Source organism: Ochotona curzoniae, unplaced genomic scaffold (assembly GCF_017591425.1).
Source record: "Ochotona curzoniae isolate NIBS_2020 unplaced genomic scaffold, NIBS_Ocur_1.0 contig_4501, whole genome shotgun sequence".
NCBI classification, from domain to species: domain Eukaryota; kingdom Metazoa; phylum Chordata; class Mammalia; order Lagomorpha; family Ochotonidae; genus Ochotona; species Ochotona curzoniae.
The window spans coordinates 796,884-938,267 of record NW_024466307.1 but is presented as its reverse complement, the minus strand read 5'-3'; the positions used below and the strand labels follow the sequence as shown (position 1 = coordinate 938,267).

Here is a 141,384-nt window from a genome sequence, read left to right as displayed (position 1 = left end):
ACTGTGACCACTTCCTCCAGAGCCACCTGCTGGGGTGAGTGGTGGAGGAGGCGCCCCAAGGAAGGGGTTTGCTCCCAGGTGCAGGAGGCCGGGGGTCCTGGTCCCACTGCTGCTGGGCTAAGACTGAAGGTCCAGGAGAAAGGCGGACAAAGCTCTGTGTGATCCTGGAGGGATCCTCCTTTCCTCGGGCACCCCCCAAGTCGTTCATCAGGCCTGGAAGCACTGTGCCGCTGTGCTGCTGATGGTGTGTTGCCCGGGCATGTCCGTTAGCTGCCCGGCCCATGTCCAGTAAAGCCAGTCTGTTGTTCTGGGGGACCCGGAGGGAAGTGGAGGGGTCAGGTGGGGGCTGAGGGTGCACCCGACACTGCAGTGCCCAGCGCCCTTGCAAGGGCACTGGAATGGGGTCAGGACCACGCAGGAATTGCTTTCTGGGATGAGAAGGGAAGCTCAGGACAGGCAAGAATAGCTTTCCCTGTGCCAATGTAGCCACCTCAGGGACTGACCCCTCATTTCTGGCCCTCAGTAACCAGCCCTGGGGTGTGCAGGTCGCCCCAGGGGTCGGTACGAAGAAGCCGCATACTGGGAGGGGGCTGAGTGTGTGGCAGCTCGAGTGGGAGCTGCCAGGTTATTTATCCAGTTGTAAAGGCCATGCCAGGTGTCGGGGCCCACCCCGGAGGATGGAAGGACTGGTGAGCCATTGCGCTCAGGCCAGGAGGGGTCTGCCCCACCTCCTGCTGCCTGCACGGGAGCTAAGGGTCAACAGGTGCACTCTAAGACACCTGTGCCCGCAGCTGGACCCCTGCCCTGTGGGAACAGCAGCACGTGCCCCCAGGGCACTGCGCCTCTGCGCCTCAGCGCCAGCCTGCTTCCGGCCAGGGAACCTGTCTGCTCAGCTTGGTGACCCACCGCGTGCTCGTCCACCCAGGCTTGGCCCCTCCCACCCACTGTGTGCTCTGCCCACCCATGGCTTGTCCCGCCCACTCAAGTTTGGAGAGAGAGAGAGAGAAGAGAAACACACACACACAGACACACACACACACACACACACACACACACACACACACACACACACACACACACCGTGCTCCACCCACTCACAGTGTGCTCCGCCCACCCATGCTGCGCGCTCCGCCCACATAGGGCTTGTCTCCGCCCATCCATAGCGTGCTCCGCCCACACAGGCTTGTCTCCGCCCACACACGGCATGTTCCGCCCACCCACGCTGTTTCCCGCCCACCCACGCTGCATGCTCCGCCTACACAGGGCTTGTCTCCGCCCACCCACACTGCGTGCTCCGCCTACACACTGCTTGTCTCCGCCCACGCACGGCGTGCTCCACCCACACACGGCTTGTCTCCGCCCACGCACGGCGTGCTCCACCCACACACGTGTTGTCTCCGCCCACGCACGGCGTGCTCCACCCACACACGGCTTGTCTCCGCCCACGCACAGCGTGCTCCACCCACACACGCTGCGTCCCTCCGCAGCGTCCAGCGTCCCAGCGGCAGCCCGAGTTCCCTGGTGTTCCGTCGTGTTCTGTCGGTGCCTGCGACGCCAGGTCGGGCTGGGCTCTGGGGAAGGCCCGGGGGAGCCGCGGTAAGTGGGCCGGGGCAGGGCCCGGTGGGTGTGCTGGTGTCGGCCATGAGCGCAGCACTTAACTGCGGAAAGCCGGACGGTTCTCTGGGAAGGTGAGGCGCTCTGGCTGGGAGCACGGCGGCCAGGCCGACGGGTGGACGGAGTGCCGGCCTGAGGACACACACACACACACACACACACACACACACACAGGTGGACGGAGTGCCGGCCTGAGGACACACACACACACACACACACAGGAGGACGGAGTGTCGGCCTGAGGACACACACACACACACACACACACACACACAGGAGGACGGAGTGCCGGCCTGAGGACACACACACACACACACACACACACACACAGGTGGACGGAGTGCCGGCCTGAGGACACACACACACACACACACACACACAGGTGGACGGAGTGCCGGCCTGAGGACACACACACACACAGGTGGACGGAGTGCCGGCCTGAGGACACACACACACACACACACACACACAGGTGGACGGAGTGCCGGCCTGAGGACACACACACACACACACACACACACAGGAGGACGGAGTGCCGGCCTGAGGACACACACACACACACACACACAGGTGGACGGAGTGCCGGCCTGAGCGCGCACACACACACACACACACACACACACACACACACAGGTGGACGGAGTGCCGGCCTGAGGACACACACACACACACACACACACACAGGAGGACGGAGTGCCGGCCTGAGGACACACACACACACACACACACACACACACACACACACACACACAGGTGGACGGAGTGCCGGCCTGAGCGCGCACACACACACACACACACACACACACACACAGGTGGACGGAGTGCCGGCCTGAGGACACACACACACACACACACAGGTGGACGGAGTGCCGGCCTGAGGGGACACACACACACACACACACACACACACACACAGGTGGACGGAGTGCCGGCCTGAGGGGACACACACACACACACACACACAGGAGGACGGAGTGCCGGCCTGAGGACACACACACACACACACACACACACACACACACAGGTGGACGGAGTGCCGGCCTGAGGACACACACACACACACACACACACACACACACACACACACAGGTGGACGGAGTGCCGGCCTGAGGACGGACGGACACACACACACACACACACACACACACACACACACAGGTGGACGGAGTGCCGGCCTGAGGACGGACACACACACACACACACACACACACACACACACACACACACACACACACACACACACACACACACACACACACACACACACACACACACACACACACACACACACAGCCGGCCTGTTTGGCGGGTGTGCACCCAGGGGCCGGGGCGGCCGGAGAAGCACCCGGGGAGAAGCACCCGGGGAGAAGCACCCGGCGGGGGCCGGGAAGTTGCCAGGTGCCCCGGGTTAGGAGGCCCTGGGCGCTCCCGGAGCATCCACACCTGCGTCCTCGCCGAGCGGCTGCTGCTCTGTGCGCCCAGCCCCGCCTGGCCCCCTGACTGCTGCGGAGACTCCTGGGACCCCGCTGCGCCTCAGCACCGCCCCGCTCCCTGGGCTTCCTACAGACATGTTTTTGCAACTCTACATGAATGAATCCCCCTTTCTTCCACTCACGTGGCTTCCGGCCATGGGTCCGGTAGGCAGGGCCGCGGCACAGGTGCTCAGTTCTCGTGTGTGTTCTTCATGTTGGGTTATGGCTTCACGTGTGGGGTTTGGTGACCCTGGCGTTAGTTCATTATCTTTTCTGGTGACCAAAATGGGAGCTGTTTATCATGAAGACTGCGGTGTAACGTGTGTTTCTGTCCGAGACACGCGTGTGCGTTTGCCTGTTGAGCTCTGCAGCCCCTCACTTTCTGCGGGGCGCGGGGCTGTTTCAGACAGGATCCTTTAAAACACGCGCTGGTGAACAGCTGCGGAGTTAGAACACCAGTGAAAACCGTTGCCCTGTTGTGCCCTCCACCGTGGTGGCCCCTCCACGTGACGTCAGGTGCCAAGGCCAGCCGTGCGGGCCTGGACACCGGCCACCGCGCGCCCGCGGGGTTTCATGGGACTTGAGTCTGACCGGAGCTGCGCGGCCTCTGTGGGTAGGGCAGGAGGACGGCCTGGCGTGGTGTGGTTGGACTTTGCCGTGGACTTGCAGTCAGTGTTGGCCGAGGGAGGCCGGCCCGTGCCCCCGTCGTGGCCTCAGCATCTCCCCGCGCGGCCCGTGGGGGTCGGAGCGAGGCCGGGTGGGCCCTGGCGCTGGCCGCAGCCCGGAAGGCCCTCGGACGGCGCGGGAGGTGCCCGTGCGGAGAGGCAGTTCCTGGAGGCCGTTTTCCACAGACGTTTGGACGGCTCCCCTGTGGACCCCTCCTGTGCCATGCTCCCCTCGAACCTGGAACGTGGGGCCGACCCACCTTTGCCTGATGCCCCGGAGGTAGACGCATTTCACTTGGAGGTCGACGTTGGCTTCACGTGGGCCTGGTGTTTTGGTTGCCCGTAGTGTTGGGTATTCTGCTTCGCTAAGTGGTGTTTTTCTTCCCTCCCTCCCTCCCTCTCTCCTTCCCTTCCTCCCTCTCTGTGTTCTTGTGTTGGAGACGCCGGTTTGTGGGTCACCGGGTGCAGTGGGCTTGGTGCCTGCATGTTGCTGGTTCTGGGTGCCAGCTGCCCCCCTCCCCTCTGTCCTGTCCCCCTGCGCGGGGGTCCCGGCAGTTCTTGTGCTGCCAGCCAGCCGATGTCCTGCAGCAAAGAGCTTTTCTGTCGCTGGGGCTATTGACACGTTGTAAAAGAATAAATATAAAAGGCAGAGTCGGAGCCGCCTCCTCTTGGCTGTCAGGTGTCAGAGCAGTGTGTGCCCAGTCACTTCCCGTTGTGTCCAGTGAGGAGCTGATGTGCTGGTTTAGTGCCTTTCAGTTGCACCAAGTCCCGTGTTCACTGCACTTTAATCAGATGTAGTATTTCATGCTTGCTCAATAGGAGGGCCGTGAGCTGGGGCACCAGTTGGAATGCTGGATGCTCTGTCTGATTTAGCTGCCTGCTAATGCTGCTGGGAAATCCACGGAGGATGGCCCAAGTGCTAGGCCAGCAGCGTGGGCATCCTGGAGGGGCTCCTGAGGGCCCCTGGCTGCAGTCTGACACAGCTCTGGCCCTTGTAGCCATTTTGAGAGCGGACTTGTAGATGGAATATCTAAGTGTCTCCCCTTACCTCTCTGTAATTCTACCTTTCAAATAAATAACAATCTTGGGAAGATTTTATTTATTTCAAAGTCAGAGTTAGAGGGAGGCACTCACATGCACATGGATACACACAGAAGCAGAAATCTTGGTTGTGTTCCTCGTGCTGATTTGCCCCACGCATGGCTGCAGTGGCTGTGATGGCAGGGCCTGGCCCAGGCCAGGAACGAAGAATTACATCTCTGACGTGGTTCCGGGGCTCATGCACTTGGGCCAGATCCCACTGCTTTCCCAGAGGCGTTAGCAGGAAGCTGGGTTGGAAGTGGAGCAGCTTGGGCTTGAACGGGTGGCCACATGGGGTGCCAGCTTATCCGGGTGTGCCACGGTGCTGGCCCCATGATAAAGCCGTAGGGAACACCAGGCATTGGAGAAGGCAAAGGAGGCCTCCCTGCCCGCCGCGTGCGCACTGGCCCTGAGGGGGAGAGATGGTGGGGCTGGGAAGCAGTGCGAACTGTGGTGGTCCTCAACCTCACACACCGCTCCTGATGCGACTCCGTGGTTCCACACTGGGGTCTGTTGAAAGGAGCTGGAAGCCGGAGCGTGAAGAGACGCTGCACACCCTGCTGGTAGCCGGAGGGCGGCCCGCGGGGATTGCTGGGTCTTGGTGGAGGAGTCCCAGAGTGCGCCAGACAGTTCTGCTCGCCATCCGCCCCAGGCTGGCAGACATGCTTCCTGGTGCCATGTGCAGGCTCTGCCTGTGGGTGGGTGCCGGTGGTGGGGGCTTCTGTGCCCAGGCGTGGCTCTGGCCTGGGAAGCTGAGCATTCCAAGTTTAAATAAGATGGTTAGAAGGTTACTTCCTCCTGAGTTGAGAACTACATTGACTTTCAGACCCTCATTGTGACTTGGGGTTAAATAAGGGCAGGTGAAATGAAGCGCTGTCCTTGGGGCGCAGTGCAGTCGCTTTGCTCTGCGCATGGCCAGAGCTGCGTTCTGACTGTGCCGCGGGAGCCTGCGAGCAGTGCTCAGACGGGGCAGGGACCGGCGCCGCTGGGTGCCCAGCTTACGAAATGTACCCGCTTAGCAAGGCCACTGGCATTCAAAGGGAAAAAATGAACATCCCACAAAATTGTCTATTTTCTAGTTAAACTGATGGCCTATAAGTGTGTCTGAAAAGCTAAGTTGTGATTTTGAGGACACCAAGGATGAAAGAGAAAAAAACGAACTGCCTCTAGTAACAGATGTGAAATTACATTAGATAAATACAATCATTAGTCTCACTCTCACCCCGGGTAATTTGTTTGTGGAAATGTGCAACCCATTATTCATTAGATGATTTTTCACACATTGATTGGGGAGCCATGTCCAATCGTGACCCCACACGCGGGCTCACCTATCCTGACGCCGGCCGCACCGCTACAATAGTGGAAGTGGGGGACAAAGTGTTTATCTCAGGCTGATTTTGTGCCAATAAATAAAGTAAACCAATAGTCAGTGAAGTGTAACAGCATTTCTTTGCTGTATAATGTGGTTTTGGGGGCAATTTGCTATGCTACAAGGGGAAACAAGGGTTGGCACAGAAAGCTAATAAAAGCCGATCAGGCTGGTTACTGCTGTTGAAGTCTTATATTTTTCTATACTTGGGCAGCTTTAAGCGGTAAAAAATAAAATACATAAAATTATAAAATTGTTGAGGCAGCCCTCCTCCTGTTGACAAGCGTTCTTTCCCATAGCCGAGCCTGATTTTGGTGGTCATGCACCCTAACCCTGTGGCAGATCTCCCCTCTTCTCTGTTTGAGCTAACAGAGCTCTGAGGCTCTCCACTGCACAGAGTTGTGGTTAGCACTCGGCAAGGCTGTGTCTGAATCTCCCTTTTTCAGTGTTCTGACAGTGGTTCAGAGTACTGAAAAAAAAAATCTCATAAATTAAGAAGAAAACATTTTTGTGCCCAGAAGTCCAGGGATGAGACCCCAGGACCTTCCCACCCTCGTTCCTCTGAACGCAGCCCCTCAGGGTGGTGGGCGTGGACTCTGCCACTGCCTCCTGCAAGTGTGTGGATTTGTTCTGGAAACCCCAGAACCAGATGATTTGCAGGGCCTGCATGTCGTCTTAAATGAAGGTGGAGCTTGTGCTCCAGGCAGGGTGCAGTCGCACAGTGAGCGGCTAGTGAGCAGGTCCTCCGCGCTCTGCTTGGAAGGGCTGGGCTTCTGGGAAGCCTTGCACGCCCCGAGCCTCGGCTGGTCGCTCAGAGCCGAGGCCTAGCTGCCCAGGAAGGCGCTCTGCTTGCGGAGGCAGTGTGGAAATCGTGGGCCACACACTGCACACTATTGAACTGTGTCTGCTTAGTGACACATTCACACAGATTCGTTACCAGTTACTCTCTCCGTATCTTGTTGAGGATTTGGTCTTTTTCTTTTTTTTTTTCCTTTTTGGAGGCAGAGGAAGCAGAAGTGAGCCTATTTCCACTGGGTCACTGCCAAGGCCTGAAGCAGGACAGGCCGGGCCGGACTGAGTGGACGCGTGTGGGTGGGAGGGTGCTGTCGCCACAGGGTGAGCTGGGAAAGGACTGAACCCCGGGCACTGCAGTTATGGGGTGAGGGGTCCCTAGTGACTCCTTCGCCACACCCAACACCTGCTGCCTCGATTGTATTTTGAGATTTTCTTCTTTTTAATTTGGCCTGGGCTTCATTCTGCCATAGACTTAACAAAAAAGTCTAGGTTTGAACAGATTTATAAGTTACAAGGGAAAGAACACATCGTGGTAGCTCTGGCTTCCAGTGTAATGTCCAGCTAGCGGAGTGCAGCCTGGCAGGACCCAGAGCCCATTGCAGGCTCTGCTGCGTGGGCAGGTCACCCCCATGTTGGCTCTTGTGCGTGGGTGTTCAACCAAACAGCCGTGCCCTATGGACAAACTTCACAGCTCAGATGAGGGTCTGCCTCCACAGACCGCTGTGTTGTAAACATGTCCCATGTCCTTATTTGTTCTTTAACATCTTGTAATGGCTGTGTCGTACTACATGACACGGTGGCCTGCGGAGTTCTCCAGGCTGGCAAGTGGCTGCCAGCCGGAGTTCATGTCCCCGCTCTCCTGTGACTGCCACAGCTTGCTGCCTGCCGTCGCTCTTGGCCCCTCTTGCCCTGGGTTGTCTCTGTCTCTCTCAGAGCTTCACACAGCTGTCCTTGGAGCACAAGTGTGTTGAAACAAGGCAGGATGAGTGACAGAGAATGAGCGCCCAGCTCATGGAGTTATTAATGAAACAGAGTTGAAGCCAAAGAATGGAAGAGGGAAAAATGGTGAAAGTGCGCCTAGGAAGCATGGGTGCGGGAGAGAAAGCCAAGAGAATCAGGTCATTTCTGAAAAGCTTGTGGAGTGACCGGTACCAAGCTCAGGGCCGTGAGCAGTGTGGGCCGTGCTGCAGACTCCAGTTGGTGCGGAGGTGGGCTGGGCTGCCCGCTGCACACGTGGAGGGCTGCACATGCCAGGGAGACTGCTTGAAAACCAGCTTGGCAAAATGGCTCAAGAAGGAACAAAAGGTGGAGTTTTATTTTCTGTTAGGGAATTTGCCTCTACTTAGAGAAACTCAGAAAACTCAGGGTACACCCTAATGGGTTCCTACTTGCTCCAAGTAGGATGGGAGGTCAGACTTCAAAACATCACCTCCATGAAATGCCCAGTCCTGCATCAGCTTTCCCAGGAAACAGGGTGCGTTTTGATGTTTCTGTATTAACTTAAGAGTCACAAAACAAAAATTGTATGAGTTTCCTTACACCCCTCACCCCAGTCCTTGTGTTAGTGTATTTGTGGACTTTGATGGGCCACATCCAGCTGCTGTTTTTGGAAATACAAACTTCTTTTAGCGCTCTGTCCTCTTTCAGCTTGTGTGTTGAGGTAAATTTTTTTTTTTTTCATTTTAGCTCCCACAGATGGGTGAGGACATGAGGTATTTACCCTGAGTCTGGCTCACGTGACTCAGCGTGATGTCCCCAGCTCCGTCATCTTGCTGCAAGTGACAGGATGTGCACTCGTGTGGATGTGTATCATATTCCTTTATTCACTTGTCTGATGACAGCTTGCTCAGGTCCAAATCCTGGCTACTGCGAACAGAATTGGAGGAAACATGGTGTGGGTGTCTCTTGGTTACACCCAGTCCGGCAACGGGCTGGCGGAATCATACATCATCTGTAGTTAGGTTTTTTAAGTCAGATATACAGAGAGGAGAGGCTTTGCTTTCCCAAGCCACAAGCAGGATGGGAAACGGGGACTGCCCAGACACGAACCGGTGCCCATATGGGAGGTGAGAACTTTAGCCGCTCAGCCACCACGCTGGGCCCCATTTTCAGTTTTTGAGGAAATCCCGTCCTGTTTCCCATGCTGGCTGCACTGGCTGTTCCTACCAGCAGTGTGTGTTCCCCTCTGTGCATGCTCTTGCCAGTGTTTGTAACCTCTGGCTTGAGTGGCAGCTCTCCTGGGGGTGAGCTGAGACTGTGGGGCCTTGGCGGACCCCCAGGTCTGTCTGCACCAATGTGTGAAAGCGTTCCCCTGCGTTTGTCTCTAGCACGTCCATGGTTCCAGGTCTTGTCTAAGTCTTCGAGGTGTGTTGAGTTGACTTTTGCGCCTGGTGAGATGGGCATCTAATTTCCTTTTTCTGCATCAAGTTTTGCCAGTGGTATTTACTGAAAAGACTTGTTTCTGCGGTGTTTTCCTTGGTTTTCAGTTGGCTGTGTATGTGTGGGTTGGTCATGAGGCTCTTGGTTCTGTTGTACAGATCTGTTTCGGGGGTGTATGTGTGTGTGCCAGAATTGTAGTGTTTTAGTTACTGTAGCTTTGTAATATGCTTGCAAATCAGATACTGGTATGATTGCTTTTATGTTTGTCTGTTTTTTCTCAGTCTTTTGTGATTCCAAATGAATTCAAGGATCCATTTTTCTAGTATTGTGAAGAAAATCATTAGTATTTTGGTGGGGATTACATTGCATCTAGATTGCTTTAGCTAGTTTGTATATTGAAATCATACTTCTCCATGCCATGAGCAGAGAGCATCTTCCCATGTGCCTGTTGTGTTTGGATGATGTTTTGGATGGTGTTAGTGTAGTTTTAAAGTAGCTTCTGTTTGCACATTTTACTTGCATGTTTTATCTTTTATTTATTTATTTTTTGTCTACTTGCATCTGAATCTAAAATGTGTTCCTTAGGGTCCCTTGTGATCGTTTAGTGGCTAAATCCTCACCTTGCACGCGCTGGAATCCCATACAGGTGCCAGTTCTAATCCCGGCTGCTGCACTTCCCATCCAGCTCCCTGCTTGTGGCCTGGGAAAGCAGTTGAGGATGGGCCAAAGCTTTGGGGCCCTGCACATGTGTGGGAGACCTGGAAGAAGCTCCTGGCTGCTGGCTTTGGATTCACTCAGCTCGGGTCATTTTGGCCATGTGGGGAATGAACCAGCAATGGAAGATCTTTCTGTATGTCTCTCCTTCTCTCTGTAAAATCTGACTTGTCTTTCTAATAAAAATAAATTTTAAAAAGTGTTCTCTGTAGTTCTTTTTATCCACTGTGACAGTCTGCCTTTTCATTGAATTGTTTAACCCATTTATAATTTGTCAGTATTGAAATAGTTGGATTTATAGCAGCCATTCTATATTATGTTTTTGAAGCATCATATGTAATTTTTGTTTTCATAGTGCTTTTCTTTCTTCTACATCAACAAATAATTTTTCTTTTTCATTTATTAATTTTTATTGCAAAGTCATATATGGAGAGGAAGAGAGAGAGGAAGATCTTCCACCCAATGGTTCACTCCCCAACCAGCCAGAACGGCTGGTGCTGGGCCAATCTGAAGCCAGGAACCTGGGAGCCTCCTCCAGGTCTCCCACGCGGGTGCAGGGTCCCAAGGCTTTGAGCTGTCCTGCACTGCTTTCCCAGGCCACAAGCAGGGAGCTGGATGGGAAGTGGGGCTGCCAGGATTTGAACTGGCACCTGTATGGGACCCCTGGCACATGCAAGGCGAGGACTTCAGCTGCTAGGCCACTGCGCCAGGCCCCAATGATTAATTTGTAGGAAGTTATTTTTGTTACCTTAAGGACTTTCCTTGTTCTTTTTTGTACTTGATTTTTTCTTTCTTGTTGTATGCTTTAGGGGTTTGTATATACATGTTTACTTAGCGTAGCTTCAGCTTTATACTGGCTTACTTCCAGTTTTGTGTAGATATGTTACTCTTAGATAGCTCTGTTTTTCTTTCCCATAAAAAATATTTATCTGAAAGGCAGAGTTTTCAGAGAGAAATAGGGAGAGACAGAGACATGCTCTTTGTGCCAGCCCCCTGCCTGTTTGGCTGCAGGTCCCAGACTGGGCAGGCTGAAGTGAGGGGCTCCAGGTGGGTCTCCTCCCTGGGGCCCTGGCTGAGAGCTGGTTCAGAAGTGGCACATGTTCATGCACACATACTTACATAGTCCACTGTGCCACAATGCCGGCCCTACCTTTCCCTGCTTGTTAGTGTCATTATACACATTAATGTAGTAAACACAGTAGTGCTTTATTATAATTATTACTTAAATATTTTTAGTAATTTCATAGCCCAGTGCAGTTTTGTTTTAACCACAGCGTTTTGGATGTTATTGGCAAATAACGTTACTTTTCTATTTCTTGTGCATTTGGACTTTGTAATAATGCCATTGCCTGGTGTGTGCACATCTGTCTGAATTGTTCTTGTCCTGTAAGACATTCTTTAGCATTCTGGAAAAGCTGCTTTGCTGACAACAAATTCTTCAGTTTTTTGTTTCTGGAAAAGGCTTTGTTGCATGCTTAGTTTTGATAGTTGTCTGTGTAGAGGACTTGTCTTTGTTTTTGAGCACGCTGAATTTGGTATTCCACTGTCTTGTGGCTTCCATTGTTGCAGCTAAAAAGTTGGCTGTCTTATTGGAGTCTGTAAGTTAGGAGTCATTTTTTCCCTGGTCACTTTCAAGATTTTCCCTATGGTTTTCAGATTCTCAAGAATGATATTTTTATTTGTCTAATGGTTTTGGATATGTCCTACTTGGAGTTCATTATACTTTTTAATAAAATAATTTATTAATTCAAAAGGTAGAGTGACAGGATGAGAAAGAGGTATCTTATGTCTCCTGGTTTATTTCCCAGTTATCAGGAACAGATCAGGTTGAACAAGGAAAAAGCCAGGAGTACCATCTGGGTCTCCCCACGGTGTAAGGAGCCAGGAGCCCCATCTGGGTCTCCCCAGGGTGTCAGGAGCCAGGAGCCCCATCAGGGTCTCCCCCATCCTCATCTGGTATTGCCCAGGAGTGTAGTCAGTCAGGACTTGAAACGGCCCTCTGGAGTGTAGCTCTCCAGCTGTAAGCCCACTGCATTGTGCTGAAGTGAACAGCTTGCTTTCTTCAGTAAGTTGAGGAAGTCTACAGCAGCTGTGTCTTGTAATATTTTCTTTTCTGCTGTTTCTGCTGATATTCCTGTTACATTCATGTTGGTGACTTAACCAGTCCCATATTTCTTCTGTGACTGTCTCCAATTTCCTTTTTCCACCTTGGCTTGTATGATGGAGGATCAGTTTTTTTTTTTTTTTTTCTAACTTAAATCTCTAAAGTGACTTCTAACCCTGTAGTGAATTTTAAGATTTTCATTTATTGTACTTTTCAATTTTGGAATTTCCACTTGGTTCTTTTTTTTTTTTTAAGATTTATTTTTATTATTTTTTCATTGGAAAGGCAGATATACAGAGAGGAGAGACAGAGAGGAAGATCTTCCGTCCGATGATTCACTCCCCATGTGAGCGCAACGGGCCTCCCACGTGGGTGCAGGTTCCCAAAGCTTTGGGCCGTCCTCGACTGCTTTCCCAGGCCACAAGCAGGGAGCTGGAAGGGAAGCGGGGCTGCCGGGATTAGAACTGGCGCCCATATGGGATCCCAGGGGTGCAAGGCGAGGACCTTTAACCACTTGCGCCACCGCGCCGGGCCCCACTTGGTTCTTTTTTGATAGCTTCTGTCTCTTGATTGATGTTGTCTGTTAGATGAGCAATTGTCACACCCTCATTTTCTTCTTTAGCCAAGATTTCCTGTAGGTGCTTCCTCTCTGCGTCCCGTCTCCTCTCCTGTCTGTGTGTGACAAATGGACAGGTGGGAAGCCAGGACCTGATGCCTTTTTGTCAAGTGTATGAGCAGCGTTTCTGTTGTCTGCCCTGCTGTTGGACTCTGCTTCCCACCATGTCTCTGCAAGGGATAAGCTCTCAATGTTACTGCTTAGCTAGGTCCACTTGGGGTACGTCCATGCTCACCAGGGGTGTCCTGTAGGGACTGCAGGACCCAGATGGGGCTCCTGGGGTGATGCTGGTGTTGGTCGTGCTGCCTTCTCTTTCTCTGACCATGTCTTCCTTTAACTCTGCTCATTGCTATCTGCGACCCTGACTTCTTTTGGCAGTCAGCCACCCCTGGCCCCATCCATGAGTCTTCCTTCCAGTGGCGTTTCCAGAACCTTCCAGTGGCATTTCCAGAGCCTTCCAGTGGCATTTCCAGAGCCTTCCAGTGGCGTTTCCAGAACCTTCCAGTGGCGTTTCCAGAACCTTCCCCAGTGGCGTTTCCATGGCCTCTGCTGTTGTGGAGAATTGGCTCAGGTTGAAGCACTTGTACTGTGACACAGGTGCCATGCATGGGTGTGGTGGTCATGCTGGTGTCCCCTCGGGCACGGGCTGGGAAGCAGCACTTGCTGCTGGCTTGGAAGCTTGTGCTGCGCCTCTCCTGCTGTGGACCCCTGCCGCAGGAGCTAGACACATGTGGCCAGGGCTCCATGTCCTCAGCACGCTGAGTCCCAGGGGAGCATGGGTGCAGCGGGCCTTAGCTTCAGTGGTCGGGTCTGTGGCTGTGCCCAATCTCATCTGATCCCAGTAGCGACTGGCGCTCTTGTTCTGCAGGGGAGTGTGCCCTTGTCCTGCGCGGGGCCACAGGCCAGGCCTTGGTTAGGAAGGCGCCCGTCGCTCAGAGTGGATGTGTCTTCATTTGTTCTTTCCCTTCACTCCTTTCCATAGGCCCTGAGCCACGGCTTTTTGGTGATGGCCCTGTTCCCCTGGGGCCGGGGGGCTGCAGGCTAGTCTCCCAGGACTGTGTTCACCTCCCAGATTTGCTGCTGAGGTACATGGTGCTAGGCGGTCCTCTCCCCCTGGACGAGTTAGGGACAGGCCTGTGGTCAGCGTTATTGTGCGTGGCCCCTTTCCCATGGGTGGAATGTCTCTAGGGGAAGCTCCTGGAGACACAACTTCTTTTTTTTTTTTTTTTAAAGATTTATTTTTATTATTTTTTCATTGGAAAGGCGGATATACAGAGAGGAGGAGAGACAGAGAGGAAGATCTTCCGTCCGATGATTCACTCCCCAAGTGAGCGCAACGGGCCGATACTATGCCGATCCGAAGCCAGGAGCCTCTTCCGGGTCTCCCACGCGGGTGCAGGTTCCCAAAGCTTTGGGCCGTCCTCGACTGCTTTCCCAGGTCACAAGCAGGGAGCTGGCTGGGAACAAGAGCTGCCAGGATTAGAACTGGTGTCCGTATGGGATCCAGGCATGTGAAAGGTGAGAATTTAGCCACTAGGCCATCGTGCTAGGCCTAAAATGGTTCTTTTTTAAGAGCTATGCTATTTTTATTTGCAGGCAGAATAGCAGAGAGGAGGAGGCACAGACACACAGCAGTTGATCAGTCTTTTATCCGCTGGTTCACCCTCAAATAGCCACGACAGCTGGGGCTGTGTGGATCTGAAGCCAGGAGCCAGCAGCTCTTCCTGGTCTCCCACATGGGCGCAGGGTCCCAAGGCCTTAGGCCGTCCCCTCCTGCTTTCCCAGGCCACAAGCAGGGAGCTGGGTCGGAAGTAGAGTCTCCAGTCAGCACATGAACTAGTGCCCATATGGGGTCTTGACCTTGCAGGTAAATCATCCGATTGAGCCATCATGGCGGCCTGGCCTCTCAGTTCTCCTGCCACAGTGACAGCATCTCTCCTCCGTCTGGGTGGAGTGGTGTCTCTGGATGACGTGGGCCTGCCAATGTGGCAGTGTCAGGAGGTCATTGGGCTCTGCTGTCAGCTGTGTCCTGCACTGGGACTCCTTTCCAGATTTTCCTATGTGAGGAGGACCCAGGACGTCTCCCTGCAGCCTGAAGGCCTTTACCTAGGATCTCTGTGTGTGAGGAGGCCGCCGATGTGCTGCAGCCTGTGTCCTTCTGGGCATCCGCGATGTCCTCCGGGCCACCTGCACGCACAGGCTCCTTGCTACGACGGTCTCTGCTCTGTTTTGTGCCTCAAGACTGGCCTGAGGGTCAAGTCCATTTTTTGCTCTTTGCAATGTGTGTCTCCGGGAGAAGGCTTATTCCTCAAGCCAACAATACCTGTGACACGAGTGCCACACCTTGGAGCGAGGGCTCCGTATCCTGAAACCTCCGAGATCTTAGCAGGAAGCAGTACCACACTTGGTTTGAAAGTTGTTAGATGCATTTCGGGCCGTTCTTCCATGGATGGAGGCTTTCATGAAATGTGAGCTTTGGGATAATTTTTAAAACTTCCTTTTCTATTCTGTGCACCATTTTGTGTTTGGTCCTTGTAGACTGAAAAACAGCAGGCGTTAACTGGCTGTCCTTTGTATTTTTAAAGAGTAGTAGATGGACAGGAGTGTAAGAAAGGCAGGGATGGCATCCCCAGGCCTAGGCAGGCCTGTGTGCATGCCACACTCACGTGTCCTTGCAGCCGAAGGTAATGGGGTGTGAGAAATGGTTCGTTAGGTACTCGCAAGTACTTCACGGTGTCTGAGCTATTTATACCAGCAGAAAAAACCCGGTCTTTAAAAACAGAGCATCAGCCTTCGATCCTTCCGTCTAAGAAATAACAGAGGCAAATGGTTCCTTAAAGTGAAGTGATAAAATGTCCACAGAAAGCCCCCAGTGCCAGCTGTCCTGCATGTTGCCCGCCACAAACATGGACACCGCCCCTCCAGCGTCTGTACTGTAGGCTCTGCGCCCGAGTGTCCCAGGAGCCGGGGGAGGGGAGACAAGGAGGTGACATCAGAAAGCAGTTTGTGATCGCAGAGAAAGACGCACCTGCTCCATGGGGAAGACCCAGATGGAGTCCCAGGCTCTCACTGTCACCAGGGCTGGGCTGAGCCGGGATCTGGGAATGCAGTCAAGGTCTCCCGTGGGAGTGGCAGGGACCCCAGTCCTTGAACTGTTGCTGCCGCAGAATGCAAAGCCACATGCTGGGTACAAGTGGCATCCTGACCACTAGGCCAGATGGCACTCCTGGCCCAGAGGAATTTTAATGACAAAGGAACTTGGTTGCAGAATGCCTCGGTTTGTTTGGGTGGGCAGTGGGTGCTGGGTAGGGGGTGGGTTTGTGGAGAAGCAAGCGTGGTTTCTCTGTACTGGAAATGCTGCTTCTGGTTGGGGTACGGACATTGGGTCTGTTAGCACAGCTTGTAGCTCTCCTGCATGTGACACATCACTGCCAAGAGCACATAGGTTGGAAAGGCGTGGGACTGTATGAGTGGTGCTGCCCACACTGCATTAGTTCTGGTGGAAGTTTCTGGAGTGTCTTTGTGGTTTTTCTCTCACTTCACTCGGCAGAGTTTCTGGGGTACACTATGAAGCTCTGGCCCGATGCTAGGCAGGCATCAGTGATATGGTTGGAATTGTAAGCATGCAAGAGGACGCCCACTTGGCCTGGTGCAGAAGAGACACCACCAAGGGAGAGCTGTGGGGACAGCAAGCTGGACTGAGCCCACATCTGGTATCTAAAGAATCCCTCTGCAGGTGAAGGGCAAAGAGGTGCAGTGGACAGTTAGCCTGGAGATTTTGTGATGAGTGGAGTCTGTGATGAGCGGTCTGATGGTCTCTGTGGTTAGGCATGGACAAGCGTGTGGGTGCTGGCCTGTGATGTCAAGTCCTATGGTTGGACGAGTGTGTAGGTGCTGGCCTGTGATGTCGAGTCCTGTGGTTGGACGAGTGTGTGGGTGCTGGCCTGTGCTGCCGAGTCCTGTGGTTGGACGAGTGTGTGGGTGCTGGCCTGTGCTGCTGAGTTCTCTGTTTGTGCCCATCCTTTGGTGCAGACACACGTGCATCCCACTCAGAATGCCTGGTTTGAGTACTGGCTACTTCAGTTTGGTCCGGATTCCTGCTTGTGCAGCTCCAGGAGGCGGATGAGGGCTCAGCTTGCTCCACCCACTGGGGGCCAGGAGGGAGTCCTGGCTGTGTCTCAGCCTGGCCTGCCCAGGTGCTGGGGCATTTTGGGAATGAACCAGTCAGTAGAAGATGCCTTTCTCTGCCTTTCAAGAATAAAAGTGAAAATAATAAAACATGCAAAAATTGTTTTCAGTTCACATAGCTAGAGCCAGAAACAGTTTAAAAAACAAAACAAAATAAAAACTCAACCAATAAAAACTACCCCAAAACTGAGGGATGGCTTCAGTAGAGCTGGGTTCAGGCTTCAGCCTTGGGGTTCCCCCTGTGCTGCCTCCTAATGTCAGAGAAGTTTCTAGAAGTAGTGCGGCTCCTGGGAGGTGCCAGACACAGGGGTGGGAGCAGTGATGACAGGATGCAGCCAGCCTCTGGCCCCCCTTGAGCACACTGCCCCTGGCAGTTTTCTTTGGAGTTTCAGGATTTATTCCTTCCCAAATACATGGGTTCACCTAGCTGAGGCGTCTGTGTAGCTCCGGGGCCAGGCACTTTCCTCGCTCACCCAGCCACTGAGAAAGGAGATATTAACCCAGTTTGTTTCTAATGGAAAAATACCTGCCCCTTACCCTGAGCGTTGGGATTTAAACACATTAGCAACGATTAGCACTGGAGTCAAGAATTCAGATTTTGAATAATACAGTTGACATTTGCTCCTGGCTGGGGGAGTGAAAAATGATCCATAAAGTTTCCGTTAACCGGGGAGGCCGCGACATCTGCCTCTTTGCAGCAGGCCTCAGGTCTGCTCTGGATGGGGCACGAGCCGTGTGTCCAGCAGCTTGGAGCCGCCCGGGAGGGCTGCGGTGATGAAGGAGCGCCTGCAGCCGAGGGGATGGACGTGCCAGGTGGCTGCCCTCTCCGCTCTTGTCTTGCCTTCCCACAGTGAACGCTTGTGTAAGTCCCTCTGGGAACTGGATTCTGAAGCTGCCCGGGCCCCAGGCTTGGCTGCCAGAGTCACCTGGGGTGTCATCTATTGAAAGAGACCCAATGTTCTCCCAGCGACACTGGCGTTCTCAGTTACACAGGTTTCCCCAGCAAAATTCAGGGGAATTCCAGACCGTTTTGCAATTAGTTAAGGATTCTATTTCCTTATTTTTATTAATTGTATATAGAGTGGGATTTATCAGCAGAGCGTCCTGTGACACTGGCTTCAATTTATTCTGATGAAACTGAGTGACATATGTGTGTACTGTTCATCAGTCATGATTTAAACCATTCTTAATCGCATTAAATGTAAATTAAGACATTCAATTTCAGCCATTATTTTTCATAAAACACTGTGAACTGAGTTTCAGTGGGTCATGGGATCTTCCACTCAAGATAAATAGGGTAAATTCCAAACTTGCCACTGGCGCTCATATCTCACCCTTTCTCGACTATTTCTTTCAGTGCTTCTTAGATTGAAACAATTAATTTGTTCTCCAAAGAGACAGATGGCTAAGGAAGATGTAACTGAAGTTTTTAACAAATGATTTGATCGTTCGTAGAGCTTGCCTAGGTTTTAAATATATGGTTTTAAGGACCCTTAATTAACTAGATATCTAACCCTAGAGATAATTTGAATTGGGCACCAAGCTAAGTTCTCTGATTTGCATCTCACATCTTTAAGGTCTTGTTTTTTTTAAGAATTTAGGGTTTCTTTTTAAAAAATTATTTATCTACGCTATCCTAATTTCAACACCAGAGTTTAGAGTGCTAATGTAAATCTTAGCGGTGTGTGTGACATCATGTTCCATGTGGCACAGTGAAGTCACCCACAAGTTGCAGCGTAGTGTGCGATACGCATGTAAAGTGTTCATGCTGTGACGACGTGTAACAGTCACCTACGAGGTGTTTCTATGTCACATTGTGATACAGTCATTTTGACATCTTACATGGTACATGGCACACTAAAAGAAGCCATGTGAGGGCCAGTGCTGTATGTAGCAGGTCGAGCTGCTGCCTGCGGGGCTGGCACGCCACGTGGGCACCCAGCAGTCTGAGTCCTGGCAGCTCCGTTTCTGATCCAGCTGTATGCTGATGGACCAGGAGCAGTAGTGACTGTGACCTAAGCCCTTGGTGCCCACACCGTCATGAGGCAGGAAGGAACTCCTGATTCTGGACTGGCCCGGCTCCACCATCGAGAAGTAAATCAGCAAGGTCTTTCATATTGGTAAATCTTTTCTAAAATGTCATCCGTGGGGCCCGGCGCTGTAGCCTATTGGCTAAAGTTCTCACATTACATGCGCTGGGATCCCATAAGGGTGCCAGTTTGTGTCCCAGCGGCCCCGCTTCTCATCCAACTCCTGCTGTGGCCTGGGAAAGCAGTGCAGGAAGCAGTGGGACCCTGCACCCATGTGGGAGACCTGGAAGAGGCTCTGGGCTCCTGACTTCAGATTGACTCAGCTCTGGCCATTTTGGCTGCTTGGGGAGTGAACCATTGAGCTTTTCCTCTCTGTCTCTCCTCTCCTGTATATCTGACTTTCCAATAACAAGAAAGCCATCTGTGGCATGTAATTGCTCTATGACACAGTAGTCAGGTCTTGAGGCCCCCACCCCTGTCCTTAGTGAATACCGCGTTTTCCGTTTTGCTGCTGTTGCCGTGGGCAGCAGCACCTGTCCCTCCTTGCAGGGGACACGCACCTTGTTGTGGTTAGGGCGATGATTGTTGACAGTTAACAGTAATGGCCATTTGTGTGCCTGGTTTTAATGAGATGTAGACATTGTTGGTTACTGTTCAGCTCTACAGAAGTGTTGCCCAGTGCCGTCCTGTGATGGAGAGCTGGGGCAGAGGTCCCTGGGGAGGGCCCTGATGGGGAGAGGTGCGTGTTTCTAAACATCCCAGCATGTGGCCATGGCCGGGGGGGGGTGCACTGCTCCCAGTGCATCTTGTCTGAGGAGGTGTGGGAACACATTTATGTTTTTTAAAACATTTATCTATTTTTATTGGAAAATCAGATATACAAAGAGGAGAGAAAGAGAGGAAAATCTTCCATCTGATGATTCACTCCCCATGCGACCTCAGCAGCCAGAGCTGTGTTGATCCGAAGCCAGGAGCCAGGAGCCTTCCAGGTCTCCCACATGGGTGCAGGGTCTCAAGGCTTTGGGCCGTCCTTGACTGCTTTCCCAGGTCTGAATCAGGGAAGTCTGGATGGGAAGCGGGGCCACTGAGATTAGAACACTTGCCTGTATGGGATCCCATGTTCAAGGTGAGGACTTTAGCCGCTAGGCTACTGTGCTGGGCCCACAATCAAGTTTTAATTTTGGTTAGTTGGCATTTTGCTTGGATAAGACTTTAGCGATCACTCTTCGAGATGCTCCTGGGGTCTCCTGACTGCCACAGGTGGAGGGAGGGTTTGCTGTGCTGTGGGACGGCAGGTGCATGGCACCCCTCTGCTGCTAACATGCCAGTCAGCCAGACCCCTGAAACAGACCAGCCGGCAGCTGGCCATGGTGCATCCTTGCCTTGGCTCCCTCTGCATATGGCTCCTGACTGCTCTGTGTGACACAGACAATCCATGTCAGCCTGGATGATGCCGAGTGGAGAAGGCTGGTGGACAGTCATTACACATCATCTTGCTGTTAATGTGTGTCTTCTGCTCATTTTTAAAGATAGTGTAAATGAGAACTCAGAATATAAACGGCTTTTGTAAGTCCACCAGGGCAGCGGAGTGTGTCATCGTGTGCAGCTGAGCTCCTTGAGCGCCCATCTGGGGGATGCTCGCGCTGCCTGCTTTTCTCCTAAATGGGGAACACAAATAATGCTGCCCACACTTAAAGAGTGCTATAAAGAAGTGCAGTGTGAGTCCCTGTGGGGAAACTCTGGGGCATGGGCTCGCGGGTGCCCTGGGTGTGTCACGTGTGAACTCTGGGGCGTGGGCTCGCGGGTGCCCTGGGTGTGTCACGTGTGAACTCTGGGGCCTGTGAGCAAGGCAGGGCATCATTTGTTTCTCCAGATGTAACATGCACAAACATTTAATATGATTTATTTTTTGCCCACTTGAAAGATGAGGTAAGTTCTTTAGTATTAGCATTGCTAATGATTTTAATGAGGCATTAAAATGTTGCAATATTGTAGGAACATTTTTCTTTTCTTTCTTTTAAACATTATTTCATTAATATTTCAGAGGATTTTAATGTTAAATTGATGAAGGACCTGAGCGCGTGCTCCACAGAGCGTTGGAGTGCCGACAACGTGGGCAAGAGGCAGAGGCAGGGCGCCTGCTGCTGAGAAGGGGCATCGTGCCCACTGTGACTGAGACGCAGACAGGCAGCCCTGGATGGGGGTGTGCCCGTGGGGTGCAGAGTATACCTCCAGACGGGTGGCTGGGGGACGGGGAGCTGGCCAGTCCTGGCTGTACCCTGGCATGTGGCTCTGCCCTTTGTGCAGCTCTTGGTGTTGCCACAGCGTCCCACGGTACACCGAGTGCTTTCCTGGGCAGGGGAGGTTCAGTCCCTGCGCAAGCAGGCACTGTCTGTTGGGTGACTTGGTTACTGAGAAGTGACCGCCATGAGCAGAAAGCAGGGCCTGCTCGCCAGCTGGGCCTCGGGCTCCAAAGAACAACTCCCTCTGTCTGGGCTTCCGGGGCAGTCTGAACCCCAGGGGAACCGGGGACCCAACAACCTCTGCACTGACCTGGAGCTGCTCTCCAATGTCACAGGCAAAAACTGCCCTGTCGAAGCTTGGCCTCAGCAGGCGGTGGGCCCTGCACTGCACCTGCCCGCCCACTGCTTGCTCCTCGGCAGCGTGTCTCGTCTCTGGCATGGTGTTTGAGTCAGTATGGCTGATTTTACTCCACTCACCTTGGGGCTGTGGGATCAAACTAAGATCTCTCACTCCTTCTCCTGCCCATGGGTCACCTACTATTGCAGCATCATTTGATCTGGCTCTACTAAGGCAATTGCAGGCAGAAGTCAAAATTCAGCATACAGCATGCTAATTCTAAATTGATAGTGTGTGTGGCCTGTGAATGATGTCATATCCAGGGAGCCCTGGGCAGAGACAAGCTTCCCACCCTGGCCCTGGACAGTGATTTTTTTTTTTTTGGTTGATTTACTTATTTATTGGAAAGGCAGTTATATGAGAGAGGGAGACACACAGAGGGAGAGTGAGTGAGCTTCTCCCCACTGGTTCAGTCTCCATCCACATGGCAGCAGTGTGCTGGAGCCGGGCCAGGCCATGGCAGGAGCCAAGACCTCCGTCTGGTCTCCATGGGTCCCGGAACACAAGGCGTTGGGCCCTCCTCCACCATTTCCCCAGGCCATCAGCAGGGAAGCAGAGCAGGACTGCTCAAGTGGAGTGCTCAGAACTTGAACCAGTGTTTATAGGGAACGCTGCTGTTGTAGGAGGTGACTTAAATGGCCTTGAAAAAGCCACTGTTGAGGTTCGTGTCGTGCTGCGTTTCTGACCTGTGATCCTTCCATGTCTTGACCCCTGGGTAGGGAGGTGAGTGGAGGCGCTGGGGTGAAGGGAGAAGGATGCGAGTCCCTGGGCACACGGCTGTCATGTGACTCTCTGTGCGGGGACGGTTAGAGTAACTCCAAATAGCAGCTACTGTGTTCCTTGATTGTTTTTGGTGATGGTTCTGGGTGTTTGTCACATTGACTTCACAGAATTAGTTTGTGAAGCTTGCACTGAGGGGCGGCATTGTGGCTCCACTGGGGAAGCTGCCTCCTGGATGCCAGTGACCGCTCTGAGCTCTGGCTTGCTGCCCAGTGTACACTCTGTACTGTGAGACGCTGTGACAGCACCAGGAAATGTATGGGAGGTAGCAGAGGAAGACCCAGGAGCTTTGGACCCCGACACCCGCCTGGGAGACCTGGATAGAGTTGTCGTTGTTTAAGACATTTATTTTTATTAGGCAGATCAGATTTATGAAGAAAAGGAGACAGCGGGGTCTTGGTCTGCTGCTTCACTCCCCAGATGGCCACAACAGCTGGAGTTGAGCCAGTCTGAAGCCAGGAGCTTCTTCTGGGTCTCCCATGTGGGTACAGAGTCCTAAGGCTTTGGACTGCTTTCCCAGGCCACAGCAGGGAGCTGGAAGGGAAGTGGAGCAGCTGGGACACAAAGCATGCGCATGTGGGGTCCTGGTGCTTGTTAGCCTCGTGCTGGGCCTACCTGCTTAGAGGCCTGGATTCCTGGCTTCAGCCTGGCCCAGTGTAGGCTTTTGTACTAATGTAGGCAGTGAGCCAGGTGGTGGAAGGTCTCTCTTCATCTCTGTCGGTATAATTTTGTCTTTCCAATAAATAAATAAATGGAATTTGCATGACAGTTTCGACTCTAGTTGGAATGCTCACATTTCACCAGGGGTCCTGCTCTGCTTCTGTTTCACCCTCCTGTGAGTTCAGTCCCTGGCAGGAAGCAGTGAGGGCTCCAGCAGGTGGCTTCCTGGGTCCCCGTCCCAGACGTGGAGGTGGGACTCCTGTCCAGGTGCCCTGCCCTGGCCAGGCCCAGCCCTAGCTGTTGAGGGCATTTGCGGAGAGACTCAGTTGGTGCAACTTTGGCTGTGTCATAAATGATAAATCTTTCTTTCTATGTAGAGCATGGATTATTTTTACTGCTGGGAAGGAGGAGTTTGTGTTAACCTGTGAGACTGCTAGGTACTTGGGTCGAGCAGCAGAGGAAATGACAGTGCGTGCCATACCCCGACTGACCGCCTGGTAATTCATTCCTGAAATGCATGTGATGGCTGGGGCTGGGCTGGGCAGAGTCAGGGACCAGAACACAGGCTGGGCTCCCATGGGGCAGGGCCCCTCAGGGTCTGCACTGGTCAGAGCTGGCACAAAATCCAGCTGCTGCCAGTGAGAAGCGACAGCCACCCAGGGACCCCAGGACTTGGACGGAGCAGCGGGGGCTGAGCTGCAGGTGGTCAGCTGTTTGTGAGTCAGTAGACGAGAGTTCTGTTGAGGAGCAGCTTACTGTGTGACTCCGATTACAGGTCGGTGTTGTGTGCATTTCTGTGACCATGCTCCTCACGAGCTCCGGGGCCGCTGCTGAGCGTGTGGACGCCAGCACTGCTGTGAGAGCAGCAGTGAACTCTGGCGCTGTGCTTCATTTGTTTTTAGCATTTAATAGGGCTCGAGTTTTCAAAGCGTCTCCTGTTTGAGGTATGAAACGGGCTTGGAGGCTGCCAAGTTGGACTCCTTTTCCCCACTGACGTGAGCTGATAGAAGTGTCTTATTCCATCCCATGGAGTGCCATTTAATTCCGGTGACTTGCGGTGCCCCTCAGATCATGCTGACTGTCAGGGACGCCCGACCCCCGGCCCGGGCACGTGCCCAGACTTTGATTTCATGCACTCTGTGCACCCCGAGGCAGAGCAGGTGTGCGTGTCAGAAACAGGGTGGAAACAAGTCACTTATTACTTTGACACAGTTGAATGTTGAGGTCTCCTCTGCTTCCAAAAGCATGGTCTTAACCCCGTGCTCCCCAACACTGCCAGCACACACGTATGCATACACACCTCACAGAATTAGTAAGGCTCTTCCTTTGAAAGAAATGGCAGCATCTCCTTCAGGACTGGCACATTCTAATTTGCTTCTTGTTCTTAGTATGGTGTTGGGTACCCATCAGTGCAGGTGAGATGCGAGAACTGAGCTGTGTGCAGAGTTCGTACAGTGCAGGCGAGGGGAGCGGGTGGGGCAGTGGTGGTATCCAGCAAACTGGAGGCTATTGTCTTGAAGATGAGTGAGTGGCCGTGAAGCCCTGTGTACAGCAGCCTTTAGCTGCTGGGGAGCGGGGTCAAGAGCGCAAGCTTGGTGAGGGTGCTGGGCTCCCTCTTGCCTGTTGTGTGAGCTTGGTCACCTGTGGATGCTGACCTCCTCTCAGGTCAGACCCCCTGTGAGCTTTTGTGGGAATTAAATGAGTCACTGGACACTTGTGAGCACTCTGGGCGGTAGTTACAATAATCTGTTAAGCACAAGTACTGTGTCTGGAGATATCAGGAGAAAAATGAAAACATTTTGACTTTGTTGTTGACATTTACAATGTATCTGTGGAGAGGGGATTTATAAGGGTGAGATCTGAGGACAATCACACACCATTGTCATGCAGGCTTAAGTCACACAGAGATGTGCGGGCAGAGGCCGCCTGGCTGCAGGTGGCCTGGGACCGCTCCGGAAGGCGGGGTGGCTAGAGAGCCGTGTGAAGCACAGAACCAAGGCTGAGGAGGGCTGAGGGGAAAGGTGAGACTGAGAGCTGGCCCGGGTTCCGGCCTCAGGTGCTGGGCAGGACATTGTCAGGAAGCTTTTAAACAGTGGTGTGTGATGTTTGGCATGTGTGTTCTACATTTTGTTTGTTTTCACTTTACTTGAGTCCCAGTCACACATATGGAGAGATAGGGAGCAAGAAGTGTCTTCCAACTGCTGTCTCATTTGCCGAATGCCAGCTGGGGCTGGACCAGGCCACAGCCAGGAGCCTGGAGCCCCATCCGGGTCTCCGAGTCGGTGACAGGGAGCCTTGCCAGTAGCCGAGTCTCTGTCAGTGGTCCAACTTGGTCCAACTTGCTTCCTGCGGGCTGTGGATGCAAAAGTTGGACTGGAAGTAGAGCCAAGGCTTACCTTCCCCCTCCCCCCCCCCCAAACACATCTACATTGTTTTTAAAATATATCTTTTGTGTTAAAATTGAGGATCCTGAAAGCCTGGAATCAGTTGTAGCCTAGAGAGCGTCAGCCCCCAGGGAGGTCAGATTCCGAGGGTGGGCTGCCTGAAGCCCTGCAGTTGGGTTCCTTGCTCGGCAGCTAGGCTGGAGACACTGAGCTGGGAGCCTGTCGTGATACATGAGACCTGAACTAAGAATCATGGCAGTGTGAGGAAGTATTGCGTTGGTTCGGAAAGATTTATTTGTTATGATAGAAACAAAAGAGACCGAGGTAACCTTTCAGCCAGGTGGCCACAATGGCCGTCTGCCAGCACTACACATGAGTCTTCCATGCAGGTGGCCAGGGCCCAAGGACTTGGTCCAACTTGCACTGCACTTTCAGGTGTGTTAGCAAGGAGCTGGACTGGAAGTGGAGCATCTAGGACCCGAACCCACACCCATATGGGGTGATGGTGTCATAGGAGGTGGCTTAACCCACTAGGTCACAGCGCCAGCCGTGACAGTTGAGCTTGGAAGGAAGTAGTCAGTGGCAGGCCAGTCTAGGTCATGGGTTGGTACGGCCAGTGGTGCCAGGGGGTGGTTGCGGCTCTCCAAGGGACAGCTCCCCCTGGGGAATGCTTGCTAAGAAGGAAGAGAGGCTGAGAAGCAGGCTTTGTGGGACCCCTCCTCAACGAGCAGGAATGTGACTCCAGCCCGCTTAGGTCACTTAGACGTGCAGTGATTGAGCCAGAGGCTTCTGCAGGCGCCAGAATGTGAGCACGACATACTGAGGTCATCTGGGTGGCATCTGTTCTACAAGCAGCATGTTGACTGTGGCTGAAACAATTGCATTCTGACAGCATTCTGTCAGTGGTTCAGAGGCCAGGAGCTGATGTGGCAGAAGTGGGAGGCAGCATGGTGAAGTCCCAGGTGTGTCCTTGGATGCCCCAGGAGCTGACAGGTGTCACCTCTGCAGTGTGCATCAGGATTGTCGACGAGAGCGTCCAGGAACACGGGATTCCGTTAGACTCACCTTGAGAGCCGTGATTAGGCACGAGAGCAACAGGTGACTTAGCGAAGACTTCTTTTTTCCAGAACGTGTGTTTCCTGGGCTCATCACTCTGTGGGTGGACACTCTGGAATGGTGGGGGTGGACAAGCCCCATGGAGTCCACAGCAGTCTCCTGAAAGTAAGGAATTTAAAACATCCTTACCTTTACAAATTCACACGCATTTGATTTCTGTTATTTGCTTTGATGTGGAAATAATGTTTAAAGTGACCCCATTTCCCACTCGCCCAGCACAGAGGCCTCAGGCTTTCCCAGCACAGCAAGGGTGCACAGCCCAGGGTCAGTGTGACCTTCAGTGTCCAGCTTGTAGTTGGCTCTCTGTGAAGCCAGTGAACCGGGATGGTCCTGAGGAGAGAGGAGAGCTGGGTGGACCGAGGGGGTGATTCCTGAAAGGCTCGCCAAGACGTGGGCACAGGGCACAGCGGGGTTGGTGTGGGGTGCGTGAGCCATGCTGAGTGGTGAGAGCTGTTCTGGTCAGCAGGTAAGTGCTGGCATGTGGTGGTCTGTTGCGAGGAGCCCGCCGCAGAAAAGGACTCCCGAGTGAGTGTCAGGAATGTGGGAGTAGCCGCTGACAGAAGAAGTGGGGCTGGAGACCAGCTGGCCCTTCATGCTGGTCATCCACACATTGCAAGTACTGGCAGCCTGAGGGTCCTGTGAGCCGGCGGCCTGCCCCCGTTGTATCAGAAATTTGTGCTTAGTTCCTTCAGCAGGTGTGGACTGAGCACCGTGAGGATCGGTCACAGGGCTGGAGGGCAGAGGAGGCACAGTGGTTAGGGTGTGGTCCTCGGGAAGCCTCCAGTCTGTTACTGGAAAGGAGAGGAAGGCTGCTTGTCATAGAGGGGGACGGCACCTGCTGGACAAGGCCAAGCTGGCTTCCCTGGGAGCCAGTGCCGGAAGCCACCTGAGCCCCTGAGTGGGTACCAGAGTGCCTTGCCAAGGAGCTGTGGAGGCCAAGAGGTCACGTCTCCCTCTGCCAGCCTGTCTGGGTGGAGCAGTTATCATGGCATTTCACGTTTTCTTAGGGAAAAAGCTTGGACGTGTGCAATTTTCTGTTGAAGACATCATTAAGTAGGAGGATTTATTAACAGCTGCAATTGAACTAAAGGACACATCAAGCGAGTGTGTTTCCTGCCACCAAATGAAGATATATTGTCAGTGTTTGTGTTAAACATCCCATTTAACTGTGCAGACACACATTCATTAGCAGCCAGAATAACCTTAGAGTGTGCACTTCGCAAGAGGCTTGCTGTTTTCACTCAGTCTGCACTGGTTCAAAACTTTCCCTTGCGCATGTGGCCTGTCATCGGCGTGTGGAAAGCCCTCACCTCTGGCCTGCGGCTGGCGACGGGGCGGCTGGCTCCGGGCCCCTCTGCCCTTGAGCTGTTCCATTAGTGCATGGAAAGCACCTTGCAGCCTGTGACAAGCGCAGCCGATCGGCACTAAATCAAAAATCAGTGCCAGCCAGGGATCTAAGCCGCCATGAAGGTCACAGCCATCAGCCGCATGCCGTCTCAATCCAAACAAAACATGCGGCATGCAGGGGACGTGCCACGCCGCGCATGTTAGGTAATCCGCGGCAGGGAGCGGGCGCTGACCTGTGTGTGGGGGGGCTTTTAATCAAGCTTTGAAGAAGCCAGTATTTCACATTTGAAAACAAAACATCAATAAAACTTGCATACCTTCATATGATAATCAGGATCTTGATGGAAAAAAAAAGTTGCTTTTTTTTGTGCTTATCTGTTTTTGGAAAACAAAATCATCAAGGTTTTTGTGAGCGTAGTTTTCATAGGTTTGCTTGCTTGGAAAAACGTGCAGTGACTCATCATGAAATAAACAGTTTATGCTTTGAACGGCTTGGTTCTGTCCTGAAGATTGGTGCTCCCTGGGAAATACTGGGATGGATCCGGACACGGTCCACGTGTGTCTTTAGCAGTTCTGTTTGCAAGAGCTTGGTAAATTTGAGTCTGCCAATTAGCAGGACTTCTGTACCAGTGAAGGTTTTGAGTAAAGGAAATATTACCTAAATATCGTCGATCCAATTCTGTTTTCACTTCTACAAAAATAAAAAGGAAAAGTGTATCAACTAAGTCACAAACCCTCCACCTGCTTCCTCGGTTTTCTCTCTTGATTCTGAGGACCGGTTGTCTAGCTCGGCGAGAAGTGTGGCAGATGTGCTGGCAGTTGCTGGTGTGGGGCGTGCCTGTGACACACAGGGTGAAGCGGCAGAGCCCTGGCAGCGTGGACATCACAGCAGGGGCCGAGCGCCTCTGGCGTTGCTGAAGCAGTAGGGGCTCACATAGGGTGTTTATGTATTATCCTTAATAATACTGGCTTTGTGGATGCGACCTAAGCAGGCCCGGCGGAGCCACTGAGGCTGGTGCGGAGGCCAGCTCTGCCCTCCTGGAGCTGGTCACGGCGGCCACCCCCGCCCAGGCGCCCGCCCGGTGTGCGTGGTGGACGCCTGCCACCTGCTGGCCGGCCCTGTGCCTCGGCGGGGAGGCCGCCCGGGAACCCCACTTGGTGGGAGCTGCGGACTAAGCTGCTTTGAAACGCTTGCATACGGTTGATGTACATTATTCATTTTAAATTAGCCTGATTACTCATTTCATGGAGTCATTAGTGCGGGTGCAAAGGCAGAGGGTTTTTTCCTCACCTTTTTGCCAACGGACAAAGTTTCTGTCTTCACCGTTCATCAGTAGTCAGCCAGTGAGTCTGTTCTCTTTAAAAGCTCTGGCTTTTCACTTAATGCATCCCATCTGTTTCTGAAATAAATTGCAATAATCCGTGTTTAATTTTAATCAATGTATTACTAAATATGCAAATTATATTAAAAACCATGGTTTGAAAAAGCTTTCATTTGTAAATATGGTAGTTTGAAAGAGGAAGCATGTCTAAAAGGCACTTAGCTGCAGTGGCCTAACTCTAACACTGTCGCTGATTTCGAAAGCGTATCTCTAGCAGGTCGCTGTCCCAGAGGGGAACACGAGGCTGCCGCCTCTCCGTGGCCTCTCAGGTTCTGTAGGCTGGGGCTGCCCTGGGAAGGCCTCGCTCTGCGGCAGCCATGTCTTTTACATTTAAATGAAGGTAATCTTATTCCATTCTGCAGCTTTCTAATTTTTTTTATACAACCTAACATCTGAGTTTGCGTGATTGGCTTATGAATCACAGTTAGAGCAAGCTGAGCAAGCCTTTCAATCAATCTTAAATTTTTTGTGTCTAATTTACTTGTGATTTGCATAATTAATTGTGGAAAGGGTCCTTGGGGAGTCTCCCTTTCCCCCTCTTCCTTTCCTAACCATGTCTCGCCCACCAGCTAGACAGACTGGGCCTGGCTGGCTCGCGAGTGCTGCCCGGCCTGCTCTGTGACTTAGTGGAGACTAAGACATTTGGGCTCCCAGCCTGTCCCTGATCTGGATGAAGGCCTGAATCCTGGACACAAGGTCTGTTTGCAAAGCATTCCTGTTGGCATGGCTGCGCTTGAGTCAGGCACTCAGCCTGTGGGGCACTTGCCTTGCAAGTGCCTTTTGGAGTTTGTGAGTGTGGGCGTGTGTGTGTGTGGAGATGTGAGCTTGCACACAGCCTCAGGTTTGCTGTGCCTGCAGCACAGTACCCGCAGTGCTGGTCCGTTCACAGTCAGGATGAGCAGCCTGAACAAAAACAGGTCACAGGGCTCAGAACCCACCACCTTGCAGTGGCTTCGCTGTGGTGTGACGTTGCCTGTGCACTTGGGTGATTTGTGACTGTCCCCGTCAGGTGTGTGTGTGCTCCGTGCATGGGTCTGCCGAGCTGTACGTCCATTGGTAGGGACTTGGCTCTGGCTACAGTGGGCATGTCGGCACTCTAGAACTGGCCCTGCTACAAATGAGGCTTTCCCTCTGTTGCTGTTTGGTGGCCACTTGCCAGTGGGTCTTGGCCACAAACAGAGCAGTTTAAAAAAAATTTATGTATTTTATTTGAAAAATGGAGTGCCAGAGAAGGAGAGGTTGATACTGTGTCTGCTGGTTCATTCCCTAAATGGCACAGCAGCCAGGATGGGGCCGGGGTGAGAGCTGGAGGCGGGAATTCCATCTGCGTCTCCCACGTGGTTCTGGGGCCCAAGTTCATGGGCCACATCTGCTGCTTGCCCAGGCCGTTAGCGGAGAGCGGGATGGGGAGGGGAAGCAGGCAGGACTGGAGTGCGACTTGCTGATGTTAGGAGCTGTGGTAAAACCACTGTGCCACAACCCCGCCCTGTCCTTGCTCAGCTGAACAGCCTGCTTTCACTCAGTGTTTTTCTCAAAAACATTTTCTGTTGATTTTGCCTCTAAAAAGGAGGATCATGCTGTGTGTGCTCCTTGCACCTGTTGCTTCTACAGCATTGTCACTGTGTACCATGTGACACTGTTCTGGTGGACAAGGGGGATGGTGTCCCTACAAAAATGCACGTGTGTTTGAGAAGAATGTGCAGGAGTTATCTGGATGTGAGCCTGGGGGTGGGTTCCATGCCTCAGGTCGGCTACGCTCTGTGAGGGTGTTCCCAGTTACGCGTGCACTGCCACTCCCACCTGAGCAACAGTCGACAGACGTGTGATACACGGGCACCTTTACCTTTCTGTGTTTTTGGCCACTGCTGATTTATAAATGTTTGTTCACAGTTTCTATTGAATGTGTATCTTTTCCAAAAGATTTATTTGAAAGGCGGAGGGAGGGATAGAGGGAGGGATGGAGGGAGGGATGGAGGGAGGGACAGATAGAGTGAGAGAGCGAGCGAGAATGCTCTCCCAACACCTGCAACAGCTGGAGCTGGGCCATCCTGGACTGAAGCCAGGAGCCCCATCCCAGTCTGTGCTATGCTCCCTGAGTCAGCGTTCACAGCTCCCTGGTGCGTCAGCAGGGAGCCGGCTCAGGAGCAGAGCAGCTGAAATTCAAACAGGGCCCCCACTGCAGCAGCCTAACCCGGGAAGCCTTAGCGAGACAGATCTCCTACTCAGTGCCTGAGGAGGAGCGCCCTGCAGGCCTTGTGCCCGGGCAAGGACCGGGCATCACCGGCTGCCTGGCCGGAGGTCTCAGTGGAGATGGAGCAGCATGGACTGTGTGTGCCCGCCTCTGGACAAGCTCTGGCCTTTCATGTGCCTGAGCGCATTGTTCTTTGTTGATAGTTGCCTGGAAAGCCTGACTGTAGCCTTCCTTGTTGTTCCAACATTCTGTACTTTTGTGTTTGTATTCTTTGGTTCCCAAGGAGTTCTTTCTAGTGTAAGACAGCGTTGGGTCAGGTGTTATGGTGTAGCAGCTTACGCTGACACCTGTGATCCCTGCGTCCTTTCCGATGTGGATTCTGATCCTGTTCCCTGCAGTGGTGCCTGAGAAGTAGTGGAAAAGGGCCTAGGGACTCGGCCCGTGCCTGCACTAGGGGTCCAGATGGGGTTCCTGGCTCCTGGCTTCGGATCGATACAGCTCTGGCCGTTGCGGTCACTTTGAGAGTGAATCATCAGATGGAAGATCTTCCTCTCTCCTCCTCTCTGTGCCCCAAATTGTGATTTTTTAAAAAAAATATTTTTTAAAGATCCACTTATTTTTGTTGGAAAGGCAGATCAGGAGACGGAAGGATCTTCTGTCCACTGGCTCACTCCCCAAATGGCTGCAATGGGCAGAGCTGAGCTGCTTCAAAGCCAGCAGCTTCTCTCAGGTCTCCCATGTGGGTGCAGGGTCCCAAGGCCTTGGTGCATCCTCCACTGTCCTCCCTGGCCACAAGCAGGGAGCTGGATGGGAAGTAGAGCGGCTGGGTCATGAATTGGTGCCCACATGGGATCTCGGTGCTTGCAAGGTGAGGATTTAGCCATTGAGCCATCATGCTGGGCCCACTGTGTTTCTGGTGGCTGTACCATGTGAGTTCCCATCAGTAACTCATTTCTGTGCATCCTTGCCAACATTTAATGGTAGTCTTAGTTTTTTATCTTCATCTTACTGATAACATGTGTAGTGATAGCTCATTGAAATTTTAATTTAAAGCTCTCCAATGACTACTAATGTTGAACATCTTTTCATTTATTGCTTTCCCATTTTTTTAAAAAAAAGATGGATGTATTTCAAAGGCAGAGTGACAGAGGGAGAGACAGAACAAGGGGATTTGCCACCTGCTTGTCCATTCCCTAAGGGCCCGTGGCTGCTGGGGCTGGGACAGCAGAACCGCAGCCGGGGCCCCCTTGAGGCGGCAGGCCCGGGCACTTGGAGCAGAGGGCAGCCAGGACCCATGTGGGTGGGGCTCTTTCCTGTACTTGCATATATTTCTACATGTATTTCCTCTTCAGCAAAGTGCTTGTTTGTGCCGCACGTCTCTACTGTCGTGTCCTCAGAGTTATTTTTGTATACTGGGTTATCTGAGGTTTTGTGGATGGTGTCCCCTGCAGGTCTCCTGTGGCTGTGTTGAGAGGTGGGCTCCTCTGGGAAGCCACGGTGTCAGGGAGGCTTGCCCCATCCGGCGAGAGGGAGCCAGCTTGGTCAGGCTCTGTTTGCCCTTGGCTCCCTTCTGCCACAGGAGGACATGCATTGGGCCTAGATGCCCCAGGATGCTCCTGCGTCCTGCGCTTGGCAGGCCCCTGAATTTCCCAGAGCCCCTTGCACTGTGAGAGGTCTCTTCCTGTTCAGTGGCTCTTCTTTGCATCCTGCTGCTGTGAGCATTCAGAGTAGACTTTTTCTAAGTGAGGTCCAGCTCGGACTCTTCTCCTGGTGGGTCACCGTGTGCTGTCAGGCCCTGCACCGCCTGGTGTGTGCTCCTAGAGGTTTTGCGTCTGCAGTTGGACCCCTCAGGCTGATCCACCTCGAGTTGTTTGTTGAAGGTCTCAGGTTTAGGTTTGGGTTCGTTGCCCACTCCTGCCATGGACTGGTTACTGATCCAGCCTCATTTGGTGGAGGGCATTCATTGTCCACTGACAGGGTTTTGCAGCTGGTTCCAAGGTGGCATGTTCATGTCCCCCTGTTGCCCATCCCGCTGCTTGGACCTCACTGTCTTGATCATTGCCACTACAGTCAGGCTGAGAATGAGCAATTTCTCCCACTTTGTCATTAGACTGTTGGAGCTGCCCGAGGGCCTTTGCCTTGTGGCATTCTCACCATGTTATGCATTTCAAGAGGAAGCTAACAATATGTCATTAACTAGGTAGATATTTTTTTTTCAAAGTCAGATATATAGAGAGCAGAGGAGAGACAGAGAGGAAGCTCTTCCATCTGATGATTCACTTCCCAATGACCCCAGTGGCTGGCACTGCACTGATCCGAAGCCAGGAGCCAAGAACTTCCTCCAGGTCACCCACACAAGTGCAGGGTCCCAAGGTTTGGGCCATCTTCCACTGCTTTCCCAGGCCACAAGCAGGGAGCTGGATGGCAAGTGGGGTGTCAGGATTAGAACCAATGCCCCTGTGGGATCGCGGTGTGTGCAAGGCGAGGACTGTCTGCTAGGTTATTGCACTGGCCCTAAAGTTCACTATTGTCCCTGGTTTGCTGGGTACTCTTTTTTGGTTAAGTTATGTCAAACTGTCTAATTTTATCAGGTGCTTTTGAGAATCTGGTGAGGTGATTCATTTTCAGCCTTTGCCATGCTAAAGTTCTGAGTTTTATTGGTTGGCTTCAGAATACTAGTTTAACCTTGGGTTTCTGTGGTAAGGATGTCTGGGTAATTGTGACTTTCCCTCTGCATGTTGCTGGCTTTTGTTTGCTGATAGGTCCTGTTGAATTGTCTAGATTATGTTCGTGAGTGGGATTTACTAGTGATTTTCTTTTCCAGAATGTTCTTGTCAGGCTTCTTGCTGAAGCTTTCATCAAGTCATAAAGTGATCTAGGGGCAGTCCTTGTTTTCTGCTTTCTGGAACACTTCTGTGTGGTCAGCAGTTCTTCCTTCCCTGTCTGGTGGATGGGCTGTGAGAGCGGTCCCGACTGCAGGCTGCTTTCTGGACGAGTTTCCCCCCAGTGGCCAGTGAGCCGCTTAGGCTGCTGTCGCTCAGACGAGGGGTGTTTTCTAAGATGTCTGTGTAACCTAAGTGTGTATCAGCTCTTATGATATCTTAAAAAAACACTTATTTATTTGAAAGAGTGACAGAGAGCAAGAGAGAGTGAGAGAGATCGTCCATGCATTATTCCCTCAGTGGCTTCAGCAGTTGGCAGAAGTCGGCAGCTGGAACTGCGGGCAGAAGTCCAGTTTCGTCCAGGGCCCCAGTGCCCACTAATGTGCTGGCCGCAGTGCGAGCCCCTCCTAAGGTACTGTCAGTGCTTGGTATCTGCTCATTTTTCCCATTGTTGTATTTTCTCTGATTTCTTTCTCTGTCAGTGCTTGATCAGTCTTCATGTAGACATTTTCCATTTTAATAATATATTTAATGAATCCATTTTTGTTTTATTGAGCTTCGATAGTAAGATTTTTTACTGACTCATTAACTTTGATATACTCTTCATTATTTCCTTTTTTAAAAACTTTAATTCTCTACTTTTCCCTTAACTTCTGTCACGTATTTAATGCAGTAAGTTGTCTTGAAGTACTCCTTTCAGTTGTACCTGAAAAGTTTTCATCTTTTGAATTTTCAGTGCAAAATATTTTCTGTGTATCAGGAAGAAAGCATCCTGGCATTTTCCTGCATGATAAGATGACCATTGTTGGACAGTAACGCATGTCCGTGAGAATGGCACTAGTGCAGTGGCAAAGCTCCATCTGCCATCCCAGAGTCTCACATGGGCACTGGTTTGTGTCCTTGATGCTCAGTTTCCAATCCAGCTCCCTGCTGATGGGCTGGAAAAAGCAACAGAAGATGGCCCACGTGTTTGGGCCCCTCAGTTCAGAGCAGCTGGACCGCCCCTACGTGGGAGAGGCCCTGAGGATGCTCCGATCTTTGGCCCACCCAGTTCTGGCCTTTGTGGCCATCTGGGAAATAAACCGGCAGGTGGATGGACAGTCTCTTGCCTTTCATCCACCTCCCTCTACCCCAGGAGCCCTTTCAGGTCACTAAATGTAAAAAACAAATCAAAGTTATCTAGAAGAAGGCTTGGTTTTTCTTAAATCCTGGTTGACAACCTGTCTTTTTTTTTTTTTCTTAAGATTTATTTGTTTTTATTGGAAATGAAATGGCTTATGTTTGAGAAATGAATGATACAGTGTTGAGGCGATGGTTATGCCAGCTGCTTTAATTTGATCATTTGCAGTGAATGTACTGTGGGAACATCACACTGCAGTGCACACGTGTCTACAATGGCTGTGTGCCAGTGATAGAGCTCAGAAGGGGCTTTGGTGCTTTGCTATGGCTTCCCAAACATTTAGAGGCACATTTGTTGCTTTACAAATGCCTGGTGATTTTTAAAGCATTTGTTTGATGATTTATAAACGTTCTGATTGGTGTGTTTGAGACACAAGGCACCACCTGGGCACCTGGACACAGCATGACTGGTCATCCCAGGCAGTCCTCGGCCCCTCTGCCCATGCTTCTGCCCCGGGAACCACTCACACCTCTCTCCCAGGGCTGTAGGCGGTGCGTGCAAGAGTGCGTGTGTGAAAGCATGATAGCGTGCATGAAAGTTAGTGGGTGTGATCGACTTAAGTTAGTATGTGTAAGGCATCCGTGTGACGCTGTCGCCCGCCCTGCTGTGCGCACGGCAGCCTATTGACTTCTAACAGTGTGTTGTGTTTTGGATCCCACCTTCCCCTTCTCTGGCCGGTGCCAGTCCCGTTCTAAGTTCAGAGCAGCTGCATCTCAGCTTCCACACCGCAGAGAGGATGTGCAGCCTTTCTCTGTGTGGCTCATCTCAGCGTGATGAGCTCCGGTTCTGTCTGTCCCACTGCAGAGGCAGGATGTTGCGGTTTGTCATAGCAGGGTAGGAGTGTGCTGTGTGTGTACCCCGTTGTTGCACGGCAGGCAGAGAACATGCATGTGCGGTTTCCATTTTCAGCCGTTCCCTGAGGCTGACTTGGCAGCATGTGCTGGTTTTGGAAATGGAGTGTGCGCACTCAGCTGTTATGTGTAATGTTTCATTTATATCAGCCAAGCTTCTTGTTTGAATTGTGTAGTTAGTATGTTCTATCCCTTTACCTAGTTCCTGAAACACTGCATTTACATGTTTGAGAATGCACTGTTAGGTGCATGTGAATTCAGTATTCCATCTGCCGTAGCAGCTGAGCTCTTTGTCTGTCTATGTCCCCAGGATCGTGTTTGTTGCTTTAGAAGCTGCTCTGCTCTGACTGCGCAAACCCAGCCTACTTTATAGTGTCTGTGTGATGTATGATTCTCCTTAAAAACAAGTCTGCGAGGGGTCGGGGAGGGGACGAGTCCCACTAGTTGATTCACTCCCTGAGTTCCTGGGCTGAGGCTACAGCCAGGACCCAGGAACTCTACTTCACTCTCACCTGTGGGGGTAGGGACCCTCCCCCTTAAGCCATCCCTGCCACCTCGCTGGGCCTGCGTCGGCAGGAGGTGGAATTGGAGCCACTGTTAGGGACTGAACCATGTCCCGCAGCATGGGATGCTCCTTGAAGACCTTATGTCTTTTTAAAAGAAAGCTTAAAAATTTATTTTTTGGAAAGCCAGAGTGAGAGAGAGAAAAGGAGGTGGGAGGGAGAGAGGGAAAGAGAGAGAAAGAGACAGGAGAGAGAGAGAGAGAGAGAGAGAGATGAGAGAGGGAGAGGAGGGGGGAGGGGGCATGGGGCAGCGTCTCCCCTAGGTGAGCTGGCTCCTGGGGCTCTCCTCCCCTGCCACCTTAGGCGGGGCCTTAGTGGACAGCAGCATGGACGTAGGGGCAGGACCTGAGTGCAGCCCTCTCGTGTGTGATGTTGGCAGCCCAGATGGCACCAGGTTACCCTCCATTCCTGATACCCTCCTTTAGCATTTACGCACAATGGCTTTGTTGAGAATTAAGCTTGGTTTTTCTTAAATCCTGGTTGACAACCTGTCTTTTTTTTTTTTCCTTAAGATTTATTCGTTTTTATTGGAAAGGTAGATATACAGAGAGAAGGAGAGACAGAGATCTTCCATCTGCTGGTCCACTCCCCAAATGGCTGCAGAGGGTGGAGCCGAGCCGGTCCGAAACCAGGAGCTTCTTCAGGGACTCCCACACGGATGCAGGGTCCCAAGGCTTTGGGCCGTCCTCACTGCCTTCCCGGGCCAGAGAGCTGGATAGGATGGAGAGCAGCCAGGATTAAAACTGGCACCCATATGGGATCCCAGTGCATGCAAAGTGAGGAGTTTAGCCACTAGACTACCATGCCAGGCCCCTTACTGGAGTGTTTAATACACTCGTTTTTCTTTATCAACATTACGAGTGCCTCTGCTTTGCTGGGAGGACCTGGGGTTAGGATTTTTTTTTAAGATTTATTTATTTATTTGAAAGTCAGATATACAGAGAGGAGGAGAGAGGAAGATCTTCTGTCCGATGATTCACTCCCCAAGTGAGCGCAACGGCTGATGCTATGCCGATCCTAAGTCAGGATCCAGGAACTTCTTCTGGGTCTCCCACGCAGGTGCAGGGTCCCAAAGCTTTGGGGCGTCCTCGACTGCTTTCCCAGGCCACAAGCAGGGAGCTGGATGGGAAGTGGAGTTGCTGGGATTAGAATTGGCGCCCATATGAGATCCTTGTGTGTTCAAGGTGAGGACTGTAGCCGCTAGGCCACGCCGCCGGGCCCAAGGGGTTAGGATTTTATTAAACTAGGACAGATGGAGTGAGATAATTACTGCGTGTGTTGTAAGTATCAGGAGAAAACATTCACATTTTCTTAAAAATGTTCCTTGAAGAATTTGGGAGGCAGGGACTGTGGCCTCAGGCAGAGATGAGAAGTCAGCCTCTGTGGGGCGGCTCTGAGAGGCCTGGTACCGAGAGGCCACGTCCGCTTCCAGGGCAGCCAAGCCCTATCCATCTGGAGCCAGGAGACTGCCCGCTTCCTGATTTATAATTACTGTTGCATGGATTGACTAATGGGATTTTATCTATGAGATAAAAGGGCCATTTTAATGGGTTTTACTGTAATTTTAATAGACTGGAGAAAGTAATGAGGGGTTCATAGCTTGTGTGTATTGGGGTGAAAAGCAGGAAGGATGTCGGACGTAACCACTGGAGTGTTACCAATCTGTGGCGGAGATGGGGATGGGAGAGGCGCGCCTGGAGCCAATGGCCTGTGTGCGAGGCCCTGGCCGCCTGGGCGCTGCTTTGGGGGAGTTTATACAACTCTAGAAAAACACAGTTGTTGGGACTAGGTGTGAGATGTTGCTTTGTACTGAAATAAACCTCAGAAATGACGAAAGCCCCTGCGGAAAGGCGTGTCTGCAGGGTGGCCCGTCCTGGGGGCGTGGGCTTGCAGCAGGCGGAGGAGGAAGAGGAGGCGGGGTCCAAGTGCTGAAGGCTCTTGAACTCAGTGTGTAAGTGTAAGTGTGTATAATGCTGCTCTGAACCCGCACGTTGATGAGTAGCTCTTTTTATATTACATGTTTATGTGTTAAATTACTTTATTAATGGCAGGGAGAGAGAGAGATGGATTGATCCATTGTCCATTCATTGTCACTCTTTGGACGTATACAACATGCAGGGCCGGGCTGATGTGGGCTGTGCAGAGTGGACGGGCTGCTGGGCCCAGGAGGGAGGTGGTGAGGCCGGCAGCAGAGGCTGGGGCTCGTGCCTGGGACCATGCCATGGCCACCGCCTCCTCTGGGCTGGGGTTCTGTGAGATTGGGACCGTGCCGCCGCCTCCTCCCGGGCTGGGGCTGGGAGAGATCTGTTTGATTCGTGGGATGGCTCGTGTGACTTCTCAGTTCATTTTTTTGTGATTTGATTTTCTCATGTGGAAAATTAAACTCGCCCTACTTAAATCTGACTGCCTCACTGAGAATGTGTGAAAGTAAATTGTGTTAATGCTGGAAATGAACTTGAGGGTGTGAGGCGAGAGTATCGTTATCCATCACGGACGCTGGGACCCTTCTCAAGGGTGCCTTGGGTGCCTACCATCAGCCTGGGTGCCTTTTCAGTTAGAAGCTGGTTTCCCGTGGAGCAGACTTGATCCTAGCGTGTCCGCCCAGTCTGTGGGAGGGGATCTAGCATCCCAGGCCTGGCCTTGTCTGTCTAGGAGTTCCTGTGTGGTGCTCCCAGCGGGAGCGGGAGCCACTGCAGACAATTCTGAGTGACTTCCAAGGGGAGAACGGAGGCCTAAATGTAGACAGGTGTTTTCCTGTCCCTTACTAAGAAATACAAAAAAATTAAAATCCTGAAAAAACTATGATGAAACAATGGACCGAGAACAATTTTGTCTAATATGTTCAGTGAATAAGCCCAGGGCTTAGATTTATTCCACTTCTGGAGCCTTCTCTTGTGTGTACTTGGATTTGATAGGCGGTAGAAAAAACACTTTGTGTTACTGTAACAACTCTGAGTGAAACTGTGAGAAAAAAATGTAGTCTGTGTCTGGAACTGAAATAATCCTGAAATAGCTGCATGTTACATCAAAATATAAACTCTTTTAATAAAGATGAAAAATAGATTTAAAAATCTTTTTAATTATCTAGTGTTAATCATAATGTGTTTCTATCAGTATTATTTTAGAAAAAAATAATTTAAAATGTGGCCCAAGCTTTACAAGAAACTGTTTCCAGGTTTAATCTTGACTGATTACTTCTCAGTAAATATGGTTTTGTTTTGAATCTCTTAGTAGAGACCATTTGAAAGTGAGTAGATTAAATTTGGAAAGACTAAAGACTAAACACTTGGAATTAATCACAAATTGAACTTCAAATTTAATTATGTTCTTATTACTGTTTTAAAGTTATTTATTTATTTGCAAGACAGAAAGCTCCGTTCTGCTAGTCCTCCCCTCAATGCCCGTGCCATCTCTGGCTGGTGGGCCTGGGCTGGCTCTGCCCTCAGGTGCTGTGCCATCTCTGGCTGGTGGGCCAGGGCTGGCTCTGCCCTCAATGCCTGTGCAATTCCTGGCCGGTGGGCCTGGGCTGGCTCTGCCCTCAGGTGCTGTGCCATCTCTGGCTGGTGGGCCAGGGCTGGTTCTGCCCTCAGGTGCTGTGCCATCTCTGGCTGGTGGGCCAGGGCTGGCTCTGCCCTCAATGCCTGTGCAATTCCTGGCCGGTGGGCCAAGACTGGCTCTGCCCTCAGGTGCTGTGCCATTTCTGGCTGGTGGGGCCAGGGCTGGGAGCAGTCCAGGTCTCCCCGTGGCAGGGAGCTGATGGCTTGAACACCCGTGTGGTTGCCCAGGGCCTGTGCTGGCAGGAGTCACGAGATGCAGGCAGGCATTGAGACAAGGTGCTCCAGTTTGATTTGTGGACATCTTAACCAAGAGACCAAATGCTCACCCTCCATGATGATTATTTAGTAAATAAAATGAAAGTCATGCCATGTCATTCATAATGAGAGCTATGACTCAGGTACAGTTTGCTAAGTTCACTGTTAAATGTTTGCAAAACAGTGCATAGGAGATTAAGATACAAAACGCTCATTAGACAAGCAGGTACATAGGATAGTAATTATTAGAGCCTTTCCTCTGCTGGCTTCCTCTCAGTGCTCACAGCAGTCGGGGGTGAGCTGAGCAGGAGCCAGGGTTCTGGAATGCCTTCCAGGTCTCCCTTGTGGCTGACAGGGACCCAGGGACTTGAGCTGTCTTGTGCCTCCGGAGTGCTCGCTCCTCAGAGCTGGATGGGTCAGGGCTGGGGCTTGAACCAGGGATGCCAGGCTGGGCACCCTTAGGACAGTAGCTTAAAAAAATTTATGTTGCTTAATTTAAACAACTAGATAGTATATTGTAATAAATATTTTCCACTTGGTATTCATTATAGTAATTCACTATTGAATTATATTGGTCAAGTGCTTGAAATTATACTTGTATTTATTGAACATACAGATTGCATTATTTGAGATTAGCTGAAAGCTTGCTTTTCGTAAGTACTTGAAACATTTAACTGAAGAGCTCCCAAGTGCTTTTCTGTTTAATAAATGTAGTTGTTCTTTTGAAAGTTGGAGAAGCTTGGTGGTGATGAAATGAGTAACAATGGCACTGCTAAGAGCGTTTATCTGGTGTTACCTTTGTTTTGTGTGTAAATATTAATCATAAATTGTTGGGTTCTTAAAGACAAGGCTGTGCCCCAGAAAAACATATATATTTTGTTCTTTAGGGAAATGTTGGTTTATGAACTATTTTTGTAATGTGCTTTTTATTTATTTTAATAAAAATACATTTTGAATTCATAGCTACTTCAAAATTAAGAGAATTTACTCAAAAGAAATAAAGCAGGTAGTATTTTTATGTTCACATTTATCATGGGAGGAGGGGGAATTTTGTGTTCTATTAGATTCTGATCTGTGCACATGAGAACAGATGAGTTAGAAAAGCAAGGCTACAGTGCTGCCTGGGGACCGGGGGCAGGGCGGCTCGCGGAGTGAGTAACCCTCCCTGTGACTGTCTCCTCCGTTCACCCTTCAAAGCCAGAGTGGCTACTCACCTCGCCCTTGTACTGATGACAGCAAACTACGTGGAAGCGACGATGCTTCAAAATGCGATTCTGCTCTCTGCAAACTGCATCACCATGGCCTCTTTCCCTGAGTGCTGCGTTTCCTCAGCCACACAGCTTGTGCAAAGCGTAGCATGTCTCCATTTTATCTTAGTTTTGGGATGGAATGGGGCTGTGAGACCAAGCCAGAGCAGTAGAAACTCCAACAAGGTGATGTGGGCACCTGTCTGGTGGTGAGATGCTGCTTGCCTTAAAAGCCCACAGGGGCTGGTGCTCTGTATGGCGGTCACACCCCACTGTGACACTGACCCAGCGTGTGTCCAGCTGCTCCACTTCCTACTGGCTCTCTGCTAATGGCCTGGGAAAGCAGTAGAAGATGGACAAAGGCTTGGACCCCTGCACCATGGGGACCCCAGATGGAGCTCCTAGCTCCTGGGTTTGGACTGGCCCTGCTCAGGCCGTGGAGGCTCTTGGGGAAGTGAACCAGTGGATGGAGGATCTCTCTCCCTATCTCTCTGTAACTTTGCCTTTAAAATACATTAGTTAGTAAGTATGTCTTGCAAGTTTGTCGAGGCATTGGTCACGCAGGCAGAGCCACCGTAAGAGGCAGGATCAGAGCCTTGGTTACCACACGAGCTCCTCTGTTGAGGGAAGGAATTGAACTGTTTTCATGCATCTCTAGTGTTCCTGACATGCCCGGTGCTCACTGAGTGTTGTCTGAAGAGAAGGCTCTGCTGCCCTTGGAAGATGTTGTATTCTGCACATGTGAGGCAGGAAGTGAGTGCTGCTCATGACTGAACGCCATTTTGGCTGTCTGATGCTTTTTCCCTTCTAAAGAGACGGGAGGGAGACAGAGACGACGAAGAGCCCACGTTAGCTTGGATGCGCACAGCTGTAGAGCTTGCTGGGCACAGAGGACAGCACTGAGTCTGAGATGTGGCTGTGTGCAGCAGCAGGTGCACGGCAGAGACCAGCTGTGACAACCAGCAGGCCTTCCAGACTAACCTAAAAGGTGATGGAGCTAGAGGTGATTTCTGAAAACAACAGAGCAACGAAGGCGTCTTCCTCCTGCTGGTTCACTCCCCAAATGGCCATGACCGCTGGGCATGGGCCAGGCCAGAGCCAGGGGCCACGCCCTCCATTCTGGGCTCTGGTGCAGGTGGCAGCGGCCCAAGTCCCCAGGCCGTCAGGTACCTTAGTGAGGAGCTGGACTTGAGCCAGGGTCACTAGTGGTGGCCTAACGAGCTGCACACCACTGCCAGTCCCCAGAGGTGACTTGGTTCCTTCATATATTTTCCCAGATTTCTACAATGTGTTTTAATTTTATTAAAAATATATAACAAAAAACTGTTAGATTAAAATAAAACTTCAGTGCTTCTCTGAAAGCATTGCCTTGAAGTATAAAGAAGAAAAAATGTTTTGTGACATGCAGGAGGCATATAAAGGCAGGAGGAGTTGCTGCCAGAGGCCTCTGTGTGGCTGAGCGCACTTGCACGGATCCTGCCGTCCACCACACACACCAGACTGAGCTTGCAGCTTCCGGCTTTGCCCTAGCCCACTGGTGGATGGTGTGGGTATGAGCCGTCTCTGCTTTTCACATTAAAAACTGCAGATAAGAAAAATCGCTCAAGTTGGTGCCTTAAACAGGAGTAGAGAAGTTGGTTTTACTTCATTTTTCTTTTTCACCATTTAGAGGGTGAAAGCCAGAAAATGAGCTAGACTTGAGAACATTTAAAAAGCAAGTTGCAAATGCCGTGTGCAGAGGAAAGCGTGTGTGGCACAGCAGCCAAGCCGCTGCTGGGACATCACATCCCGTATTGGGGTTCCTGCTCTTGACCCCGCTTCCTGGTAATGCACACCCTTGGGGATGGTAGGTGATAGCTCAAGTCCTTGGGTGCTGCTGCCCATGCGGTAGACCATGGCTGCCTGGCTTGCATCTGGAGTTTGAAAAAAAATCCAGACTTACGTGGAAATGAGGGACAGACTTTAGAATTTGTTCTGTGAAAGTATATTTAACATTTTATGAGGGAAACAGGTGTACATAGAACTCCAAAGGGTTAGGAAGACCCTGGTGGTTTCTTCTAGGAGTGTGTGGAAAATAACTCAGTGCAGAGAGGGAGGCAGAGGGATGAGTGAGGGGAGGTGATTTAGTTCTCCAAGAGACTATTTGCTAACTGGACAGAGTTTCCCGGACTGTGGCTGTGGTATCTGACTCTTATTGTGTGGTTTGAAAGAAGCAAGTCATTTCGTTATGAATTCTACCAGGGGCTGGCTGCTAGCAACATGGTGAAGGCAGTGGCACTGAAGGGAGGATACTTTCACTGGCAAGAACCCAGGCCCACCAAGTACCATGTGGTACTGAGTCACTGGCAAGTACCCAGGCCCACCAAGTGTAGGGGGTACTGAGGCACTGGCATCCATGAGCGGGCCTAGGGAAGAAACTGGAAAAATCCAAGAGCCAGAACATGCCAAGTCGTATGCTACCTGGGTCACCTCCAAGAGCATGAGGGGGCCCGGTCCCTCTGTGTCTGGAATGTGGTGTTCATGTAGGTGTGTTTTCCTCAACCCGTGACCGTGAGATGCAGCCTGAGCCTTGAGCCAGTCAGGTGGGAAGAGTACTGTGAGTGACCAGTGCTGCTGGGGGGGAGGGGAGCTCCCAGAGCGGCTCTTGGAAACGGGCTCAGCACTGAGTTAAGTGCATAAAGTCATGCATTTACATACTCACCAACTTCTGTTTTCAGATTCCTACTTATTCAAATTGGTTTTATCGAGCAGCAAAGCCTGAGGGCTTCCATGTTCTGGTTCTTCCCCCTGTGTTCACAGTGGCTGGGGCTGGACCAGGTCAGAGCTGAGAGCCTGGAACTAGTCCAGGCCTCCAGCATGGCTTTTTTAAAACTTTGGTTGCACCTTACAGTCACCTGAGGCTCTGAAGAAGTGCTAGGCTGGGCTGTTGTCTGCGTCATGGAGCCTGGCATGGGCAGCTCGTGGCCTGCCAGGTGACTCCAGATGAACAACTTGGCAGACACAAATGCATTTCAGCTTCTCCTCATTGTGTGCAGCTAAAGGCACGGTAGTGGTGTCCCATGTCTGCACTTAGGAGCTGTGAAGGCCTAATCAAATGATGTATTCACTGACCAACTGCCTGCTTGAACCCAAGACAGTAGTAGAAGTGGAATAGGTGGTAAAGTAATTAGAATACCCATCACTTGCTACTGATTTATGAAGAGTTGTTCAGGTGGTCATCTGTAGTAATAGTAATTAGGGCAGCTTCGAGGTAGGAATCCAGACCCACTTCCTGGAAACCTAAATGCAGATTTAGTGTCTCTGGAGTTGGGTATGCCAGAATTCTAAGCAGGCACAGAGATAGGAACAACAAAGCAATTAAGTGCATCTATTCCCACAACTTTCCAGCTGCTGACAGTGGGCTCACCTGAGCCGACCTTTCTTAATAGAACCGTGGGTGTAATGGAATTGTGGATGGATGTCTGAACAGAGTCATATTGTTAAGGCCTGCCCCACAGCTTCCAGGGAAGAAAAATCCTTTGCCTCTGTTGCTTAGAAATTCAATGTGATGCACTATTGACTGACTGAGGTTGATTAATAAGTCATTAAATAAGCGTCCCAAGCTAATTCAGACAATGGGACATGCGACGGTGGATTTCTGTCATCACCAGTGTACTCATTACAAACAGCGTAATTATGAATGAAAGGCCATTAGAGAGAGAGAACTCAGTTTAAAAGGCTATTGCATTCTGCTGAATTCCATGAAGCACCCAGCAGGCGCTTTAGTAGGGATGCCGCATCCTGGGCCAGACAGCTCCCTGTCAGAGCGCAGGGGACGCTGGAGCAGGGCGGGATGAGCTGTCTGCCTGAGGGAGAACGTTAAATAAGACCGTGGTCTGGGGGCTCTTCAATGTCATCTGGGGATTTTAAGTAATACCTTGTTGAATATGAATCCTGTTGGGCAGGGACAAGGCTTTGGAAGTTTTATTTAAAAACCTGGGTTTAGGTCTGGGCGCCAGGTGACGTAAGCCATGTTCATGTGATGTCTTTGCCTCTTGGTTTGTTTATCTGGAACACGTAACTCTTGATCCTGCCAATCTGTAAGTGTTGCCCAGGACAGTGGGAGGACTGATGTCTGAGAGTGTCTATTCCTGAGGACAGAACTTTGCTGAATTTAGGGGTTCACTCATTCTCTGTGGATTAATTCAGGAGTGACCTGATCCAACCCTGGGGGGCCCAGTGTAGTGATTGGGTTGGGAATGCCAGGGGACCCCAGCCCAGCCCAGCCCAGGGGTTAGGAAGGAATTCTGTAGGGAACTAGCCTGGATGACATCATCAGGGTCAGCTTCGGGCTTTGAGTCAGCGCCTCCAGCAGCTTCCCTGAGCTCAGACAGATCCCACCCGCTGACGTGTGTCACGCAGAGCTTCAGCACATCTATAGGGTGTGGACTGTTGGCCACAGTCCTGGGATCCACTTCCTTCAGTGAGCCTGCACTTCTGCCTCCAGACCCAAGCACACACTCGCCTGCTGCTGTCTGTAGGTCCCTGTGTCTGCAGTCAGAGCTGGCATTGGTGACTGGGTGCTTCCGCTTGGCACCGTGTGTTCAGAGTTCACCTGCACGTGCGCATCCAGGCCCACCTCCCCCAGAGGGGTGTGGTGTGTGGTGCACGCTTCCACCCATTGGGATGCTTGAGTGGCCCCCGGTGGCTGTTGTGAAGGGTGGTGCTCCGCGTGCCTGTGTGCATTCTGTGTAGGTGTGTGGCTTTATTTCTCTTGGTTAGATGCTCAACAGCAGAACTGGGTCTCGGCAGCTGGCTCTTGCCATGGGTGGTGACTGCTGTGTAGCCTAGGAAGCCAGCAGTTTAGACTGCGGCCAAGAGGCAGGTCCCCGGGATGAGTGAATTGGTCTTCTATATCTGAGGTGTGACTGGTTAGGACACCACATTGAAAACAAGCAAAATTGTGGGTCAGCCAACATATTGGAGGAAACAGGGATATGGAGACAGATGGAACTTCAGACCCTGGGCTTCAGACCATCCCTGCCTGGAGCGAGCTGGGTCCACTGAGGGGCCTTTCCAGCCCAGGATGCTGTCACAGGTGAAGCCGTGGAGGCGGAAAAGAGGAACAGGAGAGAGGCACTGAAGGAAGTGCTGCTCACGTTGGTGCTGCCGGGGGCCATGCTGTGATGGCAGCAAAGCTTCATGCCGTGTGTGTGTGTGTGTGTGTGTGTGTGTGTGTGTGAGAGAGAGAGAGAGAGAGAGAGAGAGAGAGAGATTGGCTACTAGATAAATGAACAGCAAAGAGCAACACTGATGAGCTCCAGAGGGGTGACTAACACCCACTGTGTACGGTCGATTACCCAGCTCAGGACACAAGCAGGAAAGAGGCAGTGTAGCCAACAGTGAGACAAAAGCAGCGGCAACAGGCCTGCCTGGGACGGCCCCGACTGCCCGGAGAAGAGGTGCCAAGCAGACTGCACCAATACTTTGGACTACCTGAAGGAAATCGTGCTTCGAGGGTGACGGAAGCTGAGGTGGCAAGGCTTACCCGGCGAGGACTGAGGTGTGTCAGGTCCAGAAAGAGCGGGGACCACACTGCAGGGACCCCAGGCGCTGCTGAGCGCCCCCCTTCAGTTGGGCTGTCCTGTGTTTCCAACTCAGAATTTTCCATCCGGTTCTCTTTTATGTCCTTGCTGATATCTTCCTTTTTTAATGTTTGCTTCAGAAGTGTTCACTCATTTCCATGTGAGTGTTTTTAATTTTTGGGTTTATTTGGAAGAGAGTGTCACACAGACATGTAAAGATGAAGAGAAAGAGACTCTTCTGTTCACCGATTCCCTCCCCAAATGGCTTTCACAGCCCTGCTTGGGCCAGGCTGTCGCTGCTCGTGGCTGGCGAGTGGTGGGGAAGCCCAGGCCTGGGTTCTGGGAGGCTTGGTGGCTGTGGAGTCCTGCCCGGGCCGAGAGTCGGGGGAGGGGGGTTCCTCCTTCCTCTGCTGCAAGCCGAGTGCATCTCCTGTGTGTCCCTGCCTGCTCACTCACTGGTAGCTTGCTGCAAGCCGAGGGCATCTCCTGTGTGTGCCCTCCTGCTCACTCACTGGTAGCTTGCTGCAAGCCGAGGGCATCTCCTGTGTGTGCCCTCCTGCTCACTCACTGGTAGCTACACTAGATTTGGGCTGGGGAGAAGCGGAGGGAGAGACATGCTGGTGTAGGGTTGTTCAGAAGGCTGGGGTCAGAGAGCTGCATTCCTGCTGGTGCCCTGGTGGTACGTTAGCTAGCTGGGAACTGGGTCAGACTGGTACTTGGGTATGGGTGCTGGTGTAGACTTCAGGGTTTATGCTTCGTACGTGTTGGGTTTGTTGGTGCCATTCCAGCTGCCCATCACCATTTTCTACATGAAATTTTTTCATATACTCAGCATGAACTCTGGACCATGTTACCCCATCGCCAGCCTATTGATCTCTACTTCACCTTGTCTCTAAGAGTCTGTTCCTGGTATTTTCTGTAAGTGCCTCCAGCATGGCTTTTTTAAAGTTTGGTTGCACCTTACAGTCACCTGAGGCTCTGAAGAAGTGCTAGGCTGGGCTGTTGTCTGCGTCATGGAGCCTGGCATGGGCAGCTTGTGGCCTGCCAGGTGACTCCAGATGAACAACTTGGCAGACACAAATGCATTTCAGCTTCTCCTCATTGTGTCCAGCTAAAGGCACAGTAGTGGTGTCCCGTGTCTGCACTTAGGAGCTGTTGTTGGTTCACTCCTTGAATGGCCGCAGTGACCAGAGCTGGGCTGATCGGAAGCTTGTAGCTAGGAGCCAGGAGCTTCTTCCAGGTCTCCCACATGCGTGCCGGGGCCCAGGGACTTCAGCCATCCCCCACTGCTTTCCCAGGCCATAAGCAGGGAGCTGGATGGGAAGTGGAGCAGCTGGAACTCGAAGCAGTGCAAGATGCTGGTGCTTCAGGTAGAAGGTTAATGTGCTATGTGGATTCCCCCTGCCAAAATTTTTAAAAACATTTATTTATTTTTATTGGAAAGTCAGATATACAGAGGAGGAGAGACAGAGAGAGAAAGATCTTCCGTCTGCTGATTCACTCCCCATGTGGCTGCAAAAGCTGGACTGAGCCAGTCCGAAGCCAGGAACTTCTTCCAGGTCTCCAACACAGGTGCAGGGTCCTGTGGCTTTGGGCTATCCTCGACTGTTTTCCCAGACCAAAAGCAGGGAGCTGGAAATGTTTATTTTTGAACTTGTGCTTTTAAGGATTGAGTGTGACAAGTGTGTCAAAAATTAATACAAGATCCTGAGAATCCGGGAGAGCCCGCTCTGTAGGGGCAGGCAGTAGGGCAGCGGGCCAGGCCAGCCTATTCTGCAGTGGGGCGGTTGGTGCGCTTGTTGATGTCGGCAGCCTGCTGCTTAGAGAAGGGTGGTTTCCTGCATCCGTGCACGCTACGTGTGTGGTACGAATGCCTTGCCGGGCGCCCTGACACAGCTTACTGGAGGCTCTCCATTGGCAGATTCACGTCTGAACTTCTGGAATGTGAGCAGTAACGCCCACCTGCACTGCTCGAGCCCTCCCTCTGCAGTCAGCCACCCCAGAAGGTCCAGGGAATGTACAGCCACCGTGTCAGTCCCCGCTGGGGAAATGGCGGCGGTTGTCTGTGGAGAGCCTACCCGGGGTCCACCAGGCAGTGCCCGCCATCAGTGTCAGCCCAGGGCCGCCCGAGCTTCCTCAGGGCGCTGGGCTGCCGGGAGGGCTGGCTCAGGGCGCAGGTCGGGTGCGCGCGCAGCGGGATTCCGGCTCGGGCGGCGCGCCTGGCCCTGCGGCGCCGCGCTCGGCCGCCAGGGGCCGCTACAGCCGCGCATGCTCACTGTGCGCAGCGGCCCCTGGGCCTCTGAGGGGGATGAGGCGCTGAGGGGCCTCCGTGCTGAGGGGCGCTGAGGGGCCTCCGGGCTGAGGGGCGCTGAGGGCTGAGCGCCGGCATGCTGCGCTGGCTGCTCGGGGCCGGCCGGGAGCCCCCGGGGCTGGCCGAGGTAAGGGAGCCGAGGGCCGGGGAGGGCCGGCCGGGGGCTGGGCGTGCCGTGTGTGGGAAGTGCTTGCGTCGCCTGAGAAGGCAGCCCTGCTTCCTCATCCTGCCGTGCATCAGCTCTTTGGAAGTGGGTTACAGGGAGAGAGGCAGAGAGTTCCTCCCCAAGTGGGCAGCAAAGGCTAGGGCTGGGCCGGACCCCTGCCGGCCTCCCGCGGGTGCTGGGCACCGGACCCCCAGAACCGTCTGTGGAACGGGGCCCTCGTGGGGTGCTTCGCTGTTAACCTTTACAAACCATGTGCTGTCTGAAGTTAGTTTGAAGGTCTCGGGGTGCAGTTGGAGGTCCCTGCGCGTGTGATGCGCGAGCCTGCTCCCCTCTGGGGGAGTGTACTGCTCCCTGTGGGGTGGCGGGGGCAGGACGCTTGTGGGATTCCTGCTGTGGGCGGGTGGGCACGTGGGTTTGTGTCCCGGCATAGGGCACTTGGGTCACCTCCGAGGACCTCTGGCTTTGCCTCAGCCGGGCTCAAGCTCCACGTGCTGTCCTGGGGACATTGGCAGGGTCTGGAGGTGGTCCCCTTGTACGTGGGGTCGCTTTCTGGGCTTGCTGTTCAGCACCCTGCAGCCACCCACGGAATGATCTGGAACGAAAGTTGGGTCAGATTGGGGAGCTCTGGTGAGAGGTGAAGAACAGGTTTTTGTCATACTAGTGCGGTGTTGAGAGCACTTCCCCGTGTGCTCAGAAGGCCCTTTGCTGTGGGCCCTCACAGGGCCTCTGGTCCTCTGAAGGTTAGCAACTAACTTGTTGATACCCGTTGTGCATTCCTAATACAAAATCTGAAACTCTGTGAGTATGAACATGACATCATTGGTGGAAAATTCCGCACATAACCTTCTGTGTTAAATAGTAGTCAAAAAAGAGATGCATAAAAAGTATTGAATAAAACTAACTACAGGCTTTGTGTGTAAGATACGAATTTTGTGTTTAGTCCTGGGTGTCTCCAAGGTGTGTCAGCGTTTGACTGTCGAAGGTCCCAGATCTGGGTTTCTGGAGTCCTGCTGTCAGGTCGCGGCCGTCTGTGTTGTGGGCTCCTGCAGTGTGAGGGGTTCCGTGCCCTCCTTGGGCATTCGGCAGACACAGACTGAGTTTCTGTGATGGGTTGGCATGTATTGTACCACTTTGATTTGCATTTTTGTTTTTCTAAGCATTATTTGTGAATTGTTCACTCTAAAATTATTTAATTGGTCAATTAGCTTTTAAGTCAGATTTATTAAGATAAAAATTACTAAAATAACATTCACCTTTTTGGTAAGTTTACTGTGACTTCAACCACTAAAATTTGTTATGTGAATTTGTGACACGAGAAGGTTTCTGTGGAATTGGCAGTTACTTAGTTGATGTCAGGGGACATAGTGTTTAGTGTTAAACATGGTATGCTGTGGCCTCTGGAATTTTGTATTATATGTATACCATGTAGTTATAGCCCAGTATGATCTTTAATCCTAAACTCTTACCTGTTTTGTTTTTGCTTTTCTGCAACACCAGAAATCTCCCTTCCAGTCAGTGGGTGAAGAGCAGACCCAGAACCCCTACACAGAGCTGCTGGTGCTGAGAGCTCACCGCGACATCGTGCGCTTCCTGGTGCAGTTGGATGACTACCGGTAAGATATTGTAGGGTTTTTTGATTGACTGCTGTTTGGAGACAGTTTCAGGGAATGTTATATTACAAATAACTTGATGCCTGATCCATCTTTTCTAAAAATTTCAGAACCATAGTTGAAGCTGACCTCTTCACCTTGATGCAGTGTGTAACTGAACTAGTTTATTGCTCAAAGTCGAGGTGTCACATTTGATGATTTGAGAGGCATATTTGCTTTCTGAGTGTTCAGAACATTCTTGTTCATTGGAGGTGGACCAACTTTTTTCTGCCAAGGGCCATTTGGATATGTGGAACATTATTTGTGTGCCAATGAACTTACCAGCTTAAAAATGATCTTGCTACTGATTGAATTTCAAGTGTTCCCTTTGGTTGGCTTGATATTGGTCCAGACCAAATGATTTTCTGGGTCTTGTATGGTCAGCAGGCTGAACATTCTCCCACCCAGGCAGAGAAAGCACAGGGCTTTAAAATGTTTTCAACGATTTATTTGTTTTTATTTTATTTATTTATTTGTTTTTTTTTTTATTTAAAAGGCAGTTATGGGCCCAGCACGATGGCTTAGCAGTTAAAGTCCCCGCCGTGAATACGCCGGGATCCCATATGGGCGCTGGTTCTAATCCCGGTAGCCCTGCTTCCCATCCAGCTCTCTGTGTGTGGCCTGGGAAAGCAGTCGAGGACGGCCCAAAGCCTTGGGATCCTGCATGCACATAAGAGACCTGGGAGAAGTTCCAGCTGTTGTGGTCACTTGGGGAGTGAATCGTCGGAAGGAAGATCTTGTTCTCTGTCTCTCCTCCTCTCTGTATATCTGCCTTTCCAATAAAAATGAGTAAATCTTAAAAAAAAAAAACCAAAAGGCAGTTATAAAGAAAGAGGGAGAAACAGAAAGACAGAGACCTAGAGCTCCTCCATCTGCTGGTTCACTCCCGAAGTGGCTGCAGCCGCCAGAGGTGGACTGGGCTGAAGCTGGTAGCCATGAGCTTTTTTGGGGTTTCTCATGTGGGTGCAGAGGTCCAAGACTTGGGCCATCTTCTGCTTTTCCAGGCTATTACTGGGGAGCTGAATTGGAAGTGGAGTTGCTGAAACTTTATCCAGAATCCATGTAGGATGCCGTGCTGCAGCGGGAATCTTGGTGTGGCTTGCTGCAGTACTGGCTCCGGCTTTAAAATCTTGATGCATTTTATAACCCTATCTTAAGATGAAGCTGAATTTGAGAAAGAAATACAATAAATGTTTAAATATTGGGTACATACCTGAAACTTACTATTTCTGATGGAAGGTAAGATCATAAGCTGAAATTGTGATTGCTGAAATCATGTTCAATGTACATGATTTAGCAGATAGCTAGTAGATGGTTGGTGGTGGTCAGGCTGGTGGGTGCCATCCTGACCCTTGGTGGCATTGCTGCCATCTCTGCCACGTTCTCTAATATTGTCTCCTGTCTCTTTGCCTGTGCTAATTTTTTTCCTTCATTTTTAATTCTGTGTACCTGTTGGGATTGTTCCCAACTCTGACTACTACTTTTCTCTTGATTAACTTTGTTTTCTGCTTTTTAGTTAGTTTTTAGTTTATGTGTTTGAGAGGGGAGAGAGAGCGATCTCTTGCCTGTTGGTTTACTGCCTCAGTGTTCCCAGTCCTGAGTGCTGGGCAGGCAGAGCCAGCAGGGGAGTTATTAATCAGGCCTTTGATGGGAGTGCCAGGGACGCGTGTATTTGGCTTCCTCTCAGGGCCCACCGCATGAGCAGGAAGTTGGACTCAGCCCTGTCACTCCAGGATGAAATGTGAATTGTACTCAGCAGCCCTCTTTTGCTTTGAATGTCTGTGGTATCTGGTTGCCTTTACCATGTTGGTGCAGTTCTTACTGTGTCTGGAATTGGGTTAAATCCCACAGGTGAAAGGTACTTTTGTCTATAGCATTCTCCTTGCCCCAGACAATAAGTGCATTGACTGGGGTCTCAGGCTGTCTGCCCTTAGCACCAGTTGGGAAGTTTGCACAGACCCTCATAGAGCTTATTATTACAGCTTAAATAAATGGTGCTAGTCAGGACCAGCCAGATGAACAGCACTGCTGCGTGAGATGGAGAAGAGCTGCTTGTCCTCGGGACCTGTTGCTGCTCAGCGTGGCAGTGCAGGTTCTCTGTGGGACAGCTCCCTGAAGCTTAGGGTGTTGCAAGCTTTTCCTGGGGTTTCACCGTGCAGACATTGAGTCACGGCCACTTGACTGAACTCAGTCTGCAGTCCCTGTTCCCATGCTCAGAAGTCTCGACTGGTAAAACCAAACCTGTAATCACGTAGTTCATCTGTCCAGCCTCGTCAGCGCCCCTGGTTGTCCAAGCGCCTGCAGTGAGTCATCCTGCTGGCATAACCACAGGTGCATCCCACAGGTGTGGGATCTGCCACGGTTCTCCTGGGGTCTGCAGATCCAAGACTTTGGAGTTTCCTTTGAGACACCGGGCAGGGATCCACAGGCCGTGTGCACAGCAGCGTGGGTCTTGCAGCATGCCAACACTGTCTCCTGTGTACCACCAGCAGGTGAAGGCTTGGTGTCAGCATGGCCTCCTCTGGGCAGTGTGCATGGTGTGCTGTATCTCTTGAGTGAGCATTTTGGTGAGAAACTCTTGTGAAAAGATAGGATTTTGAGCAGTTAATGTTTTCTTGTGATACATTTTACCTTGTTAAATTTCGAGGTTAAGAAAAGTCTAGTTTAATGTAACAGAATCACAAACACTTGATCCTTAAAGGAAAATAAATTAAAAATTAAAAACTTTAATTGCTTGACAGATTTGATATAGTTGGCTGATATAATTCTAAGAATGTGGAATAAGTCCTCCCCTTCTCCCCCCACTCTCTTTCTACCTTTCTTTTTTGTTTTCGAGATAGTGGATACTAACCGTGACATCATTTGCAGGACCGTATGAAGGCATAGCGTCTCACTGGGTGACAAGTCTCACCAGTGAAAAGCAGCAAGTGGCTGGTTGTCTCATCTGGAAACAGGACATTTAAAAGCAATCACAGTGACATATGCAGGGTGCTCTCAGCGTGTTGTCTTCACGTGTTCGTACGGATTTTTAGGGTTCCCGGTTGATTGCCATCCTCTGCTGGGCAGGGCAGTGTGGTGGTCATCGCAGAGGTGCTGGAGGAGCTTGGTTTTGCCACAGGTGCTCGTGTAAGCTCTAGCTGTTCAGGGATGCGGGATGTGACTGTGAACTGTAAAAGGCTGTAGCTGAGTCTCACTTGCCCATGAGATGGCTTTCAGCAGCCTTGTCTGTGTGGCTCTCCCCAGCTGAGTGTCCTTTCCAGTGCCAGCATAGCTGGGGCCACTCCTGCCTCTGGGGTCAGTGGGAGACAGATTCTTGCACAAATAGTGATCATGAAATTTTTTTTTTTAGGATTTATTGATTTATTTGAAGGGCCAAGTTATAGAGGGAGGAGGGGAGAGATCTTCCATCCATTGGTTCACTTCCCAAATGGCCACAGTGGCCTGACCTAGCCTGGGCTGAGCCATTCCGAAGTCTGAAGCTGGGAGCTTTCTCCAGGTCTCCTGTGTGGTGCAGTGGTCCAAGGATTTGGACCATATGCTGCTGCTTTCCCAAGTGCATTAGAAAGGCACTGGACTGGGACTTGAGCTGGGTCAGTAGGGGCTGCGCGCGTTGCAGGTGCTAGCATGATGGAGTTTTCACAGCAGCAGAGCAGGCTCCACAGGAAAAGCGCTGCTGTGTTCTGCTCTCAGTGGCTGGAGCAAGCGGGAGCTGCATGTTGACTCTTGTTGGCTGGGCCCTATGCTAGCTGTTGAGTGGAGAGAGAGGGTCATTTGTGGCCTCATTGGCTGTTTACCACTCTGAGTCTGCGTGACTGTAATTGATTAAAAGGCCAGCCTTTTGGCTGTTACAGTGTAGGGATTAAGGGACTGGACGAGTAAGATGCAGTTCTTTGATTAAAATATAATTAGATTGAAGTTTTTCAGTTACAGACAGTAAAATTTTGAATTCGTGTTTGGTTTTTAAAAAATTAATTTTGTAGTATACCAAAACCAAAGAATTAAAGAGTCGCTCTTCCATAACATCTCAGAAGGAATAAAATCTGTAAGCAGAGGCACTCTGAGCAGAATCAGGACGGGGCGTTTTCCTGTCTGATGGTTTCCATAGGCTAGGGTTACTTGTGGTCTTACATGTATGTATTCTTTATGCATTGACAAATTATGGAAATGCTGATGCAGTTTTAAGTTTTATATAATTATACTTGTTCTATTTTTATTTAGCTTTTGGAGACATTACAAACTTTTTTTTTTGGTCAGCTGTTGTAATCCAGGTTTCACGCTTCAGGTCTTTAGATAATATCATCTTATTGAAAATTTTGCAGAAGGATTTTCTTGTTTTCTCGGTGGCTCAGCTCAAATCAGTGAGTGGAAAATTTTCTCAGATTGGTTTTTGGAGATACCAAATAAATCCTGTAGGCCTAACAGACAGCTGCCTTTTCTCTTCTTCTTTAGTATTTTTTGAACATGAAGTGAGGGTCATATTGATTGGGAGATCACTACAGAAGGCTAAGCCTCAGCCAGAGTCTTCCAGAAGAACGGACTGTGCTAAAATTGCATGTAATGCTCCAGCATTGGACACATTAAGCTAAACTGAGTTTGTAAGCCATTTTAAGAATGGTTTTCTCAGTTACTTGTTTGATCATTGCTCGCACCTCCAGGAAACAGACAAGGTCCTGTAGGGTGGTGAGCACGACCCGTGCAGTGCTAGGCCGGAGCACACCTGTGCCTCAGGGGCGGCTGGGGCAGCTGACGGAGATGGAGCAGCCACCTTGTCCAGTTAGGCAGCCCACTGGGAACGAGCAGTGCGCTCTGGGTTCAGGAAGCTGGCCTGGGCTGGGTGCTCGCTGTTGTGCCTGGCGTTTTGAGATGAGAGCTCCCTCCGTGGTCTGAACGGCTTAGGTCCTCTCAGTGCCAGAGTCCTCTGGAAGCAGACACTAAGATGGAACCCAGCAGGCGACAAGTGGGCAGGGAAGCAGCCCTGCCCAGGCAGTACAGAGGCTATGTGGCCCGAGACCCCTCCCGGGGGCTCTGTACTGGAGGGCCCGCAAGGGGGCTCTGGATGACTTCTGCAGTGGTCATGGTTGTGGGTGTTGTCCAGGAGATTTGTGCTGGCTGCTGCCTTGCAGAAAGCCACTGCGCCTAGGAAGGATGGGCTTTTGGCTGCCGCACTAAATTCTAAGTCCAGCTGTCTTGTTGTCGGTTGTGGAATGTAGTCTGTGCCTTTTGGGTAGTTTCTGAAGGAACTGTAAATATGTTGGTTGATTGAAAGGGCTCACTTAGCTTTCAGAGCTACTGACCTGGAGCACAGAATTCTCTCTAAATTCCAGCAGCTGTCGCTGGTGATGGGCTGGGGGGTCTGGCAGTGTTTACATTGAGTTGAGGCAACTTGATTGGCTATACCAGATTTGTATTAAGCTTCGTGGCCACCTCCTCCTGGCCCCAAAACTGTCTGGATTCCCCAAGTGACCCTTGCTCTGGTGAGTTTGTTTATTGGGGTTTCGCTGTTTTTGGACAGAACTTTGCTTTTTATGCAAGGGAAGAAGGCCAGTGCCCCACACATGTGCATGGGCTACCCTCCAGTCATGTCCTGCTCATGGCTGCCCTAGGGTGTGCTTGTTCAGCTGGATAAGATGCTGTCCAGTGTGAGAGGGTGGGAGGAGTGAGCGGGAGCATGGAGTCTGATTCTGGGACAAGAACAGCAAAATTCTGTAATGGCTAAGTAGAATTTTCTTTCATTTACGAAACACCTACTATAAGCATTTGAAAGTTACTACTGTTGCGGGGTTTGAGCGAGATCATGTCAGACAAGTCTAGGATGTATTAAGGAGTCTTTATTAATCAAGCTTAGTGAGAACAGGGCCCACTAGAGTTAGCAAATCAGGAATCCATAACATCAAAACCCCAAGAGGAACAAATGGCCATTAAACTGAAGTCCATCCGTTAAACTGAAGGCCTATGTCCCAGCTTCCCCAGCAGCATACATCCTAAGAGACATGCAGTGAATGACCTGGACACACTTACAAAGCTGCATTCACCTGGCTTCTCTGCCCACACTCCATTACTGCTAGGCCTCCCCTCTCCGGGAACTCTAAAAAGTACACACATTAGAAATACAAAGCATCTTAGCGTTGCTGTCTTCACTGTCCTGCCCAAGCAGTGAGCAGAGGGTGAGGAATACACTCAGGGGCCGTGCTCAGGGGCTCCCTGTCCTCAGTCTGTCCACGGGGATCCAGAGAGCAAGTCGGTACTGGAGAGGCTGAGAGTCAGAGTGCCAGAGTGAGGGAGGCACAGAACAAGAGAGCGAGCCCCTCCCTATCATGGGCCTTTCTAGGGGCTTGTGAGGGAAGTGGTCACGCAGCAGTGCAGTACTGCCCCCACTCAGGTTCCAGGTGATGACAGGTGAGTGTTACAGGTGGGCAGAAGGGACCACCTAGGTGGTGGGGGTGTGGGGGGTGTGTGATTTCCAAGCTCGTGACCCTGAACGAGCTGCTTGCCCCACAACACTACATTTGAAGATTTTTAAAATGTATCCATAAACACGCGCCTGACAGTTTGAGTATTGGTGCAGTTAATTATTACAGTGAACTGTGATGTTCAAATCACTGCTAGTTGAATCACTCACTGGTTAACGCTGGAGAATGCTAGGGAACTAACAGCCTTCTGAGGATTAGTTCATGTAGGAACAAAGTCAGGATGGATGCTGCCTTCCTAACATCGTCTGTACCTGATGTCAGTAGTAACTCATCTCTTTCAGAATTGCAATATTACAAGTTGTAATCTGCAGTATTGAAGGGAGGAAAAATATGTAGAACTGAAATTGTTATATGTAGAACTGTATTTTTGGGGGGGGAAATTAGAATAATTTACAAGCAGTGATAAAAGAGGAAAAAATATTTCCCCAGCTTCTTTGGTTCATTTGTAAGGTCCTTACAAAACTGATAAAAAAGATACATAAACAAGAGAAAAAAGAGCAAGCAAGTGTGTCTGGGTGCGTGAGGCGAGGGCAGAGGCCCTTCCAGGGGTGCTGGCGTTCTCAGGGGTGCGTGAGGCGAGGGCAGAGGCCCTTCCAGGGGTGCTGGCGTTCTCGGGTGCGTGAGGCGAGGGCAGAGGCCCTTCCGGGGGTGCTGGCGTTCTCAGGGGTGCGTGAGGCGAGGGCAGAGGCCCTTCCGGGGGTGCTGGCGTTCTCAGGGGTGCGTGAGGCGAGGGCAGAGGCCCTTCCGGGGGTGCTGGCGTTCTCTCCAGAAGCTCGCAGTTGTCTTCAGCGGAGAGGAGTCCTGTGGTAGAGTGGTGTATTGGGGGGTTGTGTGCTCTAAACTCTTTCACGATCAATCCATTTAGGCTCTAGTACTTGGTCAGTGTTACTGTCACGGCTGTGATAGAGTTGCCGGAAGTTTGCTGATGGAGTGTATGGACCAGAAAGGCCTGGAAAATCATCTTTTCAGACATTCAGGTTGGAATCTTCTCGGGTCCTAGGTTGGTTATCTGCTAGGTGACAACACAAGAAACTAGTCGGCAAATCTAGACTGTGACAACTCCGTAAGAAAAATGATGACTTTTTTTTTTTTTTTTAGATTTATTTTTATTATTTTTTCATTGGAAAGGCGGATATACAGAGAGGAGAGACAGAGAGGAAGATCTTCCGTCCGATGATTCACTCCCCAAGTGAGCGCAGCGGGCCGATACTATGCCGATCCGAAGCCAGGAGCCTCTTCAGGGTCTCCCACGCGGGTGCAGGTTCCCAAAGCTTTGGGCTGTCCTCGACTGCCTTCCCAGGCCACAGGCAGGGAGCTGGAAGGGAAGCGGGGCTGCCGGGATTAGAACCGGCGCCCACATGGGATCCCGGGCGTGCAAGGCGAGGACCCTTAACCACTTGCGCCACCGCGCCGGGCCCGATGACTTTTTTTTTTTAAAGATTTATTTTTATTTTTATTGGAAAGGCGGATATACAGAGAGGAAGATCTTCTGTCCAATGATTCAATCCCCAGGCGGCTGCAACGGCTGGAACTGAGCCAGTCCGAAGCCCAGAGCCTCTTCCCGCGGGTGCAGGGTCCCAAAGCTTTGGGCCGTCCTCGACTGCTTTCCCAGGCCACAGGCAGGGAGCTGGGTCGGAAGTGGGGCAGCTGGGATTAGAACCAGTGCCTTTATAGAAATTGGGCGCGTTCAAGGTGAAGACTTTAGCCGCTAGGCCACTGCGCCGGACCCTCTGAGAGTCTTTTTTTTTTTTTCTCATTAGAACATGCCTAAAATTTGGATTCGTCATATCATCGTTGGTATCTTAATTATATACCATTATCCTTCATGGCATATAAAATAATTGTCTGAGAAATAACAGTGTCTTAGACTTGAAATTTCTAAACAATACACTTCTAAACTGATCAAATTTTATGATCTCAAGGCAAGCACATGTGTTAGTTTTCTTGGCATTCCCTAGCATAGAATCCGATTTAGTATGTTCTGTACTGTAATCAGTAAAGAAGTGTTTCTTTCAAGATCTTACTTTGCGGCTTAAATCTGTGGATTGTGTTTTAGGAAATTAGTCCTATGAAATAATAGGACAATAATTCACTAGTGCACCGTTTTTGTAATTGCTTCTTTTCGGTAAATGCTCTTGGGAATTGCTTTCGTTTTAGATTTGGAGATGGTGTGCGGTGTGCGTGGCTGCTCCTCTGGACTGGGATAAAGTGAGGAGTAGCGGTGGGCTCCGGGCACTCACTGTGGCAGGAGAGATGCTCTCCCTTTGTCAGTTGTCGAGGGGTGGGCATGACACGGAGCTTTGGTGCTTCATGCTTTGTAGGTGAGTACTAAATATGGAAATGGCCAGTAGAGGCCGAGCGGCAGTGTGGGAGGAGATTATCCACGGAGTGATGGATCTGGGAGCCATAAACAGCTGGCTGTGAGTTCATGCTTTTGTTATTGTTCGTTCAAACTTTGTTCACTACAGAGTAATTGAAGTACAATGCTGTATATCTTATTTCTGGATTCTTAACTGTTCAGCCATCTCATATTAAAGAGTCAAACTTGATAGAAATAATGAGAAGTTAAAATCAGGGTTAGAAAAACTATATTTTAAATATGTGGTCTTCTCAGTGGAAGAAAAGCAATTATAAGTTTAAAAAATCAATAGAAATTGATGTTTTATACCAAGTAAAAGCTAAGACCTTGAGTCTTGCCCTCCCCGCCATCACTACACAAATAAGAAGAAATCAATAGGCCCAGAAACGCAGGCTGTCTCAGACTGCCAGGGGCTCCACTGGACCCAGAACGCCGCTCAGCGTTCATTTCCAGTTCCTCTAACCGTGGGCGTTCAGTGTTGACAGAATAAACGATCGGATTAAAAGGCTTTTTCCTCTGTGTGTTCTAGCTAGTTATCTAAAACTTCCTAAAGGTCTTCTGTATTAAAATGTTTGCGGGCCTGTGGTGGCGGTTCAGCCTTGTTCCGGGAGCTCTCTCTGGGTTTTGGAGGTGGTCAGGAGGCACCTGAGAGCCGCCATATCGTGGTGTGGAGCACCTGGGTCCGAGGCCGGCTCCGGTGGAATTCCAGGCTCCTGTGGATGCTCGCTTTGGGCTCTCACAGAAGGACTCGGAGCTGAATTTGGGGCTGCTTGTGCCCGTGCGCTGTCGGAGCGTGCTGGCTGAGCCCTGCTCCTGCACACCCCGGGCGGCGGGAGATGATGGCACATGGACTTGAGTCCACGTCCTCGTGGGGAAATCCGAGTGTGATAAATTTAAGTTTGAAGCTCAGTGAGAATATTCAGCAAAGTGTTACATGGATGAAATAGTGAGATCAGAGCAGACACACACACTACAGGACCAAGTGACGTCGGTGTCACGTGACCCAGGAGTGGCCACCCGTGTTGACATGAGTGAAGAGGTCCACGGCGCCCGGAGGGGGCGAAGCCCAGTGACCTGCTGCAGGAGGCTCGGCGCTTTCTCAGCGTCACAGCTCTTGGTGGAGCATCGTCAATTTTCCCTCACTGTAGGGGCCAGTTCCTTTTGGCTCACGGGTTTTTCTGTGATGTCACCTGTCTTCTCTGCTCAGAACATCCAACCTGAAATCAAGTGATTGGAACAGATGGGACAACTTTCGGTAGATTCTGAGTCATTAAAATTGTTCCCCAGCATTAATAATTGTGCTGCATTAATAGTGGGAGGTTTGAAATACATGCAGTGTGGGTGTGATACCCCTGGGACGAGGTGCGGGTGGGTGTGACCTGAGGAGGGGACCGAGGTGCGAGGTGCGGGTGAGAGTGATCTGGAGGTAGGATGAGGTGCGGGTGGGTGGGATGTCCCTGGGGGGACGAGGTGCGGGTGGGTGGGATGTCCCTGGGGGGACGAGGTGCGGGTGGGTGGGATGTCCCTGGGGGGACGAGGTGCGGGTGGGTGGGATGTCCCTGGGGGGACGAGGTGTGGTGTGGTTGCTGCAGTAAGGAGTGCTGTGTGAGCAGTGTCTTCTCTACAGAATGCGGATGATAGAGTGGAAGGGGCCAGAGCAGAAGTCATACTATGTCTTATTTCCTGGAATGAACAAACTATCCTTTGTGTTTCAATAATTTTTGATAAACTTCCCTCAGAAAACAAAACAAAAACAGCAAACGGCAAAAACCAGAACCCCAAACCTTTTAAGCCGAGCACACAGAGCTCGTGTGGGCAGGGCAGGTGTGGGTGTGCAGACGGAGTGGAGATGGAGAAGCCACGCAGGGATGGGGTTGAGGACGGCCTGGGCGCCTCCTGGGCCGGTGGCTGGGCAGTCTGCGCGGTTTCTTGCTGTTTCACCCAAGTTGGGGATTTTGTAAGATGGTAAAATGTTAAGGCGAGGAAGGACTTTGAAGAGTGTCTGTTTTCCTTTCATTGTTGCTGTTGTTTTTGTAAACCTGTAACGTTTTCACCTGCCTAGGCACAGAACCCAGAAAGTAGCTTAAAAAACTCAGTCCTCGTTAGCAGTAAGCACAAGTGCCACCGCTGTGAGTTCATGACGCTCCCTCAGTCGCAGCAGCTGAGGTCACTGATTTCTCAACCTTTCTTCCTCTGCTCAGGTTTGCGTCAGCTGGTGATGACGGAACTGTGATTGTGTGGAATGCACAGGTGTGTACTGGTCGTGGCGGCCTGTGCGATGCAGGCTGTGCTGTGAGCACTCCTGGGGGTACGTTTGCACTTGAGTAATGTTTGAGACTCAGACACTTGAAAAGGGCTTGTTAGGATAAATCCACTTAAAACAGAAACCAGTATTTCGTAATAAAAAGGAAAAGCTGCTTTTTGTTGTTTTTTTCCTAGAGAAACAAAGGCCAAATTTTTTTTTTTAACTTGGAAAGGCAGATAACAGAGAGAAGGATCTTCCATCCACTGGTTCACTCCCTGGTGGCCTCAACAGCCGGAGCTGAGTTGATCAGGAGCCAGGAGCTTCTTCCGAGTCTCCCATGCATGTGCAGGGTCCCAAGGCTACAGGCCGTCCTCCAGTGCTTTCCCAGGCCACAGCAGGGAACCGGAAGGGAAGCTGGGTGCTGGCACCCACATGGGATCTTGGCGGGTGCATGGCGAGCTTTTAACCGCTGAGCCATCATGTCAGGCCCTGGATTGCTCTTTCACACTGATTTTATCACGTTCTTGTAACCATGCAACCTTTGGGAGATTTACAGGTTATTCTGTATTAAAACTGTCTTTTCTACTTCTTGGGAAATTGGTGAGAGACTCAAAGACACCCAGGCTAGTGCAGAGGTGGCAGTTTAAATAGAGGAAAATCAAGTTGATGAGCTTGACAGGCTGCACTGCATGTGCACACACACCTGTTACACACGTGTGTTCCCGTGTGTGGCTGCTCCCATGTACAGACCTAGAGAACACGTACTTGGATCATAATGCTCTCTGGATTTTTGCCATCAGGTTAAGTTCTGATGTTTATCTGCTTAATTTATCTAATTCTTAAGACCGTAGGAAAGGATGCTGCTTTTAATGTTGTATACAAATATGCAATGAGTTAGCATTTTCGTCCTCCTTCCCTCCCTCCCTTCTTTCCTTCCTTTCTTTTTTAGAGATTTATTTATTTTTATTGGAAAATCAGATATACAGAGAAGAGGAGAGACAGAGAGGAAGATCTTCCTTCTGATACTTCACTCCCCAAGTGGCCACACAGCTGGAGTGCAGCTGAACCAGAGCCAGGAGCCTCTTCCAGGTCTCCCACGGAGGTGCAGGATCACAAGGCCTTGGGTCGTCCTCGACTGCTTTCCCAGGCCACAGGCAGGGAACTGGATGGGAAGTGGAGCTGCCAGGACATGAACTGGCGCCAATCTGGGATCCTGGTACATGCAAAGCGAGGATTTTAGCCACTAGACTACCACACTAAGAAGAGCCCATGGCTCTTCCTTTGATTCTGCATGGTGATTTTTCTCAGTGTTGTCACTTAAGGCTATTTGCATTGTGCAAAATGAGCCTCTTAACATTTTTATTGTCATTTCAGACAGGGGAAAAGCTTCTGGAACTCAGTGGACACACGCAAAAGATAACAGCTGTTTCGACGTTTCCTTGCTTGGCGTCTTGTGCAGAGCAGCGCCCGCTCCTGCTGACGGCCTCTGCGGATAGGACGGTTGTGGTATCCTTAGCCTGGGGATGGCGGCTGGCAGTGCTTCTGTAGGGTACCACATCTGCGTTTGGGCAGCTGGGAACCCACTGAGCAGAGCTGCTCTCTCCAACTCATGTAGTCATTATGCATATTTGCTTTAAATTTAGGAAAACCAGCTGAGTTGGAGAATAACTGAAATTTTGTTGCTTTTTCCAGCAAAGAAACTTCCTGGCTCCTGCCTGTAAGAGCCTTTGTGTATCTGAGTCCAGCAGAAGGGTGACCTGCTAGCTGTGCAGTGTTTATGCCAGCATTCAGTAAAGTTTTTTTTTTTTTTAGATTTATTTTTATTGGAAAGTCAGATACATAGAAAGGAGGAGAGACAGAGAGAAAGATCTTCTGTCCGATGATTGACTCCCCAAGTGAGTACAACGGCTGCTGCTGCGCCAATCCGGAGCCAGGAGCCAGGAACTTCTTCCAGGTCTTCCACACGGGTGCAGGGCACAGGGTCCCAAGGCTTTGGGGCGTCCTCGACTGCTTTCCCAGGCCACAAGCAGGGAGCTGGATGGGAAATGGGGCTGCTGGGATTAGAACTGGCGCCCATATGGGATCCCAGCATGTTCAAAGCGAAGACTTTAGCCGCTAGGCCACGCCACAGGGACCCAGTAAACAGTTTTTAAAAAGCACAATTACTTTCCTTTGGCCATCGTTTCAGCCAAAAGTTCAGGTGTGGCAGTGGAAAAGGCCTAGTTATAACATGCCTGTGAGTGTCGGACATTGTTCCAGGTGTTTAACGCGTATGAACCCGTTAATCTGTAAACTAGCCCTTGGAGGTAAATATCCTCATCTAGAGGTGGAAGAGGCACACAGAGCCATGATTTCCTGGTGGTTGGGGTCAGGAGAAGGGGTCCCCTGTGGGATTTAGCCGGTGGGCCGTTGCCCTGGGCCCAGCAGTTGCAGTCTTCATGTGCATTCAATACTTCAGGGACTTATTCTAAATCATAGCTTGCTCTGCTAAGGTGACAACTCAATGTGTGAATTAATTTGTGTGGTAGTATAAATGCTAACTTTTATTTAAATCTCATAAGTAAATACTTGATATTTGTGATTTGTCAATTAGAAAAGTTTCATCATAGTCAGCATTTTAGAATTCCATATGGAAATTATTTCTTAACATCACCTTAGGTCTGGGACAGTGACACTGGCAGACTGGTGGAGAGACTGTCATATTTCCAGTCCACTGTGAAGGTAAAGTCAAGAGCAAGTGAGTGGTTTTGTCTGAGACAAAGTGATTGGATTAAATACTGAATGAAGTTTGTGTTGTAGTTTTTCCACTTTGTTTTCTAGACCTCTAGTCGTGGGATTCTTGTGGGAGTAGATGGTGGGGTGTGTGTGCTCGGTGCTCCATGTTTCCATTGGAAGTTAAGTCAGGGGCTGATTACCAAAGCACGGGAGGAGAAAGGTGGGTCCTGGTCGTTGAGCTGTTCCATGGGCGTGTGTGTGCGGCTGTGCGTCTGGGAGATGGCTTATGTTTTACCCAAGCTTTTTTTTTTTTTAAGATTTATTTATTTTTATTGGAAAGTCAGATATACAGAGAGGAGAGACAGAGAGGAAGATCTATTGTCTGATGATTCACTCCCCAAGTGAGCGCAACAGCCGATGCTATGCCGATCTGAAGCCAGGAGCCTCTTTGGGGTCTCCCATGGGGATGCAGGGTCTTAAAGCTTTGGGCCGTCCTCGACTGCCTTCCCGGGCCACAGGCAGGGAGCTGGATGGGAAGCGGAGCTGCCGGGATTAGAATTGGCGCCCTTATGAGATCCTGGTGCGTTCAAGGCGAGGACCTTAGCCACTAGGCCACGCCGCCGGGCCCTACCCAAGCTTTTTAATTGTCAGTTTTGGGAAAATGTATTGACCAGTGGGATGTTTCCTTTCTTGCTAACTGTATATACGTATATTTTACATATGTAAGTGCTGTGTATTATGTATCTGTGTGTGTATTATATATCTGTATATGTGTATTATATCTCTGTGTATGTGTGTGTGTATATATTATATATATATATATTTATATAAAGGCAAAATTCCAAAGAGAAAAAGGGATGCCCAGAGCTTCCATCTGCTGCTTCACTCTCTAGATGGCCGAAATGGAGGGCCTACGCTAAGCCTGGGGCTTCATCTGGGTCTTCTGAGTGGGTGCAGGGGCCCAAGCGCTTGGACCGTCCTCTGCTCCCTTCCAGGATGTGTTGGCAGGGAGCCGGGTCTGCGCCCGCACTCAGGGCCGAGATGGCTCAGGGCGCTGCAGCACTTGCTGGCCTTGAAGACAGCTCTGTCCAGGCTACTCTCTCCCTCTTCCTTCTCTATTTCCCCTCCCTCCCTCTCTTTTTCTCTCTCTTTGTCGCCCTGCTTTATTCTTTTCCTCTGTCATCTGCCCATCTTTTCTGCTCCTTTTAACTCAGACTCCTCTTTGCAGAGTTTCTCTTGTCATCCTGATTCTGATTGTTGTTTAGCTCTAATTTCATCATGCTCATGTAACCCTGTAACCGTCCACACTGGACAGCCTGGCTCTGGCTGCCTGTCAGGGCAGTGTTTGGGTCCCACCCAGCTCCAGTTGTTAGAGGGATTTGGGAAGTAGAGCAGATGAGGGCCCACGCGGTGGCCCAGTCACTGAAGTCCTCACCTTGCATGTGTCATGAAGCTCACCGGTTCTAATCCCGGCAGCCCCATTTCCCATCCAGCTCCCTGCTTGTGGCCTAGGAAAGCAGTGAAGGACAGCCCAAAGCCTTGGGACCCTGCGCCTGCATAGAAAACCTGGAGGAGGCCCCTGGCTTCTGACTTTGGATAGGCACAGCACCAGCTGTGGTGGCTGTTTGGGGAGTGAAGTATCAGAAGGAAAATCTTCCTCTCTGTCTTTCCTCCTCTGTATATCTGACTTTCTAATTAAAAAATAAAAAATAAATCTTTTTAAAAAAAGCAGATAAGCGCTCACTCTGTCTGCCTGCCTATTGATTGGAAACCTCAGGCCAGGGATGCTTGGCCTTCAAGTTAAGAAGCTGCCATGGGAATCCTCGTTTTGAGCCCCCGTTCCATGCCCACTCGCCCTGGGTCATGGTGGATCATGGCTTAGGGAGCTGTGTGCAGGAGTATATGTCCCTCACCAAAGCCTGGTGTCATCAGTGTTGCAGGCTCTGGTCACTGGTGAGGGGGGCTGCATCTGTTTCTGCCTTTCACGTTAAAAACAATTAAACTTATTTTCAAAAAATTACTTGCACAGATCAAATGTGGTTTATGCAGGAAAATGAACTAAGTTTAACATCAGAATATTAATCAGTGAAATATACCATAGTGAGAATGCAAAGCCAGAATTACATCATCATTCCAATATATGCAGAGAAAGCATCGCACAGACAAGCCCCCTTTGTTGGAGGGCTGGTTTCCAGAACTGGGGACGGGTTTCCAGTTCTCTGGACAGGAAGTGTTTTTCAGCCTGGTATCCCTGTCCCTTCTGCTTTGCAGTGTTTGATGGTTCTCCCACGGCTGGGCGTCTGGCTGTCTGGTGGAGATGAGCTGTGTGTGTGGAGCCGGAAGTTGGATCTCCTGTGCAAGGCCGCCCAGCTCTCGGATGCAGGTAGCCGGGACTGACAGGCTGGGTGGCGCGGGTTCCTCCATGAGACTCCAGGCTCTCCTCCCCCGCCATGCTGGCTCAGGCAAGTGCTGGGTACAGTGAGGCGAGCCTGCTGTCCGGGTTGTGAGGGGCAGCAAGCATACTGACTGCAGTAGATCCCTGTGGCTCCCAGGAACACCTGCTCTGTGGGTCACTGGACTCGTGTCAGTGTCTGGGACTGGCCTCACCGTCAGCTGGTTTGTTTCATAAAAGTGTGAGAACTACAAAGTCCTGTCGTCTCAGCTCTCTGCTAGCACTCTGTCAGTCACACGGACACGAAGATGGTGAAGAATGAGAGTTAAGCCTATCAGGTTAAAAATACCAAGATGTGAAAGAGGAGACTTCAGTGTGAGTGACCCTGGAAGTCACGTAATACGTCATTTCTGTTTCTAAGAAAACAAACCAGTGGTCACCCCAGACAGGATGCTAGCTGCATGTTGGTATTTTAGAGACAGCACAGAGTCTGGGAGTCTGGCACAGCTGAGAAGGTTCTGCTTGGAGCCTTGTCCCCTAGAGGGTACTTGGGTGTGGGTCTTGGCTGTGCTGCCTCGTCGAGCCTCTTGATGCACACCTGGGGGTCGGCAGGTGGTGGCTCCCATCTCTGCATTTAGGGAATGGGCAGAAGCCCTCTGGATTAAATGTCTGGTTCATCCCTGGAGATAGTTTGTCTCAAGATACAAAGTGACGAGCTGGCAGGGAAATCAGCAGTGCCTTGCCAGGATTCTCAGCTCCTCAGCGCACGTTGGCCCCAGGTTTTGGCTTCTTACTGCTCCATGACAGCTCCTTCGATCACACCCATTTTCCTCTTTTCTTCTGCTTTTCTGGGATTATCGATGAACTTTATTCCATGAACTGTTAGTAGCTATGCAGTAAAATGTAGAAATTGGGGTGAGAAGGAATCGTGTGTGTGTTGCTGGAAGAACTACGTGTAACTGCGGCCTTCCTTCTGCGAGTTGTCTGGGAGTCCCTAGTGCCCAGGTCCCTTGGGCGATGCTGGCAGCCTGGGTGGGCCCTCAGGGAGCGGCTGCTGCCTTTGCCTTTCCAGATGGCGTCACAGTTAACGCTCTGATGAGCTTGCAGAAGCACGGGCAGTCCTGGTCACTGCGGGCAGTGGGATGAGCACGGCCAGGCAGGCCGTGTGCTGAGGCCTGAGCACAGACCTGCCACCCCTGGGTTGTTAGCTGTTTGGTATTTTGACGCACAAATAATTCCACGAACATGCATTGAGAATTCTTCTGTTACTCATTTTCACATCTCTGCTTTATTCTTGTGTTACCTAGCTTTTTGTTGTGGTAGCGAGATGGCCATAAGCAGCTAGCTTGTGCCTTGGCTCTGGTGTGGCACCCCTAGAGGCTGGTGGAGGACAAACAGGCAGGCACAGACTGCCCAAACTGCTTGTCTCACTCGCAGCCTTCCTAAGAACTGCCGTGGGGGCGCAGTGCCTGGGACCTCCGGGAGCCCCCCTAGGGATTTGCTGCTCATCACTGGAGGAGCATTCCTACCTGCTTAGGCCATCAGCCTAGGGCTTGGCTGAGGCTGGGGGCCGGCCATGATCAGAGCAGCTCTTCTTGTGTGGGAAAAATGCAAACCCCACTGTTGGGAGTAAGACTTGCAGGCAGAAAGCCCCTGCAGAGCCTGTCGGGCTGGAGCGAATGGCAAGCCTTCTCCAGATTTGCAGGTCAGGGACTGCAGAAGGTCATGGAACAGGTGTTAACAAAGAACTGTGATGGACTGAAAATTTTATACCAAAATAGCCTCTATTTTCCACAAGTTTTTGAAGACTCTTTGTATATGTTTCAAGTTACATATATATCATGTTGAAAAAAATTAATGAAACAGCTTTTTGCTAATGAATGGTGGTTTTAAAATGCCAACCCCCTATTTTGAAGTTAAGATTATCTGAAGCCATCCCATGACTCAGCTGTGGGAAGAAGTGCGGAATTTTGCATTCAGATAAATGTGGTAGAGTGTCCAACCCGACGGATCGAGATCATGAGGGATTTTGTCAGTACATTTTTTACTAAGTTTGCCTTGTGAGGACCGCTCCCTGGGCTGCTGACTGGCTCTTTTGGTAGAGGAAGAGCAGGCCACACCTCCACATCGCCTGTGCTCCAGTGCAGCAGCACACCCTGGTCTTACCCACTGGGCAAGCAGGGCAGGGGCTGCCACCCCCTGGAGCCAGCAGCAGGTCCCACCCCGTGCAGTGCCACTTAGACCCGGGTGGTTTGCCCTGTGCTTGGTAACTGACTGTCAGTTCCCAGCATATTCTCCTTTGGTTCCACTGAGGCTGGAATGGCTCTAAGATCTCCAGGGGATGCCACCCCCAGCCTGTGGGAACAGGTGGCAGATGGCAGGCTCTCCCCAGAACCACCACGTGTTTTCCTGCCCACACACTCTCTGAACCCTGTACTTTGGGTGCGGTGGAGGCAGAGATGGGCACTGACCACTGGTGAGGGGCTGGATCTCCGGTCCCCGCCCCTCCCAGGCTGCTGGCTGGCTGCCAGGGCAACAGCTCAGCGTGGCCTTAGCTCTCGTCTGTGTCGTGACTGCCTCTGGGCTGCCAGCCTCCAGTTGTCTCAGCAGCCAGAAGGATGCTGTGACCGTGGAGGTTCCCAGGACATCAGGAGTTATGTTGGGGGATCCTGGCCTGCAGGCAGGGGGTGTGTCACTGTCACACAGGAGCATCCCTGGCTGGGCTAGCCATGGTGTCATGGATCAAAGCCCTACTTGTGTCTCTGATGCCAGCAGTTTCTGATCTGTATCTCTCCAAAACTTTGCGCTTCCTCAGTTTTGTCTTCTGTGTATCAACTCCTTGCTGAGGATTAACTCTGTAAATTGGGGGAGTGGCCATACCCTACTAAGACCCTAGGTTTAAAATGTTTAGAATTCAGTGTTTGCCTCAGTGTTGGACCATGTTCTGAGAACTCGGTCGTCTGCGGCTGGCCCAGCAGGCACCGGCAGGACGCTGGGCCAGGAGCAGAGTGGCCCGGATGTGAAGCAGCACTCTGTTACAGGCTGTGCAGGAGAGAGAGCCAGCCAGCTGCTGTTCACTGGGTCACTTGCCAGAAGCTGCGACGGTGCAGCCGACAAGCCCTGAGGGCCAGGAGCTCCATCCTGGTGCCCCGTGTGTGTGACAGCGACTCAACAGCGTGATCCATCTTCTGCCACCTTTCTCAGAGCGAGAGAAGAGGCTGAGAGCTGAGCCAGCATTCCAGGGTGGGGGCTTCCATCACAGTGCAGACCCGTTCCTTTCCAATGTTTCCAGGTCTGGGGGTTGTAGGACAAGTTCTGCTCCATGACAGCATAGAGGTCTGACTGAACAGATAACAGTGGAAACACTCTAGGAGCATGATGTCCTAGCTTTAATGGGTCAGTAATTCTCCCAAGCCGCCTTCCACAGACACATTTTGTGTTTGTGAGCAAGTGAGGTTGTGTACTTGCAGGGGTTTATGCTGTACTGTTCCTGGTTTCCATATGGAAAGTGGTTGACAGCTATGATGGACTATGTCAATCAGTGGATTTTTCAAAGACCTCATAGTGCTTGGAGTGGCAAGATTGACAGAGATTCATAACTGTGGCAATATCAAAACCACTTGAGCAAGAACCTCAGAGCATGCCCTACATCCGGGACCTGGGGAGGGTAGGAAATTGGGTGGGCCTTCTCCCTTAATACCCCCCTTTAAACATGAAGGTAACAATATGGAAAACATACTAGTATTATCCACTTTCCTGTAGCCCTTGAACCTTCTTACTCTAACTAAGTATGTAAAGAATGTCAAAATAAATTTTATTAAAAAAAAAAAGTGGTTGACATGAAGCAGTGCATTTGTAATGGCAGAAAATAATTTGCTTTATGTTTTTGAAGGGATCACTGCTTTGGCTGAAATACCTAAGAACTGTGTTGTAGCAGCAGCTGGCAAAGAGCTGAGTGAGTATGTTTTTCACTTTCTCTTTAATTGTTGAACTTGACCTGTATGTGCGTGCTGGAAAGACTAAGGAGCTTTGGCGAGGCCTGTCTGCCCTGCCCCGTCCTGGTCTCGGGGATCGCTGAGCCGAAGCCGAGGGAAGCATCTCGAGGTGTTGATGGTTCCTCTCTGCGTTCGCAGTGTGTTCAGACAGGATTTGCTGCTCATTCTAAAATCCCAACCCAAGAATCCCTTGGTAGTATTCCGACTAGCATAGATCTCATAAATTGTTCTCTTTTGTGTTTGACAAGCACAGTGTCCATGTGAATGGCTGTCAGGATTTAATGGCTTTGCTCAGGTTCATCAGCTCATAGAATATTGCCAGTTACAGAGAGAAACACAACGTTGCCTCTTTTCCGGAAGGAAGTGAGACATGGTGGTGGCTTAGCGCTTGCAGAGGGGGAGTTGTGGTGTCTGTGGACTTTGACGGCTCTGGGGGTCAGCCCCCTCAGATCTCAGCACCCACCGCTTGGTCTCATTCCTACTGCGGGCCGTGAACTTGCACTTGCCAAGGCAGGGGCTGGCTTTGCTAGCATTTATATTTGAGGTGTCTAGAACTCTTGAGGTTGTAGAACATGGTGCATGCTCATTAAATGTTTGTTCAAGTTCTGTTGATTTGTGTTTGCATTTTCTGTGGGATCTTCAGATACTTCATGGAAAAATATGTAATATGAAAAACTTGGCGTTTCAGAAATTTATTGTTTGATGCTCTCATTCTGCAGCCTGTAAAGTGCCTTATCTTCAGTGAAGTTAGTGGTCACTCTAATAAAGTAGAATCGAGTTGGTGTCGTCAGATAATGAGCATAAAGCAGTGAAGTGCAAAGCCAGCCGAATTGATAAGGCATGTCTCTCCTGGGAGCTCCTGACTCGGAGGAGGTGCAGGTGCCACGGAGAGTTGACCAGCAGAGCAGGTGCTCATGTCTTTCCTGAGTCCAAGAGAAGTGTGACTGTTTTGGTGAAGGCAGCAGCTGACGCAGGGTGCGGGGGCCCGTCGGGGAGAGGGCAGCAGCATCACGTCTGAAGGAGGTCGGGAAAGTGGGTTGCGGGGACACACACTGGCACTACGGGGTCAGAGGAAGACATTTGGCAGGTGGACTTTCGGTGTGGTAGGTCATTTTTGCTTGTGAATACAAATACCAAATTTTCACACTGTGCTAAATGTGTACAACTCTGGTCTGGCAGATGATAATAAAAAGAACATAGCTACTGTCTGTCCCTTCGTCTACCTCCCCCCAAAAGAAGGAAGAACTGCTTGCTTGTTGAGAAACAGCGTGTCTGTCCCCCTTAGAGCATGTCGTGAAGATGTGTGTTGGATCCAGTCATTTTCAGGTTGGTGGTGCCCTCGGAAGGATCCCAGGAGTGGGGAATTACTGAAGCCAAGCGCCTTCATGGGCACCAGGATAACATTCTGTCCTTGGTCAGTGTCAACGGTAAGCTCATGTGTATTTTCATATCGTGTGTGTGTTTGTGTGTGCTAGCACCACCTTTCTGACCTTGTGCCTTGCACCCGGGTTCTAGAGTCACTGTCATGGAGACAGCTTTAGGAGCAGGTGTACAACCCTGTGGGTAAGATGCTGTTGGAGTCCCTGCCTCACGGACGGCAGCGCCTGGGCTCAGCTCACAGCTTTGCCCATCTCCAGCTCTTCACGTGCACCCTGGGAGGTGGAGGGTCCTGTCCCCTGTGGGAACAGGAGTGGAGTTCCAGTTCCTGGCCCAGCCTCAGCGACTGCAGCCTTGGGAAGGAGTGAACTCACAGAAGAGAACTCTGTGTCTTTGCCTTTCAAGTAAATACTAATAAAATCCTAGAGGCTTTCGACGAGCAGGGTTTGTCATGGTCCCTTTCTGCAGCTGTGGATCTAGGGAGTTCCTGGGCTGGCAGGTCTGAGGGGGGAGACCTGAAGAGGGTGGAGTCGTGTGGAGGCTTGGGGACAGGAGATCCGGGTCCGCAGGCCCCTTGGTGTGGCTGTGGGACACTTCGTGGCCTTGTAGCGTTCCATCAGTTTGGGCAGCTGTTTGCAAGTTCCTTTTCTTTAGAGTGATTGGGAGGTTACGCCCTTTTGTCTCACTGTCCACATGATGCAGTTCAGTGCAGCAGTTCCATAGAAAAATGAGCAAGATTCCAGCCTGAGTAGCTGTGGTCGCAGCCCCGAAGCCCAGCTGACCCCAGAAGGTGTCACCTGCAGTGGGGGTTTGGGCTTGCATGGGCCGCGTCTGCTCTGTAAGTTACTTCGGTGAGTGACATCAGATGTCAGGGCAGGATTGTAAGCCCCTGGTCTCGGCATGTAGCTGTTTGACCTGCGTGTCAGTGAGTGTGTGTGTTGTCAGAGCTGTCAGATGAGCAGGATCTTGGTGGTGACCTGCTGTGGGATGGCAGGAAGCTGAGAGCCCCCAGGCTGGCTGTGGCTCACGGGCGCTCTGTGTAAGTGGAGACGGGGACACGGCGTGCATGGATGCCACAAGTGTCCTTTCTGTACCTGGGACGTCCTGTCGGCCTGAGGGGCAGGAGTGACAGCAGCCGTGCCCTCACTGCGCCCTGCGGGGTCTGTCTGCTGCATGCTGGGCGCACCAGCGTCCTGTCTGTGACAGCAGGCCGTAAGGCCCAGTCCCCAGGCTGCAGGGGCAAGGGGGCACGGGACGCGGAGGGAGGGAGGGTGAGCCAGCCCCAACCTCAGTGGTTTCATTTTGCTAATGGGATGTGCAAGGAAGCTTCTAACATGTAAACAATGTTTTCTTCACATGTTTCGCTGCCAGATTCTTTTAAAACATTTTTTAAAGATTTATTTTTAATTTTTATTGGAAAGTCAGATATACAGAGAGGAGAGACAAGATCTTCTGTCTGATGATTCATTCCCCAAGTGGCCACAACGGCTGGAGCTTAGCCAATCCGAAGCCAGAGCCAAAAGCTTCTCCACACGGGTGCAGGGTCCCAAGGCTTTGGGCTGTCCTCCACTGCTTTCCCAGGCCACAAGCAGGGAGCTGGATGGGAAGTGGAGCCGCCGGGATATGAACTGGCGCCCATATGGGATCCGAGCTCATGTGAGGCGAGGACTTTAGCCATCTTTGCCAAATTCTTAAATGGGAAACCAAGCAGTGAAGGTACAGGGCACTCTGCATCCTGTGACTTGGTGGCTGTAAGATGGCAGTCTGGGTGGGTAGGACCTGGTTTTTAGACCTCACTGGAGGTCAGGTTGGCTGGCACAATTGGAGAAGCTTTGCCAAATGGCTGCATGTGTGCACAGCCACAGTTGCCATGCTGCCATTTCCTGCCTCACTTGGGGCTCTGCTCCTCTGCCTTCCCCAGGCACCAGCGCAGCATGTGGCCAATGACTGGGGTGGTCCTTTTAGGGAAGGTGCATGTCCCCAAGGTGGCCCGGGGCACCCCTGGAAGTGCACCAGAACCCTCGGGAAGGCTCGGGGCTGGGTGAGGTCACCCTGCTGACTCTGCCTCTGGACACTGCTGTTTTTTGTTGTGTCCTCTGTGGTGCTAACAGCAGGTGCCAGGGGAGATGGCCTCACTAACACCACGTTATGGAGCTGGGCTGGTGTGGCGTTAGGGCCTGTCGGTCACTGGCACAGAGATGTGCTGCTCGGACTGGGCTGAATGTAGGCACAGCGTCTGGGAGCCAGAGGCCTGCGGGAGGCGCTGCTGCGTGGCCTCAGTGCACTGCACCTGCAGTAGGGGCTGCTCGGGGAAGGGGCGGGAGAAGGCTGCAGGCTGGCAGTTATGCAGGGAAGTGAGCTTGTGGAGAAGGCAGCACGGTGGGCTCCAGGGCGGCCTCTGCCTCAGTAGGGGGTGGCACTGGGCCTTTCTAACAGAGTTCATCTGGTTCTCAGGGATTTCTGTTTTGCTGGATTATTTTATAAAAGAAACAAATCACAAAAGGGTATATTCTTTTTTTAAAAGCTTATTTATTTGAAAGAGTTGTGGGGGAGGTCTTATCTCTGGTCCACTCCCCAAGTGTCTGTAAAGGCCGAGTATGCACCAGGCTGAAGCCAGGGGGCACGGACTTAACTGACTCTCCCCCTGAGTGCAGGGGCTGAGGCGTGGGCCGCCCTCTGCTGCCTTCTCTTGTGCGTTAGCAGGGAGCTGGATTGGAAGTGGAGCACCTGGGACGCCAGCATGATAGATGGTGGCTTAACTTGCTATGTCATCAGTGTATTCTTACATTGTAAAGAACAGAATATTTTAGTAGCACTGATATGGGATATCACAGCAGGGGTTCAACATAATATCAGAGACTCAAAAAGACTGTGTTATGTCTTACTTATTTAGTTAAAAATTTTAAAAATGCTCCATTTTCCAACTGCTGGTTTATTCTACAAATGCCTGCAACAGCTGGGATTGGATGTTCCCAGGCCAGGATCCCAGCATGCCAGCTGGGTCTACCGTGTGGATGTTTCAGGGACCCCGAGGGGGGAACAAGCCAGGGGCTCTGACCGGGGGATGTCCCAAGAGGGGATCCCCCCCCCCATTCTTCTTTTAAGATCATTTACTTGAAAGGCAGAACTGTTAACCAGAGAGTAGGCGACAGAGGGAGGACTTCCATCCGTCGGGCCCCTCCCCAGATGGCTGCAAGTGCTGGGGCTGGGCCAGGCTGAGAGCAGGCAGCAGCCTGTCTGGGTCTCCTCCCTGGGGGCGGGCTGCTAGCTGCGAGCCGGTCACATGTGGACACCCGATCTCAAACCCACGCCCATCTGGGATGGTGGTGTGCACCGCAAGAGGTGGCTCAGCACCCACTCCGTCTTTTTCAAGGAGTGTGCATTTGGTTTTGGTTAGTATAATTGTTCTAATTTGGTGTGTGAAGAACCCCAGGTAAAGATTAAATGTTTCCTGTGCTGCACTGCGCCAGATTCATAATCTGTCTTACCCTCATTGTGTGTTAAAATTAATCAACATTCTTTAAGATCATTTCTATTTTTATTGATTACATTGCATTATGTGACACAATTTTATAGGCACTGGTATTTCCCACCCCATCCCCCCGTGGATTCCTCCACCTTGTTGCTTTACCACAGTTCAAATTCAGTTGAAATTCTTTCATTGCAAGTATCTACCAAGCATAAAGTCCAGCATCTTATTGTCCAGATAAGTTCAACGGTTTCTTGGGGAGACCTAAGACCATTTCTAATCTAGTAGTTGTGCATCATGCGTAAAGTGTCGGCCCATTAACCTCACCTTCCTAAAGGTTTCCAAGTTGCACAAGAATGAGGAGGTGGAGGGTGCAGCCTGTAAGTCAGACCGTCCTGTCAGCCAGCACCGCACGGGAGAGGGGTGCGCATGTGCGTTTCACTGTTGATTGTAACAGGGTGTCAACAATCTTGACTGCAAAATAGCATTAGGTTTAGAACATAATGTTTAGTGCTGGCATTGTTATTCATTTAGTCACCAATTAAGTATCCAATTATCTTAAGATTTCTAAGATGATATATAGCAATCTTGTACATTTTCTAAAAGCGCAATTGTTGAATCAGTAGGTTTAAGGTTTTCACACATATTACCAAGTTAAAGTCTTGAGGAAAAGGTGTTCCAGTTTATTCCAGAACACCAGCTGAGTATCTGTGTGCTGGTTGTATTTCTGCCAGCGTTGCAGCTTTGCCCACTTGCCACGGGCGCGTGTGTGTGACATCTGCTTGCAGTTAGGGCCGAAGGCGTCTCACAGCGAGAGGCTCTGTGCCCTTTGGCCTGTCAGGACCTTCGCCTGTTGCTCTGTTGGAGAAGTTATCTCCTTCCTAATCTGTGGGAACCCCTTACAGACCAAGCCTCATGAGCCCCTTTTGGCGTTTTACATCTTCCTCAGCTCTCCCCCACGCAGATGCTGCCTGGGGACCCCTCAGCCCATCTCCCTAGCTCCTCCCTGCTCCATGTTCATGGGAACACACCCTCGGTCTTCCCGGCCCTCACCCTGCATGCGTCTACTTAAAGCTCACTAGTCCATTTATTGTAAACTTCCTAGTTGTTGTATCTAATGTACTCAGAATGCTCAAGGTATGTGTGAGAGAGAGAAACCCCTGGGGGAGGTGTGTGTGCAGTTGGAGTGTGTCCCTCTGCCCCCTGGCTGCGCATTGGTCTGCTGCTGCAGCCTGGGACACAATCGCTCAGGAGCTGTGTGGCCTTTCCTAGATGCTAGCTTTGTCTCCGGCTCCCACATCGGAGAGCTGATCGTCTGGAGTGCCCTGGACTGGACCATGCAGGCTTCTGAGTGGAACTTCTGGGACCCATCTCCACAGCAGGACACCCAGCAAGAAATCAAACTCTGTCAGAAACCAAACGACATTTCCATTCATCATTTCACGTGTGATGAGGAGGTAAAGCCGAGTGTGTCAGCAAACTCAGATCCTCAGCCTTCGGTCTAGCCCCGGGTGGACGGGTGCCAAGTGCAGGGTGCCAGGCCTGGTTCCTAGTGTGTGGGACTCAGATGTTAGAAGCATCCTCTGGATCTGGGCCTGAGGGGCGCGCTGGCCCAGGGTCACTGGTGGAACAGGAGACCAGAGTAGGGGCTTGAAGAGCCTGCCTCAAGGGGCACCTGCTGAGGTGGGGCGTCCCAAGTTGAGGAGCTTGCTGAACAGCCTTCCAAGCGGCTGGTGTGGTTGCGGGTGGGGAGGCATGGAGCCCTGGTCCCGAGGAGGGGACAGGGGATTCTGGTGCCACCTCTGCGAGCACAGAGGGCCCAGAGTGGGCCGGCTGTTCACAGGAAGGTCTCACTCAGCGTGTGGAGTGTGCATCATTTTGCTCACATTTTAGCCAGAAAGTAGTGAGGTCATTTTTGCAGGACACAGTCCTGTGTGGGCAGAAGCCCAGGGTACAGCCTGGCCACTTCCGCCCAGACCGCCACTGGGGGCGGCTGTTTCAAGCTGTCCAGAGGGAGGGGCCGGCGATGCTGGGCGCTGTGTGGCAGTGTGTCCCCTGGGTGGACAGGGACATCGGAGAGTCCCACGAGGCCCCCAGCCAGCGTTGCTGTAGCACACCTCCCTCCCCAGAACGTGTTCGCTGCCGTTGGCCGGGGGCTGTACGTGTACAACCTTCCCACGAAGCGGCTCACCGCCTGCCACAAGGCTGCTCACGACTCCAGTGTCCTGCACATCGCCAAGCTCCCCAACAGGTGCGACGGCCCACTCATGGTCCCTTCTCGGGTGGCTCAGTTACCTGTGGGTTTGGCCAGTATGCTACGTGATGTTTATTGTCAGAATTTAACACTGGGTTGATTTGCCCAGGACAAGGTACAAGAATGCAGCCCTGACCATGTTACACTGTGTGAACCCAGACCCCAAGGGAGAGCCCTTGTCTGAGCCGAGAGGAGCTCAGTGGGCGAGGGCAGGGAAGGCCGTCCGTCACAGCCCATGTCCCCACACTGGCCCAGCGGGCAGGTGTTAGCAGTTGGTGTGCACCATGCCAGCGCCCTGGGGGCTCCCCACCGCCCTGGCCCCTCACTGTTGCACGTGGCTGCTCCCCTGTCCCCACAGGCAGTTACTCTCCTGCTCAGAAGATGGCAGTGTGCGCATCTGGGAGTTACGAGAAAGACAGCAGCTCACAGCCGACCCCGTGCCCACAGGTCTGTCTCCCCCGGGAGGCCGAGCTGGCACCTCGTCCGCCCCAAGACAAAAGGCAGAGGAGGGTGGGTAATGAGGCGACCCAGGCGCTGCAGGACCTTCCATAGGGAGCAGGTTAGAGTTCCCCCTCCAAACAGCAAGGTCACACCAGGAAGTGCACCGCAGATTCCAGGGGTGGCATTGTCCCCCAAGTACCCACCAAGTCCCGGCTACGGGCACTCTGCTGTATCACAGCCTTGGGACGCTCCTGACACGAGTTAGGTACCCCCCTGTGCCGGGAAGGCACGTGCCGGGGCCTGGGGCTGCTGCTTGCACGCCTCCCCTTGGTGGCCCAGGGCTTTTCTGTTAAGATTTCTGCATCTGTGGTGAATGGACAAGCTCGAGATGAGGGAATGTGCCTGGCTGGTGCCTCCCCCTCAGCCCTGGACAGAAGCAGGTTGTACTGGTGCGGGTTCCACTAGAGGAACCACAGTACTTTTGGAAATGACCACAATGATTATATTTTCATAGGCTTTTTTAACATGTGGGGATTTGGAAGAGTGAATAAACAAGCCAGCCAGCCTGTTAAAAAGCAGCAAGAAGTTACCACTTCCTGTTCCCTGGAGCTCATTGGCGATCTCATCGGACACTCGTCCTCCGTGGAGGTATGGCTTCCTCTGCTCGTGGCCAGCAGGCCTGTAGGGTCGGGGACAGCCGGGGCAGCTGAGAGGAGTCAGTGGCGCCCCGGGGTGGGAGTGTTCTGCTACCTCGTGAGCCAGGCGTCGGGCCAGGCAGTGCTTCCAGAACCCTGTGGGGGTCAGTACGAGACGGGGCTGGCCCCGTTCTGCTTGGCTTCCACGCTGCAGGGTGGAGGGTGGGCAGTGTCCTCTGGTGCAAACAGGCCATCCCCCACTCCCAAGACCTTGTGTGCATCTTTGGAATCTGCAAAGGTAAAAATCTCCTGGGATGTTGGGAAATGGGATTGTTTATTTCGGTGCCAAAATAGTTTGCGTGGGTTTTTCCCAAGACACATTTCCTGGGAGCAGTGTCTGTTCCGTGCCGACCCCTGTTGGGCAGTGCTGCTGAACCCCTGCAGAGGGAGTGGCCCCAAGGTCTGCATCACACACATCTGTTAGCTTCTGCTCTTAGGGTTTCTCTAACCTGTTCTAACGTCCGTTCTAGATGTTTCTATACTTTGAGGATCACGGACTAGTGACCTGCTCTGCGGACCACCTCATCATTTTGTGGAAGAACGGAGAGCGGGAATCTGAACTGCGCAGTTTAAAGCTATTTCAAAAGTTGGAGGAGGACGGTGACCTGTCCCACACTGCCCTGTAGTGTGGCACCACACAGGCCCCGAGGGACGGAGCACGAGGGTCCTTGTGGTGAGTGCCAAGGTGGAGCAGAGGGCAGCAGCTCGTCATTAAAATGTTTGCTTCCCATGACCTGAGTAGGAATTCTGCGTGGCTCCCCCGGGGCAGCTACTGGAAGGGACAGACTGCATGTTCCAGCTGGAACAGCAGGGGGAGTGCGCGAGCCAGTAAAGCAGGTGGCTTGGCGTGCGGGGTGCTCTCCGCAGAGCACCGGCGGCCTGTCTTCCCTGTGCAGCTGTAGTGGGTTCGGGTCAGCCGGAGGACTTCCGCTCGCAGTGAGCACTCGGTCCACGAGCTGGTCTTCAGGGCATGTGGGGGGAGACCCCAGGAGCTTCCTTAGTCGGACTAAGTGCTCTGTAACAGGGAATTAATGCAGCAACTCCAGCTGCACCCGTGTGCGCCCTAACACAGGCTCCATGCAAACATGTGCGTGGAGTCCCAGCACTTCCTGACAGGCCCCTCAGTTCTGAGTGAGGTGGAGTTCCTGCCTGGGTCCACCTAACACCAGGCCGGCGACTCTCACGGAACCGGCCCTCGTGCTTGCCTGTAAACTAGCCAGTTTGAAAGTGTTACAGTGCTTACTAACTCTGCTTCTGTGCAGTAGGAATAGTAAATTTAGAAATGTGCCTTGTCTTCAGGGTCTTCTAGAAACTGCTGCGGGCAACACCCCGAGGACCTGCCTGTTGGGGGCAGCGGACACCCAGGGCCAGGTCGCAGACTCGCCTGAGGGCACGTCTGACGCTGACCGTTACTTACCCGACATCCCAAGCAGAAGGCTTCTCGGTAGTGGATTCTGTCATCCTGGTTTGTGTGTGGCTTGGGAAATGAAGGACACTAAATCCAAAGTTTGAAATTACGAAAAGTTTAGTTCCAAGAGGTGAGACATCAGCTGCAGGGGCAGGACAGGGTTACAGCGCGTCGCGTAGAGACGGCCGGCACGACACAGGGAAGAAACGCATAGACAAGTGGATGCTTGCATGTGCCAGCCCCTTGCCTCGTGCGTGTCCACTCACGCTGTCTGCTGGCGCAGCGGGGAGAGGCCAGCCGTGATGTCCTGTGACGGGGCTGCTCCCGGAGGTGACAGCAAGGTGTGAAAAGAGCTGTATAAAACTAGGTGCTGTGCTTCAGCATTCCAGTCAGGTTGCACTGAGTCTGTCCACATCACCGAAGCACATGGCGTGATAAACAGCCTGGCTGACCACTTCCGTCCCCTCCCAGCATGCTCCACGGACTGACACCCAGAGAATTTAGATTGTCATAAAAATGCTAAACAGCAAATGCATTTTTTTTTAAAAAAAAAAGCTTCCCCAGGGTGTGCCAATGACATGGCTTTTCACACACCACTCAGTGCAGTGGCTGCCTCTGGAGAGTGCCCCGTGACAAGACACCACAGCAGGCCCTGGCTGCGAGGAGCCGCCAAGGGATGTTCTCACCCGGGCCAGAAGCTCGGCCAGAACCCCACCTAGCCACAAAGGCTGGCATGTGTCCCGCTGACCAGTAACCGGGTCCTAGTAAGCAGGTTGTGCTAGCCTGAGCTGCTGTCTGCTCACGAACCCTCACACTGATGGCACACGCCACAGCCTGGGGGCTCGTGCGCCAGAACTGAGCTGCTCACAGCCAAGCGGCCTGCAACCTCCTGAGGGGCTGGGCGCCCAGGCCCCGGCTTTGTGGCCGTGTCCCATCGGTGAGGCCACACAGCATGGCAGCATGGCAAGGGGGTGGCCCAGTATGTCACTAAGGGTTGCTCGAAAGGACATTTTTCTTGATGGAGCATAACTAGAAAAATAAGATTTGGAGACAACTGGTGCACGGTTAACCTCAGCCCTGCTGTCCTCGCTGGCCCTCTGTCCCCAGTGTGGCGTCAGCTGGCAGGCGGCAGCCGCAGGCTCCTGCACTTGAGGTCGTCCAGCGTCTTCCAGTGCTTGTAGTTGTCGGCCAGGTGCTGCATCAGCGCTGGCAGGTGGGCAAAGGCTGGGGGCACAGTGGGGGGGAGCCCTGTTAGGGGAGCCCGGGGCGCAGAGAGCCCCTGGTGTAGCATTGGCAGCTGCAGCGGGAGCCAGTCCCTCCCACTCACGGCTGACTGAGGGGAGGCTTAGTTCAGGGGGTCCCAGACCATCCCGTGGGCGGCGCCCCGAGCGCTTACCATCCCAGGCGTCAAACATGTCCGTGATGAAGTAGTCAATGAAGGAGATCTGGGACTTGGGGATGCTGCAGGTGCTGCGGTCAAACACTGGCATCACCACGGGCAGCCCCTGCCGCTTCTCCTCGTCTGTCTGCAAGAGACACGTCACCCTGCGGTGCCTCTCGCCGGAGCACCCGTGTGGGTGGGGCCCTTGCTTTGTTTTGGGACGTGCCAGCACTGCTCTGGCCTGACGTCTGCACTGAGGAAGTTGAGGGAGCAGGGGGTGGGGGCTGCCAGCCCTGACTGGGAACCCAGGAGCCCCCCGCCCCCGCGGCACCAGCAAACAGGTGTCACGTCGTGGCCTCGGTGAGGCAGGAGGTCCTGGAGTACAGTGAGTGCGCAAAGTAGCACGGAGCCCCTGCAGGTGATAATGGGGTGCGGGGTCCCAGGCTGTGAACAGGAAGACATGCTCTATGGGAAAGCTGCCCTCAGGGCACAGAGGGGGCACGTGTGCCTTCCCCGGGCAGCAGTCGCACCACCAGGAGCTGGCATGGCACACCCCCGCCCGCCCACTCAGGACTGTTGCCACGTGCACTCGAGCCCTGGCCTGGGTGAGGCTGCTGCCTCGGCTCCAATCCCATGCAGTCTTCTGCTTTCTGGGTCTCGACTGACCCACAGTGCTGCTCTCCTAACAAGAGCTTGTTTGTCTCCCATCTTCACACTCCCGCAGAGTGGTCCCCAAGTCCCCTGTGCCTCCAGGAGGTGACTTGTGCGGCACTGTGCCAGCCTCAGGCCTCACTCTGCCGCCTCCCCCGGGCAGTGTGAGACCCGCGGGGAGAGGAGGGCCACGAAGCCCCCAGCAGCAGCCCTGGCTGGACGGAGGCTCCGTGTGCTCCCTGACCCGTGGAGTGACCTCGGCTGAGTGGCCAGCTGCCCACCAGGGCCACGCACCTGGGCGAAGTACTCCTCCGAGATGCGCCCGGCCCACTCGATGCACAGGTCCAACGGCCGGCACGGGTTGGCCACGTCGGCACACTTGATCATCATACGCCTGATCAGGGTCTGGTTCTCCGGCAAGTTCCTCCCAGTCAGACCGCACTCACAGTCGCTGCCCTCTGTCTGGAAGACAGCAGGCGGGTCACTGGGTGGAGGCGGTGCCCTCTCCATGTGCAGTGTCAACACCCAAAGCCTGGGGCTCAAGCTGCCGTCAGCGAAGGCTGCATGCCTGCGACCCAGGACTCGAGCCCAGGTACCCTCGTGAGACCTGGCCTTGGTCACTGCTGAACAGATGCCCACCGTGCCCGTCCCAGCAGTGGCCAGGGCTGGGTCACACTGCGCCCCAAGTCGGCGCTGCAGCTCCAACTGATGTCTGGTATAACCCCTGGGTCAAACCTCTACTGCACTAACTTGATTTTAACAATAGCTTCATGAGCCTTTCTGTCCCGTGTCCCTAAAAGCTAAAGAATAAAAACCTAAGGCCGACTCATAGGGCCTCTGTTTCTTAACGTGGGAGTCACAGGTGGGGGCCTGCTCTTCCAGCTCAGAGTCACCCTGGACACTGCCATCCTGCTGGCCCCCTCAGCCGCCTGGGAGTGGGCACCCTGCCGGCTCTCTGGGACACGGGTGCACTCAGGTACATGGGCCATGTGGGAGACGCTTACCTCTGCTGCCAGTGGCTTATTAATGCTGTTCACAAATTTGTTCACATGCTCGAAGTGTTTTGTCATCTCCGTGGCCAAAACCATGTCAATAATGGCCTGACGCAGTGTCCGGTAATGGTTCCTAAAACCGCCAGCAGAGGGGGCTGTCACGTCCTGGCCCGGCTGGACTGCGCCTGCGTCCACCTCCCTCTGCACAGCCCAGGCGGCAGCTGAGCCCAGGGACTTGCCTGTCCACCCAGCCAGCCAGGACCTGCAGGCCCCATCTGGTCTTCCCAGTGGGGGACACCACAGGGCCTGGCTGCATCCCAGCTCCACTCCCTGTGAAGGCTCAACTGAGGGGGCGCAGGTGAGGCAACTGCCTGGGTCCCCGCCCACCTTGGGAGGGAGGGACAGGGTGCTCAGATCCTGGCTTGGGTCTAGTCCGGCCCAGCCCTGGCTGTTGCAGGCTCTGAGTCACCACAAGCCAGTGTGTGGTTTAATCTTTCCACCTTAAGTAACAGGAGCCATGTCACACTGCGAGCACTCCACTGGGTGGCAGGAGTGGGCAGGGCTGTGGCATCCGCCTAATGTACCGACTGCAGGAGAGCTGTGGGGACCTGGGCGACGGCCCAGGGAGACTGTCCCATTCCTCCTGACCGCGGCTGGCTGTCCCCGCTGGAGCCACGGGCCTGGCTCATGTTACTCAGAGTTAAGAGCGGGGATGTATCTGCTCAGGAGCTGAGGCCTGCTCTCCCGGCTCACAACAGGCCTGAGGCCCAAGGGAGTTCCTCGCACCCTGCCCACTGCCACTGCCACTGCCACACAGGCTGCTCCAGGCCATGAGCCAGTACTGCCATCTGGTCCCTGGTGGCCACCTTGCATCAGCACCTGGGACACAGCGTGGAAGCCGTTCCCATCAGTGTCTGTGTATTGATGTGTGGTAGCTTGGGGACACTCCCCGGCCTCACTGAGGCGCAGGGCACAGGGGCCTGTCCTGAGGACCAGGCCACGGTGCACCCCCCAAGGCCCCCAACGCTGAGCCAGGGCCCAGTCACCGCACCTGTCGATGTTCTTGAAGATGTTGCACTTGGTGTCCTTGACGGTGAGCTGGAAGGCCAGGGCGGTGTGGTGGCTCTCGAGGACGGCCGTGTCGTTGTAGAGCACCGCCAGCTCACTGCCTGCGTTGCACAGGAAGGAGTTGGTCCGGCCCGGGTGGTCCACATCGTGCACGGTGGCTGCAATCAGCGCGGCCACCTCGTCCAGATGGTCGAGGCTTCCCTGGGGCGAGGGAGGCCACACCATCACTCTGAGCTGCCAGAACCCACCGCTAACCCTGAAGGGCAGGGCCTGGGCACGCAGCGTCATCCCTTGAGCCTTCTCTGATCTCCCAGGAATGCCCGCCCCAGCCCCCAGCCTGGGCCCTGCACTTGAGGGGAGCATGGCGGTGTGAGCTGCAGCCAGCAGTGTACTCTGCAAGCCGATGGCATTCGTTTGTCCTGAGGTGGCGCTGGTGGGTCCTGGCCCCTGTGTGTCCCTGCTCAGATCCTCCAGTGAGTAGACACGACACCTGAGGCCTCATGTCACTTGGGAAGCAGCGCTGCTGGGGACCCCAGAGACGGACACAAGACCATCACCCAACAAGACAGACTCCTGGGAGTTGGGCAGTGAGCAGGGACTCGGAGCTTCCACCGGAGGACGGGGCACGGACCTAGAGCTGAGCGACAGGAACCCTAAGGGTTTCTGTGGGGTACAGCCTAACGAGGGGCATGGGGTTTTGTGTTCTGTCATCCAGGAGTGACAGCTGCCTGCTGGGGTCTTGCCAAGGTGTGGGGTGACACCTGCTCAGGTGACCAGAGGTGTGGCCTGGCGTGGGACAGTGCTGGCCATTGGGTTGCTCCTGCTGAGGGGCTGCTGGACACGTGGGGCAGCCGGCTTCCTTCATGGGAACCACGTGGCGGCTGAGGCCTGAGGGACAGGCAGGAACCAGACAGGAGGCCACGGCAGGGAGGGCAGGGCCGGTGCCCGTACACGGACACACAGATGTCGGCACACACACCCCGTGGGGATTTCTGCCTTGCCCTCGAGGGTGCCGGGCTGACACAAGGCAGAGGGCAGGCTTCCTGCCCGGGGCTGTGGGCACACCGGAGCCCAGCCAGCTGCCTCCACCCACACTGCAGGCCTCCCGCGGCACTCATGCTCCAGCCACTTGCGCTGGCTTCTCCCTCAGTTCCCGCAGCACCACACGTGGCTCTGCACCGCAAGCTCTTGTTCTAGCCGCTGGGAGCGCTGGGAGGGACCCTGCCTGGGGACCAGACCTAGGTGAGCTCTGCCGGGGCTGAGGGCGGCCGAGCCGCAGCCCTGAAGGCAGCATGGCCAGCTACGGAACGGGAGGGGAGACCTGTGAGCAGCGCAGCGGGGGGAGCGGTTACCCACACCGCACACACGCTGCTCCGGCACAGGGCGAGAGGCACTGTGACTGGGCTGGACTCCACAAGAAGGCTGACCTGCACCGCCCTGTTTGCCAGCGGCACTGTCCACATCAGCCGAGACAGTAGCCCGCGCTGTCCACCGTCAGAGGGACACAGACATGTGCGGTGTGTGCCCAGGAACAAACCCTGTCACAGCAAACCACAGGGCTCGGGGGGTCGAGATGAGTGGAACACGCCCCACATACAAGTGCTGCCTGTCGTCCCTCGGTTGTGGGAGCAGAAAACCACACAGCATGGCCACCGGGGAGCAGGAGGGGTCGGGGACTGGAGGGTTAGCTCAAACCACTCCTCGTGACCCACAGAGGAGGTGACGGGAACTCCTCGCACTGTCGCACTCTGTAGTTGACAACACACACATGCTGCAAGGCTCCTGACAGCCCGATGGCCAAACCCCATCACCAAAGCCACCTCCGCGTCACTGAGCTGATGAGCGTGTGGAGTGGCCACTCACACACCCACCAGTGCTGCCCAGTGTCCTTCACAGCACCCCATCAGCCCAGTGCCCTGCTGGACGCCTTCGCAGCGCCCCGACAGCCCGCTGCCCTGCTGGGCTCCTGGCCGTGGCAGCACAGCCCTACCTTCACCCGCTCCTTTCCAAGGAAGAAGGCCGTGGCGTGCAGGACGTCTGCGGCGTGTGTGGAGTTGTGATAGGCGTTGGAGGAATGGTAGTTGGCTTCGATCACTTGCAGCCAGGCCCGGAGCGTGGTCTCAGAGCAGTTCAAAAACTCACAGACCCCAAACCGGGAGAAGACCTTCAAGCCCAAGTAAACCAGCGGCCTAAGACACGGGAAAACTGGTTTTCTTTGGTGACCTGGGGATTGCGGACATGGTTCTGACATTTCAAATCTCAGTGTGCACAGGGTATGACCCTGTCCTCCCCAAGGGAGGTGGTGCCAGGGACAGGACAGCTGCCCCCAGTGGCCAGTCATGTGATTTCCAGGGCTTCTCCGGGTCACAGGCTCCCTCCATCCCCCCAAAGCCCTGCACATTCCTGGTGCTCCCCAAGCTGACAGGGAGGAGGGCAAGGCCTTCAAACGGCCGCCTCAGTGGAGTGCAGCTGCCATCTAGTCACACAGCCCCACAGCGCTGGGGTCCTGCGGCAGGCGGGAGGCCCTTCCAGTTCCCCAGCCTGACCTCCACCCAAGAGCCCACAGTGCTCCCGCCGTGTGCCAGGGTCCTGATGGCCAAGAATTCTCAGCTCCCACTCCTTCAGCCCTGCCCTTGGGCAGAACCTGGGGTCTCCTGGCCCGCACTCCCCGCACCAAGCCCTGCAGGTGAGAGGTATGGTGGCAGCTGCCTGCAGCTGGGCAGGCAGGCACGAACCTTTTATGTGTCACCGCTTCCAACTCAAAGATGTTGAAGTCCCAGCTTTCCTCGTTGTCGAGTAGCTGGGCGATGCTGGGGGGCACATCGTTGATGGTGATCGGCATGGCCAGGTGACCGTGACTCGGGGGCACATCTGGGTATACAGCAGGATTGGGGGCAGCTGGGTGACCCTGGACCCTGGCCTGATGTCCAGGGCAGGAAGGCTGCTGCCTCAAGACTTCCCAACATGACTCAACTCACTGGGGTTGGCTAGCTGTATACACTGCAGAGCTCTACGAGTGTGTAATTCTGACTGTTCAGAGGACAGACTGACTAGCCAGGACACCCAGCCTGCAGTGTAGACCACAGAGATGCTGCAGTGGGGGGCGATTCCGGGCCCTACTTGGGGGCCCTCATGATGCCTGGAGGCCCTGGCCCGAGCCCAGTGCGCAGGGACCCACTGACAGAGGACGACTTACTCTTGGTGAACACGTACTCGTTCCCCGACAGCCGTCTCAGGCCGTCCTGGAACCAAGAAGGTCGTGTTAGCTGCACGCAGGGTAACCACACGGCCTGTGGCCTGTCCTAACCCATCAGGCTGAGACGCAGCCCGCGGCCTGCAGCCCACCCTCCTCGGGCACAGAGCTGAGTAGCAGGTGACCCAGGATGCCGGGAGCCATGCCGCAGTGTAGCCCGTGGGAAGTCGGCACAAAGGCCTGCGTGTGTGCCCCCCACTCACGGTCATGAGGCCCCCGACCAGGTCGCTGGTGTGCGGGTCTTCGTCTTTGGTTCCCAGCTGTGGGGAGTAGAGTTCTGTGGTGCGTAAGATTTCCAGCACTCGGTCCAGTGCTTCTGCCACAGTCACAGGGCTGTTTTCCTGGGCTGCGTTGATGATGTTGATAACCTGAGGACAGCAGGCAGGTGTGAACTCGAGCACACACAGGTTCCCAGCTATCCCTGTGCCCACAGACTTGAGACGGGCGGCGGGACCATGCCAGCACTGTGCCTTTGCCAGAAGTGAACCCACCACACGCTGCTGCCCCCTCCCTGGGTGCCACAGCTTTCTCCCCTCTCCCCATAACTCTTCTCGAGTGGGGGCTGGGCTCTTAGCCAACTGTCCTTGCAGATGAGGAACACACAGCTCCACAGCCAGGGACCCTCATGCCCACTCCTGGCCCTGGTCTCATTCTTGCAGCCTGGTACATCCAGTTACTACTGGATACGTCCACCAGAACCACTTCCCAACACGTCCCAAGATGGACTCACCGCTGTGCCCCCCTCCCTTCCCAGCAAATAAACTCCAGACCAGAGATGGCTGCCCTGATGCTGCCCTTCAGCAGAGAACACTTCACCCTGAATCCTGTAAAATCAGAGCGACACACCCCCTTACACCTGCCAGCTCACTCCCCAAATGCAGCAGTCAGGGCTGGGCCAGGCAAAGCCAGGAGCAGCCACTGCATCTTGGTCTGCCACATGGGTGCCAGGGGCCCGTTTGTGGGCCATACCTGGACTTCCAGGTACAGCAGCAGGGAGCTGAGTGGGAAGCAGAGGTGCCACACTTCTGGGATGTGGCCACCTCAGCAGTGGTTTGTCCCACTGCACCATACTCAAACCCAAAACGGGCTCCTGCTGGGCACATTACACTCTCTCTTGCTCTCCCACCCGAAGGGGTAACTTCTCACCAAATCCCATTGGATTCACCCTGGCATGTCACCCTGGCTGCTTGCACTGTGTCTGGGATTCCAGAAAAGTCCTGACTGCCAGCCTCGACCCTGTCCCCCTGCATTATCTGGGCCCCCACGCTACAGTCCCCATTCCCTCACTGCAGAGCCGCTCCTGCTCCTGGAGCGCGCTGACCCTGTAAGGCCTCCAGCACCTCCGCCACGCAACCCTGCTGGCTTCCTCAGCAAGACATCCACCTGCTCCATGCGTATCTCCTGAGCGTCCAGTCCCACAGGACCCGTGGGCCGACACTGCTGCCACTCACCTTGGTGATGGGCGCCTCAATGGTCATGGAGTGGATCCTGGCCATGGACGGGTAGCGCCGATTCTGCAGGCTGGGGGCTGGACGAGAGGTGAGAAGCTGGGTCTGGGTGCGGGGTCTGGGCTTGGTCACGGGCCTCATCCTCACGGTCCAGCCCTCCCCCTCCCCCACGGCCCCTCTGAGGCCGATGCTAAGCTGCCACCACCCTAGCCTGGGGGATAGTCTGGGGCAGGCAGGCCCACAGGAGACACTTCAGAGATGGGCGCTAGGCCTTGTAGGTCTCATCCCGACATCCACCAGCTCCCCTCCCCATGGGTTCCCTTGTCTTCAGCGGGCAGGGGGCTGGTGCTGGGCACAGCCAGGGTCTCTGTCTTCAGGGCAGAACCCTCCATTCCTAATTTCACCACAGCCAGAGCTGGTAGTGGTCCCAGCTAAGACACTCCTTACAAGAACCATGTGGCTTACAGTCCCTCACCTGAATGTCCCGTTTAGCCCCTGGCTCCACACCCCATCCCCGCCTTCTCCACAGTCACTACCTCCCCTCGTGTCCCCTGGACCCATCCCCTGGTCACTGAGTCGGCAGCCCTGGCCCCCACAACACAGCCTGTGCAGCCCACCTTGCTCCTCCCACCTCCTGCCCTTGGTCCCTGAAGCAGGTCCAGCTTCTGTGCAGTGCCTGCACCTGCTCAGACCCATGGTCCCTTCATGCCTCGTCCCCACCACACCCTCAAGGGATGTCCCCCCACCCTGAGCTCTGTCATCCCAGCCCAAGCACCAATCCTTCCTTTGAACTGTCTTCTCCCTGAGGCCCTGACCCAGGGACAGCAGGGACCAGGCTGGCCTGAGACCGCCATCCGTTCCTTGCCAGGATCAGAAGCGGCCCTGGCTTTCTCTTATAGGCAGACATAACCAGCTACTGAGGCCTGACCCATGCAGCTCCTCTGCTTTGCCCGTGCCCGCCTCCCTCATCTGCAATGCATACAGGGCCCTGGTCCCAGACGCGGGCTTGGGGAGCTGACCCCTGGTCCCTTCTGCTGCAGCATGTGGTGGGACGAGGCTGTGGGCATGGTCCAGGCAGCCAAGCTGGCAGCCCCTTGGCACATCCATGCAACTTCTGCACGGGCGACTCACCGTCACTGCCCCGCGAAGACACGGACTTGCCGTCCAGGGACTCCTTTCTCCGGTGCCGGTGCCGCGAGTGGGCCTCTGGCGAGGGGGGGGGCAGTTGGTCTGTGGCAGCGGGACTGCCCCCCCCCCCACGGCCATGCAAACACAGACAGCGACTCTGAGCACTCTGCTCCACAGGTCGCCTCAGGAACGGGTCGGGGGGGCTGCTGAACCCTGGGACAGAGTCTGGGGATCACTTTACACCCCTGGGGCAGGGGGTCACGCATGGAAACTCCACGCTGAGGAATTCTGCAGAGACCATAATGTATTTGGGAAAGGCAGTCGGACCCACCGTGGGCCCCTGAAAGACTGGGGATGAGGTTCCCAGGGGGAGAAGGTGGCCAGGGGCCCCTGCCAACCTGGAAGGGAGCAGGAGCAGCAGCTGTGGCCCCCCAGTCACGGAAGTGGCCCCACTGTCGCCCCTTACTCAGGGATGGGAAGCGCCAAGACAGCTCAGCCTTCACAGACTTGGACAGTCCTGCATGTTACCCCACACAGCTGCCACCTAGGAAGGACTCCTGGGACAGAGGAAGCGGACGGCAGCCCAGACAAGGCAGGCAGATGAACCCAGTGAACATGCGGCACGGCCAGCTGCCTGTGGACACCAGGCACTGTGTCCACTGTGACCACTGCACTATGTGACCGTGGGCTTCTGAGTCTTGGTATCTGTCTGTGAGGTGCGGCTCCCTATACGTATGTTCATTCTCTCTCGGTGGCTGTGAGAAGTCACTGGTGCTTGGACGGCACAGGCTGTGTCGTCCCTGCTGCTGGCCGCCCACCATCACATGTTGGCACCTGCATTCTTTACACACACGAGGTGTTACCACTTGCCATTTCCACTTAACATGGCATCTCGGGCATGGCAGCCTGGCCGACCCTCCTGTGCCAGCTGTGCTTGGTGGGAGGGCGCCGAGGGTCAGCGTGCTGTCCTAGGGGAGTGCTTGTTTGTCCTCCAGACTCCCCGGTGATTTTCCTGCCCTTGAATATGGTTTCAATATTACTTTATAAAGATGCAAACAGCAGTAATTTCACTATGGATGGACAACACAGTGGTCACTCAGATGACCGCTGGCTCCAGTCAGGAACTCAGTCATCACAACACTGCCTCAGTTTCTTAACAGGCCTTGTTAATGACGCACAGGCGAGTGACATGTCCCCTGTGTGTATCGTCCTCAGAACTGAGAGCTATCAGTGAAAGAAATGATCGAGGGAGTTTCCCCAGCTATGGCTAAGGGATGGCCCCTTGAGTCATGCTCTCAGCAGAGCCCACCGTGGGACCGTCTGCAGGCAGAGCAGGAGGACAGATGTCCCGACAGATGTCCCAGCAGCTGTCTCAGCAGCAGGGCACCCCATGTCACCAACAGGTGAGCCAACACCAGGTACCTGTTCCCTTCCAGGGCTGACTTGTCCTTCTAGAGGACAGAATACCAGACCCTCCCCAACCCTGAAGCCACCGGGCCCAGAACCACCCCGGCTCTGGGTTCAAGGAGTGTGTGGGGAGCCATGGCCGGCCACACTCCCAATGGCCATCACCAGCCAGGCCAGGGAAGGGGACCCCAGGGCTGGCTGCACCACCACCCCATTCCCACCCCTGCCAGAATCCAGCAACCTCTTTCCTAGACTCCAGGAGCGTTCTGTTTGGGGTTCTCGGCCATGACCAGAAATCCCAGAAGGAGAGCTGCGAGTGGGCAGGGATGTCAGAAGGCTCAGGGACTCCCTGGCTCGTTGTGCTTCTCATCGGAACCCCCTGCTCGCCCACAGCCTGGCTCCCATGGGGCCTCCCCGTCACAGGGTGGCAGTAGCACAGCTCCCCGCTGCTGGCCAGCGACCAGCAAGCACTCACCTGCCTGCGTGCTGTCCCCAGAGTCCCGGTGAATCTTGTAAATCTAAAATTGTTCAGAAATGAGAGAAGGAGGGAGGGAGGGAGGGGAAGGTTTAAATACAGAGCTTGCTGCATTCTGTTCAGTTTAAAAGTTATGATGTCTGGTGCAATGTGAAAAGCTACAGTGACACCACAGACACCATGCACCCCCCACCCACACAGGGGACAGTCCCTGTGCCTGTGAGTGAGCAGGGCACATCACCCAGGTGGGACCTGAATCCGTGGGTGGCCAGCCGCACCTCCAGTCTGCAGAAACGCACAAACACAACTTGGCAAGTACACTGCTGGAAAGCCCATTTGCTCAGACAGTCGGCAAGTTTTCTGTAACACTGAAATGATCTGAATTTAAGTCCTGTGCCTAGAGCAACCCTCGACAGTTCAGACACAGCTGCAGAGTTAACTCAGGTGCCGCGTGTCCCCGGGCAGTCTCGCCTCACACCTCCCTCTCTCACTTTTAGAATCTGTTTCACTAATGACGTCACACTAATGCAAAACAATCAAATGGGGAAAGGAAGGGATTATACCAACAATAAAGAACTCTTTGGGGTTCTGCATGTCTTATGTTTTTACCTGACCAGGACACTGCAATTCTGCATTTATAACCACAGGGGGTGTTGCTAAACTTGTCTAGGTTAGGGACCCAGTGGATAAGCCCTGAGCGGCCCCTCGGGGGCGGAGAGGCACGTCCCAGGGCTCAGCAGTCACTGGTCCACCAAGGTCCACCACACGGTGGATGCGGGCCAGCAAACCTTGGAAGTCCAGCCCTGGGCAACGCTGGGCTCAAACAGCTGCCCGTGGCTTGTGCTCAGTCCCTCCACATAATGACAATCAGATGGATCTGTGTGACACGCTGGGCTGATTTATCCCATAACCAGGGTACTTTAGAAAACATACAGGGAGAGTGATGGAGCAAGGAGGAGACCCCGATAAAGACACCTGTCCTCTCCCCAGACACCCGCCAACCGGGGCCAGGCCAGGTGGACTGGGTGCTCCCACTAGCTCTCTCATGTGGGTGGCCGAACAAACTCCTTCCACTTCCCCACACGTGTAAGATGTCTGGCCGAACAATCACTACAGACTGAACTTGGGGCAGGCATTTGGTGCGGCTGGTAGGACACTGACAGACCCTCTGGATGCAGAGCCTTGAGCCCAATCCGCCTTTCCATCCTGGCTAACTGGGTCACTGGACCAAGCGCAAGGTCCCACTGAGCACACAATGCCTGCCCTTCTCCCCTCCCTGCTGAGGGCCCAGGGGGGCTACACCAAGTGTCTCCATTGGGCCTTGGTGGGCACCAGGTACTCTGGTGTTCTGTCTAGACTGGCTGTTCCAACTGTGACTTCTTCGGGGAGGAACCTATGGTTTTGCAACATCAGAGGGCTTCCTCCCATCAGCTCCTTGTAAATGTTAACTAAGCTAACCAGGAAAACCCACATGATTGTGTTTATCCAGTGGCTTCACCATACACACCAGCAAACCCTTGAGCACCCAGCACAGGCGAGACAGAGCCGCCCCACCTCTGCTGCAGTCATGCAAGAATCCCACCTCCTGACACACGGCTGCTGGCCAGGCCACAGGCCCACACTTCTCTCCCTCCCCAGTTCTAACAAGTTGTGCCTGGAGCCATACACTGGGGATCCCACACATTCTATGAACTACCATGTGTAACAGGGGGATCCGTACCCCGGGGAGCCCACACATTCTGCGACACCACGTGTGACGGGGGACCCGTACCCCAGGGAGCCCACACATTCTGGGACACCACGTGTGACAGGGGTCAGCTGCATCCTACACAGACTCAGAACATTCACAGAAAGCACAACGGAAAGCCATATTCTGGTGCACAATTTCTAGATGTGTGCAGACAAGAGTTTTTAGGCGGATGTGCCACAGAAAGGCCACTCGTGGATTCCCACCATGGGGAGTGCCCTGCTGGCCAGGACTCACTGACGCTGCCGTGAATCCCGGGACTACTAGCAGGCACTGTCCTGAGGTGGTCCAGGCAGGTGGGTCAGGACTGACCAGTGCATAGAATATGGGAAAAACAGCCAAGGGCTTGGTGTGGCACCCAACACAGACACCTGAAGTGTCCCTGAGCCTAGCCATGCAGACTTAGGGAGTGTGTCCTGCCAGAAGGGACACAGGCCAGCTCCCAATGCGTGCAGGCAGCCTGCCAGCTGACCATTCCACGCAGACACCACATCCATGCCCAGATGACCAGTGCACACCCAGACACCAGGACCATGTCCAGATGTCCAGATGGTCGCCGTGGCAGCCCCAGGACCGGGAGATCCAGCAAACAGAATGTCTTCCAGGCTGGGCTGGCTGCACAGGCCTGACGTAACAGCTCAGCTGGGCCAAGATGAAGCCGTGTCCACCAACACTTCACTCACATGACAGGCTGCTCTTACTGGTCCCTTGTCCCATTTGACACCTAACAAATCCCCAACAGCCTTCAGGGGCTGCTGTATACGCCTCCCAGGGCATATGTGTGGTGGACAACAAGTGTGGGTCCCCAGCCCACAAACCTCACTGAGCCTGCTAAGCCAGCATGCCCGGGAAAGTAGCCACCTGTGTCCTCCATTGCTGAACAGCAAACCCACAGACCCCCAATACCTAGGAAGAACCCTGGACAGCAGTGCCCTGTTCACCTGAGGGGAAGTTTGGGGCACAGCACTTGGAACCCCTGCCCGTGGGAGCTCACACCCCGCCAGCTATAATATGCTACTGATCACATTGCCACGGCCCATAGCCAAAACGCCTGGCCTGGCACCTGCAAGCACACTGCCGCCATGCACTACCTATAAAGGTTTCCCTACACAAGGGTGCTTCAAGTTCATGAAAAACAGTGTCTTTATGTGCACAGTCACCTCATCTCACTTCCCACAACCCTGCAGAAGCCGCCTCATGTGGAGACTGGTAACATCCGTGATGCCAGGAGACAACACACATGTGTGGCTGGCACCAGGGAACGCGTCTCACTGGGTGGTGACTGCAGGGCTGACGTACCCCCCCCCCCCGCCCCGGTTAAGCAGCTATGACAGCACCCTCCTGTGTGGAGGGAGAAGGGTGCTCCCAGCCCCTCGATCTGAGACCTGCTCGGCCACAGGCACCACCGACACCAAGGTGCGAGAACAGCCAGCACAGACTCCAGGAGGCTTAACCAACATCTGTTTGATGAACTGGCACCTGTACACCAGGAGGATATGGAGCAGCAGGCAGGGATGGCAGTGAAAAGCGGACAGCACGCACGCATGACCACACCTGCTTGTTGTTGTCACTGGTGCAACAGAGCTTCTTGAGGGACACAAAATGCCGGATTTTCCTAAAAACAAAAACAGTTACTAGTGAGAGAGGCAGCAAACGAGGGCGCCAGCAGGGCTTCCTGGAGCCAAGCCCAGGCTACAGCACAGCTTCTGGAGACATGGCCTGGCCCGGCCCTGTGCTCCTCTGCAGTGACTTCTGTTCCCTTGGTATGCTGACACTCCATATGAAGAGGGCGACACGGCCAGGGATGGCCAGATGGCAGGGCAGCTGCTTTATGGAAACATGCAGCCTCTGCCACACAGACTGCCCTCCACGATGCCATTCTACCACCTACAAGGTCAGGGTCAAGAAAGGACATTGTAACTCAGCCCAAGGTCCTACTTGGAACCACATGGAACATGTCACAGGCCAAAGTCTACACTGGCTCAGGGCCACCTCACACAGGGGTCACTCACTGTCCACACTGGCTCAGGGCCACCTCACACAGGGGTCACTCACTGTCCACACTGGCTCAGGGCCACCTCGCACAGGGGTCGCTCACTGTCCACATTGGCTCAGGGCCACCTCACACAGGGGTCACTCACTGTCCACATTGGCTGAGGGCCATCTCGCAGAGGGCATGACTTTGGAGTCTGCCCATCAGCCCTGACTCCCCAGGATTCTGCAGGGGCAAAGGAACAGTGGTCACTCGGCATGGAGCTTCACCCCAAGAGGAAGATGGAAACATCGCTCATTCTCCCAAGAACTGTGTTGGTGGCTTACTGCCCATAGTCAGGGTCAGCACATCAGAAATGAATCCAGTTGGTGGCACTTTCTCCAGTCTGCACAACGAGAAGAAGCTGGACTCGGCTCCAGCTGCAATTAGCGGGCAGTGGTGTTGGCTCCGGGCACGGCAAATGGGTCTCACCTGCAATTTTCCCAGGAACAGAGGATGAACCCTATGGCTAGAGCACCAAGTGCTGGAGGCACAGCCTGGTGGAGCCACTCATGAGGCCTGGGCAGCCTGCCTGGACTGGCTCAATCCAGTCATCACTGGCCTGTTCCCCAAATGTCACAGTGTCACTGCTGCTTATGCTCTTATGCAAAGTGACCCTAACGCAGCCCTGCCTTGTCCCTAGCCTGGACCACTGAAGGACTACAAGCCCCAACTAAGGGCTGGTGGGACTGACTGGCTCTGGGGACTTTCTACAGCAGAGCAGGAGAAGGCAGGGCCAACACCTTTGCACTTCCTCTGAGCAGATGTTCCATTTTCTCGCTGCCATATGGCGCCAGCCCAGGCTGTCTTGCAAAAACCCCTCCAGCACAGAGAAACAGTCTGGTGTATCGTACCCAAACCCATCTAGACCTCGAGCCCCAGAGGGTCCTGGAAACAAGGACCACCCAGGAAGAGCCTGTGTAGGTGGCAGTTGGTATAGACTAAGTCACCCCTAAGCCATTCCCCCCTGAGACCTGAAACTGGGGAGTATGGGGCGGAAGGCCCAGCCAGGACACTGCGGACTACACGGGGTGCTGGTGCACACCACTCCCCGCCTTCCCACTCCAGCACGGTTTCAGAGGGAGGGCCCTGAGCCTCTCTGGGGGGCTGCTCTCAGAGGGAGGGTCCCAAGCCTCAGCCTATGGGGGGCTGCTCTCAGAGGGAGGGCCATGAGCCTCTCTGGGGGGCTGCTCTCACCCGCCCTGGCCAATCACAGGGGTGATCTTCACATGCTGCTGGATGCTGTCCCCAGATTTCCGCCGTGCATAGTAGATGCCCTGCCATTCCTGCAGGGGAGGGAGACAGAGAATGGGACACTCAGGAACCCCCAGCAGGCATGGCCACAGCCACAGCGGTCATGGCCATAGCTATAGCAGGCACATCCATAGCCACAGTGGGCATGACCACAGCCGCAACGGGCACAGCAGGCATGGCCAGGGTCCCAGTGGGCACATCTACAACCACGGCCACTGTGGGCACAGCCACAGCATGGCCATAGCAGGCATGGCCACAGCCACGGCCACAGTGGATACAGCCATAGCAACAGCCACAACAGGCATGGCCAAGGCCAAGCAGGCACAGACTTCCATGTACTTCACACAACCCAACATGATGCTGATGACATGGACAGGACCCAGGGCAGGAGGACTAGCGCTGAGACCAACAGACTTGCCCCCTGCTTTGCCCTTGGGTCAAGAACACCTGACCAATAGGCAGAGTCCCTGTTCCCTGCATTGGGGAGCAGACAGCCAAAGGCTTCTTCCAGATGCCCTCAATCTGCAGGGCAGCCTGCGAATTGGACACCCCCATCACAAACCCACAGTGACCAAGGTCCAGAGGCTGCAAGCAGCTTCTAGGGGTATGTGGGCTCTGTTTGCCCCCAACTGACCTCTCTCAAGCCCAGCGCCCTGTCCTCCTGACCTAAGATCCCAGTGCCCTGCTCCCCTCTGACCCTCCAGGAGCCCAGCGCCCTTCTAATCCCCCCTTGGGGCCTCATAGACAAGGCTTCTTAGATGTCACTCTGGCTTCATGCGGTTTCCAGAGATGAGGCCAGGCATGCGAGAAGATTCCTGCCACCACTGCCTTAGAGATCAGCTGAGGGGCACTGCAGTGGGCTCTGGGGGATACTCGGGGCATCTGAATCATTAATGCTGCATGGTGGTTAACCAGATCTGACCCTCAGCGGCCACCTCCTGTCCCTCCCTCACGTGTAGCCCAGATGTGCTGGCGTTAGGAGTTTCAGACACTGTCTAGCTTTTAGTCATCACCTGGCTTCCAGCTGCATTCTGTCTCATTCCCCACCTGAAGTGACTTCAGTGCTAACCTCACCTGGCAGGGGACAGCGAGAGGCCAGGGCAGCTGCAGCCTCTCTGGACCCGGGTCTGAGGCATCGCCAGCCCCACCCCCCTCCACACCTGCACCCTGCTGAGGGGGAAGCCCCAGGAGGGGCAGGGGCATAGGGAACATGGGCAGAAGACAGCAGCAGGACTAAAACTGACACAGAACCCAGCCGGCCCGTGAGCTCTGGCTTCACCCACTCTTGTCCTGCCACCCCCACAGCATACACAGTGTGACACTGTCCAGGACCTGGCCTTGATGGCCCGCCAGGTTCCCTCCCTGGGACTACGAGAGGCACTGGAGACCAAGACCAGCCAAGACCAGCCAAGACCAGCGAAGACCAGGCCAGCAGTGATGTCCCAGGCCCATGTCATGCTCCCCCCTCCCGCCTCTGACAAAAAGGGATGCCTGTCCAAGCATGCCTGTTTCAGGCGTGGGCAGGGGCAGCTCCAGGTACCCGGGAGGGTTCCGTGGTGTACTCACCTTTCCCTTCCGGATGCATGTGTTGATGGTGTCCAGTAGGTCAGCCCGGTTCCGGTCACTCTTGGGCAGGGTGGACAGCTCCTTCCCCAGAAGTTCACCCTTGTGGTAGCCCATCATTCTCTCGAAGGCAGGGTTGACGTACTGCGGGGAGGTGGGATGTCGGGGCGGGGAGCTCTGGGGCAGCGGTCATCCCACAGACCCAAGCACCTGCCCACCTCCCCAGAGCATACGAGCAGAGCTGCGCTAACAGGCCCAGCTCTGACACACCAGCACATCAAAAAGTACACAGAGAAGACAGAATGGAGAGTGGCTATTGTTCTGAAACAAAAAACCATGGAAGCCCAGCCAGGACTGGCATCACACAGACTTGCCCAGGACACTCAAGTCCCTCGGCAGTTCCTCGTGGGGATGCATGCGGCGCCCAATAGGAGCATACATGAAGCAGCCCGTCATGGCAGCCCACCTCCATGTGCACAGCACAGCGTCACTGGCCCCCCTCCTATCCTCGAGCCTTGGTTTCTGACTACTGGTTCACTATGGCAGGGAGGTAAGCATTCGGGTGGAGTGAGGACTGCCTGTGCAGGGCCTGGAGAGCTCCTGCCTGGGGCCACTGGGCACCGCTGTCTGCTCGGCTTTGAGGACAACAGCAAGGACCCTCATCCAAGGCACCGAGCAGGCGGGCAGTTTACAATGGGGAGTAAGTGAGAGGTTTACTTTCCAACTATTACTGTTTCTGAGATGATTCATGTATTTATGAAGGAGAGAGGGAGGGAGGGAGGGAGAGGGAGGGAAAGAGGAACAGAGACAGAGACAAAGGGGGAAGGGAGGAGACACAGGGGTAGAGAGGAGGGAGAGAATGCTGCTACCCACCCACCTGCTCAATCTCCAATGCCCACAGACAGCCAGGGCTGGGCCAGGCTGAAGCCAGGAACCTGGGGCTGCAGGGGCACATCACCCAAGCCACAGTGCTGCCCTCCAGGGTGCCACTGGCAGGCAGGGGGACCCTGTCAGGAATCCCGGGCCCACTGACCCCACGCCTGCCCCCTAGTGGTATGTGCATGTTTCACTCCCCCACATTATTGCCTTCCACTCCAACTAGTCGTATTTCAGTGAAGGTTTGCCTACTCTGCCCACTTTCTGCTGCAGGAGGCCGGGGCTGTGAGAGCTTTACAGTGAGAACAGCAACTGCAGATTGCAGACAAGTGTGAGGGACCTTCCTAGTCTGGAGGACGGAGTTCAACGGCTAAGTCCGATGCAGCAGAATCCAGAATTCCACGCACAGGCTCTTCGTGCCCTGCATTCTCTGGGAACTTCCCTTGTAAGTGGGCATCTCTGACCAGCTCCACTTCCATGGGCACTCAGACAGCCACTGTGTGGTTATGATTAACTTCTCCATAAATCTTGTCTTCACAGACTATCTACACATTGCACCCTTCTCTGCCCAAAAAACTGAAGGTGCTGTTGGGAAGTAACCACTTTCTGTTCATCATGTCTACTCTTCAGACCCAAGGATTTCCCCCTCTGTAAAGAAAGTGGGCAGTGCAGGAGGAGCCCAGCTGAGACAGCGGGCAGTGCAGGAAGAGCCCAGCTGAGACAGCGGGCAGTGCAGGAGGAGCCCAGCTGAGACAGCGGGCAGTGCAGGAGGAGCCCAGCTGAGACCGCGGGCAGTGCAGGAGGAGCCCAGCTGAGACAGCGGGCAGAGCAGGAGGAGCCCAGCTGAGACAGTGGCTAAGCCTTGCAAGATTCATGCTGCTAATGGCCCATGCCCAGGCGACCAGGGTCCTCATACCTGAATCACATGGTCGTCACTTGTTATCTCGATGGCCTCGTGACAGTGGTCTAAGGCCGTGAACACTGAATTACAGGCCCTGAAAGGTACAGAGGGCCATGTTAGTGCTTTTTAAAAAAGCCGTAACATTCTTACACCAAACCTGTTAGAAACCAAAAATAATTAAAATTTTAAAACTTGCATTTCCTCTGTTACATCACCAATCACCAAATACCAGAGGATAAACAAAGTGTAGCTAGTTGGCTGGTACTGTGGTGGACTGCTGGTGAGCTCTCCTATTTCTCACACCCCGTGGACAGTGCCAACAGATGGGCGTCTAGGAGCCGAGGAGAGCAGGTGCCCACCCTCTGTACTGTCACTCCGTGTCATCACTGGGTGCTGGGTGTCTTCTATTACTCCATGTGAACGCTGCTCGCTCTCACTCACCGTAACTTGAACTGGGAACGGACTTCTCCGTGCTCGATCTGGATGAGCTCATTGTAGCAGGCAGTGACGCTGCTGTTCTCCACAAATCTCTGCAAGAAAACACACATGCGTATTGCTCAGAGCACCAGACGGAGACCCCAGACCCGGCTGCCACCTGCAAGAGGTGTGCCCAAAACTGAAGAGCTGGCAAGGCCCTGAAAATGCTGTGGAACAGCATGGTAGCCCTGGACCTGCTGGGCTGCATACTCCTCTTGGCAGCAAAGGCAGAATGCCACCCGGCTGAGCACACACGCACACACAGCCTTCACACACTTACACACTCACATGCTCACACATGCATTCAGTCCTGCAGTCATACTCACACTCACTTCCCGTAGGACTCCACACACACTGACTTGTACACTCACACATTCCCGCACTCCTTCAGACAGTTCACACAGACAGATGAGCACAGTCCCGCTCTCGACACAGGCCGCTGCCCGGCCAGTTCCTTGGGAAGCCCCTTCACTGTCCCTGGACCTCTGGTTCCTGCTACTCTGTGAGAAAGCCCAGAAGTGCTAAGGGTAAACACGCAGGACGACCCACTCTGCTCATCCACAAAGCAACAACACGTGGTGGGGTTCAGTCCGAGCACACACACTGCCCAGCACCCAAGGGAGACCATGTGGGGACGAAGCTGCAACTGCACTGAAGACAACTTGGTTTGAGACCGCTCTTCCCTAAAAGAAAAGGACAACTGACCGCACCCACTGGGCTTCAGGTCACCCGGAGGCCACCAGGAGCCTACAGCAGGCCACAGGCAGCAGTCAGCACGTGGTTTTCTGTAAGGAGCTGGGCGCTGGGCTTTGAATGTGTCGTCCACAACATTATAAAAACACATGAAACCCTGTGACGAGGCAATCTCTGCTCATACTGGGAGTTAGCAGGGCCCTGACCACCCGTGGCTGCCCCAGCGTCTGAGTTCTCACAGAATGGAAATATTTCCTGAGGGACAGTCACCCAGAGGCCTGGCAGAAGGACATCAGCAGCTTCTCATAGGCTCTGTCAGCGCTGCCAGCCTAGGGGCGAGGCTCCGTGGGCTCCCTGGAGGGTGTTTCACAGCACAGTCTGATCCAGGATTCCGTTCAGGGACCAGAGCCTAAAGCGCTGGCCCATTAGCTGGCAATGTGGCTTCAGTAGCTGATTTAGCACAACAGAAATGGCTCGGCAGCGGGAACCACCTCACAGGAGGCGAAAATGGCTGGCATATTTGGAAAGCGCTTAACAAAGAGCTGCCAACATCAGGATTTTGTCCTAAAAAGAACAGCCACCTGGAGCTCCCCAAGCTAACCCAGGCCTCGGGAGGTCCACACAGCCCGTGGCGACCATGCTGGCCATACCCCGTGGCGGCTCCACAATGCAGTCCAAGACCCCTGCCTGTGTGCCCTGCTGCAGCCCTGAAGCTGCGCAGCTTTTCCTCGGGATGCATGTGGTCTAAGCCGGGACATCACAGCCTATGAACTGACAGGTCGGTCATCTGAAAACCAGGGACAATTACCGAGCCGCACATCATGTAGTCTTCTGAGGGAAGACATGGGGAGCCATGCTGACACCTGCCACAGGACTCCCACCTACAAAGCCAGCCCCCACGCTTCCAGGCCAGCCATGTGGCAACCAGGCCAAGCAACTGCATGGAGCACCTGCATCCTAGACTAATGCTGCTTCAGTTCCCAACTGCTCCACTTCTGACCCAGCTCCCTGCTAACAGCCTGGGGAAGTAGTGGAGGATGGTCCAAGGGCTTGGTCCAACACCCATGGGGGACATATGTGAACAAACTTCTCTGCCCCAGCTTCGGCCTGGCTCAGCCCTAGCCACTGCGAGGCAGATGGAGACCTCTCTTTCCCTGTAATGGCCTTTTATAAAAGGGAACAAAACTCCCATCCGTACTGAACTGCTCCAGCTGACTGTGTGACTCCAGCCGGTGGGTCACCTCCCAGGACGGGCAGGTTAACTCGCCCCTTGCCCCCTGGTACTCTCACGCTCTGGCCGGGTTCTGTGAACGTGCGGTCTGGACCGAGCAGGACTTCGCTCCACATTCTTACACACACATACGTGCGTTTATGCTCTGCAGTGACGGATGGACTGGTGTCTGTGCCATCACTGTGGCACCACAGGACGCGGCCTGACTACCTCAAGATGTTTACATGAGGGCCGCGAGAGGGAGAGGTAGACGCAGAACCAACAGCCCCTCCTCTCTTGCAGTCCCGGGGCTCAGTCCCCACAGCCCTCTCACTCATGGCAGTGAGCCTGAGACAGAGCTCGGGGGTCATACATACCCGGTTGAAGCCTGCGTGCAGTAGAGGAAGGACCGAGGCCTCTTCGTGGTCATCCGACCTGTAGCAAAGCAGAAAATGTCATCACTGAGCAGATACGAACCCACTTCCTCATACAAAACCCAGCAGGGAGGGCAAGGAGGCCACAGTTGTCAATGTCAAAAGCGACTCCCTGACCAGGACATGGACAGAGCTGCCTCCAGGGAGAGTGCCCGACACACAAGTGGCATCAGGAATGCCCAGAAGGGTGGCTCTCAGGGCACTGGAGGCTCCTGCCAGCCCGTGGAGTGGACATGTGAGAAGGTTTTGCAGGGACACGGCAGGTGCCCTGCTCATCCCCACACTGCTGCCCCTCAACCTGCTGGAAGTTCAAGCCAGAGCTGGATCCCGCTCTCCCCACAGGCTGTAGGGCCCCTCAGTCACACACAAGACTGGTGTCATGGGGTACAGTATCACTTGTTTCCTGAGCAAATTTCCTATGCTGAGCCTGAAGCTGGGTCCTGCAACTTTGGTCCAAGCTCAGGGTAAGGGCGGGTCACAGGGCTGTCACCAGTCTCAGAGAAAGAACTCACAGATGCCCTGTGGGCACCATGGGGCACACACTCCAAGGACAGGACAAGGGGTGAGTCAAGTGCAACCCAAAGCCAGGTGGAGGACACCTGATGACCATTGGCAGCAGTCCTGGCCAGGGGGACTCCTGCCCTGCAGGGGAACCTGCTTCTGCATGCCCCACCTCCCTCAGAGATAGAGGGCACACACAGGCACAAGGCCAGCAGCAGGGGTCCAGCCTCTGGTCTGCACTCACTGTCCACTCTAACAGATTTCTGCAGGAGCAGCAGAAAAACTTTGTTCCCGGCCCATGTGGCCAGGCCCCTCTCTGGTGTCCTTCACCAAGACGCCAGGAGCCTATGCAGGACCCGGAGGGAGGGCAGGCAGTGGCCACCCTGGGGACCCAACTCTCCTGGGCCGGGCCCAGGTAACAAGATGCTTCCTGCTTTCCCTGGACCACAGTGTGAGGTGAGCATGGAACAAACAGGAGAGCCCTCCCAAGAAGAGACGTGTGAGGTGGCAAAGGGGAGTCCTGGCCAACACCACAAGCTGCTGCAGGACTGGCTGGGGCAGCTCTGCAAAGGCCTCAGTGTCTCCAGGGTAGGGCCACCCTCACCCTAACACAGAGCTCCTGCAGAACCTGTGTCCACTGCAAACACAACACGGGGGTGGGCCCACAGGCCCTGGTCTTCTCTTCCGAGATCAGACGAGATCGGGTACGTTCAGGGTGGTATGGCCGTACACATCCTGGTCTTCTCTCAAGCCACAGGTGACTGCAGCGCCTAGGGGCTGTGCAGTCCTGCTGTTGACCCTGAATTCAGCCACATGACTGTGTACATGACTGTTTCTGCTGATGACTCTTTCGTTTCAGACAATAAATCTGAACAGCCTCAATGTTCCACCGTCCCCACGGCACGGACCGGCTCTTCCTTCGCAGGGGGCTGTAAATGGGTGCCTTATCACCCCTCCCCAGCAGGGGCTCTTCCTAAGAGACCAGCAAGTCCCTCCCTGCCAGACCCTCAGCAGGACCCTCTCTTCAGACAAGCCCCTCCTACGTTTCTGGTGAGTGGGCCATGGGGAGCAGCAGGCAGACAGGGGGGCGACACCTAAATATTCCCACAGCCTGGCAAGCAAACAGCACCCCACAGAAAACAGCAACTAGATTTCACATGAGGGAAGGCCCCTGCAAGCTGAGGGAAGGAGGGACGTGCTTACGTCTGGGATGAAACTGCAAGGATCACTGTGTGCTCCGAGGGGTTGGTGGCCCGGATCGACCTGCAAGGAGAAGGCTCCAGGTCAGACAGCGGCCCAGTGCCCAGTGGGGCCGGTGGGGAGTGTGGGGCATGGGGCCAGCAGGACATGGTGGGGTAGTGGTGGTGGCAGCAGGGATTTGGGACCTGGTGCCCAGTGGGGAGATGAACAGCACCCTGCTCTGCCTAACTCGGATACAGAGCCCTGTCCAGCATGAACTGTTAAAACCCACACGACACCTGCAGAAGGACACCCTGTGTGCAGGACAACGCCTCAAACCCTGAAACATCTGTTCACTGCCTCCAGGCCATGCCTGCAGCCAACCCAGGCAGCCCTGCCCTCAGCTGGGTCTCCGTCTGCACACTGGGGCTGCTCGGTGAGCTCTTGGCCAAGATGCAAGAGACAAGTCCATGTTCCTTCACAGCTGACCTCCTCCCATCTACTTAGCGCCCCTCAGAGCAGGTCCTGCTCACGGGAAGCTGCTGGACACCCAGCAGAAACATGGCTGGCGCCCCCTGGGCTATAGGAGGCCTAACCTGCAGGCTGACCACACACAGTCCTCGCCCATATGCCATCTCCACCAGCCCTGGGTGGCAACAAGGGGCAATGACCAATGTGGTTCAGGGCATGCCCAGCACTGGCTTGACAGTGTGGCTTCCTGTTGCTACCTTCCTCCTGTCTCCCCTGCAGACACCCTTACCCCACTCTGGCTGAGGGGGACCACAGGGACCGAGGTCTAGTCTGTTCCACAAGCCGGGACTCAGGGTGACAGGCATGCACACATGCTCTTGGGGAGTGAGTGTTGGTGGCCAGGTGGTCAGGGCATGGCCCCATCTCATCCAGCGACAGGCGGGGCACACACGACACACACGTGCTCTTGCCTGGGACCTGGTCTAGTAGGGCCCTGACAGGCAGCTCTGAAGGCACTAGCTCCTGCTCAGGGGCCTGGGCTTCCTGTGAGTGGCAGGTGCCTCCCACCATAGCATGAGCTTCTTGTGAACACACACAGGGTGTGAGCCCAGAACATTCTCTGCTACTGCTGCCTGTCTGCTTCAGGCGAGGCAGAATCCACGTGTCACACATTTCTGATGCTCACTTCAGAGAATAGTGAGGTGAAAACCCGTGGTTTGAATCCAAACGCACAGAATAACAGAAGGCACCACTAAAGGTACATGTAATACAGGCTGTGTCATGGATGGCATCACTAAACAGACACACTTAGAACCCGCTGTGTCATGGATGGCACCTGCTGAAGACACCACTACATGGAAGGCACTGCTGAACAGACACACTTAGAACCCGCTGTGTCATGGAACGAACCGCTAAATGGACATGCTTTAAGCATGCTGTGATGAATGGCACTGCTAAAAGGACACACGTGAACCAGGCTGCACCACAGAAGGCACCTGCACATGGCATCTGCATCGAAGCCGTGGGCCCGCCGGTGGTCAATGACGATGATCTCATGGTGCTTGTCCAGGAAACACTGCAGGGCAGCTTCCGGCGTGTGGGCAATGCTGCACGTGTAGCCGGCCCTGGTACAGGCCCCCCAGAAGCCATCACTCTGGCTGTCTTCCTTCGCAAAGATCAGTAGAACCTGAAATGCGAGAAGACTTGCTGAGTGCTACATCGGGGCCAGGCCTGTGGTGCTCCGGCCTCAGACAGACCCTCTGTCGGACGCTGGCCAAGCCCCCACCAGGCCCCCACCAGCTCCACTGGCCACATGGCATCCGAACAGGCCACTTCCTCTCTGGCCTGCAGGCCCCAGCTGTGAGACGTGGTACAACCAGCTCCTGGGTCCGCCATGAAAACAGAACACAGAGGGTGCTCTGGTTGCAGCTGCGTGTCACATGACAGCAGGAGTCAACCTACTGACGAGCTTGCACAAGCTCACCAACCCATTTTAGAGTGTGCTCTGTGTACAGTGTGACAAGGTTCAGTTCCAGCAGTGTTGGCCTCGAGGTGCCTGGAGCCCCTGAATTTAGTGCTGAAACAGCTAGAAGGACATGGGAATGTAAGGGGATGGTACAAGAAAGGGGAGAATGCAGCTCTCTCGGTCGCACGGAAAAGCAGCTACACGCACTGCAGCGGGCAGCGGGGCCTCCCCCACCAGCTCGCCGTGGTCGTCTGGTCTCCCCAGTCCCCTGTGACACTCAAAGAATCTTCCTGCCCCAGTGCCCAGCCCCAGCCTGGCATTCACCAGGTGCTCACATAGCACCTGCAGAACCTTCTGGGAAATGTAACAGAACTTTCCTATTGCTCGAAGGCAGACCCAGGAGCCAGCATTGGGAGTTTACAGGCAAAGCACCAGCTGTGGCACCGGCATCCCATGAGAGTGCTGGTTCATGTCGCAGCTGCCTGCTGTTTGTCCAGCTTCCTGTTGATGGCCTAGAAAAGCAGCAGAGGATGGTTCCCAGCCTTTGGCCCCTATGCCCATGTGGGAGACACAGAGGAAACTTCTGGCTCCTGGCTGTCTACCTGGACAATCAAACCACTGTGGCCACTTGAGTGAACCAGCAGATCAAACATCTGTCTCTCCTATTCTCTTTGTACCGCTGACTTTCCACAACAAATAAATCTTTTAAAAACAAAGAAGATGCATCAACAGGTGCTCCATGAAACACACAGCAACCACTCCAGATTAAGGAACCACCTGCACTAACACCTGGCTTAAAATTGGGACAAAAACAAGGAGCGCTCAGTCTGACAGCTACCACCTGTTGGGATGAAATACCCAGTATGCCTCACTCACAGAAAAGAGCCACACTCATCCTACCCAGCATGCCTCACTCACAGAAAAGAGCCACACCCATCCAGCCTCCATCACTGCACAGGGCACGCATCTCATTAACTCAACAGTGGGAATACACAGAGGAGCACAGGCAGTGAATTGGGGGACGCCTCATCCCGCTGCAGCCATTGGCTACCCTGGGCACACATCTACCCCTGCCAATGTTCTCAATTCCACTTTTGCTGTGGGAATCCAGTTACTGAGTCAACTCATCCCATACAAGCCCCCTAATGAAACAAAGTGCAACAGCAGGCCACAAGCACATCTCCCAACATCCACTGTCAGGTCAAGCACCTTGCACAGGACCACACTTCCTGTTTGTCCAATGCCACATTTCCAGAGACACGAAGCCTCGCGGCACAGCAGCTGAGCGCACACACAAGCAGCATGCAGGCTGAACCTACCACAGGCTCATCGAAGCCGGCTGTGTCGCTCCAGAGCCCCTGACACTGCCAAGTGACTGTCTTGACCCTGTGACCACAGCGTCTCTGCTCTGACTGCTAAATGTGCACTCAATTAACTCTTAACTACCAAAAGAACCATCTCCAACTCCAAAAGCTTTATCAACTTGACAGGAAAAAAGATCTTCCTTTCTGTTTTTCCTCCTCTTTGTATATCAGACTTCCCAATAATAAAAAAAATCAAATGTTTAAAAAATAATAAATCTAAGAAAAGGTGGGGATTAGTACTCATAAGAAGGGAGCAGTGATGCCTCAGGTAACAGGGTCCCTGCCTCCACGGGGGAGTGGGGAGAGGGCAGCCAGGTCAAGTGCCTGACTCCCAGCTTGGCCGGACCAGCCTCAGCTGCCACTCACACATTCTGCCAAAGCAAACAAAGGAAAGGCAAAGGAGCAAACGATGATAAGCTCTCCATCCGTCACTGGACCACAGGAACAAATCACCATTCCTCTGCCAGGGCAGCTACCACTCAGAGGAGCAACAACAGCAGACGGGACAAGTCCAGGGTGCTCAAACAGCCGCAAGTGGCAGAGCAGTGGGAAAAGCGCTGAGGGCACTACAACCCCACACCCACACACCTCTACTCGGGGAGACTTCCCAGGACACTTACAACCCCCCACCCACATACCTCCTGCTGGGGAGACTTCCCAGGACACTTACAACCCCACACCGCACACCTCCACTCAGGGACTTCCCAGGCCATGTAGGCAAGGAGGAACAGGCATCTAGATGGGAAAGAATGCCACAATCTAGTTTCTGAAAAATCCTGAGGCATTCATCCGGGAAGGCAGGCTCAGCAGGGTGGAGGGAAGTAAGATGTTGTGGCACCAGCAGGTGTCTTCAGCTTCCAGGCTGAGGACACAACTGTTGGCAAGGCTGCCCTCCCACCTTACAAACTGGCTGTTCCATCCACACAGACACTGGGACCCAAGCAGGAAAAAGTAACCTTGAAAATCAAGAACACAGCTGGCAGGTTAGCACACCACAATCTTAAAACTTACTCTACAGCATAAGCCAGACATAGTGGGCTGCCTCACTGAAGCCAGAGCCTGGAACTTCTGGGTCTCCCATGTAGGTGCAGGAACTAAAGGCCTTGGGCCATCCTCTACTGTGTCCCCATGCACTCTAGCAGGGAGCTGAATCAGAACAGCCAGGACTCGAACCAGTGCTCATCGCAGCTCATGTGATGCTGGCACCAAGGCAGTGGCTTGACTCCCAACACCATAGTGCTAGCCAGAGAGAAACATTTAAATAAATGGTGCTGGCCCAGCTGGACACCCACATGCAGCCGAGTGGACCTGGTCTTCTACCTCGCTTCACTCCAATCAGATTCCAGGGCTGACCCAGAGGAAGACACCAAGTGAATCTTCCTGGCCCCACGCAACAGAGGAAGGGCGGGGTGTTGGGGGGTGGCAAGGATGCTGCCCAAAGCAAGAACCTTCCTGCATGCGACCTTCCCATGAAAGCTGCAGCTCCTCCAGGGGGCCAGTGTCACCCCAACCTGATCATGTGAAGGCAGACACACACACCAAGGGGCAACTGAAGGGCAGAACACACAGGGCACATCGCACACCCGAGGCAGGAGTGAACAACATTCCCCCACTCTGGCCCCCCTTGAACATCTGAAGTATCCAGTGGTATTTGTAGGAGCCAGGCACTCCTCACCATGAGGCTCACTCCATGACCGGCCTCACAGAGTGGACAGGAGCCTCTGTGCCATGGCTTTAATGTGACGGCAGCAAGCCCCAGGAGTGAGTGCAGGTCGCTCTGGCAGCAAGCCTCCTGCTGGTCTCTGCCTTTGTTGAAATCCCCAGGCCAAGTGTGCACTCCAGAAACAGGACTGGGATTTTCCACTGTGTGTACTCTCCACAAACAGCTGTGGCTTCTGTTTATTTTCCTCTCTCAGCTCCAAGTTTGTTTTCATCTGATTTTCCCAAGCAAAATCTCCTTTTGTCTCTCCCTTTCTTGGCATTTGCATTTCCCTTTCTGAACATGTTCCTGGGCGGCTTGGTTCTCCCCTACACATCGCATTGGCTGCCACCTGTCTGCAGGCCCTGCTTCCAGGTGCCAACAAGCTGTTCTGTGGACAAGCAGGTGGTTCCATGGAGGATGTCTGTGTAGATTCCAAAGCTACTGAAAAGCACGCCACAATCTCCCCTCTAGGTTTTTCAGGCAGGGGCTGTGAGAGTCCGTGACAGCTGAGCCTGCTGCCCCAGGACACGGCCTTCCCGCTGAGAGCAGAGCCCAGCAGGCAGCCTGGCTTATGTGACAGCAGCCACACGAGGGAACATTCCCTCCAGTTCATCTGGAACAGCAGCAGATGTGCACAGAGCACTCCTACTGCCAGGAGTGTTCCAGCACCTGATACACTCCCAAGGCTGACGGTGCCACCCTGACATGGTGGGCTGGAGGGGACACTCATGAGGCACACGGCCACTCAAGGGTAGAGCCAAGGCCACCCCAGCTGAGGCCACGCCAAGTCCTCCTAAGGCTGCTCTGCAGGTGAGTGCTGCAGAGTGCCCATGGCTCCTGTCCACGGCCTGCATGCTGTCCACCTGTTCCACGGCTCCAGCTCAGTGACACCGAGTTCTCCCTGAAAACAATTACAGCTGTCCAGGAAAACACAAATGGAAAGATTTACACATGGTTGATAAACACACATGGACAGAGAGGCAGACACATGGCATGCACATGGGTAGACACATGCCAGGCACTCACATGTACACACGCCAGCCACTCACATGGGCACACAGTGTGCACATGGGTGGACACACACCAGGCACTCACATGGGCACATACCAGGCACACACATGGGCACACGCCAGGCACACACATGGGCACATGCCAGCCACTCACATGGACACACAGTGTGCACATGGGTGGACACATGCCAGGCACTCAGGTGTAGATGCACTGAGGATAATTTCATGTCAGGACCCGTGTACTATAGCCACACTGAAGCCATTTTGAATATAGAACTATGGGCCAGTGGAAAATTCCTGGCTGGCTAGATGTTTGGGAAAGAAGTTATGAAACTAATCACATGCTTAGCTTCAACTGTTTCTAGCAACTGTTTCAGAATGTGATTTATGCTGTACCTGCCGACATCATGTTACTGATTACCTATGCTATTGTTGATATGCTGGTTACTATTGTTGATATGGTGGCTGCTCAAGAACAATCAGTCTGGAGACCATGGCTTGTGTCCTAGTTTCTCCTTTCCTCCCTGAGCCTTAGTTACAGAAGAATATAAAAACCCTCAATTAAAATCAATAAATTGACAGCTTGATCAGACATCCTGTCTTGCTGTCCATTCTTCGTCTCTTGTCCCCCATTCTCTCCTAGGTGGTTGCGACCCCCGTTGACTGTCCTGCTGGACAGGACAATTTCACACCAGAAGAGCCCCTCAAATGATGCTCACAGGTATTCCTGTCCTGACAGGAGATAAGGTCACACTCTAACCCTTGCCCTTCCACCCCGTGAGATGTGGGGTCACACTCTAACCCTTGCCCTCCACCCCATGAAGTGTGGTCACACTCTAACCTTTACCCTCCAGCCTGTGAGGATGGGGTCATACCTGGATAGGGTCCTGGGTCAGTCTCATGGGCCCAATCCGTACCTCTGCAGATGACACCTGGGGAGGGAAGGACAGCAGGTAAGTGGCTGACAGTAGAGTTTACAGGTGAGCAGCCGAGAGCATAGTCTGCAAGGCACTGCACACAGGCTGTTTTGGCATTACGAAGAACCCGAGTGTACAACCATGAGAAACATCTAGAAGCTTAGAGGTGTTGCACTAGCTGTCACAGTGCCTGCATATATACAATAAGCACATGGTGTCTAAGAGAAGGCAATTATTAAGCACCTATTAGATGCTTGGCACTATGCCAAGAATGCTATTCTGAAATAAAGTGTAGAATATTCTCTCCAACACAAAAGCAAACACCTACCTATGTTTTAAGATTTTTTCCTGTATTTGGGCCGTATTTTTCTTGCCTGCATGTCCCGCCAGCCTGCTCATCAGGATTCCAGCCATCTGTCATGCTGTGTTCCCGTGAGCCCATGAAAGAGACGCCAGTAGGCCTGGGGTTGCATACTCCTGCCAGCCCACTGCCTGCCTGTGGCTACAGCCAATACTGGTGTCTGACAACCAGAGTTCCTCCAAGCGACTCTGCTCAGGCTGGTGGCCCCAGTGTGGGCCTGTGGGAGTTTGTGGTGTTTGTCCTGCCTGTGGCTACAGCACTGTAGCCAGCGTTTGAATCCCCAGGAGTTCCCTCTCCCTGTGTCCCTGTGTACAACACCAGATGTCATGCATGACGCCTGCCTAGGCCACCAACTGTGAGTCCGTGGAGAGCCAACGCCCTCTTCCACGCCCCAAAGATGGGTCTTCTAACACCCTGATCAACTCTGCTACGGGTGTGGATTCTCATGCCCATGTGTGACAAACTCAGTGCCTCTTCATTCAGTCACAGACTCACCGGGCATCCAGTAGGCAACGCTCACGGTGGGCCGTGGGGGACATCTGTCTGTGGAAGGTCCTGAGCCTACCTGCACCCCTACACTCACTGGTTAAATGTGCAGACACACCCCTTCTTCCAACCCTCATCCCCAATGTAGGATTATCACACACACACAGGGGACACAGCACACTGGGCAGGACACACATAGGGGACACAGCACACCGGGTGAGGACACACACAGGGGACACAGCACACTGGGCAGAACACACAGAGGGGACACAGCACACTGGGCAGGACACACACAGGGGACACAGCACACTGGGCAGGACACACACACAGGGGACACAGCACACCGGGTGAGGACACACACAGGGGACACAGCACACTGGGCAGGACACACACAGAGGACACAGCACACCGGGTGAGGACACACACAGGGGACACAGCACACTGGGCAGGACACACACAGAGGACACAGCACACCGGGTGAGGACACACACAGGGGACACAGCACACTGGGTGAGGACACACACAGGGGACACAGCACACTGGGCAGGACACACACACAGGGGACACAGCACACCGGGTGAGGACACACACAGGGGACACAGCACACTGGGCAGGACACACACAGAGGACACAGCACACCGGGTGAGGACACACACAGGGGACACAGCACACTGGGCAGGACACACACAGAGGACACAGCACACCGGGTGAGGACACACACAGGGGACACAGCACACTGGGTGAGGACACACACAGGGGACACAGCACACTGGGCAGGACACACACACAGGGGACACAGCACACTGGGTGAGGACACACACAGAGGACACAGCACACTGGGCAGGACACATAGAGGGGACACAGCACACCGGGTGAGGACACACACAGGGGACACAGCACACTGGGCAGGACACATAGAGGGGACACAGCACACCGGGTGAGGACACACACAGGGGACACAGCACACTGGGCAGGACACATAGAGGGGCGCAACACACTGGCAGGTCACCTGGAGCCACCCAGCTGCTCTACCACATGCTGGAACCTCAAAGGGCAGTGCCTCCTTATCGGGGTCCCTGGTCCCGCGAGCAAAACCCCGATACGGTAAAGATTCTTAAAAAAGTTTATTGGGTAAGACTTCAAGCGTTGTGGCAAAGTGAAGAAAAGAAAGAAAAAGTTGCAACAGTTGTAAGATTTATTACAGTGAAGCGATTACAGCATAACCTTGAAGCATGCCCAGGGGAATCTTGTTTTAACCATTTTCTTACCCACAACCTTTTACATAGCACAAACCAATCCATACACAGCTCCTCACGTCATGCGATAAACACACCAATCATGACTTAGGTCACGTAGCTCCCCTGCGTGCTCGGCCCAATCCTTAGTAACTTCCCGAAACCTGTTTACCACCTTTGTGCCATGAAGCGATGGTCAACAAGCGCCATCTTTGAGGCACGGCTCTGCTCTCCACACCTCCTGAGCTGCTCAGAGGTACCCCACGGTGCTCCCAGTTCCCTTGTGCCGCAGGCAGCCACACAGATCACAATCATTCTGGAAGATATTGGGAAGTTTTCTCACACAACCAAATACATTCTGTGCACAGACCCCAGCAAGTGCACATCTTGGTGCGCATCTAGCCAAGCATGTGTGTCCACATCCCAGAGCTTCGTTCATCACCCTGAGGGAGCCAAGACACCTTCAGAACTGACTGCACAAGCCACGGTGCAGTCATACCACGGAATTCAACCCCAAAAGAGCCCTCTCAGCAACCAAGCTGCACAGGCACTGAAGAAAGAATGGGAGGAATACGTCACACTAATGGAAAAGGGAAGAGAGCCACTGTGGTCATTTTACTACTGATGATCCAGATTTCAACGTGCAAAGTGTTGAGAGATGACGAGGGACACCATGTAATGATAAAGGGATGCATCCAGAAAGAAGCAATGATGATACAGATGCCAAGACAACAATAGTGGGGGGACCTTACCCCACTGACATCAATGGACACATTGACAAGACAAACTCAGCAAGGAGGCAACAGATCTCACCTAGACAATAGGACAAATGAACCTAATTGATATTTACAGAACTTATTATCCTGCAAATGCAGAATACACCTTTTTTTCATCCGTACATGGAATCTTCTCCAGAATTGATCACATGACAGGTAACAAAACAAGCCTCAGCAAATTTAAAAGAATCAAAATCATCCACACATCTTCTCAGACCATCACAGTTATGAAATAGGCAAAAGAAATGAGCAGACATTTTTCAAAGGAACAAACTCAAATGGCTAATAGACACATGAAAAAATGCTCAAGCTCATTAGCAATCAGGGAAATATATGCAAATCTACACTGAGACTCCACCTGGCCCCAACGAGAATGGCCTACATACAGAAAACCACCAACAATATCTGACAACCCATCCTGGCCCAGTCCCCAGAATTCAGGTGGACACGCAGAAACAACCTGCCCAGGCCCAGGCCCCAGAATTAGAGTGGACACACAGAAGCAACCTGCACTGGCAAACCCAGAGAAGAGCTTCTCAGAGGACTCCCCCCACTTGCACATCTGACACTCCCCACCACAGGCAGAAGCCCAGCCCAGCAGCTCACACAGAAAAGACCTCAGTGGGAGAGCACAGGAGGGAGAGGGTGAGACTTGAGAATTCACGCCAGAGTGGTCAGCAGCTGAGCACTGCCCGGGGCACCCACATGTCGGAGCAGAGGGCCCAGCTCGAGGACCTGGGCCCCTGCTGCCCATGGTGGGGACCTGGATGGAGCTGCTGGCCCCTGCCTGGCCTAGCCCTGGCTGTTAAGGGCATTTAGAAAGAGGGAGCCAGTAGATAGGAAACCTCCCTTCCCTGTCCCTCTGGTCTTTTAGATAAACATTAATTTTTTAAAAGATTTATTTTTATTTGAAAGTCAGATATACAGTGAAGAGAAGCAGAGTAATATCCTCCATCCACTAATTCACTCCCTGAGTGGCTGCAAGAGGTGGAGCTAAGCCGAGCCAATCCGAAGCCAAGAGCCAGGAGGCTCTTCTGGGTCTCCCATGCAGGTGCAGGGTCCCAGGGCTTTGGGCCGTCCTCAACTGCCTTCCCAAGTCACAAGCAGAGAACTAGAAGGGAAGTAGGGCTGCTGGTATTAGAACTGGCACCCATATGGGATCCTGATGCATGCAAGGCAAGGACTTTAGCCACTAGGCCACCGTGCTGGGCCCTAAAAAGTGTTTTTACAGAGCAAACCCACATGACAAGGAGAGACACCAGATCATGAGACCAACTGTGCTGGGAAGGTCCCAGAGGCTCCCAGGTGGAGGCGTGACCAGCAGTTCAAGGGGTTACTCTGCATGCGGATGGCAGGAACCGAGGCAGAATACCCCTGGCTTACTTTAAGGAGCAATGGAGAGATGGTGTCACATCCTGTCCTGAATGCTGCCTGGAGTGACACGCTGAACAATTCAGATGGTCTGTGCTTTCCAGGAGAGCTCCACAGGTAAACGGCCAAGAGTAAGAAACAGCGCCGGAGTGAAGGAATAGACAGGGCTTCCCCGCCTCAGGGACTCTGTTTGTGGCCGAGGTCTTACTGCGTCAGGACAGGCAGCGCTAACACCCTGGCTCAGGTCACAGGCTCTCTCCCAAAGCTTCACTCTAGCACACTCTTTTTCAGATTGATTTATTTTACTTGAAAGGCAGAGTTACAGAAACGGAGGGGGACAAGACACAAAAAGAAGTTGTCTTCCATCTACTGGTTTACTCCCCAAATAGTGGCAAGAGCTAGCGCTGAGCCAATCCCAAGGCAGGAGTCTCTTCTGGGCCTCCCACGTGGCTGCAGGCACGTGAGCCACCCTCCACTGCTTTCCCAAGTGCATTGGCAAGGAGCTGGATGGGGAAGTGGAGCAGTCAGGACCAGAACCTGCACCCAAATGGGGTGCCAGCGCCACAGGTAGCGTATGAGCCTGCTCCGCCACGGCGCCAGCCCCTCAGCTCACTTCTGAAAGCCTCTATCGCTGAGACGCGTTCCAGTCTCCCAGGTTAGAGATCTCTGTTGAGGCATCTGAATGAAATGCAGCATTTGAAGAAATGTCTTAGAAGCATCTTGCACTTGGTACACTGAGAACTGTCATCTTCATAATGACTTCCCACCACCTGTCAAGTCCAACGCTCACCGTGGGTGGCTTCTCCCAAGTCGGGCAGCAATGGAACAATCAGGAACAAATCCGTAACACCTTTCTGAGTGTCTGCGCTGGCACGCTGCTGAGTCATGCTTCAGGCTGCAGGTTCTCTGCTGACACTTCTCCCCCCAGGCTGCAGGGAGTGAACAACATGCCCCCCCAACACACACACGGCACGACAACCCCCTCTGCGGCTTGCAGGGGTCCCTGGGGCATCTCCATCCCCTCATGGAACAGCTTCAAGCTACTCCCTTAAAAGCCAGAGACACGAATTACAAGAGGGGACAGTGCATGCGCTGTGCACAACACCCACACAGCAAGCAGCTGCCGGGCCGGGGGCGGCGGGACCACTCTGGGGGCGTCTCAGCTGCTATTTCAGGTGGATGACATATCTGTGTGTGTCTCTCTCTGCATGTATCCGGAAGCCCACTTGTCCATTCCCCAAGAGCCTGCAACGCCTGAGGCTGAAGCCAGCAGCTGGGAATTCCAGCTGGGTCTCCCAGGTGAGTGTCAAGAACCCAGTGACCTGCTGCACCCAGGTGTGCTTGAGCAGAACTGGACACAGAACAGAGGCCAAAGTCAAGCTCGGGTGTGCTGAGGTGGACAGGAACAGCCCACCTGCAGCCTAGCCACCAGGCACAGGGCTGCCTAGAAAGATTCCTTTTTTTTAAAGTCAGACCAGTAGAAAATAATTTTGATCATTTCACCTGGCTGTCCCTGCCTCTGCCATTCTCTGAAACTCCAGTGGATTTCCATCTGCAGCCATATCCCCAGCACTGGCTTGAGCACTCAGGCTGTGGCGGTCAGTGTCACTGAGCTCTGCTCACGGCCACCCCAGTGTCCTCCACGGTCAGTGTTCATCGCTGGCTCTGCTCACAGCTGGGTGTGTAGGGGATGGACGGAGCACGCTGGTACCTGCAGCAACACAGGTTAAGGTGCTTCCTCCTGAGCTGCCGACCACAGTGTGAACATGGAGCCACCCACACTGCCCACTGGCCACACATGTGGACATGAACCCACACTTGCCCAGAGATGCTGTTCTGTCTACCCAGCATACTGCTCACCCCATCTTTTCTTTCACACCCACACTGAACCTCAAGGTTAAGTGACCTCAAGCATCCCACAAGACCAGGTAACTCCCCTCCTGGGCACGTGTCCCACCAATGGGGGCTACAGGGGTCTCCCCAGAGCATCCCCCTATTAGCAGCTGGGAAGGCAAGAGCAGCTTCTGGTCCAGTTCTGACTCGCTCCAAAGCCACTTCTCAGGTTCTAGGTGCTGGGCAAACCCTTTAAAGCCAAATTAATACACTTGATCCTATATCCCCACAGGAAAATGACTTAAGAGGCTATTACATGGCTGTTTGAGAAATTGACTTGAACTAAATTACAGATGGAGCAGGAAGAACGATTCAATAACCGTCACAGTAACACAAAAATAGTGCCACCAGGCCATGGCCAATAAAACACACTCACATGGAAGCCCTCCACAGTACACCAGCACGAGACCTTCATAAGCAGACACAGTTGTAGGTTATAAAGACAGCACTACACCACATATCTGTACTAAACACAGCACCAAGCCAGACAGTGAGCCAGCCCATTCCACATCTGTACCAAGCACAGCACCACAGCCAGACACTGAGCCAGCCCATCCCACATCTGTACCAAGCACAGCACCACAGACGCTGAGCCAGCCCGTTCCACATCTGTACCAAGCATAGCACCACACAGTGCTGTGCACAATGCATAAACCTTCATGGGAAGAACTCCAGAGGGGACAGTGACCCATTCACAGTGCACAGATCATCATGTGAGCAAATCCAGAGAGGGGAGACAATGACAGGCATAAATATCCACACCAGCATAATTTTAACTTTACTAAAGGGGAAAGGGATGTCTTTCCAGCTGGAGACCATGTTGCCTAGAGATCCACTGTAGAAGGCAGTGAGATTACAACAACCTGTAACACCAAGGAATGCTTTGATTTCAAAACATGTACCCATTTGATGCACAAGAGCAGCTTTTATTTTATTTCAGATACTGTTTATATTCTAAGCACTGTTGTGCTGAACACAACTTGCAAACGTGCAGAGCAAAAGAAGGACTGAAACATCTGCAAGACAGAGCAGGACAGCACACAGCACAGAGAGAGAGCAGGACAGCACACAGCACAGAGAGAGAGCAGGACAGTGCACACAGCACAGAGAGAGCAGGACAGTGCACACAGCACAGAGAGAGAGCAGGACAGTGCACTCAGCACAGAGAGCAGGACAGTGCACACAGCACAGAGAGAGAGCAGGATAGCACACAGCACAGAGAGCAGGACAGCACACAGCACAGAGAGAGAGCAGGACAGTGCACACAGCACAGAGAGCAGGACAGTGCACACAGCACAGAGAGCAGGACAGTGCACACAGCACAGAGAGCAGGACAGCACACAGCACAGAGAGAGTACAGGACAGTGCACACAGCACAGAGAGCAGGACAGCACACAGCACAGAGAGCAGGACAGTGCACACAGCACAGAGAGAGAGCAGGACAGTGCACACAGCACAGAGAGCAGGACAGCACACAGCACAGAGAGAGAGCAGGACAGTGCACACAGCACAGAGAGCAGGACAGCACACAGCACAGAGAGAGAGCAGGACAGTGCACACAGCACAGAGAGCAGGACAGTGCACACAGCACAGAGAGCAGGACAGTGCACACAGCACAGAGAGCAGGACAGTGCACACAGCACAGAGAGGACAGTGCACGTGCACACAGCACAGAGAGAGAAGGACAGTGCACACAGCACAGAGAGCAGGACAGTGCACACAGCACAGAGAGAGAGCAGGACAGTGGTGCAGAGCCTGTATCCTACAGTTCAGGCCATGACACCAATACTGACTCACAGGACATCTTAGCAGATGTATGGTTATGTGGAACAACTTCACATCTTTTTTTTTTAACCAATTAAGGAATATTCCACAAATGGTTTCCTTGTACATTTTTCCTTTGCTATGCTTCTGTTTTCATTTCTGTGCTGATTTAGGCACACAGCAGAAGCCCTCTGTGTCCAGCCACAAGGCCACCTGCCAGGGTCTATTACTGGACTGCAACTGTCACACTGGATTCTTCTTGGTGTCTTGGCTGTCCCACCTGTATCTTCTCAGGGCTTCATCCAGGCTGCACAAGGTACAGATTCCCAGGAGGACACCAGGGACCACCTATTTCACATTAAAGAAATCCTTCTGAGCAGCAATGTATGGCATTGAGCGTTAAGCTCCACCTGCAGTGCTGTCATCCCCGTGGGAGCCAATGCCAGTGCTGGCTGCTCCACTGGGGCTCTAGCCCCTGCTACTGCACCTGGCCAAGTGTTCGGGCCCCTGCACCCACGTGAGGTTTGGATGGTTTCCCAGGCTCCCAGCTTCAGCTTGGCCAAGCTTGGGCCATTGTGGCCAAGTGGGGATTGAATAAAAAGATTGATCTCCTGTTTTGTCCCCCTTTTTAACACTGTCTTCCAAGTAAATAAATATTTTTTTTAAAAATACAATTCATTTGGAGTCCACCAGGCCAGGTATGAGCCCTTTTTCAGACACCTGGGTGAGTCACCCATCTCCTCATCCTGGAGTGCCTTGGTTGGCAAATTGGCCCTGAGCACATGTGTGTCATAGAAACAGGATGCATGCATTTCAAAACTTTTTGCACCAAAAGAGCCACATTCACCTATAACTTCCGGTGTTTATGAACTTTAGGTTCCATGTGGAGAGGTGTCCAGCTGTCCTAACAGATGCCCACCCTGTTAAACCTTGTTGCTTGCTTTCCACTGGGTCACGTCTGAATTCTTTCTGGTGCCACATCTCCACTCGCATGCTTGGGCCACTGAGGGGAGGAGCTGCAGGTCCCTCAGCAACACTGGGGCCACATATGAGGAGGGCACTCTGACCCACCCAGCCATGGTGACTACACACACCCATGCCAACCCAAAGGCCCATGGCTGTGGTGGCGCAGTCAGAGCTATCAGAGATCCACCGAGGAGCAGGGGAATAAAATGTGGTCTGCGTATAAAGACAATAGAGCATGCAGCACAAGAACAAACCACTCACAGCATGCTGACCCTGGTACTATCCATCTACAGAAACTTTCAGAAGAAGCAAGACTGACAACAAGGACCAACGCGTCCCTGGGTCTGGGGCAAGAGTGTTCAACTGTAAACAGGTGCCAGGGATCTCCCAGAGATGGCAGAAAGTTCTAGAACTGCACTGTGTTGATGTTTCCGCAGCTGTATAAATTTTCTAAAATTCATGAAATTGTCAACTTAAAATGGATCAGCCTCATATAAACCCCACTAAGTCAATAAAGCTGTTTTTCCAACAAACCAAAAAAAAAAAAAAAAGCAGTAACTCATAGAAGACTTACTCTAAATATAGATTATCCTCTTGGCAGTAAAGTGGGTCTATTCTAAGTTATTACATTTTTATCCCAGGTACACAACAGCAAGCATCTTCTAATAACCTCTGCTTCCCCCAGAACAGCTGGGCTCAGGTGACTGGACCACAGTAAACAGCACTGCAAAGCTTGATGAAGACACCACTCTAATGACACACGAAGCATGTCAGAGTTGACTGAAAAAGGAAAGTACAACTGACTCCTTGTTGGTATTTCCTTAAACGATAAATGGGCAGGAAGAAAGAAATCTGACATTTTGAAAGGAAATTCTGAAAGGGGCTGGCCACCTGGAGCATCAGCAACGAAACTCAACCACGACCCAGCAGCTCTTGAAAGCACTTGGGAAGCTCCAAGTGAGCGGTACCTTTGGTGCTGGAAGGTTTATTTACTCAAGAGGCAGAGGGACAGAGACAGAGAGCAACTCCTGCCTGCTGGACACCACTCCACATGCTGACAAGCACGATGGCGCAGCCAGGCACGCAGTTGGGGTCTCTGGTGTGCACAGCAGACTTACTACCAAGAGCAGGAAGCTGGGGCCAGGAAACAAGCCCAGGCACCCCAGCCTGGGGCACAGGCTCCCCGACAGGTATCAGCTACATGGCTAACATCTGTCTCTACCCAGCTTCTCTGAGCAATTCCCAAGCAGTTTGACTGTGTAAGGCTTGGACCCCACAGCTCTGTGTCTGCTTGCCTCCTAGATTCTACAGTCAGTGTGCTCAGAAACTTAGCCAATGACCATGAACTCCACGCACCTCTGCTAGAGGCCAGCAGACCATCACTCAGCTCTCCTTAGCACAACCAAGGCACTGATCATCCCTGTCCGTAACCGGGCCTCACTTCAGTTGGAAATGCCACTGAAAGGAGTCAGTCGGTCTGGGGGTGTCTCTTTCCTGCAACGTAGAATCCAGCCCCTCACACACACATGTGGATGCGTGTCTCAGTAGCTCCACGCCCCAGGGCTCGCATGGGATTACAGACCTGCCCACAGCTCTCATTCATGTCACCTGGGCTTGCTCCAAGTGGTTCTCACAGCTCGTCCATCAGCTACTCATCATCCTGGGAACATGTCCCCCACACGACACACACACGTCGGCTCCACGCATGTTCTCCACACGACACGCACATGTCGGCTCCTCGCATGTCCCCCATATGGCTCCTTGCTGGGCCCAGCCCCTCCCACATGTCATCGTTCCACAATGATGACACAGGAGAAATACCGCAACAAGCCACTGTTTGAGTCTAAGTCATCCTCATCCCATTTAATTGAGAAAAGCCATTCAAATTGGAATTAAACCTCAGGGCCAACAGGTTTTCAAGATGGATCACACTCAAAAACAAAGAAACAGGGTTCCTGCAGCTAACTTGCCTATTTCCACAGGTGACCAGCACACTCCTCCCACACCTGGACAGGTCAGTACACACCCTGCAGGTGACAGGCACTCCCAGCACACACCTGGACAGGCAGTACACACCATGCAGGCAACAGGCACTCTCTGCACACACCATGCAGGTGATCAGCACACTCCTCCCACACTTGGACAGGTCAGTACACACCATGCAGGCGACAGGCACTCCCTGCACACACCTGCACAGGTCAGTACACACCATGCAGGTGACCAGCATACTCCTCCCACACCTGGAAGAATCACTCATGGCCCACATCTTCATAACACTGAAGTAGTTACTCAGGTACTTTCATTGAAGTGTTCACAGAGAATGCTACTCCCACACAGAGATGAACGGCTCTGAGAGTTACTCAGCAGCTGCTCAGGCAGCAGGTGTCTTGAAAGGGAGTGAGGGCAGCAAGCACACCAGTCACCTCCAGAGCCTGCCCAGCAGGCCGGCCTACAAACAGCACTGCCTCACTTCAAATACAGGCATCCAGGTACAGAGGGCCATCATGGTCAAGGACCCTGGAACACAAGGGTCCCTCCAACAGTGCATGGGAGAAGGGAGTTAAACATCAGCATAGGGTACAGGGGCTAAGATGCCATGCTGCTCAGGATGCCCACATCACAGTCACAGGTTCAAGTCCCAACTCCACTCCCCATTCTGGCATCCTGTAATACTTGAGAAGCCAGGCTTCTGCCAGCCACATGAAACCCCACTTAGTAACAAACATGGCTCATAGTCATCTTGTGCCTGTTCTGTTTTCCATCTGGGTTTCATTCACATGCACAGGAGCAAAGGCCATGGGAGAATTCTATGATGGGCTGGAGAGGCCGACCCCAAGCCACTGTCTGTGCAGACACTCCTGGAAACAGAGGCTAGGGGCAGAGTGGTAGGGAGGGGGCAGGAGACAACTGGGGCAACAGGCTTCCCCTACTTGACCAAAAACCCCAGACAACACCAAGAACAAGGGGTGCCTCTCTCCCTCAAAACCCAATGGGGACAGGTCACATAAGCACAGGTCTCACCCGACAAAACAACATACAATGGAAAAAATCATTGCTCAGCAATCATGGGGCTGGACCAGAAGAGCACAGGGTACCAGCTATTCCTCCTGTCCTGTCCTTTCCCACACTGGCCTCCTGTGTGTGAGCCCCTTCCTCCTGTCCTGTCCTGCAATGGCCCCCTGTGCAGTGTGTGAGCCCCTTCCTCCTGTCCTGCCCCCTCCTCCAGCACTGGCTCTCCTGTGCGATGTGTGAGCTTCTATTCCATTTCACCAAGAGCAGATTTAATCCAATACATGGAGCTTCATGTTCACAGGGGTGCACTATTCTCAGACTCTAGTATACCCAAACATATATACACATATACTCACCCCCACACACATGCATATACACATATTCACTCCTAAAATACATTCACACCCGTGCACATACTTAAAACATGACTACATTCATACATTAGTATGCACTCTTCCTTACACCTACATACAAGCATGCCCTCACAGATATTTCACACATGCACATATACAATCATAAAAACATTTAACTAGCATGCACAAACACAACCACACAGAATACACTACACGTTCTCACAATGTAATACACATGGATATACAGGAATACACACACATTCACACACAGCCACACTACGCTCCCACATGCAGATTCACGCAGTGTGTTCACATGTCCTGCACTTACATCACAGATCCACATTCACACATGCACACGCTTACACAGAGGATATGCTCACACAGCTCCACACGAGGCAAAGACCTCAGGAGCTGCAACCCCATGGAACCAACGGACAGCTGCACAGCTTGGTGCCCTGCTGACGAGCTTCTCTGTGGCAGAGTGCTCCTCATCTTCCTGATCCATGCGCTGTGAGCCATATGCCCATCACATGTGCAATGCCAGAAGTTTCCATCCTCAACACATAATAAAGGTTTTGTCTTCTCTGAGGCTCTCACCCTAAGTGGCAGCAAGGCGGGGCAGAGGACAAAGCAGCCTGACTCATCCCTCCCGACCAGGACAGAGACCCTGTGCTGTCTCTGTCCTGCAGCAGCCAGGAGTCACAGGTGGGCACCACGGCCCCGCTCCTCCGGGAAAGACAGCATAGGGGGAGCTCACCTCCAACCCCACCCTCCGCCCCCAGAGCATGCTGCCCTGAAGCCTGCTGACATTTCCAGCTTCTGGGTGCTGTGTTTCTGTCACCTCAGTGCTACAAACTGTTTAAAAAGTCAGACAAGGCAATGATGCGTTTGGTTTCCACGACAATGACGCACCTCTCCAAGCCATCTCCTAGCAACCCCACGGGCACCTGGAGATACAAAGCTTCATCTTTTAGAAGTGCAAGTGTATGCATGACGACACAGGAAGCAGTCACCTGGCTGGCAGAAGCAGAAGGGCTCTTGCTGGGCCAGCTGGGAAGTGCCTGTTGCTCTGAGGGCAGATCCACTGCAGGCCAAGCCACAGGAGATAAACAGCATGTAACCAAATTCTATCCAGGCATGTCTGATCCCACTTGGAAATAACTCAAACACAAGCTAGATACTCGGGACACAACAAAGCGTGCCCTCTGCCCATCTGAAGGCAACTGGGCCAGCATGAGGCGCCAGCATCCTAGGCAGTAAGAAACAGCTCACAGCAAAACAGGCACCTGACTCGCAAGCAGCTTCTGCCCACATCTGCATGAGACACAATGCAGCTCCGTGCAAACAAAAGATGCTCTCCACGTTTGCAGCAGTTCTCCAAGCCCTCCAAAGTGAAATGAAACAAAAAGGGGTCACCGTAACACAACTAGCCACACTGTGAGGGAGTGTCCACCTGCACACCACCATGTCCGGCTGGCCCCCATCCTGGCCCGGGAGGCTGGCCTCTGCGGCCGGCTCCCTGCTGGGTGGGACGAGCTCAGAAAGACTGGGTGATCTGTCCGGCAACAGCTGACACTTTACAGAACACAGCTTCTGCCAGCAGCTCCTCAGCCAGCAGTCCCAGGAGCAGTGGTTGAATGCTGTGCTGCCCCTGGTGTGCCCTCCACTCTGCCCATGCCTCCGTAAGGTCTCCCCAGCACAGCCTGGGGTGGACGGCTTGCCCGGCCACGGAGACTGACACACTAGGCCAGTCATAATCAATTCCAAAGCAGCTCCCTTCACCCAACAGCTCTCGTCACAACTGCCTCCTCTGACCATGTCACAGGAGGAAAGGAATGCCTGCCTACCAGGTCTCTCCCTTGCAGCCACAGACATGTGAGCCCATGGAACCCTGGCGGCTGGCAGAAGCCCTGAGAGGCACGACCCCACAGACGGCCTGGGCAGCTGGCCTGCGGTTTGCAGATGGCCAGCTGTGTGCTAGCAGCTACCGCTGCCTCTGCCCAAAGGCAAGGAACATGCACTCTGCAAGAGCATGCGTCGACGGTGGACACGCTGCCATGTGGGAAGGACCAGGTGCCCACGCTGTGAGACTGAAAGCAATGTGCCATTCCAGTGACTTCAAGAGATGCCGCTGGACCAAAGCCACATCAGCTTCCTGCACCCACGGAAATGCTGACCCACATGCCTTCTGACCCAAGCCTTGAGTGCTGAGTGTCACCTGTGGTGGAAAAGGGGAAGCTGCCCAGTCCTGCGGACCACCTCTGGATATTCCCCCAGGGCCCGGGCAGAGACCCAGCCCGAGCCTCAGCCTCTTTCAGGACCCGCCACTCAGATCTGTGCACACACATGCATGGGCACATGAGGGGCTAGGCCTGTACTCCGCCCTGTCAAGCTGCAGGGTGCAGTGTCCACACTCCCGACAGGGACACCCCTGCGACTGTCCTCTCGACATGCGGCAACTGGCAGCCTGCAGTCAAAAGCACATCACAAAGTGGTGGGATGGAATGAGAAGGTAAGGTTACATGGGTGCCAGAGGAGTTAGAAGTCTAGGCAGTGCTATTCCCTAGCTCGCATGTTCCGTAAATGTCTTCAAATTCCTCTCTACCCTTCCCTGAGTGGCCAAGCCTGACTGGGCAGTCCGTCCCATCTGACCCAGGCTCACTCAGGCCCTGACACTCACTCCTCTCCATCACTTCCTGCAAAAGAAAGGAGCCTGTGTTTGTCTGTCCCATCTGGCTTCATCAGGAATTGAACTCCACACTCATGGATCTGGGAGGACTGGCCCAGACCAGGGTACTCTGCGTTCATCTCTGCAGCAGCGGGCCCCTCAGGCCACAATCGTCTCCCTCTTTCTTTTCTTAAAGATTGATCTCTTTTTAGTGGCACGGCAGATATACAGGGTGAGAAGAAAAGACACAAAGAGAAAGATCCGTCTGCTGGTTCACCCCTCAAGTAGGCTTTGGGCCGTCCTCCGCTGCTTTCCCAGGCCACAAGCAGGGAGCCAGAGCAGCTGGGATAGGAGCCAGTGCCCGTGTGGGATGCTAGTGTTTACAGGTGAAGGATTGGCCAGTTGAGCCACAGTGCTGGCCCTCTAAATCACTAAAAACAAAGAGGAAAAGGTAAATCCCTTCTCCCTCAGCCCTGCCCAAGCCATCACAAAATCTCCTACAGCTAGGAAGCCCACAACTCTGCCCAAGGCTCCCCCAAGTGCCCCAGGAAAGCCCACACCTCTGCCCACAGAGCCCCCCAAGTGCCCCAGGAAAGCCCACACCTTTGCCCGCAGCACCCCGTGTGCCCCAGGAAAGCCCACACCTCTGCCCACAGAGCCCCCACGTGCCCCAGCAAAGCCCACACCTTTGCCCACAGCACCCCGCGTGCCCCAGGAAAGCACCTCACTCCTGCTCCTGGCCAAGGAGAACGCCCCCAGGCTCACCTTGCCACCACTGCCACCCTGCTGCACCTTCTGAGTCTCTGTGCCTCCCATGTACCACTCACCGCTGCACACTTTGGTGGGTCCTCAGGACACTCTCCCACACCCTTCTCGCCTGCTCCCACTGTCCGCTGCCTGGGACATGTCCCCACCCACGTCCAGCTGTATATCCAATGTCCACTGGTCCTTTGAGTGACACTGAGGCCCAGACCCCATTGGCCCCACAACACTGTCCTCCCAGGCATCACAGAACACCCAAACAGCAGGCAGGTGTACTCTCAGCACAGCGGGGAGCCCAGTGAGCCACTTCAGCTGACCTGCACTCACTCTGGCTGGGCCAGGGCCACTGATGGGGGCAGACTAACAGGGTGAGAAGCTGAGGGAAACACCAGCAACAGCCTGCCAGGAACTGGGGCTGAACTCCACCAGTGCCTGCCTAAAGGAGCTCAGCCACTGTCCCTCAGAGCCGCAACGTGGACCAGTCCATACACCCTGCATGATGGCACCTGGAGGGAACAAGCGGAGGCAGATCCTGCCTGCACCACCCTGACCCACCCTCGGTTCTCCTCAGTGGGCTCACACTCCATGAATGCAGATTGTGCTGCGCCATCTGTGCCAAGGTCCTACAGCTCCACCCCCATGCTGCCCTACACACCCTGGGTCATGGAGACACCAGGCTGCCACCAGGGGACACAGGGACACGGCCACCGTCTGCAGCCCTGTCCATGCCCAGAGCCCCTCCCTGGTGCCTCCTGTTGGGCATGTGAGCTGTGAACCAGCAGACAGGTGCTCTCTAACACACCCATGTGCTGTGTTTCTAAAGTGACCTAGCCCACAGAGCAGTCAAGTGATGCTGAAGAGGTGCAAACTGTGCCCTGGGTGCTCACGAATGCCCAGGGAGACACATCAACTAACAGCAGTGTGCGGGACTCACCTGATGACAGGTCTTGGGGAAACAAGCCCACTGGGGAAATCCGAGTGCCAGCTTGGCACTGAGGCCACTGGACAAGGCATCTCCCTGGAGGTCTGCGGCCACGACTATGGTTGTGTCCGAATAGCACGAAGCTCTATTTTAGCTTGAGGGAACTCCCAGGGCAGGGGCCCAGCAGGTAGTATGGCTGCTGGGGCCACGGGGGCTCTGCCCGGGATGTTCCACTCCACTGTCTTCCCTACCGCTGTGCGGTCTGAACTTCAGCAAAGTGACAAATGCTACTGGCACCTGCTCCGTCATGCATACAGGCAACACCACTGAGTGCCACTCACGCTGACTCCAGCTCACTGCATGCACCCTCGAGGTGGGTGCTTTACCCAAGCCCCTCTACCTGATGCAAAGTAAGGGTGCAGGGTGACACTTGAATCACAACCCCATCAGGGAGTAGACACTGCTGTCACCCCACACAGCATCCCTAGTCACCAACATCAAAATCCTCTCTACAGGCTGTCTGCAATGCTCTCTAACTGCTGTCACCAGGACCACCCTCATGTGCCACCAAACGTCATCAAGTCCTTCCACCTGCCCAGCTGCACCCCTCCCGCACCCCAGCTTCTGGTAACTGCTCCCCTACTACCCACTGAGATCACAGGACAGCGTTCCCCTATGAGGGGAAGGCGCCCTGGCACGGGTCTGTCAATGCTGTACTATACTGTTGCCGGCAGGTGTTCAATCAGAGCCAAGCAGGTGCCCTGGGAGCTGTACCTGCTCCTTAGCCTTTGCCGATGAGCCCAGTGAGAAAGCAGGAGCCGCAGTGCAGGACAGAGGCAGCTCCAGAGACCAGCACCTTTGCAAGCCCGAAAGATGCTGTGGGGAAGTGGACCTCCAAGGTCTGGATGGATTTCCTGGTCCAGCACTTCCTCCACCCGCAGACTCAGAGCTGGACTCCATGCACAGGGAGGTGGCCAATGCGCCACACAAACCACGCTGAGACAAAGACAGGGCTGGCACCAAACCCCAGCAAGTGACGCATCCTGCTCTGCCAGAGGCGGTCCCATCCAACGTGAGCAATCATCAGACAGCCTGGCTCTCTGCAAAGTGGTGGTCCTCCCAGCGCTAGCTTGGCCTTGTGTCAACAACACTGGCACCTCCTGCCAGGGTGCTGGATGCTCACTTCTCATGCCCCACCCAAGGGCTCCAAAATCAGAAATGGAGGCAGAGTGCAGCGATCCATGTTGATTTCTACAGGTGACACTGGTAGACAGTGGAGTCTAGAAACACTGACTTAGAAACAAGGCCCAACGGTTCCACCCTTCCTGCATGGCCACTTTTAACTGCTTGACCATAAGGCTAGGAAAAGCACCTGTCTGCCATCTTCCCTTGAGATGCAGGGACTGGGGACCATGCACATCGTCCAGCAGACCCCACAGGAAGCACTGGCTGCGACCTGTGGTTGCACAGCCCCCGGCATGAGGCTTACCCTCCTGACCAGACTGCTGCCACCAGAGAGGAGGACCGGGACCCTCCAGGGAGTGAAGGGGAGGGGGCACTGCAGCAAACAGTGTCCCCTGGATGAGCCACAGCAGTCTCTGGGTGGCAAGATCCTGGAGACTCCTGTGGCCAGCTCCCGGCAGTGCCCCCCAGACAGCTGCCCTGAGCAAAGGTGTGTGCGTCCCTGGCCCTCTCCGGTACGTGCTGAACCGGGGTCAGGAGGCTGGCTCCTGGGGGTCTCTCCTACTGCAGCGGAGTGAACAGCAGACAGAGCAACCGCCTAGAAGTGTGTGTGCACTGCCTTCTTACCAGAAATGGAAGCGCCTGTGACAGCAGTGTGCTGCACATGAATTATTAATACACAACATCTTTTCTGTTTTTGCAAATTAGGTATTCAGGAAGGTTCCTGTTGACATCATGTTTGACATCATAATGCTTCATCATTCTAAAAGCTTAATGAAATGAATTCTTGGTAGAAAAGAGGCCAGCACAATACCCTGTCCTCGGGGGAACACCAGAGGCCAAGCGAGTAACTGCGCTACAGCAGGGGAAACTGCGACAACCCCCCACGCCAACGCTGTGCACAGCGCATCCGCCAAGATCCGCGCTTCCAGAGCGTTCTGGAAGCGGGGGGTGGGGAGGAAGCCCTGTGACTCACAATCCAACTCTGAAGGCAAGAGATGAATTCTTGCTCTAAAAAGAAATGAAACCAACATTCTCATAAATTATCTGCAAAAGGGTAAGGATCATGTGAACTTTAAGACTAAAAAAAAAAAAAAGGGTGGGGGGGGGAAATAAGATTGAGAAAAATAACAACAGAATCACAAAACCGAACAGCAGAGCATCAGACATTCTGAGATGATTCCGTGACAGAAGTCAGTGTGGTGTGGGTTCCTGACTCCAGGCTCCCGTCCAGGCTCAAGTCCGTGGCCGCTCAGATCCATACCGTGCGAGTGCCAAGTCTGAGCCAGCAGTGGGCTGCATGAAGCCCAGTCCATCAGGGACAAAGGGAGTTGTACAGTCCCACCAGCTCAGCCTTTCAGGCTCGGGCCAAGCTGCCCCAAGACCCACACAGGTTTATACCAGATGCTAACAATTAGAGCACACTGTGTCTCCGGCTTTTTACTTCACTCAGTTCCTAAGTAGCCTCCTGAGGGAAGCACTAATGGAGAGACTGGAATTGCTCATTGCTCTGCTTTTCCCCGGACAAGCACAGATATGCCACCAAACTGAAGTCCCTGCTGTTCTAAAAAGCAAAAATATGCAATTTCTGTTGAGCAACCAGAAAAAAAAAAAACACATCAGAGCTGACAAGATGTCAACATTTTGAACTTCTGTTTGAGGTCTTTGAGTTTCCTTCCCAGCAGTAAGGCTACAGTACTTACAAACAACATGCCAACTTAATGATGGCACCAAAAGAACTACGTAGTCCCTCCTTCTGCCAGTGAGGAGACAGCAAGGTCAAAGCCACTGGACACAGGACAGCACCGTGTCCCACACGGCCACCCCAGGAGCTCACTGGCCACAGCACCATGTTCCACATGGCCACCCCAGGAGCCCACTGGCCACAACACCGTGTCTCACACCCCAGGCACCCACTGGCCACAGCACCGTGTCCTACGCAGCCATCCCAGCAGCCCACTGGCCACAGCACCGTGTCCCACGCAGCCATCCCAGCAGCCCATTGGCCACAGCACCGTGTCCCATGCAGCCATCCCAGCAGCCCATTGGCCACAGCACCGTGTCCCACGCAGCCATCTCAGCAGCCCATTGGCCACAGCACCGTGTCCCACGCAGCCATCCCAGCAGCCCATTGGCCACAGCACCGTGTCCCACGCAGCCATCCTAGCAGCCCATTGGCCACAGCACCGTGTCCCACGCAGCCATCCTAGCAGCCCATTGGCCACAGCACCGTGTCCCACGCAGCCGCCCCAGGAGCTCCACACCGAGGTATGCAACAGGTACTCCTTTCCTCTTATAATGACTGATTTTTACAACTACCAAGAAACATCTTTGAAGCTTCAGGCTATACACCAGATTTAAAAAAAAAAAAAAGAAAAAGAAAAAGAAAAACTGTTCGTGTAAAGGAACCATCAACCTTTTGCCACACCATGCTGGGCATGCCCAATGCTGCATCAAGGAAACCATGGGCTTTCCTGAGCAGCAAGCAGCTGCCTTCCTCGCCCTCATCCTCGCCTAGGGAAGGTAAGGGCCCCCAGGCCTTGGTAACTGTGAGGCCAGGGTCTAACTCCACACAGCTGTGGCTCTGCCCAGACTGCACTGGGGGATGCTGCCTCACAATGCTCCAACTTGACCATGTGGCAGCTGGACACTTACCCCAGGGCCTACTCAGGGCAGCATGCCACAGGACAACACTCGCGGCCCAGCCTTCCCCCACGTGGTACCCCAACGGGTACACACACATTCGGCTAGTAATTCCGCCATTAGCCGCACATGTTCCATATCACAAGTCCCGGGTCCACTGCCTGCTGGGCTCCTGCTGCAGCGGCTTCTGAGGGCAGACCACCTGTACTGAGTTCCCTTCAAAGGGGCCCAGCCCAGGCCCTGGAGGGTGTTCAGGGAGTGAGCCAGCAGATCCAGAGTCAGTGTCCTCGCTCAGTAATAAAACCAGCAGGACTTTAAGAACATGCAGGAGATAACTAAACATCCAGTGACTCATCCAGACGCTTCACCCATCTTCCTTCACTTCCTCTTAAACTCCCTGCTCAGCTGCGTGCGCTGAGCCCTTCTCCCCTTCCACAGCTGCGCTGCGCTGGAAGCTGCGTCCCTGGTACCGGCTCTGCGGATGCTCCCTGTTCGCCGCCCAGCTCTCCCAGCTACGTCCAGCACGCAGCCAACCCTAAGGATCGCAGGAATAGCAGACTCCAGGCTCCGCTCAGCGGGTCTCCCGCTGTGCTCTTCCTGTACCTGTACTTAAGCACACACACCCGGCTTCATTCACAAATCAACCCGGCCTGGCTGTGGTACCCGGCGGGGTCTGGGCGCTGACACGGCCGTGCCCTGGGGTTGGGCCGGGTGGGGTACCCGGGAGTGCCTGGCCAGCTCTGCCCGGACGCTTCTGGAAACACACTCCTCGAACCCACCCAAGCCACAGCTCTGCTCCCCACGCGCGCCCTCCGCTCCGGGCTCGCGTCACTACCAGAAGTGCAAAGTGAGGTCTGAACCCGCCGCGCCCGGCCCGCGCCCCCACCAGCCTTACCTGGACACCGGCGCGGCTCGTCTGGGTCTCGGCCTCCACGCCGCCGCAACAGCGGCGCCTCCGGCCCCTGCAAGTGGTCGTGGCGTGGGCCGCCGAGCCCGCGCTGCTACCGCTGCCCAGCTCAGCGCGCGCCTTTTGGACGCGGGCGGCACCCGGGGGTCCCAGCGCGCGCCTCCGTGACACGGCGTCGGGGGCCTGGCGGGGCGAGCCGGACGCGTCTGAGTCGCGGCAATAGAGCACGCCGCTCTGCGAGACGTGGATGCTGGGGGCGCAGCCCATCCCGCGGCCCGGGTGCCTGGCCGGCCGCCCAGGCGCGGCCCAGCCACCTGCAGCGGGGGCGGCGCCGAGCCCGGGCTGCGCGCCCTCGGCCTGCGCGCCGCTCCGTCGGGCGCCCCAAGCCCCGCCGACCCCGCGCGTCACCCCAACTTCCCTCCCCGGGCCATCTTCCTCGCGGCCGGGAGCGCGCGCAGCGCCCCGCGCGCCCCGCAGCCGCCTCCCTCCCGCAGCGGCGCCCCGCGCGCCCCGCCTCCCGCCCTCGGCTTGGCCTCCCCGGCGCCCGCGCCTTCCTGCCTCGCGGCCCCCGCGACCTCAGGACCCCGGCCGGCTCTGCGCCTGGCTCGCCCCTCCCTGAGTCTCGGGCTCCTCACAAACCCATTTTCCCACACCCCAGTGGAATCCCAGCAGAAGGCCGGGCCCACCTGCGATGTGCTGCCTCAACCATCCAGGGACCTGGGAGGCGGAGGGCGCCCCCGCACAGCACCCACCCGGCGGCATCTCCGCGCCTGAAAAGCGGAGACAGTGCCACCGAATCCCTCTGACTTTCCTGCAGGGGCCGGAGGCCCCGAGGGAGTGAACCCCTGGACACAGAGGCCCGGGGAAGGCCGAGGAAGGCAAAGAACAGCGCCTCAGCCACTTGAATCTGGGCTGCCTCCCGGGTGTCGGCAAAGGCACACCCTGCCCTTCCACCCCACACCGCCTGACCTGTCCACTGCTCCTCACTGCCGCCTGACCCCACAGCCTGTCGCGGGAGAAGAACCCTAGCCTGGGCGGTCCTCTCCTGAAAGCACTGGCCCAGAGGCAGCAGGAAGGCCTCCCAAGGACTTCCACACCTCAGCTTATTTTGCATTTTTGCCTGGACGGGAAGCCAGTTCTGGGCTGTGTGCACAGAACAGCAGAGGGGCGAGGGTCTGCCGGGAGAACAGGAGGGCACTGACTCAGCCCTGCAGATTCCAGCAGGGGGACAGGAAGCGGGGGGAGAGGGGGAATGAGTCTCAGAGTTGGCTAGGAGGGGTCAGCAACCCCTCAGAGCTCTCGTACCAGTTCCCTGGTGGGCTGCCTGGCTCCTCGCCTCCCCATGTGTGCCTGTCCTGGCCCATGGAAACTTCGACCTACGTGATCCATCCTGACAGCCTGCTGGCTGTCAGCCACCTGCTCTACTGCTAAGGACTGCTCAGCTCCCTGGCACGCCTCACAGTGAGGCTCCAGAAGCACTCCACTTCCTTCCCTTCATGGTACCTAATGCTGACCACAGGCTGTTGGGGTGAGAGTCCGGGGGCGGTTGGTACAGCAGTCACAGGCCACGTGCAGGACTGGAGAGCAGGCCCAGAATCAGACAGGGCAGCCTGAGGGCCGTAACCTCAGGATGGTGGGTAGCCAACAGCCTGACCAGGGGCCAGTGTGTGACCTCGGGATGGTGGGTAGCCGGCAGCCTGACCAGAGGCCAGTGTGTGACCTCGGGATGGTGGGTAGCCGACAGCCTGACCAGAGGCCAGCGTGTTTTCCTGAGTGTGGAGCTCTGCAGGGAACACACTAGGAGACACATTCTCCTCCCAGGTCCAAAGCAGCTGAGAGCCAGTCCTGATCTGTACCCACCAAGGACTCCCCAGGCATGGCCAGGACACTCCTGATCACTGGGCCTGCAGAAAAGCGAAGTGCAGGAGCTACAGTTTGCTGGAATCACAGGCAGGTTCGGCTCCAGGACCTGAGTTACGCCTGCGTAAGCGATTGCTAACTCCTAACCTCGTCTCTGCTGCGGAGCGGCCAGGGCTGATGGCACAGGTAACACCCAGGTGTGTCTCACACAAGAGGACCAAGAATACCAGCACCATCGAAAATAAACAATTACACGGAGAAAACTTGGCATCAGTGCCCAAGAGGCAGATCAAAAGAAAACAAGGTAAAGCACAGCTGCATTCAGACACTGCAGTAGAGACGTGCCGGGGCCACAGCCACATGGCTTCCGACCCAGCTGCCCCTGATGTACCTCACACTCCCCCATGTGGGAGCCCCACCAGGAGCCCCCGGCCCTGATGTACCCTCAGTTCCCCCAGCCCCACTGGGAGCCCCAGGGCCTGACTCTGGCTGTTGCAGGCATTTGGAAGATGAACCAGTAAACGGAAAATCACGCTGTTTCTCTGTGTCCTTCTCCGTTTCTTTGTCTTTCAAATAAAATATGAAAACAAATAAATATAAAAATGCTCAAGAATGAATCTGCAGAGACAAGCAGGGCCAGCTGAGTGGCTGCTCTGCTTCATAATGATATTAAATCTGAGCTTGTTTCAGAATCATGACCCGCAAGCACCATGAGGTCCTTTCTGATTAAAAAAAGAAATGCTATGAACCTTCCGGAATTCCTCCAAAGGAGCAGAAAATGTGCTCCTTCTGTTCCCAGTGGCTCCTGACCACAAAGGTTAAAACAACAGCATCTGTCTGCAGGTCTATGCCTAGGCCCATTCCATGGCCAGCCTACCTCACAGCATTTCTGGGTTCACACCCCGCTCCTAGCAGCAGAGCCGACTGAGGACCGAGGCCATGCGGCCGCCGGGCAGGGCAGGATGGTGGACGGCACTCCACACTGAAGGTCAGACCACACAGCCTGTGCTGCTGCCCGGAGCACCTGGATGTGTGTGACCTGGAGGACTCCAGAGCTGGCCAGCAGCTAGCTGCAAGGATGCTGGGGCTTCTCACTTAGAGCCCCCCACTGCAGGGGAGGGTGCAACCTGAAGAGCAGGTCCACCCAGGGACTTGGACTCCAGGGTAAGGACAGGCCTTGTATTGCTCTACAAGTGAGTACATCTAGAGTGGCCTTTCCAGGGCCTCCCTAGGGACAAGGCTGGGTGCCAGAGTGCCCAGCTCCCCACCTGGTCAGCACAAACTGCCTGTGGAGTTCCTCCAGCTCCTCCTGTACAGCCAGGCTGGGCTCATGCTGTCCCACAGGAGCCTGGGGCATGGGCAGGTAGGCCTTGGTCTGAGCGGCTTCCTCCACACAGGGGCCCCACATGCTGTCCCCAGCCCCGCCTCTGCATGAAGGGGAGACGGTGCCCTGTGCATCCTGTACACTCATGGCTACGTGCTTCCGCCCCCTCCCGCCCCAGCCCCAGCCGTCAACGCCGGAGAGGCAGTACAGTCATCTGTCAGCAGAAGGAAGCTTCTCCCCTCCTCATGATTACTGTAACCCCAAGCTGAAGGGGTTATTTTGTTGTATATTATTCACTGAGTAGTTTTATTATGTTTCAATGACTGGAGGAGTGAATGGCCTTGATCTGATAGTACTTTCAGAAGTACACCTCAAACCCCAGAACAGCAGCTTGCACAAAAGACGCTGGCAGCAAAGTTCCTTGCCATAACCAGACATTGTACAACACTAAAATGTCAGGCCAGAATTCAACAAGCAAGCATGTCAGAATCTGAACGTGTACTAACTTGACATGGATCACTAAATTAAATACAGAAGCCCAAACTCAAAACTCCTAGAAGCAAATGCAAGAGAAAATCTTGGTGAACTTGCTGGGATAGGCAGACTTCATAGAAAGAATGCAGAAGGGAGAAACCAGAAAAGGAAAAAAAGTCACCAAAGGTGAGTTCTGTCCTTCGAGGCAGACAGCAGATGAGAAGGCGAGCCGCAGCCCAGGAGTCGGTTCAGGATTGTATCTAAAACCCACTTTAAAAACCCAAAAAGTCCATAAGATGAAACTGCCCAACTGACACTGACACTTCACAGTAAAATAGGGTGGTGAAGACAACCACACCCCACTGCAGTATCTAGCGGGATCCCAGCCGGCTCCTGACTCCAGCCCCCTGCTGACACACACCTGGGAGACAGCCATGGTGGCTCAGGCAGCCGGGCTCCTGTGACCTTCAGGGGAGGATGATCTGGGCACAGAGCACTCCCTGGATCAGGGCATCGACTGCGCCAGCACATGACCTGGTTTGTGAAAGCTCCCCAAGCTGCATGCCACTCAAGTGTCACAGACTTGTCCACTATGTTCCAGTATGGCCCTGGCATCCGTGTTAAACACACACTGTGTCCACTCGAGGTACGGCATGACCTAAACAGGCCCTAGCGTCCAGCTTGTAGTCCTGCTCCCCACCGTGTCTGTGTTTGCACATGCAGCTGGGCAGGAGGGACTGCAGGCCATGTCCTGGGGAAGCAGGGGGAACTGCCCTTTCTCACCCACATCTGGCGTTACACACGGAAGATGAGGTTTCTCCCAGACAGCAGCTCTCACAGCCCCTCCCATTTTGGACGTACAGCCTTCAGAACTAGAAAGTGGCTGCCGTTGTGGCAGACATAGTCAGGCTGCTGCCCATCAGGCCTCTGTCCCAGTGGGCCTCCATCCCTCCATCTCAGCAGGCTGGTAAAGGCACACATAGCATCGTGTCTTTTCCAGGTCCTCTCTGGACCTGTATGGCACCAGGTCGGTCCATGCATGGCAGGCAGCATGGCTCCAACAAGCCCTTCCATGAGGGTCTAGGCACATCCACAGGGCCCTGTTCCTCACGCTGCAGGTGCCTACAGCACAGCCAGACCCCATGAGCCCTTTTCCACCACCGTCAGCCACTCATGGCTCTGGGAAAGCTGAGGTCTCACTCCCTGGCACCAGCAGAAGAAAGGGGCCCTTTTCTTGAGGCAGGCCCTTGGTCACCTGCTCCCTGTGCAGTTGCACCCATAGCGTCAGTCTCGTCACACACAGCTCCCCACCACACCCTGGCCAAGCTCTCATTCCAGCCCTGGACCACACTAGGCATGGAGTAGTGCATTGGCCTCAGGGTAAGCGACACAGGCTGGGGTCACCTGCCAGTGGCACGGCACCCACACCAAACCAAGGGAATGCAGCACCCATCCCCTGTAATCCCTTGCTAGTCAGGGGTGCAGCTGCCACAGGCTGGAGCTGCATATGCCCAGGAAGTGTCACAGCAGGAGGCTCTCAGCACATTCAAGGTGAGAACTTTAGCTGACAGACTACCATGTCAGGTCCTCTAACTTAATTTTCTTGAACAGCAGATTTAGAGAAAATGAGATATAAAAAAAAATCTTCCCTCTGCTGATTCACACCCCAAATGGTCCCAATGGCCAGAGCTGGGCTATTCCAAAAACAGAAGGGGGCAGAGGCACGAGGCCTTGGGCTGTCCTCCACTGCTTTCCCAGGGGAAGCAGGGCCACCAGGACATGAGCCAGAGTCCATATGGGATGCTAGTGCCATAGGTGGAGATTGCAAAACCCCAGATTTCTAACCCAACATTTATTGACTGAGAAAATAAAGGAACAAATTAGCAACTGAAATTATTTTTGCCTGTACAGTGATATAATTTGTCACTCCCACAAGGCCACACTATATTTCACACATTCTAGAAATAGTGAGCTTACAATTGGAAACACCACTCTATTTGAGGAGGAACATTTTCAGACTGTTTCCATATGTGCTTCTATGTGGAATGGCTGACACGATGCTTTAAATAAGCCCCTGCCATGTGGCTGCACACCTCCCTGAGCTCAGGATGATCACCTGGGTCAGGGTGTAAGACCACGTGAACGTCCCTCAGGGACCTGAGCATGCTTGGTCACGGCCACTGTCCTCGCAGGATCCATGTTGGGATGTACCCCACCAAGGAGACCATGAGCAGAGAACACGCCTCCTCCACTCAGTTCTTCCTGGAACCTCGCTGAGAACAGAACCACTCTGTAAACTCACAAGGCACTTCTTGCTATAAGACTCTGACATAAACAAACTGGATGAAGGGTGGGTAAACACACATGCACCTACACATGTACCAGGGCTCACGTCCATGTCTACATAGGCACTACGCCCTCACACACATGCAGGAACCCACGTCCATGTCTACATAGGCACCACGCCCTCACACACGTGAAGGAGCCCATGTCCATGTCTATAGACATTACGCCCTCACACACGTGCCAGGGCCCATGTCCATGTCTACATGTGCACACACCTACACAGGCACAGTGCAGGCATCACGCCCTCACACACGTGCACAAACACCACAGCTGCCTCAGGGAGTAGCACACAACACTGTATCAATGAACCAATCCCCACTATGGATCACACTGCTGGTGGATCTAGGACAGCACCTCAACACCAATGCAGGAACACCTTCTGTTAGGGCCACAGTAGTGACCCTAAGACAGGAAATGGAGCCAGCAAGTACTGCATGGACTCGCCATCTACAGGGCAAGCAGAGGCTGCAGACCTGCAGCCAGACAGCGCAGCCATGCACCCAGGCACATGACAAAGGTGCTCTGCTTCCTGGATCTCAGCATGGAGAACAGGACACTCTGACACTGGTCCCAGGGCTGACTCATGGTGACACATCATGTCAACGGGGCAGACGACACCCCACACACGGGTGAGGTCAAGGCCAGCTCTGATGTCACCATGGCAACGGGGCTGACCACACCCTCACACATGGATGAGGTGAGGGCCAGCTCTGTCACCATGGCAACAGGACTGTTTCTCAGACAGAGATGGATCAAGTCTGACATCACCACTGCCGTGAGGCTGACCACACCACTCTGACAGATGGGGCCAGGTCCATCTCTGATGTCACCGTGCCAACAGGATGAGGCATGCTCCCCAGGCACAAGTCACGCCTCCCAGCAACACTGTCCTTCCCACCTCTAGTTCAC

General features: G+C 53.7%; 2 protein-coding genes across 11 annotated transcripts; one reads left to right on the top strand and one right to left on the bottom strand.

The window, feature by feature from the left end:
* Window positions 1-49,947: 49,947 nt before the first annotated feature.
* On the top strand, window positions 49,948-82,104 carry WDR41 (WD repeat domain 41). Of its 3 annotated transcripts, XM_040985950.1 has the most exons (14): window positions 49,948-50,063; window positions 51,600-51,715; window positions 62,782-62,830; window positions 64,200-64,331; window positions 65,484-65,546; window positions 67,812-67,923; window positions 71,825-71,887; window positions 73,244-73,354; window positions 78,046-78,230; window positions 78,903-79,024; window positions 79,386-79,474; window positions 79,983-80,116; window positions 80,634-80,836; window positions 81,463-82,104. In XM_040985950.1, the coding sequence occupies exons 1-13, from the start codon at window positions 50,013-50,015 to the stop codon at window positions 80,787-80,789; spliced, it is 1,383 nt and encodes a 460-aa protein (XP_040841884.1). In that variant the 5' UTR covers window positions 49,948-50,012; the 3' UTR covers window positions 80,790-80,836; window positions 81,463-82,104. The 3 variants fall into 3 exon arrangements, with proteins under 3 accessions (XP_040841884.1, XP_040841883.1, XP_040841886.1); XM_040985949.1 differs by lacking the exon at window positions 81,463-82,104 and having other exon boundaries at window positions 80,634-80,901; XM_040985952.1 differs by lacking the exons at window positions 73,244-73,354; window positions 81,463-82,104 and having other exon boundaries at window positions 80,634-80,901.
* A 549-nt stretch (window positions 82,105-82,653) lies between these two features.
* On the bottom strand, window positions 82,654-134,738 carry PDE8B (phosphodiesterase 8B). 8 transcript variants are annotated; one of them, XM_040985941.1, is made up of 22 exons: window positions 134,460-134,738; window positions 113,129-113,185; window positions 107,708-107,898; window positions 106,266-106,325; window positions 104,505-104,562; window positions 102,189-102,277; window positions 101,763-101,841; window positions 99,974-100,114; window positions 98,351-98,439; window positions 96,676-96,736; window positions 93,375-93,417; window positions 91,496-91,570; window positions 90,368-90,444; window positions 89,120-89,284; window positions 88,860-88,905; window positions 88,399-88,534; window positions 87,654-87,852; window positions 85,647-85,864; window positions 84,608-84,728; window positions 83,898-84,065; window positions 82,968-83,097; window positions 82,654-82,795 (listed from the first exon to the last, which is right to left on the bottom strand). In XM_040985941.1, the coding sequence occupies exons 1-22, from the start codon at window positions 134,736-134,738 to the stop codon at window positions 82,686-82,688; spliced, it is 2,592 nt and encodes an 863-aa protein (XP_040841875.1). In that variant the 3' UTR covers window positions 82,654-82,685. The 8 variants fall into 8 exon arrangements, with proteins under 8 accessions (XP_040841875.1, XP_040841879.1, XP_040841878.1 ...); XM_040985945.1 differs by lacking the exon at window positions 89,120-89,284; XM_040985944.1 differs by lacking the exon at window positions 99,974-100,114.
* Between the last annotated feature and the right edge of the window lie 6,646 nt (window positions 134,739-141,384).

Excerpts from the sequence above, each read along its gene's own strand:
- PDE8B (XM_040985941.1), bottom strand. The coding sequence starts at position 134,738 with ATGGGCTGCGCCCCCAGCATCCACGTCTCGCAGAGCGGCGTGCTCTAT. Across the intron at positions 101,842-102,188 it reads CGTTCCCAGTTCAAGTTACG|GGCCTGTAATTCAGTGTTCA; the intron begins GTGAGTGAGAGC and ends TGTACCTTTCAG. Across the intron at positions 85,865-87,653 it reads TTGGAAAGGAGCGGGTGAAG|GGAAGCCTCGACCATCTGGA; the intron begins GTAGGGCTGTGC and ends CCCTCGCCCCAG.
- WDR41 (XM_040985950.1), top strand. The coding sequence starts at position 50,013 with ATGCTGCGCTGGCTGCTCGGGGCCGGCCGGGAGCCCCCGGGGCTGGCC. Across the intron at positions 50,064-51,599 it reads AGCCCCCGGGGCTGGCCGAG|AAATCTCCCTTCCAGTCAGT; the intron begins GTAAGGGAGCCG and ends CTGCAACACCAG. Across the intron at positions 80,117-80,633 it reads GACACTCGTCCTCCGTGGAG|ATGTTTCTATACTTTGAGGA; the intron begins GTATGGCTTCCT and ends CGTCCGTTCTAG.